The following is a 142,221-nucleotide window of genomic DNA, read 5'->3' on the forward strand; positions in this document are numbered from 1 at the left end:
ACTGAGCTTCAGCGTCGCCGCCGCCATGACAGCAGAGGGACGGGTATAGCTCCTCCCCCCCTCCTCTCAGGGAGCATGTGACCCGGGGGGGGGGGGGGGGGGGGGGGCGTATCCCCAGTGCCGCCTGCAGCGCCACTGGAAGAGCCACGGGAACTGTCGGAACTGCAGCTCAATGTGACCCACCCATTGGCATGGTCAGCATTGAGTTGGTCATGGGTCATTAGAAGGGAATTTCCCAAAAGTACCTGTGGAGTGGGAGAGAGGAGAGACTGAACTCTTGGGTGGGACTCTCCAGCCCTGACACCAGCGGGCATCATCGCTGGGAGGATGGGAAACTCTGGAGAGCCGCGAGAAGTCAACATCTCTCCAAATTTTCAGATCCGGCCCGTGGCAGTGCCAGCCAGTGTCAGGGCCAGAAAATCCACCCATAAAATCATACAGGACTGACAGGAAACAGAAAGTAATGGTTAATATAAAAACAAAAAGCTAAAAGCTACTGCGGATGCTGGAAATCCAAAACAAAAACAGAATTACCTGGAAAAACTCAGCAGGTCTGGCAGCATCGGCGGAGAAGAAATCAGTTAACGTTTCGAGCCTTCATGGCCCTTCGGCAGAACTGAAGCATAGTTAGAAGAAGGGAGAAATATAAATTGGTTTAAGGTGGGTGGGGCTGGGGGGAGAGAGAGACATTGAGGGTGTGGTGATTGTGGAGGTGAGCAGATAATCAAAAGATGTCACAGACAAAAGGGTCAAAGAGGTGTTGAAGGTGGTGATATTTGTCTAAGAAAAGTGCTAATTAAGAATGGAAGACTGTCTTCCATTCTTAATTAGCACTTTTCTTAGACAAATATCACCACCTTCAACACCTCTTTGACCCTTTTGTCTGTGACATCTTTTGATTATCTGCTCATCTCCACAATCACCACACCCTCAATGTCTCTCTCCCCCCCCCCCCCCCACCCCACCCACCTTAAACCAGTTTATATTTCTCCCTTCTTCTAACTATGCTTCAGTTCTGCCGAAGGGCCATGAAGGCTCGAAAAGTTAACTGATTTCTTCTCCGCCGATGCTGCCAGACCTGCTGAGTTTTTCCAGGTAATTCTGTTTAAGTAATGGTTAATGGTGTTTTTCGGGCCAGAGGAACGTTTGTGGTTGAAATCCCTGGGGGCCGGTAATGGGACCCTTGCTTTTCCTGATATATATTAATGACCTGGACCTTGGTGTGCAGGGCACAATTTCAAAGTTTGTGGATAACACAAAACTTGGAAGTATTGTGAACTGTGAGGATGGTAGTGTATAACTTCAAAGGGACGTGGACAAGTTAGTGGAATGGGCGGACAGTGGCAAATGAAGTTCAATGTGGGGAAATTTTAGTCGGAAGAACATGGAGAGGCAGTATAAAATAAAGGCTACTGCTCTAAATGGGGTGCAGAAGCAGAGGGACCTGGGTGTTTATGTGCATAAATCACTGAAGGTGGTAAGACAGGTTGAGAGAGCGGTTAATAAAACATACAGTATCCTAGGATTTATTAAGGAGGCATAGATTATAAGAGCAAATGGGCTATGCTGAACTTGTATAAGACATGAGTTTGGCTTCAGCTGGAGTATTGCTTCCAGTTCGGGGCACCACACTTTAGGAAGGATGTGAATTCATTGGAGAAAGTGCAGAAATGATTCACAAGAATAGTCCCTAGGATGAGGACCTTCAGTTGTGAAGATAAATTGGAGAAGTTAGGACTGCTGTGCTTAGAGAAAAGAAGGCCTAGAGGAGATCTGATAGAGGTATTCAAAGTCATGAGGGGTCTGGATAGAGTGATAGGGAGAAACTGCTCCACGAAAGGATTGAATATAATTAGTAAAAGAAGCAAAAGTGACATGAGTTAAAAACTTTCTCACCCAGCAAGCGGTTAAGGTCTGGAATGCACTGCCTGAGGGTGTGTTGGGCGGCAGGTTCAATCGAAACATTCAGAATAGAATTAGACTGCTATCTGAAAAGGAAGAATGTGCAGGGTTACGGGTAGAAGATGGGGGGGAGTGGCTGGTGAATTGCTCATTCGGTGAGCCCGTGCAGACATGATGGGCCGAATGTCCTCCTTCTGCACTGTAACTATTCTGATTACAGAAGGAATATCATTCAGCCCATCATTCCATGCCAGGTCTCCGCAGGAGCTATTTTGTCAGTTCTGCCTGTTCTTGTCCTGTAGTCCTGCAGTTTTTATAAACAGCCTAGACTCATGAGCAGAAACAGTGTGACCAGCTGTCCCATATTTTAAGAGATTGTCCCTTATTTTGACCGTTTGCCCCGCGTCCCTTCAGGAACACCTTTTGTCCTGTATTTAAGGACAGCCTGCGGGAGTCTCCTCTTGCCTTTGTGTGGTAACTAAATGTATTGTTCCTTCCCCTTGTCAATCATCGGTCATGTGAGGTTCTGCAGGGGCTTCGACCAGTGAGCTCTTAGCGCGGGCAATCCGGGAGTGGGGGGGGGTGCGGAGCTTGCCGACGAGAGATTGGGGCTAGGTGCAACACTCCTGAATGTCCCCGTAATAGAGTTTTACAATTTCTTTACGAAACCTGTCTGCTCCATCGAGTCATCACATTTGGCGACGAGGATGGGATCAACTTCAACTCTGCACCTTGCCCTGTTCCTGTGGGTCAATCGAATTTTTAAAAAGCTGCTCACCAGTCATGCCGCTGTTAGGAAGAATCGATCCACATGATGCTAATATTGAAGATTGGAGCCAGTGTGTTGAGCCCATCAGATTTTACTTTGTAGCAAATGAAATAACCACCAAAGGAAAGCGGAAAGCAATCCTCTTAAGCATATGCAGCAGTAAAACATACAACCTGATTCACAACCTGACTGCCCCGAGCGCGCCCAATTCCAAGTTGTACAGTGAGTTAGCGGACTGAGTGAAAGCACACTTCCAGCCAAAGCCGTCCGTGATAATGCAGCACTTTAAATTTAATTCAAGAGTACGTGCCCCGGGAGAGTCCATCGCAACCTATGTGGCAAAGCCCAACCAGTTAATGGAATACTGCGACTTTGGGGACGCATTAAATGTTAGGCTGCAGGACCGACTGCTGTGTGGAGTCAAGGACAGTGCCAGACAGCGCTGCTTGCTTGCCGAAATCGATATCAATTTGAAGCGCACCTTAGAAATCTCCCTCGCCATGGAAAGTGCTGTGAGAGACTCGCAGGCTTTGCGCCACATGGATAATGGTGCCGTACTTCATGTTGGGTGGGAACCTGCCGCCGAGCATGGCGTGAAAACCAGGCCTGCAGAATTAAAGCACAATTCAATGTCCACCGTGAGAAACATTAAGAAGCCTAACAGAAAAGCTTCATCAATGACTTCAAGACCAAAATTGCTATAGATGTGGAGGGGACCACAGAACGGATACCTGTAAATTCAGAGAGGCAGAATGTCATTACTGTCATAAGAAGGGACACGTAGTTAGGCAATGCCGGACAAAGATGAGGCAGTCTGCAAAACAGCAAATAAACATGATAGAATTAATATGTTCAACAACGGCTGAAGCTGCTAATACTGATGTGTACTCCCTGTATAATGGAACTGTTGTGAAGACTGAGCCTATTGCAGTGACAGTACAAGTAAATGAGAAGCCAGTGTGTGTGGAAGTGGATACTGGTGCCTCAACTACAGTGATTGGAGAGCACACTTTCAGGTACATTAACGAAGGAAGACAACCAAAAAACATGGAGCAGACATCCGCTAAGTTAGGAACTTACACGGGAGAATCTATTCAAGTCAAGGGCATGGGCACCATCCCAGCCTGCGATAAGCAACAGATGGCCCAGCTGCCTGTGATAATCATAAAAGGGGAGGGACCCAGTCTTTTAGGTCGAGATTGGCTACAGAAGATAAAACTCAGCTGGTCTGAGATATTTCACCTAAAATCAGGTGGAATTCCAGAACTTCTGAAGAAATACAACATGGTTTCCTGGGATGAATTCGGAAAGTTGAAAGGCATGCATGCCAAGATACACGTTGATCCCCAAGCAACACCACGTTTCTTCAAGGGCAGACCCATGCCTTATACACTGAAAGAAAAGGTGGATGCAGAGCTGTGCAGGTTAGAAAGCCTGGGAATAATTCAGCCTGTCCAATTCTCTGGTGGGCCTCATCCATAGTTCCAGTGGTCAAGCCCGACCAGACCATACGTGAATGCGGAGACTACAAATTGACAGTAAACAAAGCAACGAAACTAGACAAGTACTTCAATCCAAGGATAGATGACTTATACGGCAAGCTGGCAGGAGACAAGTCATACACAAAATTAGATATGAGCCATGCCGATCAACAATTAGAATTGGATAGCACATCGAGAGAATCCATGACTATTAACACACAAGGGTCTCTATCTGTACACTCGTCTACCCTTTGGAGTCTCGTCAGCATGTGTTATTTTCCAGCGAACAATGGAGACTCTCTTGCAAGGACTCCCATGAGTGGTAATATTTTTAGGTGATGTTCTCATCACTGCGTCAACTGAGACCGAGCACTTGGCCAACCTGGAGAAGGTGCTAAGAAGGCTCATGGAAGCCAGCATACGGTTAAAGAGGGAAAAGTGCACATTTCAAGCATCAGACGTGACACTTGTGGGTCGCAGGGCAGGCGCCAGGGGTTTGCATCCTGTGGAAGATAAAGTTCAGGAAATAAAAGATGCACCATCACCATCCAATGTAACAGCACTCCAGTCCTTCCTGGGTATGGTCAGTTACTATAGCCGCTTCTTACCCAACCTGTCAACTGTTTCAGCTCCATTACACTCGCTGCTTAAAAAAAGAACCACCATTGGTCATGGGGGTCACAACAGGAGGAAGCCTTTGTGACAGCAAAGAAATTGCTGCATTTGTCGTGTTTATTGGTGCACTACGACCCATTGAAAGAGCTGGTATTAACATGTGATACTTCTCCTTACGGTGTAGGAGCTGTGTTAAAATGGAAAGTGGATCAGAAAGGCCCATTGGCTGTGTCTCGAGAACCCTTTCCCGAGCCAAAAAGGGCTATTCTCAGTTAGAAAAAGGATTATCAGTCGTATTCGGTGTAAAAAAGCTTCACCAAGACCTACATGGACGACATTTTGCCATTGTGTCCGACCATAAATCATTAACGGGATTATTCAGTGAGGACAAGGCCATTCTGCCAATAGGATCAGCAAGAATAAACACTGGGCTCTGACATTATCTGCGGACGAGTATACTTTTATGTACTGCCCTGGTCTACACATTGCAAATGCAGATACACTCATTCCGTCACATCCTGTTACCAGATAGTATTGTAAATACTCTCGTTCCACAAGATTTAGTGCTATTATTGAATTTCTTAGATTCTTTGCCTGTGTGTGTGAAATAAATTAGAAATTGGACAAACAGAGATCCAATATTCTTGAAAGTCAGAGACTTTGTTTTGCAAGGACAGCCAAACTCGCCCGTATCTGAAGAATTGAGACCTTTCCACGTCAGGAACACGGAATTAAGAGGGAATCGTGTTGTGGAGTTCAAGAGTTGTGGTCCCATCACTAGGTGGAGAGCCACTCTTGACAGAGCTTCACAGAGCACATCCAGGCATATCAAAGATGAAAATGCTTGCATGAAGCTATGTCTGGGGGCCAGGCATTGACAGTGACATTGAAAGCATGGTCAAGCACTGTCTCCAGTGTCAGCAACAACTGAAGTTGCCTGTTTCAGCTCCCCTGCATCTGTGGGAGTGGCCTGGTCAATCCTGGGTTTGACTACATATCGATTATGTAGGACCATTCTTAGGTACCGTGTTCTAGTTAATTGTCGATGCACATTTAAAATGGATGCATGTGTACAAAGTCAAATTGCCAACATCGAACACAACTATCAAGAAGCTACGTCACTGTTTCAGCATACGTGGCCTACCTGAAATTGTCATTTCTGGTAATGGTACAGCCTTTACCAGCACCGGGTTTCAGAAATTTATGGGTCTGAATGGAATCCGCCATGCAAAGGCAGCCCCTTGGTATCCCCCATCGAATGGTGCAGCCGAGAGGGCTATACAAACTTTTAAGTCTGGTACGAAAAGGTCATCAGAAGGCACTCTGGAATCTCGGCTTTCCCGGTTTCTCTTAACATACAACACCACATTCGACTACAGGTTCAACACCGTTGAAACGCCATCTGTGTATACATTTACACCCTGTGTTTCCAAATTGAGAGGGGAACGTAGCACAGAAGGAGAGTAATCAGAATTTTAACCATGACATACACAGTAAAGCTCGTACATTCAGTATAGATGGCATGGCATACATGCAAAATTTTGGCAGTGGACCCTGCTGGGCTCTGGGAGCCATTGTTTCAAAGACTGGCCCATTATCTTTCCAAGTACAAGTGGGAGATAGAATCATCCGTGAGCACGTAGATCACATTCATGCCAGAGAGAGACATTCCAACAATTAACTGATCAACCTGTGATTAACATTGAACTGTCGACTTCTGAGGTACGTGATTGACCTAGAACAGACATTCCAGATGTTTGAGAAGAGTTGCCAAATCCCGAACTGCCCAGTTCTGATGATGTGTCTCATAATGCAGTGCCAGATCCTGTCGATCCTGTTCAGAAACCTCCAGTGGTAGAGCTACGCCACTCTAGCCGGATACGAAGAGCACCTCAGAGGCTTGATTTATATTTACTGGAAATTGTATATATATGTTTGTTGGATGTTCAAATGTGTTTTGCAAAGAGCAATTGTAAAAAAAAAACTAAAGGGGGAGGAATTGTGGTAACTGCATGTACTGTTCCTTCCTCCTGTCAATCACTGGTCATGTGATGCACTGCGGGGGCTTCGACCAGTGAGCTCTTAGCGTGGGTAGTCTGGGGGGGGGTGCAGTTCTCCGATGAGAGATTGGGGCTAGCATGCGAGCCATAATATGTCTCCATCTCTATGTCTCCGCAAGAAAGTTTTACAGTTTCTTTATGAAACCTGTCTGCTCCATCGAGTCATCATCACACTTTGTCTGTGTTTCTTTTTGTGAGCATGCAACCACACACCACCCTCTCCCCCCCTCCCCCCTCCCCCCACCCCCCCCACCCACAGTCTTAGGGACACCAGCACCAGCCCCTGCTCTAATGGTCACCAGTACACCTCCCCACCCGTTTTATGATCACCTGCTGTCATGAAGAGATATTAATGTCTATAATGTTATTAGAAATTATTTTTAAAATAGAGTTTAATGTGTGTGTGCCTTAATTGGATTAAAGCCAGCTAGTCTGGGTGCTTTAATGTATAGAAAGAAATAGGTTTGAAATGGTAATTAGATAAACAGAGAGAGGTTTAGGCATATAGGTGTCAAGGGGGCAATTTGCATTTTTAAATAAACCATTCAAAAGAATGGGTGAAATCTTACACCTAGCTAGGAGACGCCAAGCTTATATTTGTTTATATGTTATATGTTTATATTACTAATAAAATTAGTGGGATGAAAATGTTATTGTTAGAAGATGTGACGTTAAAAGCCGAGGATACCATTGGAAAATTTACATTCAAAGGAAAAGCTAGGTATAAACAGAAAGGAGTTTTGTGTGTGCAGGTCAGAGGCATTTAAGATCTAACCAGCCTGTAAACCTAGGACTGTGTTGGCAAAGGAAACAAATTGCAAGGAACATCATTTTGAATTTGTACAGTCAAATGTGCTTTGCCTGGTGTCTGTTTAAAGTCTACGGGTTACTGTTGCCTTGGTGAAGATTTACCTGAGAATGATTAAATTGAGGATTTGTTTAAAAGTTATTATGGTAGCAATTTGTAGGCATGTGTATGTGTTTAATTTGTTGTTAAATTAATAAACGTTTAATTTAGTTTTACATAAAAAAAACCTTTCAAGGCTCAATGGTCTTATTCCTGAGTTCGGAGCTGCATCTCAGACATACCAATTGAAAATATAGGTTATGACAGTTGTTCGAGTTTCCCTCTGGGATTAAACAGCTCAGCCTTTACCAACTGCTGTGTCATGAGACCTGCACCCGCCACCCTCCCCCAACCCCCAACTTTCCCCTGCTCAAAGTGGCTCTTATTTTATTTCATACGAGTTAGTCACCCTGAAGAGAAAGCAGCATCATAGTGTTTGCAGATGATACAAAACCTGGTTAGTAGTGATGAGGAAAGTTGCTGATTTCAGGATGACAGCAGCCAGGACAGTGAAATGGGCTGAAACTCAAGTTGGATGACGTTTAAAATGAAGTTAAAAATTCTGTCCAGGCCAATCAGCTGAAGCCTGTGCCTCACTGGTTGCTTTATTGCTTCCCTGTGTGTTTGCAGTTCATCACGTGGTGTCCACTAAACCCTTATTGTATCCGCTGGAGTTTAGAAGAGTAAGAGGTGACTTGATCGAAACATTTAAGATCCTGAGGAGTCTCGACAGGGCGGATGTGGAGAGGAAGTTTCCTCTTGTGGGAGAATCTAGAACTAGGGGATCACTGTTTAAAAATTAGGGGTCGCTCATTTAATACAGAGATGAGGAGAAATTTTTTCTCTCAGAGGGTCGTGAGTCTTTGGAACTCTCTTCCTCAAAAGGCGGTGGAAGCAGAGTCTTTGAATATTTTTAAGCAGAGCTAGATAGATTCTTGATTAACAAGAGGGTGCAAGGTTATCGGGGGTAGGCAGGAATGTGTGGTTGAGGTTACAATCAGATCGGCCATGATCTTACTGAATAGAAGAGCAGGTTCGATGGGCCGAGCGGCCTACGGCCTACTCCAGCTCCTAATTCGTATGTTCATAGCAAGCCTATAATGTGGTTAAAAAAGGATTTGGGTTTATCTTGGATTTATGAATAGGATAAGAGCATATAAAAGCAGAGGGAACATTCTAGTTCACTGGTTAGGCCTCAGCTGGAGGACTGTGGACAATTCTGGGCGACACTCTTCAGGAAAGATGTAAAGGCCTTGGAAAGGGGACGGGGAAGTTCATCAGGATGTTACCAGGGATCAGGGACCTCAACTATGGGCTGAGGTTGGTTCAGACTGTTCTCAATGGAACTGAGAAAATTAAGAGGTGACCTAGTAGAGGGCTGAAAGATGGTGAGTGGTTTCAATAGAGAACAACTCGTCCCTCTGGTGAGTACCTGAAGTGATAGATTTGAAATCTACAGGGAAGACCAGAGAATATTTTTCAGACGGAGAATTGTTGGGGTCTGGAATTCTTATTCGGTCATGGGGTTTGAGCATCGCTGGATAGACCAGCATTTATTGCCCCTCCCTAATTGCCCCTTCAGAAGGTGGTGGTGAGCTGGCTTCTTGAACTGCTGCAGTCCATATGGTGTAGGTACCCCCACAGTGCTGTTAAGAAGGGAGTGCCAGGATTTTGACCCAGTGACAGTGAAGGAACGGCGATATATTTCCAAGTCAGGATGGTGAGTGACTTGGAGGGGAACTTCCAGGTGGTGGAGTTCCCATCTATCTGCTGCCCTTGTCCTTCTAGATGGTAGTGGTTGTGGATTTGGAAGGTGCTGTCTTAGGAGCCTTGGCGAATTCCTGCAGTGCATCTTGTAGATGGTACACACAGCTGCTACTGTGTGTCAGTGGTGGAGGGAGTGAATGTTTGTGGATGTTGTGCCAATCAAGTGGGCTGCTTTGTCCTGGGTGGTGTCAAGCTCCTTGAGTGTTGTGGGAGCTGCACTCACCCAGGCAAGTGGGGAGTATTCCATCACATTCCTGACTTGTGCCTTGTAGATGATGGACAGGCTTTGGGGAGTCAGGAGGTGAGTTACTCGTCGCACGATTCCTAGCCTCTGACCTGCTCTTGTAGCCACAGTGTTTATATGGCTAGTCCAGTTCAGTTTCTGGTCCCCCAGGGATGTCGAGGTTGCTCTGAAAAGGTATTGGAAGCTGATTTCAGAAATAATTTTTAAAGGGACTTGGCCAGGTACTTGAGTATGAGGAACTTAGAAGGTTACGGAGAAAAGTCAGGGGGCCGTGGGACTAAACATGGCTAGGATAGGCACACCATCCATGCTGCAAATTTTCACAATCCCACGAGCTATGGACTGCTGGCTGGTTCGGAGGGGAGGTGGCAGCTCACCCCTGGACCCTAGCCTTACAGCGGCAGACCCCTCACCAGCTGTCTTACTTGGCCCCCTCACCCAGCTGCACGCATCCACTCAGGGTCGCAATGCTGGGATCCAAGTGGCAGCTTCCCTTGCTCCAAATGCAGACAGCAGCAAGAGTCAGCCGGGCTCAGGCCCTCGGTCTATCGGAGCTCCTTTCCTCCACCACACGGTTGGTAGACAGTGCAGGGAGTAGCGGGGGGATGGGTGAAGACGAGGGTGACGAGGGAGGCAGTAGGTAGCAGAGCTGGTCTGGGGAAGGGTGGAGGTGTGTGAATGAGGTGCCCTGAGAGAGAGATGGAGAACTTACTTCCTCTCACTCCCACCCTCCTCCCCATCACCCTTTGGGTCAGCTAGCAAAGGCCCATTTGCATTTTCACTTCTTAATTTTTTTTTGCCCTTTTCCCGCCCCTTTTTGTCTTTGAACACCTGTTGAAGTTTCACTTCAGCGCTTTTTAAAGTTGAATCCCTTTTCAACATTGTTCCACTTCTCCGCCTCCAACTCTGAATAAATCTTCCCATTCTTGTTTGTAAAACTTTTATTACTGTAGCTTGCAACGGTAGCATGTGGGAATAAGCGACAAACGGAGCGATACAAACAAACTGTAAAATCTCCACTCTGCTCAAGATTCACAGTTAACAACCGAAGATTGTAAATGCATTTTCTTTGATTTTTTTTTTTATTTGGGAATGATTTTTGTTCTGGGTTTTTCCAGCTGGAGGGAGGGCATGCTTGGATTGGAGCTGACTCCGTGCGGAGATTCGGCCTAGGAAGGCTTCAGTGGACAGCCTGGCACTGTCACACGGCTGCCCCCCCTGCACACCCGCAACAGGCCTCAGCTCCGGCCTCCTGCTTTATCTTGGAGCACAACAGCTCAGGGCACACAGCACATGAGGATAATCCTGGCTGCTTTCTCTCTCTCACACACAAACACACACACACACTGGGGAAGACGCAGTGGACCCTCAGATCTGTCCAGCCACCTGAAGCAGCTCCTGCAGCACATCGACAGCTTTTACTCCAAACCCCCCCCCCACCCCCCGCCCAACCCTGCCCCTGGAGCTGTGGGCCTCTTTGTGAATCCTGCCTCCAGCCCAGGTGCGCGGTGCCCCAAAGTTATAAAACCCTCAATCACCGTTTCCAAATGCCTCCATGACCTCGCCCCCCCACCCACCCCCTCCCCACCCTACCTCATGGCCTCCCTGTGTAACCCTCCGAGATATCTGCGTCCTCCAAATCTGGCCTCTCACGCGTCGCCCTATTCCAATCGTACCCCCCAGCCCCTGCTTGGTGGCCGTGCCTTCAGCTGCTGAGGCCCTAATTCTGGAATTCCCTCCCTAAACCTCTCCGCCTCTCTTTAAAAGACACTCCTGTAAAATCCTACCTCTGTGACTATGTCTTTTGGGCCTTTATGTCAGATTTTGTTCGGTGAAGCATGGTAAAGGTGCCATATCATTTTTTTTAAAAATTCTTTCATGGGATGTGGGTGTCACTGGCAAGGCCAGCATTTGTTGCCCATTCCTAATTGCCCTTGAGCTGAGCAACTTGCTAGGCCAGAGGGCCGTTAAGAGTCAAGCACATTGCTGTGGGTCTGGAGTCACCCGTAGGTCAGACCAGTTAAGGACGGCAGATTTCCTTCCCTAAAGGGACATTAGTGAACCAGGTGGGTTTTTACAAAGGTAGGGAGGTCATGTTGGAGTTGTGTAGAACCTTGGTGAGGCCACAGCTGGAGTACTGTGTGCAATTCTGGTTGCCATATTATAGGAAGGATGTGATTGCACTGGAGGGGGTGCAGAGGAGATTCACCAGGATGTTAAAAACAAAAAGCTAAAAGCTACTGCGGATGCTGGAAATCCAAAACAAAAACAGAATTACCTGGAAAAACTCAGCAGGTCTGGCAGCATCGGTGGAGAAGAAAAGAGTTGACGTTTCGAGTCCAACATGACCCTTCAACAGAACTGAGTATAGTTAGGAGAGAGGTGAATACTTCAGTTCTGTTGAAGGGTCATGTTGGACTCGAAACGTCAACTCTTTTCTTCTCCACCGATGCTGCCAGACCTGCTGAGTTTTTACAGGTAATTCTGTTTTTGTTTCACCAGGATGTTGCCTGGGATGAAACATTTAAGTTATGAAGAGAGGTTGGATAGACTTGGATTGATTTCGTTGGAGCAGAGAAGACTGAGGGGCAACCTGATCGAGGTGTACAATATTATGAGGGACATGGACAGGGCGGATAGGGAGCAGCTGTTCCCCTTAGTTGAAGGGTCAGTCACAAGGGGACATAAGTTCAAGGTGAGGGGCAGGAGGTTTAGGGGGGATGTGAGGAAAAACTTTTTTACCCAGAGGGTGGTGACGGTCTGGAATGCGCTGCCTGGGAGGGTGGTGGAGGCGGGTTTCCTCACATCCTTTAAAAAGTACCTGGATGAGCACTTAGCACGTCATAACATTCAAGGCTATGGGCCAAGTGCTGGTAAATGGCATTAGGTAGGTAGGTCAGGTGTTTCTCACGTGTCGGTGCAGACTCGATGGGCCAAAGGGCCTCTTCTGCACTGAGATTCTTTGAATCGATGTTAGTTTCATGGTCACCGTGACTGAGACCAGCTTTATAATTCCAAATTTATTAATTGAATTTAAATTCCTCCAGCTGCTGTGGTGGGATTTGAACACATGTCCCCAGGGCATTAACCTGGGCCCCTGAATTACTAGTCCAGTGATATTACACTATACTATGTAGTGGTAATGTCACTGGGTTAGTAATCTTGTGTGCAGTTTTGGTCTGCTTATTTAAGGAAGGATGTAAATGTATTGGAGGCAGTTCAGAGGAGGTTTACTAGATTGATACCTGGAATGAGTGGGTTGTCTTATGAGGAAAGTTTGGATAGACTGAGCTTGTTTCCACTGGAGTTTAGAAGAGTGAGGGGTGATTTGATTGAGTGAATAAGATCCTCAAGAGTCTTGATAAGGTGAACATGGAAAGGATGTTTCCTCTTGTGGGTGAGTCCAGAACTAGGGGGCACTGTTTTAAAATTAGGGGTCGCCCTTTTAGGATGGAGATGAGGAGAATTTTTTTATCTCAGAGGGTTGTGCAACTTTGGAACTCTCTGCGTCAGAAGGCAGTGGAAGGGAGGGGTCGCTGAATACTTTTAAGGCGGAGGTTATTAGGCAACGGAATCAAAGGTTACCGGGGGTAGGTGGGAATATAGAACTCGAAACCATGATCTTATTGAATGGCTCAGCATGCTCGAGGGGCCAAATGGCCTACTTCTGCTCCAATTTCACATGTTCGTGCATTCACAAGCCCAGGCTAATGCTCTGGGGACCTGGGTACAAATCCCTCCATGGCAGCTTTTGGAATTTAAATTCAGTTAATAAACCTGGAATATAAAGCTGGTCTCAGTCATGGTGACCGTGGAGCTATCATCAACTGTTGTAAAAACCCATCTGGTTCACCAATGTCCTTTAGGGAAGGAAATCTACTTGTGACTCCAGACCTACAGCAATGTGGTTGACTCTTAACTGCCCCTGTGAAACGGTATGGTAAGTCACTCAGTTCAAGAGGCATTTAGGGATGGGCAACAAATGCTGGCCTTGCCAGCGACGCCCACGTAGAGGGAAACAAAAAGAATGCGGGACATTGTTGTTGAAATGATGTCATCAGCCTTTTCTGATTGTGTGAACTTGGCCGGAGCTCCTTGTAATAAAAGCATCATGAGCTGATGCAGCCTGTGCGGGATCGCACTATTTGGACATTAGGGCTGGTGGAATCCCTTCCCGTTTGTGTTGCTCCGTCAGTCTTCCCGGCTGACCTTCCGAACCACGTCGGGTGGCAGCATTCCCTCCAAGCCCCTTGGGGAAGCCAGCCACACGCTAAAAACCCAGCGACTTCCCACCCCTGCTTCACAATCGTAAGAAAGTCATCCGCTCTTCACAACAGGGCGTCTTGTCACCTGGAGGACTCTGTTGGCCTTCCCTGTCCCTTGACTGATTGGTCGCAGGTTCACCCTCCCCAACCCCCTTCTCCCCCCACCCCCAGCCCCATTCAGGCCTGGAAATCTAAAGCTGTTGTGAGCTTCACCTCCACAGAGACGGCCAGGTCCTTCCGCAGTAAACCCCGGAGCTGCAGGTTCGGTGGAGGAATGACAGGCAGTGCCTCATGACCCAAAGCTGGACCTGAGTGGAGTAGCGGTGAGCAGGATGAACACTCTACTTGTGTAATCTCTCCTGCAGTGCTCTGAGTCTGGGGGCTTCTCATCTCCTGGGTGCCGCTCTCTCTCGCTCTCTCTCTCTCTCTCTCTCCCCCCTCCTGTTTTCCTTCCCCTCTTCCACTCCTCGGTGTCCAGCAAGGACTCAATGGGCTGAAAGGCCTCCTTCTGTGCCATGACGACTCTATAACTCCTCAATGTAGGGGAGGGAACAGCGAGACAGTGCGCCATTTTAAATTTGATTATGATGGTCAAAAAGAGGGGACACCTAGATAGTTAAAATAGATTCCTCTTGACGGTGCAGTAGAAGGAATAGCGAGACAGGGTGCCGCTTTAAATTCAATTATGGTGGAAAGGTCGAGGCTGGATCTCCTGGCATTGTGGTAAGATTAGAATGCAGATAATCTCTTTAACTGTTTCTCTGACGCATGGGGCTCAATTAAACTAACGCGTTAGCTGAAAGCTGGTAAGCTGCTGAAGCGATCGCTGCTCACCCCCCCAGGACGTTGGGAATCAAATGGCCACGGGCGCTTGCACAGTTTGGGCACCCCTCCTCTGACGGGCACAGCGAACAGAAGCTTGCCACCCTCGTTGCTTTAATCCCGGGGCGGGGCCGAGCGTCATGGATCCTTAAAGCTGCGCCGGAGGTCGGCGAGGCTCGGGTGAAAGGCAGCTCCGAGCGCCACTCGCTCACGCCCGGATTTCTGCCATCTTTCTGCGCGGGCTCGGTCAGCTCTGGGAAGAAGCGCGGAAACTCTCGGCCCGTAAGCTTATCAATCGGTGTCAAATTCAACGGCAGGGTGGACGTACAAGAAACAACCCAGCCTAGTGAGGGTAATAGGACCAGCACGACCACGATAAGCCAGCGACGCCCAGTGTGACGGCGGACAGCTCAGCGTCACCCACCAAGGCACACCACACGCCACTGTAGCCCAGCAAGCCAGCCATGATCCAACAGCTCCCCAGGCGACCCAGCACGGACAGGCAGAGCCCCAAGAGGCCCAGCGCAATCCAGCAGAAGCCAGCGAGCTGGTGAAGGCTCACCAGCAGAATGCACAATCCGACGTAGCCCTTTACGCCCACGCACCACCAGCAGACCTTGGCCACGTTGTGGTGCCCCAACAAATACAGGCAGAGGCCTGTGTGTGCCAGCAAGCCGCAGCAGACCCACCACACCCACACCTCGTAATCCGACAGCCACACCAGCCCGACGAGGGCTGCCAGGCTGGGCGTGACCCAGAAGGGCCAGGCGTAACCTTTGGAGGCAAGAAGCAGACCGACCAAGCTCAGCACCAGCAAGCAAGCCCCTAGATGTCTAGCGTACGCCAGCAGCAGGCAGCACAGTCCGGCGTAGCCCAGGAGGCCGCCGGACACCCAGGTGACCTCCGCAAGGCTCCCCTTGTCCAGCAGGGCCCAGCACAAGCCGGCGAACCCCAGCATGCTGCAGCACACCAGGTACGTCTCAGCAAAATCGGCCCGGCCCGGCGAGGACACCCCCAGGGCGACCAGGAATCCGAAGCAGAGCCAGGCCCGCTTCCAAGCGCTCCAGTCCCAGTGGGAGCTCCTGGCGTTCCCGGGGGGACTGGAGATGGTCGCACCCTCCCTCCCGCAATCCGAGCACGGACTGATTCCCTCCTCCTCCTCCTCCGCCTCCTTGTTGGAGCTCGAGGCGGCAGAGGGAGGCAGCTGAAGAGGCTCTGCATTCCCGCCCCTGTGGTTCAGTCCGGGGCTGAAGAAAGGGTAGAGTTTCTCGGTGAAGCTGCCTCTGAAAGTGTGAAGGTGGGTCATGCCATCGACGTTGTAAAAGGACACTTGCCCTCCCTCATAGTCCAGGTAGACGCCGATCGCCCTGGGCTTCACATCCAAGTGGAGGTCCCTCAATGTTAAGGTAAAGGCCTTGTACCTATTCCCATTCCTCAGTCCCAGGACCCAGTATCCATTGGGAGGCGACAGGAGGATGTCCCCTTTCCTGCTGACTGACTCCCCGGCCACGCCCACGGTCCAGCTGCTCTTGTTGCCCACCTTCACCTCCCAGTAGTGCCTTCCTGACGCGAATCCGACCGAGCCGAGGACGCAGGGGCAGGGGTCAAACCTCCGGGGGTCGTCGGACAGCTGCTGTTTCTGAGCGCCATGTGTCGCGCTGGTCAGGTCTTCGGACAGAATGAGCCAGGGGCTTGCCGTGGCAGGATTCAGAGTCAGCGAGGCTGGCCCTATAACAGAAAACAGATCGAGGAGATATTAAAGGCAAGTCTGTCAAGGATCGGCCGACACCTTGGGACCGATGGCCACAGAACACCAGAAATAGGAGCAGGAGTAGACCATATGGCCTATCGAGTCTGCTCCAGGCATTCAATACAATCACGGCTGACCATGGGCTTCAACTCCATTTTCCTGCCCGCTCCCCATATCCCTTCACTCCCTGAGAGACCAAAGATCTGTCTATCCCAGCCTCAGATGTGTTCAACAATGGAGCATCTACAAACACCTGGGGTAGAGAATTCCAAGGATTCACACCAGAATCACAGAATCACACAGTGCAGAAGAGGCCCTTTGGCCCATCGGGTCTGCACCGACACGTGAGAAACACCTGACCTACCTACCTAATCCCATTTACCAGCACTTGGCCCATAGCCTTGTATGTTATGACATGCCAAGTGCTCATCCAGGTACTTTTTAAAGGATATGAGGCAACCCGCCTCCACCACCCTCCCAGGCAGCGCATTCCAGACCGTCACCACCCTCTGGGTAAAAACGTTTTTCCTCACATCCCCTCTAACCTCCTGCCCCTCACCTTGAACTTATGCCCCCTTGTGACTGACCCTTCAACTAAGGGGAACAGCTGCTCCCTATCCACCCTGTCCATGTCCCTCATAATCTTGTACACCTCAATCAGGTCGCCCCTCAATCTTCTCTGCTCCAATGAAAACAACCCAAGTCTATCCAACCTCTCTTCCTAACTTAAGTGTATCATCCCAGGCAACATCCTGGTGAATCTCCTCTGCACCCCCTCCAGTGCAATCACATCCTTCCTATAATGTGGCAACCAGAACTGCACACAGTACTCCAGCTGTGGCCCAAGACGCTCAACCTCACTGTTAACCACCCGGCCAATCTTTGTGTCATCCGTAACCTTTTGGAACTTAGGACTTGAGAGCAGGAGTAGGCCACGCGGCCCTTTGAGCCCGCTCTGCCATTCGATAATGTCTTAGCTGACCCGAGTGCGATCTCAGCTCCCCTTTCCTGCCCGCCCCCCCATAACCCTCGACTCCCTTGTCTATCAAAAAGCTGTCTAACTCTGCCTTGTGTATATTCAATGGCACAGCCTTCACTGCTTTCTGGGGAAGAGAATTCCACGGTCTGGCGGGCCGGGATTTTCCGGCCCAGTCGTGGGTGGGACCCGCCGCGGGTGAGGCGGCGCCCCAGCCAGAAGCCCATTGGGCGGTAGATTCCGGAGGCGGGTGGGTGCGAAAAATCCCACCCATGACTCCTGAGAGAAAAACGTTCTCCTCAGCCCAGTCTTAAAACTGAGACCTCTTATTCTTAAACTGTGTCCCCTGGTTCTGATTCCCCCACACAAGAGGGAACATTCTCCCGGTATCCACCCTATCAAGTCCCCACAGGATCTTACATGTTTCACTAAGATCACCTCTCGTTCTTCTAAACTCCAGTGGGTGTGGGCCCCAACCTGCTCAACCTTCCTTCATAGGGTAAGCCCTTTGAGTAAAGAAGTGTCTCCTCGCCTCAGCCCTAAATGACCGGCCCCTTATCCTGTGTCCCCGTGTTTTAGACTCCCCGACCAGCCGAGACAATCTCAGCGTTCGCCCTGTCAAACCCCTCCAGACTCTCGGATGTTTCAATGAGATCGCCTCTTGGCCTCCTAAACTCCATCGAGTTCAGGCCCTTTTCACTCAGCCTCTCATCCCTCACGCTCCAGCTCGCAAAGCTCTTCCACCTCCTAACTCTCAGATTTCAGAGGCAGATGAATAATCTAATGGGAGTGTTGGGGGAGGGTGGGGGGTGGTCGGCAGCCGGGGTTGGCGGTGGTGGGGGGGAGCGGGAAGGCTTCACCATCTTTCGGCTTCGGAGCCCTCCCCAAACCCCGTGTTAAAAAAGTCTGCAAGCTCCCTGGTAACACAATGCAAGTGTGTTATTTGAGCTTTGTTACTTCAATTGAATAACAATTAGTCATACAATTAAACATTTCTACCCATTATTTCTGATTTAGTCAGTTAAGTCGACTCCAAGATTGATTTTGTGATGCCCAGTGTAACACTGAAGGGGTGGCTGCATCGAGGGAGGTTGGGAACTAGAATTAGGAAGTGGGTGACAAGCTTTGGTTTCTTAATAACAACATGAAGCAGGTCTTAAGCGCGCATTCCCCAATGTGCACCTTTGAGCTCGCCAGTGTTAGAGAATTATGAGATGTTCCTGTTACAGATAATAGTCGTTTGATAGTACAGAACTTGAGTATTGCTGAAAAAAAGAGACATACTGTTGAAGCTTTTCATCTTGCACTCATCAGGACAGGGTCGCAAGAGCACCAATAGTAAAGGGAACAACAATTTATACTGCGTGAGAAGAGAGTGCTGTTCAGTTGGCAAGTGGACTCTGACTGGTAGAGGCGTTGCCGTGGAGAATGCAGCAGGGAATAGTTAACTGCCAAGCTTTTATTCAAGTTCAAACCAGGCAGGGCGACTCTGATTGGTCAAGGCCTTGTCATTGGGGAATGAACCAGGGGATGGCTGACCCCCAAGCTTTTGTTTAGCTGAAAAAGGCATAATATGGGGACATGCCCATTCTGTGTGTGAACATGTGTGGCTGCTAGCATGCATAAGTGAACTACGCAGGAACACAGTTTGGTGGATTTCAATGCATTGCGGCTTAGGGGCTGATTAATGTAAGGGAGCAGGAATTCATGGGGAAAATTATCTTGGAATAATGCACCAGCGTCGGGGCATTCAACAAAGTAGTTCACGAATGTGTAAAGAATCCTACCATTTTGAGTTACATTTCTCAATGAGCCTTCAATCTGTGTACAGCCATGAAGTCTATTCAACAGAGATGATTTAAAACCCAATCATATATTAAGCCCACTCCCATTAATCGATAACTGGAAATTAGATGCAATTTTATTTTTCCAGTACCATCAAGTCAGACATACGCTAACACAGGATATGGCCTGAGCTAGGCCCTAAACACCAGCATTACTGACATCTACCAGAGTAAGTGGGTGTAGAGCGGAAGCTCTCTCTCAGTGACTCTATTCTTAGCACTGCTTATGCATTATTCACCAGCCACTGCTCTTTAGCGAATGAATTAGGGAAAGCTGCTATCTTTTTTGATGCTACTGCAAGGTGATAACCTCAGTGAACTTCCTGCTGACCCACTTGTGCTGTCTCTCTCTCTTCCTGTACTGGATCGCTCTGCCCCACCATCACTGAAGCACACAACAATGTCCCCCCCACCAACACATCCCGTGCTCCCCCCCCGCCCCCGACTACATCCCCAACCCCTGACCCGACCCGACCCGACCTGCAATCACTGCATTGATTGGCTTCCCATTGCCCTTTCAAGTGCCAAATAAACCAAGTAACCAGATTGGCCAGGTGTAACCCGGAAGTGCAAGTTAGGCCGAGGTTAATGGGCAGAAGGGAAGCGGATTCAAACGACAGGTGAAACAGAGTTTCCACTGGTCATTTTGGTCAGACCCCCCTGAAACCACCCTGTGGAGCCACACAGCGTCACAGGGTCCCACTTGAGAAGCCCTGACATGGAATATTGGTGGGAGTACCACAAAGAGATGAGGAGTTTCTTTTTTGAAAAGGGCCAGTATGTGATGCCCACCCCTAGTTGCCCTTGAGAAGGTGGTGGTGAGCCGCCTTCTTAAACCACTGCAGGCCATGTGGTGTGGGTACACCCACAGTGCTGTTAGGGAGGGAGTTCCAGGATTTTGACCCAGCGACAGTGAAGGAACAGCGATATATTTCCAAGTCAGGGTGGTGAGTGACTTGGAGGGGGACTTCCAGGTGGTGATGTTCCCATCTATCTGCTGCCCTTGTCCTTCTAGATGGTAGTGGTCGTGGGTTTGGAAGGTGCTGTCTAAGGAGCCTTGGTGAATTCCTGCAGTGCATCTTAGATGGTACACACTGCTGCCACTGTGCGTCGGTGGTGGAGGAAGTGAATGTCAAAGGTGGTGGATGGGGTGCCAATCAAGTGGGCTGCTTTGTCCTGGGTGGTGTCAAGCTTCTTGAGTTTCACTGGGAATGTTAGTTTCTTTAAGCAGAAGGCTAGAACAGAAAGCGAAGCTTTGCTTTAGTTATATAAAGCGCTGGTTAGACCACATCTTGAACATTGTGTGGAGTTCTGGGCACTGCACCTTAGATAGTGTATATTGGCCTTAGAGGGCGTGCAGTGCAGATTCACCCAGAATGTTACCAAGGGTTAGAATGCTGCAGTACAGAGGGATCTGGGTGTCCTTGTACATGAGTCACAAAAAGTCAGCATGCAGGTACAGCAAGTAACTAGGAAGGCAAATGGAACATTGGCCTTTATTGCAAGGGGATGCAATATAAAAGTAGGGAGGTCTTGGTTCAACTGTACAGGGCATTGGTGAGACCAAACCTGGAGTACTGTGTACAGTTTTGGTCTCCTTCAGGAGGGATATACTTGCATTGGAAGCAGTTCAGAGAAGGTTCACTAGGCTGATTCCTGGGATGAAGGGTTTGTCTCATGAGGAAAGGTTGAGCAGGTTGGGCCTATACTTACTGGAGTTTAGAAGAATGAGAGATGATCTTATTGAAATGCATAAGATTCCGAGGGGGCTCGACAGGGTGGACGCTGAGAGGATATTTCCTCTTGAGCAGGAATCTAGAACTACAGGTCACAGATCAAAAATAAGAGGTCTCCATTTAAGATGGAGATGAGTAGAAATTTCTTCTCTCAGAGGGTGGTTAGTATTTGGAATTTTTTACCCAAGAGAGCAGCGGAGGCTGGGGTCATTGAATATATTCAAGGCTGATTTTTGATTGACAAGAGAGGATTACAGGGGAGTTGGGGTGGGGTGGGGTGGGGTGGGGGGAGGGGGTTTGTCCGACTGGAAAGAGAAGTTGAGACCATGATCAAATCAGCCATGATCTTATTGAAACAGGCTCGAGGGGCCGAATGGCCTCCTGCTGCTCCTATTTCTTACGTTCTCCAGAGACTTAAGCGCAAAGTCCAGATTGATATTCCAGAGCCGTGCCGTGGGAATGCTGCACTGTCAGAGGTGCAGCGGATGAGCTGTTAAAGCCAGTCAGCCCCCTCGTGTGGGAGGTAGAAATGATCACGTGGCACTATTTCGCAGAAGAGCAGGGGAGTTCTGCCTGGTGGGTCCTGGCCAATATTCATCCCTCAGCCAACATTGCTGAAGTAGATTACCCGGTTATTATCATCCTGGGACTTTTCTGTGAGCTTATTGAGTGTCACGCTCCCTACGGAACAACGGTGGCCATGCTTCTAAAGCACTTTGGGATGTCCTGAGGTCATTAGGGGTGCAATATAAGTGTCAGTATTTCGAAGAGTTCACCTGGTCTGATGACATCCCTCAATTCCTTCCACACACTGTACTGGAAAGGGCCTTTCAACACTTCCAACGAGAGATCCTCAGAGATATCTTCCAGCGTCTTAAAGTCTTCCAGAGGCCTGTACACATGAAAACATGTCAACATCCCTGCAGTGAAAAATCTATCCCAATAATTAATCTCTTTGGGCGTTTTTTTCCATGACTAAAGCACATACCTCTGCTTGAGAAGACTCAATCCCTTCAAAACAAAAAAGAAGAAAATTATTTTAACCCCACCTTAAGCTACTTTTTTTTTGTCCTGTCTAGACACATCAGACAGTTCCTCTGCTAGATTGCTAAATAGGATGTAGGTGGATGAAATTATATGTTGGCAAGCAATTAGTCTGAGTTTTAACCAAATACTTGACACACACACGCACATCCAGTCTGCAAAGTTGACACATGCACACACACGCACACACCATTGGGTGGAATCTTGCCAGCAGTGTAAAGCTTGGCGGCCGGGTGGGTGTTGGGGGGGGGCTTAATTTGGCTTGAGGCCAAAGATGAGTTTCCCAATGGCGAGACGTACTTTAGAAATTATGTTCTCGGGCATTGAAAGCAGGTTTAAAGCCAGTCGAGCTTCCTGACGGACAATGTTGGGAAGCCCTTTTTCATGCATTAGCATGCTGTGCATGCTCGTTTAAAAGGCCACCTTACTGGAATTAAACTCCCCTCCAAATTAAGCTCCCCCGCCAGCGAGAAATCAGTGCGTTCACATTTACGGCTGCGCAGAAGCGACACGTGCCTGGCAAGGCGGACTTCTTCCACGGTTACCGGTGAGTTGCTGCTGCATTGTCCTCGTTGGGGGGTGTCTGCTGACGCTGGCTTATGCTTGAGACCGGGCGGTGGCAGTGCAGGGTGAGCGGAGGATGACCGAGGAAGGGAGGAAGGGTTAGCGGGGAATGGCGGAGCAGTGGCCGGGCAAAGGTGGAAGGGGTCACGCGTCACGCAGGCTGGCCGGGTGCCCTTTAAATATAGCGCCTCGACCTTCGACCCCATGACTTGAAGCCATCCCCTGCCGTGAGAATCAGCAAGCTCCTGGTGGGTGCATATTTAATCAGCTGACCAGAGCAAGGCCGCATGTGGTCAGCCAGCGGGAATCACTCCCGCTTCTGCTCCTGCCACTGCACTTAAGCCAGGATATTACAGATGGAGGGCTCGGCGACTCTGCTCGAGTGAGCATCAATTGGCTGGAGATGGGATTTCCGGCCCCTCACTGGGGAGGAAGTCCCGCCTTAGAAATTGACCGACAGCTCTCTGGTCCCTGCAGCAACAGGAGCTGCAGTGGACAGAAGGGGAAGTGCATGAAGACAACAGGCCCTAAGTCCCAGGACTGGACGGATAGTTTAATTTTTGAGGTCCTGGGGCGGGGAGGGTAAGAGAGGGCTAGGGGGGGAGTGGGGTGCGGAGTGAGCAATTGGTGTGTCAGGGGAGCGGCCAGAGGGAGGGGGTGTTCCACTGGCCACTCGGGAGAGATACCCGAAGTTAGAAGGGGGCTTCTGATGGAGCCACCCTCCCATCACCCACCGCCCCCACTCCTCTTCCCATCTGAGGCCTAAACCTGTCCTTTTCTGGGCTTCTCCTACACCCGGGAAATCCTCCCGCCAACCTAAAAATTGAGGCTGGGCGAGAAGCGGCCCTTAGGTGGTCAATAATTGGTCACTCGAAGGCCTCCACTAGGATAAGGGCGGGCTGCCCATCCAAGGCCTCGTCCAGCCCAGTGTGAAATCGTTGAGAAATCGGGGTGGGCGGGAACCCAGCAGGAAGCCCGTTTGTCCTCCCTCACACTCCTCCCACCTGGAAACCTGACGGCAGGGGGAGTGTGATGTTCAGGCCTTAGGCTCCAGCCACTGAGTTCCATTCTCACCACCTCTACCGCTACAGGAATATAACGTTGTGTCTGGAGAAAGTCTACAGCCTGAATCCCATTCCCTCCGCCCTTTACCTTCAGGAATCTTAAGTCATCTTGGTCCTCTATCTGTTCTTTTCTCTTCATGATTTCCACCCCAGCAGATGTCAGGCCCTCCTGGATTTCCCCCAGCCTTGCTTCCATCCTTTTCAAAATGGTCTCCACCCTTTCCTCCAGTTTTTCCACCAAACTTTGCTCTTTTTTCTGGATGAACTGGCCCATTTCAGTGAAGCACTGCTTGACGTGGTTCAACTCAGTCACAAAAGCCTCCTGCAAAGGGGAGAGAAGGCCCAGTGTTTACAACAGACGGCACAGGGACAAGTCACCTGGTGACAAGTGAGAGAAAATGTCTGCTGGACTTACTCCCACCGCTGAGATGTTGCGTTTTTGTTTCAGTCGGAGCTCGGTGAGCATTTTCTCCTCCTCCTTCAGCTTGTCCAAGGATTCCTTCAGTGCGCCCTGCAATCAAACAGGACACGATCAGATAAAAACCACGTGGTGGGTTCGGACGGAGAAGGGGAGCAACCTCACTGACCACCCCCAGAACACCAACATCACTTATGGCCAACTCTATACCCTAGGGCTGTACAACGTCCCCTCCCCGCCTCACGCCCCCCAGTTCTCCATTCTGCTGACTCCAACTTCTGGTGCAATCTCTTCCTTCTATTGGCCTTTGTTGCAAGGGGGATTGGAGTACAAGAATAAAGAAGCCTTGCTCAGATTGTACAGGGTTTTGCTGAGTCCACATCTGGAAAACTGCATGCAGTTTTGGTCTCCATATTCAAGGAAGGATACACTTGCAATGGAGGCGGTACAGCGCAGGTTCACTAGGTTGGTCCCTGGAGTGAGGGTTTGTCCTATGATGAGAGGCTGGGTGAATTGGGCCTCTATACTCTGGAGTTTAGAAGAATGGTGAGCTGCCTTCTTGAGCCGCTGCAGTCCATGTGGTGTAGGTACACCCACAGTGCTGTTAGGAAGGGAGTTCCAGGATTTTGACCCAGCGACAGTGAAGGAACGGTGATATATTTCCAAGTCAGGATGGTGAGTGGCTTGGAGGGGAACTTCCAAGTGATATTGTTCCCATGTATCTGCAGGGAACAAGGGATATGGAGAGCAGGCGGGCAAGTGGAGTTGAGGCAGGTATTAAATGGTGGAGCAGGCTCAAATGGCTGTATTGTCTACCCTTGCTCTTATATCTTATGTTCTTAAATCAGATACCGATCCACTCAGCACTACCCCCTCCCCCCAACTCCCCAGCCTCCTAACAGATATTGTACCACAGTAAACAGACACCGTATTATTTCCCCCAATCAAAAAACAGAATGCTGCAGATGTTGGAAATCTGAAATATAGACAGAAAATGATGGAAATACTCAGCAGGTTTTTTTTAATGGGATGTGGACATCGCTGGCTAGGCCAGCATTTATTGCCCATCCTTGAGAAGGTGGTGAGCTGCCTTCTTGAACCGCTGCAGTCTATGTGGTGTAGGTACACCCGCAATGCTGTTAGGGAGGGAGTTCCAGAATTTTGACCCAGCGACAGTGAAGGAATGGTGATATATCCAAGTCAGGATGGTGAGCGGCTTGGAGGGGAGCTTCCTAGTGATGTTGTTCCCATGTATCTGCTGCTCTTGTCCTTCTATGTAGTAGTGGTCGTGGGTTTGGAAGGTGCTGTATAAGGAGCCTTGGTGAGTTCCTGCACTGCATCTTGTAGGTAGTACACACTGCTGCTACTGTACGTCGGTGGTGCGTTAGGCAACATCTGTGGAGGCAGAGTTCTGAAGGCTCATACCTGACTCAAATGTCAACTCTGTTTCTCCACAGATGCTGCTTGATCTATTTCCGGTTTTTATTTCTGTATTCCCTTTATAAATACAAAACATAAATAGTGTACAGTATCACATATTCCCATTTATACATAGAGCAGATATTGCATACACCCTCTGAATATATACAGAACAGATACTGTATCACAGTCTCATATATACACAAAACAGATACTCTATTGGCCCTTTGAATATACACAGAACAAATACTGTATCACACAGCCCCATATACACACAAAAAATATACTGTATTCCACCTCTGAATATACACAGAAGAGATATTGTATCGCACAGTCCCATATATACATAGAACAGGTACTGTATCGCATGTCCCATATATGCATAGAACAGATTATCCCCCTCTGAATATACACAGAACAAATACTGTATTGCACAGCACAATATATACACAGAACAGAAACTGTATCCCCCCTCTGAATAGACACAGAACAGATACTGTATTGCATAGTCCCATATATACACAGAACAGATACTGTTTTCCCCCTCTAAATAGACACAGAACAGCTACTGTATCACACAGTCCCATATATACCCAGAACAGTTATTGTATTCTCCCTCTGAATATCACACAGTCCTGTATATATATGCAAAACACATACTGTATTACCCGAATATACACAGAATACATGCTGTATGACACACACATATGTACAGAATAAACAGATACTGAATCACTCACACAGATATGTATAGAACACATAAGACATAAGAAATAGAAGCTGGAATGAGCCATTCAGCCCTTCGAGCCCGTTCCCTCCACCATTCAATGAGATCATGGCTGACCTTGTACTTCAACCCCATTTTCCTGCACGATCCCTGTATCCCTTGATGTTTTTAATATGTAAAAATCCATCGATCTCAGTCCAGAACATACTCAATGACTGAGCCTCCACATCCCTCTGGGGCAGAGAATTCCAAATATTCACTGCCTTCTGAGTGAAGAAATTCCTCATCTCAGTCCTAAATGGCCTGCCGCTTATTCTGAGACTTTGTCCCCTGGTTCTAGACCACCCAATAAAGGTAACCTTCCTTCCGGCATCTACCCTGTCAAGCCCTGTAAGAATTTTATATGTTTGAATGAGTTCACCTCTCATTTTTCCAAACTCCCTATGGTCCAGTCTATTCAATCGTTCCTCAAAGGATAATCCCTCCATCCCAGGAATTAGTTTGGTGAACCTTCATTGCACCCTCTCTATGGCAAGTATATATTTCCTTAGGTAAGGAGATCAAAACTGCACACGGCACTCCAGGTATGGTCTCACCAAGGCTCTATCTAATTGCAGTAAGACATCTTTACTCCTATACTCAAATCCTCCTGTAATAATGGCCAACATGCCATTTGTCACTTTAATTGCTTGCTGTGCCTGCATGTTAGCTTTCAGTGACTCCTGAACAAGGACACCCAAGTCCTTTTGAAGTTCAACACTTCCCAGCCTCTCAACATTTAAGAAATACTCTGTATATCTGTTTTTTCTACCAAAGTGGATAACCTCACGTTTCTCCACATTGTATTCCGTCTGCCAAATTTTTGCGCACTTGCTTAGCCTCTCCAAATGCCCTGGAAGTGTCTTTGCATCCTCCTCACAACTCACACTTCCACCTAGTTTTATGTCATCTGCAAACTTGAAAATATTATATTTAATCCCCACATCCAAATCATTACACAGTACACAATACACAGAGACACTGTACCAAATACAGAGATATGTACAGAATATACACAGATACTGAATGACACACAGATTTGTGCAGAGACAGATACTGAATCACATACACAGATATGTACAGAATACACAGATACAATACCAAACACAGAGATATGTACAAAATATACACAGACACTGAATGACACACAGATATGTGCAGACAGATACTGAATCACACACAGATATGTACAGAATACACAGATACTGTACACTGTACCAAACACAGATATATGCACAGAATATACACAGATACCGAATGACACACAGATATGTGCAAAATACACAGATACTAAATCACACACATAGATATATACAGAATACACAGATACTGTACACTGTATCATACACACAGATATGTACTTAATATACATAGATACTGAATCACACGCACAGATGTGTACAGCATATAGATACTGTACACTGTATCATACACAGAGATATGTACAGAATATACACAGATACTGAATGGCACTCACATACACAGATATATACAGAATACACAGATACTGTACACTCTATCATACACACAGATATGTACATAATATTCACGATACTGAATCACACACATGTGTACAGAATACACAGATACTGTATGCTGTATCATACACTGAAAGGTACAGAATATACACATGCTGAGTCACACACACAGATGTGTACAGAATACACAGATACTGTACATTGTATCATACACACTGATATGTACAGAGTATACACACTCTATCACACACAGAGATATGTACAGAATACACAAATACTGTCCACTTTATCAACACACAGTTATGTACAGAACATACACAGGTACTGTATCACACACAGATATATACAGAATACAGTACATTATCATACACAGAAGTATGCACAGAATATACACATACTGTATCACACACACAACGTGCATAATAAATAAATACAATATTACATACACGGATAGGTACAGAACAAATACAGGTACCGTGTCACACGCACAGAACACACATCTAGTGAATGTAAGCACCTTCACATAACTAACTGCAACACAGACTCCATCAGTACACACTATAAACGCAGTTCACCAAGTGTTTCCTACATTGCAACAGTGACTATGTTACAATAGCGACTACACTTCAAAGGTACTTCATTGATTGTACAAGCACTTATGGACCATTTAGACATCATGAAAGTTGCCAGACAAGAAAAAAGAAAATCACCTCCCCCCCCCGTGTTGTAATGTAACCCTCACCTTGTGAAGAGCAACAGAGTCGGCGATGGGCTTGGGTACGTGTTGTTGGTGAGCGGCCCCCTCCTGGCACTGGGCACAGAGCAGTTTCTGCTCAGTCTCGCACATGTGGCTGAAGGGGCCGCCGTGCTGGGGGCACCGCTCCGGCTCCCCCCTCGGAGCCTGGACCTGCCGCACTTGGTCCGCCGCGTTCCTCAGAGCGTGGACCACCTTCGTCCTCCTGTCCGGGAACTCGGCCCGGCACTCGGGGCACGAGACGTGAGGCTGCCGGCGGTCCCAGAACTGGGTGATGCAGGGCTGGCAGTAGCTGTGCCCGCAGTCCAGGGTGGTAGCATCGGCGAGGAGCTCGATGCAGATGGGGCACAGTAAGTTCTCGCGGAAACTCACAGCCGGCTCGCTGCCTGCCATCTCTCTGCTGCAATATTCACTTTCACTTTCACACTCAGAGAGGCATTTATCTCCCCCACCACCCCACCCCCTCTCCATATAAATAATATATCTGTACTTAACCCGGGGAGGTTACAAACACACTTCGACAAACGGAAGACAACAAATCAGAAGTTTATGGGAACCACCAGGCGTGCAACCCCAGGCACATTCAATCTTAACACACTCGCCTCTCCACAACCCTTTTGCCCCGCCTCAATATATAATATATTATGTCTATGACATGTTTGTCAGTCTCTTCTTGGCCTCCACCTATCACTGGCCCTCTATCCAGCTCTACCTGTCCCACCCCACCCCTCTACCAGCCTATATTTAATCTCATTTCTATATTTCCTTAGTTCTGATGAAGAGTCATACAGACTCAAAACGTCAACTGTATCCCTCTCCGCAGATGCTGTCAGACCTGCTGAGTTTTTCCAGGTATTTTTGTTTTTGTTCCAGATTTCCAGCATCCGCAGTATTTTGCTTTTACTAATATATAAGGGTTTGGGCGGACGGTTTAGTCACAACGCCACCCCATTGTCACATAAATCTCCTTCCTGCCTGGCAACTGGATAATGATCGGCTCAGAGGTGGTTTATTTAAACAAAAAAACATATTTATCCGTTCTGTGGGGTGTGGGCGTCACTGGCAAGGCCAGCGTTTGTTTCCCATCCCCTGTTGCCCAATTTAAGAAGGTGGTGGTGGTGGTGGTAAGCCGCCTTCTTGAACTGCTGCGGTCCATGTGTTGTTCTATTCTGCAGAGATTTGATACGACTGAGTGGCTTACCAGGCCATTTGGGAGGGCGCTTAAGGGTCAACCACGTTGCTGTGGGGCCTGGAGCCACACATAGGCCAGACCGGGTAAGGACAGCAGATTCCCTTCCCCGGATGGGCCAGTAGGGTTGCCAACTGTGATTATAGGAACATGGGAGCAGGAATAGGTTTTTCAGCCTTTCGAACCTGCTCCACCATTCAATAAGATCATGGCTGATTGATTGTGGTCTCAGCTCCACTTTCCTGTCTGCCCCCCATAACCCTTGACCCCCTCACCCGACAAAAATCAGTCTAACTCAGCCTTGAATATATTCAATGACCCAGCCTCTACTGCTTCCTGGGGAAGAGAATCCCACACACCAACGGCCCTTTGAGAGAAAAAGTTTCTCCTCACCTGTGTCTTAAAAGGGAGACCCCTTCTTAAACTATGTCCCCTAGTTTTAGTCTCCCCCACAAGAGGGAACATTATACCAGTATTCACCCTCTCAAGACCCTCAGGATCTTCTACGTTTCGATGAGATCACCGCTAATTCTTCTAAACTCCAATGGGTGCAGGCCGAGCCTGTCCAACCTTTCCTCATAAGAAAACCCTTCACCCCAGCAATGAGCCCAGTGAACCTTCTCTGAACTGCTTCTAAAACGATTATATCCTTTCCTAACTATATTCCTGGAGGTTTCATCGCATGACTTGCCCCCAAGCTCCAGTCTTTATTCGGCCAACACATCCATGCTTGTGACTGCCTCCCTACGCCAGTTGGAAAGCAAAAAGATGCATAACCCAATTTGTTGGTGCTTGATTGTCAGCCAAACAGACTTTTTCCAATTTTCAATATTTTTTATCTCTGGTAAAGAGAAATGTTCAAAAAAAATGTAAAAAAAACCAACTCTTTTTAATGTCCCACTGATCTTTTTCCAAGGTTGCACACGGCAGTGTCCTGGAGATTGACCTTCAATTCCTGGAGACTCCAGGGCCAATCTTGAACAGTTAGCCACCCTAAGGGGCTGAAGAACCAGAGGGGGGTTTTTTAGCAAAATTTTAATGGCAATTTCAAATTCATTATTGATGAGGCTAGCATTTTATTCCAAATGTATTAATCGAATTCAAATTCCCCCCGATAGGATTTGAGCTTACATATACAAAGCATCAGTTCAGGTCTAGGGATTACTAGTCTAATAATGTTACCCCTATTCTACCACCCCAAACTAATATTGCAAGTGCGACTATGCCTTAAATGCTGGTGTCAAAGTTCAGATGGTAATAAGTCTGGACAGGAAAGTTGTAACTGTTTACAATGACAGAAGGATGGCTAACCCAAGGACGCAGATTTAAGGCGATTGGTAAAGGGACTAGAGGCAACATTGAGGGAACTTTGTTTTTAACATGTGACTTGTTGTGATCTGGAATGCGCTGCCAGAAAGGGCCACGGAGTGAGATTCAACAGTAACTCACAAAAGAGATTCGCATCGATACTTGAAGAAGGGAAATCACAGGACTACAGGGAAAGAGAGAAGTAGATAACTCTTCCAAATTGCTGACACAAGCATGATGGATGGAATGGCCTCCCTCTGAGCTCCATGACTCAATGCTGAGTATAGCAGTCCGAGCGCAGCCAACATCAGACGTTAATATTTGCAAGGATCCATCAGAGTTACATCACATCTAGACATTATTCCAACCAGAGCGACATTCAGAGTAACAGGCACCTCACAGCTCAGGTGACATAATGTTTACAGTACAGAAACAGGCCATTTCGCCCAAAAGTTCCTGATGGTGTTCCTGCTCCACATAAGCTTCCTCCCACCCCTAATTCATCTCAGCATGTCCTATTGCTTTCACCCTCATGTACTTACCCAACTCCCTGTTAAAGGCATCTATGCTATTTGCCTCTACTAGTACTGAGTCCCTCAAACTGTAACTGAATGACACTCATCCATGCCTTTGTTACCTCTGGTCTTGACAATACTGATGAAATAAAATGTCCCAAGGTGCTTCATAGGAATATTATAAAACAAAATTTGACACTGAGCCACATAAGGAGATATTTGGTTAGATGACCAAAAGCTTAGTGGCAGGTTTTGGTTGAGGAGGGGGCATCTTAAAGGAAGAAAGTGGGGTAGAAGAGATGGAGAGGTTTTAGGGAGGGAATTCCAAAGCTTAGGCCCCAGGCAGCTGAAGGCAATGGTGAAACAATTAAAATCAGGGATGCTCAAGAAGTCAGAATTAGAGGAGTGCAGGGATCTTGGAGGGTTGTGGGGCTGGAAGAGATAACCGATAGCTAGAGGTGAGGCCATGGAGGGATTTGAAAACAAGGATGAGAATTTTAAAATCAGGACGTTGCTGGTCCAGGAGCCAATGTAGGTCAGCGAGCACAGGGGAGTGGGACATGGTGCGCGTTAAGCTACAGGTAGCAGAGTTTTGGATAACCTCAAGTTAACAGAAAGTAGAATGTGATAGACCAGCCAGGAGTGCATTGGAATAGTTGAGACTCAAGGCAATGAAGGCATGAATGAGGGTTTCATACAAATAAACTGAGAGAGGGGCAAAATTGGGTGATGTTTCGGGGTGGAAATGGGAGGCCTTGGTGACAAGAATGTGAATATGAAGTCGGAAACTCATTTCGGGGCCAAATGTGACATCAAGGTTGCGAACAGACTGGTTTAATCTCAGACTGTTGCCAGGGATTGGGACGGAGTCGGTATCTATGGAATGGAGTTTGGAGTGGGGACCGAAAATTATGGCTTCAATCTTCCCAATATTTAAGGAGGAAATTGTTTCTGAATTACCGGGAGCTTGAGGATCTGGTAGTTCCCCATTGTTTCCTGAATGGCCAATGAGAGTCAACTTGCCAAACAATCCCAGCATCTTTTTCTCCTGTAGTCTAAATTGTTGTGATTGCTTGAAATTTGGTATTCTTGCATTTGTCCTGATGAGTACAAGATGAAAATCTTCGACAATGTGTCTCTCCTTTCAACAAAATCCTAGTCCTATACTACCAAATGACAGTTTGAGGAGATTTTCTGCTCATCCAGTCCTGGATGTCAGACAAGCAGTCTGATAATTTAGCAATACTGGAGGAGTTGAGAGAGGTAGTGCTGAGGTAGAGCTGATTTGCAGAAGTTTTAAAATTGGAAGGAGAGGGCTAGACCATACTCAAAATGCTCATTTTTGGTTAAAACCCATTTTCTGTTGCATTTATAAAACTGCACAAGTTACTTAAATATATCAAGGAGCACTTTTTAATTTAAAAAAAAACATTCAATATACAGGTACCGGAAGCTTGGGACCAGATGTGTGCCAGATTTGGGGATTTTTTTTACGGATTTTGGGTCCGAGGCCTAGCCTGTTCTTATAATACAGAAAATAAAGTATGAAAGGTAAAGAATAAAAGGGCTTTATTCAAGTTGCTCCCCAGGGCGTCAGCTTTGAATGTAGTTGGTTTTCGGTTCCTACCTGATTTTGGGACGCCGAATAAGAGGCCCAGTGCCTGCCTCTATTGCATTTTGTTAGGCTGCCCCCAATGCACTGGCTCATGGCTGATCTTACTTGATGTCAGAATGAACTGTAACCTAACCAGCACAATTTCAAGAGCGTTGTGGGCCCAATTTCTCCCAATGGCGCCCAAAGTAAGTCTTCGCGCGCCACCAACTCATGTCTTACTATATGGTCAGTTCAAGTAAACAGGAGGACAGCCCAGTGTGGAATGCCACATCTCTAGCTTCCCAAAAGGAGGAGGGAAAAAAAACGTTCAGAAATTGTCAAATCCCAATTTTTTAAAAAAAAAATCAGTAATACTGGAGTTCCATTCTGAAGTGTACAAGTTCAGACATGTGTTACTGCTGCACTTCACTGACAAGTTCCAGTGTTTCCCCCTCCCCCAGTTCTGATGAAAAAAGGCCGAACGTTAACTTTCTTTCTCTCTCCATACAGATGTTTTTTTTTTCTCTCTCCAGAATTCCCTGTTTGGATATGAATGCTGGATGCACTTGTGATCCTGAAGGAAAGACAGAGAGATTTGAAAAGCCATTTGGAGTGGCTGAAAGATCCAGAGCAACACATGCACAGATAAAGTCGTCTATGAATCTTACTCCCTGGTAACTGGTTACGCGTTGGGGTGTTTTATTGTGATTGGTCGGAGGGAGTAGGGGGGTGGGGTTTGTACAGATCAGGACGTTTGTGAAGTTTGAAAAGTTCTTAGTTCCCGGAATTGTTGTTCACTATGAGCGCTGTGGGATTCGCCACTCCACCCTCGGGTAAGTGCACCGGGGGTGGGGGGTGTAAAAACAGAAACTGCTGAAAAAACGCAGCAGGTCTGAGAGTGTCTGTGGAAAGAGAAACAGAGCTAAGGTTTCGAGTCTGTATGACTCTCCTGCAGAGTGCACCCGGGGTTTGCCTTCAATCCCAACGTGGTTTTTTTTGTTTTTTTGGAAGTGGGGTGGTGGTTTGGAACGCATTTCCTGCTGTTATAATAAAACATTTAACAGCCCACATGGAGCAACAGTGAGAGGCAGAGATTGAAAAACAGAAACCAGCCAAGGCACGGTACAACCGGGGATGAGCGCAAATAACTAGCAATAGCCCGGGATGAGTGCAAATAACTAGCAATAGCCCGGGATGAGTGCAAATAACTAGCGCGGTACAACCGGGGATGAGCGCAAGTAAATAGCAATAACCCGGGATGAGTGCAAATAACTAGCAATAGCCCGGGATGAGTGCAAATAACTAGCAATAGCCCGGGATGAGTGCAAATAACTAGCAATAGCCCGGGGTGAGTGCAAATAACTAGCAATAGCCCGGGATGAGTGCAAATAACTAGCAATAGCCTGGGATGAGTGCAAATAACTAGCGCGGTACAAGCCGGGATGAGTGCAAATAACTAGCAATAACCTGGGATGAGTGCAAATAACTAGCAATAACCTGGGATGAGTGCAAATAACTAGCAATAGCCCGGGATGAGTGCAAATAATTAGCAATAACCTGGGATGAGTGCAAATAACTAGCAATAGCCTGGGGTGAGTGTAAATAACTAGCAATAGCCCGGGATGAGTGCAAATAACTAGTGCGGTACAACCCGGGATGAGGCAGATAACTATCATGGTACAACCCGGGATAAATGTAACTAACTGCAAGGTGCAACTGGGGACGAGTAAATAACTGCATACTGTTTCAGCCAATATTTACTGCGTTGAGAGTATGGACACTTCTTTTATACTTGCGGGGATAACAGGATTTTCTTAAAGTTTTTTTTTTAAATAAAGTATTTTCAGATGCAGTTTAGTTTTTGTAAAGAGGTCTGACCTGTTAAGAATGCACGAATTAGGAGGGGTAGACCATTTAGCCCGTACAGCCTGTTCCGCCATTCAATAAATTCATGGCTGATCTGTTTGTGGCCTCAACTCCACTTTCCTGCCTGCCCCCACCCTCTCCCGATGACCCCCGACTCCCTTGTCAATCAAAAATCTGCCCAACTTGGCCTTGAATATGTTCGATGACCCAGTTTCCACTGCTCTCTGCGGAAGAGAATTCCAAAGACAAACAACCCTGAGAGAAGAAATTCCTCTTCATCTCAGTCTTAAATGGGAAGCCCCTTATTTTTAAGCTCTGCCCCCTAGTTCTAGATTCCCCCACAAAGGGAAACATCCTCTCAGCCTCCTCTCTGTCAAGCCCCTTCGGAATCTCACATGTTTCAATAAGATCACCTCTCGTTCTTCTAAACTCCAATGAGTATAGGCTCAACCTGTTCAATCTTTCCTCATAAGACAAGCCCTTCATCCCAGGAATCAGCCTAGTGAACCTTCTATGAACTGCTTTCAAAAGTATAACCTTCCTTAAATAAGAAGACCAAAATTGTATACAGTATTCCAGGTGTAGTCTCACCAATGCCTTGTACAGTTGTAGCAAGACTTCCCTTTTATACTCCATCCCCCTTGCAATAAAGGCTAACAATCTATTCACCTTTCTAATCACTTGCTGTACTGCATGCTTTTTGTAACTCCTATACGAGGACACCCAGATCCCTCTGCACCACAGCATTCTGCAGTCTCCATTTAAATAATATTCTGCCTTTTACTTTTCCTGCCAAAGTGGACAGCCTCACTGTTACGAACCCCAGAGAGAACGATAGCTTTTAAAAAGAGATAAGAATTCCTCAGTGACCAACTTAAACAATCGCATGACAAGATTTTACGGTTTAAGACTTTTACTGTAACATACACGTAAAATCAACATGGACTAAACGGTAACAAAAACGGAAAATGCTGGAAAAACTCAGCAGATCTAGCAGCATCTGTGGAGAGAGAAATAGAGTTAACGTTTCGAGTCCGTATGAAGAGTAGGTGTAGATTTGAACTCAAAACCATCTGGTGTAGTGGCTCAAAGGGCCCTTGGCAATCTGAGACCACAGAAGGTTAAACATAAATATATATTTTCCTTGTTCTTTCATGGGTTGTGGGTGTCACTGGCAAGACCAGCATTTGTTGCCCATCCCTAATTGCCCTTGAACTGAGTGGCTTGCTTGGTCATTTCCGAGGGTAGTTACGAGTCAACCACATTGCTGTGGGTCTGGAGTCACGTGTAGGCTAGACCAGGTAAGGACGACAGATTTCCTTCCCTAGTGGGGGATTAGTGAACCAGGTTGGCTTTTACAGCAATTGATGATGGTTTTCATGGTCACTGTCACTGAGACTAGCTAGCTTTCTATTCCAGATTTTATTAATTGAGTTTAAATTCCACCCGTGACCCCAGAGAATTAGCCTGGAGCTTTGAATTACTAGTCCAGTAATCTCAGTATTTTGTGTATGTGAGCTGTGATTCTGTGTCACGTAGCAGCTATTATCAGTTGGATGGTGTCAGCCCCCTGTCGATCTCAATGTTTTACAGGGCGATTATATCCCTCCGGAATCTCGGGTTGGTCCAGCCACGTGTGGGAAGCCTTGGCCGTGGGAATAATAGCTGTCAGCGTGACCTCTTGGATAGCCTATCGGAAAGGTAAGTACAGAAGCCAGGACAGGCGGCATTAAAGGGGGAAGTGTAGAGAATTGCATCGAGAGTTAAAATTGACCTGGATTCCCACTCCCGTAGCTGGGTGGGTGCAGCTGGAAAAAGAAGAAAGACTCACATTTATACAGCACTTTCCTCAACACCTCCCGAAGCACGCCATAGTCAATGAGGCATATTTGAGGCACTGTTGTAACATAGGAGACACAGCAACCCATTTGCCGCACAGCAAGCTCCCACGAGCAGCCAGTCATTGCCTGATTCTGTCTCCTTCTCACCACAGAGTTTGGGGGGGGGGGGGTGTGTGTGTGTGGGTGGGGGGAGGGAAATGAGGCCAAGTGTCAGGGTCTGGTGGGTAGCAGCCTTGCCTCTGTCTCAGCCACTTATGGGTTCAAGTCCCACTCCCAGAGGCTTGAGCACCTCGTCTAAGCTGACATTGCCAGTGCAGTACTGAGGGAATGCTGCACTGTTTGTTGGTGCTGGCACACAGATGGCATGTTAAACCCTCTTAAAGTAAAAGTTCCTGCAGCCACTATTTGAGGAAGAGCAGGGGAGTTCTCGCTGATATCCTGGCCAACGTTCATCCCTCAGCCAACAGCTAAAACGGATGTGGTGACTTGTCTCATTACTGTTTATGGGAGCTTGCTGTGCACAAATTGGCAACCGTGTTTCCTACATTCGAATGGTGATCACACTTCAAAAGTACTTCCGTGAAGGGCTGGAGGATGTTCTGAAGGGTGTTTTGGAAATGCAAGCCCATCTTTAACTGTAGGACTCACACTCTCTCTTTCTCCACAAGCTCTCCCGCCTCAAGATTTCCTTGAGGGAAGGTCACCTGGTCTGGCCTACGTGTGACTCCAAGCCCCACAACAACATGGTTGACTATTAACTGCCCTCTGAAATGGCCGAGCAAGCCACTCAATTCAAGGGATGGGAACAAATGCTGGTCTCGCCAGCGACGCCCACACTCAACGTGAGGACAAATTGAGCTGTTGAGGCTGGGGGTGGGGAGGGAATCAACTGAGAATTTGAAAACTTGAGATTGATAGATTATTTTAAAGCAATTGGTATTAAGGGTTACAGAACCAAGGCGGGTAGGTGGAGTTAAAATACAGGTCGGCCATGCAGATCTCATTTAGCGGTGGGATAGGTTCAAGGGGCTGAATGGCCTCCTCCTGTTCCTGTGTTCCATTCCAAAAGTGATCACCAACTCAGCAATGACAGGCAATCAAACTTCATTTAAAAAAAAATAAAATCTAAGACGTGGGTGACGCCAGTAAAGCAGTGTCTACCGTCCACCTCCTCAGTGCCAGCTCTCGGACTGGTCTCATGTGTAGGTCAGGCTAGACAGAGATGGCAGGTTCACTTTCATGAATCAGACAGATTCTTGGCAATGCTCCAGCAGACCTCAATCTGCTCCTGGTGTCAGATTTTTCACAGATCTTTCATGAATGCCGTTTCCCAACCTGTCATGGAAGGGATTTGAATTCCCAACCCCTGGGGTGATAGCCCAGTGCAATTGTCACTAAGCTACTGTGGCCCAATACTGGGTGCAGCAGCACACCAAACAGTGCATTCAGTCAGTGCCTTCAGCATAGGGAGTGTCTCCAATGTCTAAGTCTTTGTTTGCCTTCGATGAGCTGCACTGACTCACTGTTTCCTGCTCTTTTGCTGAACAAGCATCACCACATCTGGAGTGCTGTGTGCAGTTTTGGCCTCCTTACTGAAGGAAAGATATACTTGCCCTAGAGGGAGTGCAACCTAGATTCACCAAACCAATTCCTGGGATGGAGGAACTGTCGTATGAGGAACGATTGAATAGACTGGGCCTATATTCTCTGGGGTTTAGGAGAATGAGAGGTGATCTCATTCAAACATATAAAATTCTTACAGGGCTGGTCAGGGTAGATGCAGGAAGGATATTTCCCCCTGGCTGGGGGAGGGTGTCGAGAACCAGGGGACACAGTCTCAGAATAAAGAGCAGGTCATTTAGGACTGAGATGAGGAGGAATTTCTTCACTCGGAGGGTGGTGAATCTTCGGAATTCTCTGCCCCAGAGGGCTGCTGAGGCTCAGTCGTTCAGTATGTTTGAGGCTGAGATCGATGGATTCCTACATAGTTAAAAACATCAAGGGATATGGGGATAGTGCGGGAAAATGGTTTTGAAGTAGAAAGTTAGCCATGATCTCATTGAATGGTGGAGAGAATGGGCTTGAAGGGCTGAATGGCCTATGCCTCCTATTCCTTATGTTCATCCAGTGGATTTACCCCCCCAAAAAAAAGAAGTTTTACAAAAGTAAAATATTGTGGGTGCTGGGATAGTGGTATTGTCACTGGTCTAATATTCCAGAGACCCAGGGTTCGAATCCCATCATGGTGACATTTGAATTCAATAAAAATCTAGAATTAAAAGTGCAATGATGACCATGAAGCCATTGCCGATTGTTGTAAAAACCCATCTGGTTCACTAACGTCCTTTAGGGAAGGAAATCTGCCGTCCTTACCCAGTCTGGCCTACACGTGACTCCAGACCCACAGCAATGTGGTTGACTCTTAAAATGCCTTCTGAACGAGGGCAATTAAGGGATGAGCAATAAATACTGGTCTGGCCAGCAAGGCCCATGTTCCATGAACGAATATATAAAAGAAAACTCATGTACCAGGTAGATGACCTTTCCTCAAAACTGGGAAAATTTGAGACGTAATTGGTTTTAAGGAGGTCAGATGGGGGGAGGGTGGAAAAAGGACAAAAGGGAAGAGAGGGCGGAAGATGGGAGACATTAAATGACAAAAGAGCTGGCGGGGCAGAGCCAAAGGGGACAAGTAAAGGAACAAAAGATGAGTGAATGGCAGGATAAAGGACAGCTGCCACCCCGAAGCAATAAAAAAAACAAGCGGAAATTGTGAGTGGAACCAAAACCCCGGCAAAGAGAAGAAGAGAAGAGTGACAAAATGAGGGGGGGGGGCAGAGTTTATGGCCTGAAGTTGCTGAACTCGGTGCTGAGTCTGGCAAGGCTGTAATTGAACAATGAGGTGCAGTTCCTCAAGCTGACCTTGAGCTTCGTTGGAACACTGCAGGAGGCCGAGGATAGAGGGCAGAGAGCGAGGGCGAGTTAGAGAATCTGAACGACAACAGGCCATCGGAAATGCCGGGCCCCGTTTGCAGACTGAACCGAGGCGGGACCGAATCTGGAGTTTGGGGTTTAAGTGATGAGGCAGGTTGCTCAGGCATGGATCGCATTCTCTTAAATTTAGAAGGGCGTGGGGTGATCTGATCGAGAAGCTTAAAAATGCCAAGGCGCGTAGAGAGGAACTATTTCCCCAAGTGGGGGGAATCCAGAACGAGTGGGGTGGGGGGGGGGGTGCGCCACGATCTTAAGATGAGGGGCAGGGTCCTTTAGAAGTCAAGTCAGGAAGCATTTTTTCACGCCAAGGGTGGCTTGGAAACCTAAAACAATCTCCCCAAAATGATGCCGGCGTCAATTGAAACTTTCCGACTGGGGATTGATAAGGTTGTTGTTGGGTTGGGATGTTGAGGGATTTGGTGCAAATGGAGCTCAGATACAGACCAGCCACGATCTAATTGATCGGCAGAACAGGCTCGAGGGGCTGAATGGCCCACCCCTGTTCCTGTGTGTACAGATCCCCAGTGATTAAACAGTAAGGGCAGGGTTTTCCGGCCCCAACACTGGCGGGCGTCGCCCCAGGAAAATTTGGAGAGCCCTTAAAAATCGACGGCCCTCCAGATTTTTTGGTCCCACCCTCGCCGATGCCTGCCGGTGTCGGGGCCGAGAAATCCCGCCCTCGGTGTCCAGAATCGAGCTCGCCTCTGGTTTGCTCATCGCTTGACGGCTGATGGATTCGGCCTGTCCTCTGAAGCAGGGACCCCCACGGTGGAGAAGTGGACAGCTCGTGCCCTCTCTACTATGAAGCAGAGGGCGAGGAGGGCAGCAGATCCAAGAGAAGCTCTGCCACCACCTGTTCAGGGGCAACTAGAATCGGGCAACAAATGCCTCCTCTCCAGTGGTGTCCATTTAACGAGAACAACTTTTTAAAAAAAATAAAGATAAACAATTTGCAGTAAATGTCAAACTGGGGCAGGAAAAGGAGAGCATGGAGGTCAATTTCATTAAGCAGATGGGCTGAATGGCCTCCTGTCCACCCTAATGACTCTCTGACTCGATGACAGGCCGCTGAGGATGATTATTATGGACGTTCAGAGTGAGATTGATCCTTTACTGGGCAGGAGGAGGCCATTGTCGTTGCCCAGTGAGGCGGCCATGTTAAGGAGGGTTCCGGGGAGAGATTGACTCCAGGGTGGGGTTGTCACTAGGGAAGGTTCAACCACAAGACAGTTAGAGTCAGCACACGAGAGGAGGTGGAGAGGCAAAAAATCGAGCCCTGAAGGGGTAACACAGTATCGCTGCTATTTTGCATCTTTTGCAGGGAGGTTTGATGGCCCCAGGTCAGATCGCAGAGGCAGCCTGCCGGTGGAATTGTTGCTACAGGTGGTCATTCTTGCAGGAGCCGTGTTTGCCTCGTATTTGAATGGCTCCCAACGAGGTGAGACTGATGCAAGTCATTTGCCGTGAGGCAGGAATCCACAGGCTGAGACCTCCCTGATCGAGAGTAGAGAATGAACCCAGTGTGCGTTTAAAGTTCTCATCCCAGCTAACCAAGCACTCCCATTGACACAGGCCCTTGGGGAAAACCGCCCCCCTCCACCCAATCTAAAATCCCTTAACCCCACCCACCCCAATGAAACAGACTCCACACCCTACCACACCCTGCCAGCTGACGACAGCCCCAACTCTCGATGGCACACCTCCTGGTTGACTGCAAACGTCACCAGCCGCAACCTGGTGAACTGACCCGAGTGGATCCGTTTGCAAAGCCCCAGGGTTTCAACCTTCCGTGGAAAATCTGGACAACTCCGAACCCGCTCGAGGACGGGCAGGGGGGGGTATGGCCACTCGCTCCACAGGTCGGACCTGAGGAACAGCTCAAATCGTGACCGGGGCCATCCAAGTCGGACCATCACCCACACACTGAACTCCTGCCCCGAGAGATCCATTCCTGGTGGCATCACAGCCATTCACACTGCACCAGCTGAAGGCATTGAACGGATTGTTGACCTCGACATTGGCCGATAACTGCTTCTCAGGCCATATGAATAAAGAAAAATCTGTTTTCAGATAACTCCACACCCTCGCCCTTCCCTTACCCTGTGCTCTGCTCCAGCCCGACAACCCTCCGAGACCTTTGTGCTCTTTCACTTCTGGCCTCCAGCCTGTTTTCCAATTTTAATCGTCCCAACATTGGAGATTGCCATCCTGTCAGCTTCCTGGGCCTGAATCTCTTGACTTCCCTCATCAAACTTCTCTGTCTCTCTCTACCCCTCTTGCTTCTTTTAAGTCGTTTCGTTTTTTACATTCACTCTTGGGATGTGGGCATTGCTGGCTAGGCTAGCACTCATTGCCCATCATATATTACCCTTGAGAAGGTGGTGGTGAGCTGCCTTCTTGAACCGCTGCAGTCTATGTGGTGTAGGTACACCCACAGTGCTGTTAGGGAGGGAGTTCCAGGATTTTGACCCAGCGACAGTGAAAGAACGGTGATATATTTCCAAGTCAGGATGGTGAGTGACTTGGAGGGGAACTTCCAGATGGTGGTGTTCCCATCTATCTGCTGCCCTTGTCCTTCTAGATAGTAGAGGTCGTGGGTTTGGAAGGTGTTGTCTAAGAAGCCTCGATGAGTTCCAGCAGTGCATCTTGTAGATGGTACACACTGCTGCTACTGTGTGTTGATGATGGAGGGAGTGGGTGTTTAAGTTGGTGAATGAGGTGCCAATCAAGTGGGCTGCTTTGTCCTGGAAGGTGTTGAGCTTCTTGAGTGTTGTGGGAGCTGCACCCATCCAGGCAAGTGGGGAGTATTCCACCACACTCCTGACTTGAGCTTGTCGATGGTGGACAAGCTTTGGGGAGTCAGGAGGTGAGTTACTCGCCACGGGATTTCCAGCCTCTGACCTGCTCTTGTAGCTGCAGTATTTATCTGTCTTATCCAGTTCAGTTTTTGGTCAGTGGTAACTCCCAGGATGTTGATAGTGGGGGATTTAGCAACGGTAATGCCATTGAACATCAAGGGGTGATGGTTGGATTTTCTCTTGTTGGATATGGTCACTGCCCGACACTTGTGTGGCGTGAATGTTACTTGTCACTTATCAGCCCAAGGTTTTGCTGCATATGGACACAGATCTGAGGAGTTGTGAATGGTGCTGAACATTGTGCAATCATCAGCGAACATCCCCACTTCTGACCATATGATGGAAGGAAGGTCATTGATGAAGCAGCTGAAGATGGTTGGGTGATGTCCCAGGACTGAGATGATTGATCTCCAACAACCACAAGCATCTTCCCCTGTGTCAGGTATGACTCCAATCAGTCAAGGGTTTCGTCCTGATTCCCATTGACTCCAGTTTTGCTAGGGCTCCTCGGTCAAATGCAGCCTTGATGTCAAGGGCAGTCACTCTCACCTCACTTCAGTTCTTTTGTCCATGTTTGAGCTGAGGCTGTAATGAGGTCAGGAGCTGAGTGATCCTGGCGGAACTGAGCGTCAGTGAGCAGGTTATTGCTGTGTTAGTGTTGCTTGATAGGACTGTCGACAACAGCTTCCATCACTTTGCTGATGATTGAGAGTACATTAATGGGGTGGAATTGTCCTGCATTTTGGTATACAGGACATACCTGGGCGATTTTCCACATTGCCGGGTAGATGCCAGTGTAGTAGCTGTACTGGAACAGCTTGGCTAGGGGCACAGCTTGTTCTGGAACACAAGTCTTCAGTACTACAGCCTTGGTGTCATATTCGAGTCATAGAGTTATACAACACAAAAACAGGCCCTTCGGCCCATTGTGTCTGTGCTGGCTATCAAGCACCTATCTATTCTAATCCCATTTTCCAGCACTTGGCCCATAGCCCTGTATGCCATGGTGTTTCAATGCTCATCTAAATACTTCATAAATGTTGTGAGGGTTCCTGCCTCTACCACCCCCTCAGGTAGTGTGTTCCAACCAACCTCTGGGTGAAAAACTTGTTCTTCAAATCCCCTCTAAATCTCCTGCCCCTTACCTTAAATCTATGCCCCCTGGTTATTGACACCTCCACTAAGGGGAAAAGTTTCTTCCTATCTACCCTACCTATGCCCCTTATAATTTTGTATACCTCTATCAGGTTACCACTCAGCCTTCTCTGCTCGAAGGAAAACAACCCTAGCCTATCCAGTCTCTTTTCATAGCTGAAATGCTCCAGCCCAGGCAACATTCTGGTGAATCTCCTCTGCACCCTCTCCAGTATAATCACATCCCTCCTATAGTGTGGCGACCAGAACTGCAGCTGTGGCCTTACTAGCGTTTTATACAGCTCCGACATAACCTCCCTGCTCTTATATTCTATGCCTTGGCTAATAAAGGCAAGTATTCCATGTGCCGCCTTAATCATCTTATCTACCTGTGCTGCTGCCTTCAGGGACCTAAGGACATGTACACCAAGGTCCCCCTGATCCTCTTTATTCCTAGGATCCTACCATTCATTGTGTATTCCCTTGCCATGTTAGTCCTCCCAAAATGCATCACCTCACACTTCTCAGGATTAAATTCCATTTGCCACTGCGCTGCCCATCTTACCAGCCCATCTATATCGTCCTGTAATCTTAGGCTTTCCTCCTCACTATTTACGACACCACCAATTTTCGTGTCATCTGCAAACTTACTGAACATACCTCCTATATTCACGTCTAAATGTTTAATGTACACTACAAACAACAAAGGTCCCAGCACTGATCCCTGTGGTACACCACTCGTCACAGGCTTCCAATCGCAAAATCAGCCTTCGATCATCACCCTCTGCCTCCTGCCACTAAGCCAATTTTGGATCCAATTTGCCAAATTGCCCATGATCCCATGGGCTCTCACCTTCTTGGCGATTCTCCCATGGGGGAACCTTGTCAAAAGCCTGACTGAAGCCCATGTGAACTACATCAACTGCACTACCCTCATCTACACAACTAGTCACCTCCTCAAAAAATTCTATCAAATTTGTTAGACAAGATCTCTCCCTGACAAATCCATACTGACTATCCCTGATTAACCCCTGCCTCTCCAAGTGGAGATTAATCCTGTCCCTCAGAATTTTTCCCAATAGTTACCACTGATGTTAGACTCATTGGCCTGTAATTACCTGGATTATCCCTACTACCCTTCTTGAATAATGGTACCACATTAACTGTCCTCCAGTCCTCTGACACCTCTCCTGTGGCCAGAGAGGATTTGAAAATTAGTGTCAGAGCCCCTGCAATGTCCTCTATTGCCTCACATAGCAGCCTGGGATACATCTCATCTGGGCCTGAGGATTTATCCACTTTTAAGCCTGCTAAAACCGCTAACACCTCCTCCGTTTCAATTCCTGACCCCGAGATGATGATCTGACGGCATACCCGTGCCATCACTAAGCCTCTGTGACATTGCCTGGCTACATCCCTGCCTTAACTCATCTGCTGTTCAAACCCTCATCCATGTGTTCAGCACTTCTAGACTCGACTATCCCAATGCTCGCCTGTCTAGTCTCCCACATTCTACCCTCTGTAAACTGGAGGCCATCCAAAACTCTGCTGCCTATGTCCTTTCTCACACCAAGTCTTGTTTCCCTATCCCTGTGCTCGCTGACCTACGTTGGCTTCCACTTAAGCAACATCTTGAGTTTAAAATTCTCGGCCTTTCTAATCCCTCCATTGCCTCACCCCCCCTCCCTATCTCTGTGATCTTCTTTAGCCCCACGACCCTCTGAGATACCTGCGCTCCTCCAGTTCAGGCCCCTTTGCCAGCCCTGATTTTGATCCACCTTCAGCTGCTAAGGCCCTAAACCCTGAAAATCCCTCCCTGAACCTCTTTGCCTCTCTTCCTCTCATTTCTTCTGTACCATGCTTCTTAAACCTGCCTCTTTGACCAAACCTTTGGTCCTCCTGCCCTATTATCTCTTTACGTGGCTCAGTGTCAAATTGTGATTGATGACTTCCCTGTGCAGTGTCTTGGGACATCTTACTGTGTTAAAGTGCTGCATAAATACAAGGTGTTCTGAAAAAGAACCAGGATATTGTCAGTGCCCATAGCTTTCCAATGTCCCGTGCACTTGGCCGTTTCCTGATACCACATGGAGTGAACGGAGATGACTGGAAATTGGCTTTTGTGATGTTGGGGACCTCTGGAGGAAGCCGACCTGGATCATCCACTCAGCACTTGTGGCTGAAGATGATTGCCAGTGCTTCAGCCTTGTCTTTTGCACTGATGTGCTGGGCTCTCCCATTGCTGAGGATAAGGATATTTGAGAAGCCTCCTCCTCCTCCGGATAGCTGTTTAATGGTTCACTAATTGTGACTGGACGTGGTAGGACTGCCAAGTTTAGATCTGGTCCATAGGTGGTAGGGTCGCATAGGTCTGTCTATCGCTTGCTGCTTTCACTGTTTGGCACCACAAGTAGTCCTGTATTGTAGCTTCACAGGTGGGCACCTCGTTTTCATGCCCTCCTGCACTCTTCATTAAATCAGGGTTGATCCCCCGGTTTGGTGGTAATGGTAGAGTGGGGTATTTGCCTGGCCATGAGGTTACAGATTATGGTTGTATACAATTCTCCTGCTGCTCATGGCCCAAATCGCCATCAATATTATGTGGTTCTGTGTCATATTTGTTTGGTGACACTCAAGTGAAACACCTTGCAATGTTTTACTGTGTTAAAGGTGCTATATAAATGAAAGTGGTAGTTACTGAGTCATAAGGGATCAGCAGGGGCCCAAGGGCAAGGGCTTAGGTAAATCCTACATAAGAACATAATTGGATTTAACAAGTTTCGATCTCTGCGAGGCTCCTGGTTTCATGATTATAATACCTTTACAATGAGGTGTGAGATTGCACAAGGATGAAGGGGGATCTCTTATGTTCCTGTTGGAAACTTCCATGACAGATGACCAATCCTGTGAGTCATGTGACCTGTAGCAGCCATCTTTTGGTTCAGCAAAAGTTCATTTCAAAAATAGCAAAGAAAGAATAAAGCTTGATGTACACTGTTTTGATTTCTTTCATGTCTTATTGACACGTCAGATATATATCGCCGTCCGGGTGGCAGGTTTCTGGAACTTTCCACCTAGCAGCACTGTGAGAGCACCTTCACCATGCAGATTGCAGCAACCCCTAGAGGCAACTCAGTGCCACCTTCACAAGGGCAAACAGGGATGGGGCAATACATTGCCAGCAGCTTGGCTGTCGCATTTCCTGCATCACAGCAGTGACTCTGCTTCAAAAAGGAAAGTGTTTCTTTGAGTGTAAAGTGCACTGGGACCCCTGAGGTGGTAAAAGACACGGTATAAATGTAAATATTTTATTTTCTTGCCATTCCAGACCTGTTTACTGTGAAAGGGCCAGATTACCCCACTGTGGCTCATGTAGGTGACGACGTGGTACTCAACTGTTTGGTGGTACCCTTCAGACAGGACGAGAAGCTGCAAATCGAATGGAGGAATCTGGACTCTGGAGCTACGGTCCTGAAATGTCTGGATGATCAGAAAGGGCCATGTCCATCCCACAGGGATGGATCCCACCTCTTCGAAGACCAGCTGGCGGCTGGAAACGTGTCAATCAAACTGCTGGAGGTGAAGGGGTCTGACGCTGGGAGGTATCGGTGCACTGTCAGCTCCAACAGCCATTCCAGCCATGTGGAAATGGGGCTCAGCATTGTCGGTAAGAAGGGCCCATGCGCGACTTAACTGCGGTGTGAACCCCCTCCCCCCCACACACACAGCTGGTAATCCAGAAGCCCAGGTTGATGCTCTGGGGGACAGGGGTTCAAATCCCACCCATGCAGCTGGTGGAACTTAAATTCAACTAATTAATAAAACTCAATCAATTAATAATTCTGCAATGGAATCATGACCATGAAAGTATCATTAATTGTCATAAAAACCCATCTGCTTCACTAAAGCCCCTTTAGGGAAGGAAATCTGCCCTCCCTACCTGGTCTGGCCTACATGTGACTCCAGCCCCACAGCAATGTGCTTGACTCTTAACTGCCCCTCTGAAATGTCCTAGCAAGCCACACAGTTCAAGGGCAATTAGGGATGGGCAACGAATACCAGCCTTGCCAGCGACGCCCACATCCCGTGAAAGAATTTTTAAAAACTTGAGCGCACACACCAGGCTAACACTCCCAGTGCCGTAGTGAGGGAGTGCTGCGCTGTTGGAGGTGCTGTGTCACGGGTGGGTGGTTAAACTGAGGGCCCATCTCGGACGGATGTGGAAGGTCTCACGGCCGCTCCTCTGAGGAATAGCAAAGGGATTCTCTCCAGGGGTGTCTTGGCCAATATTTATCCCTCGACCACCATCAACCTCAACCACAAAAAATGTTTTTAAATTTATTCCTTCATGGGATGTGGGCGTCACTGGCAAGGCCAGCGTTTGCTGCCCATCCCCAATTGCCCTTGAACTGAGTGGCCATTGCTGAGGGACAAATTTGAACCTAGCAATTGTCTGCAGGCACAGACGGGGATTGAACCCAAGATTTTTGGCTTATGAGACCAATGCCTTCCTGCTTGGCTGCCGAGCCTCATCATCTGCTTAGGTTTTCTGCTCAGTTATCACAGGATTGTGGGAGCTTGCTGTGCGCAAATTGGCTGCTGCATTATAATGACTTCACTGGCCACAAAGCACTTTGGAATGCCCTGAAATCGTGAAGGAATGCAGGGGAACCTCAGACTTGGCCCAGCGACAGTTGCATGTGTGTTTTGTACAAAAGCAAAACACTGAGGAGATCTGAAAGAGAGACAGAAAATGCTGGAAACGCTCAGCGGGTTTGGCCCCAGCCGCAGAGAGTGAAAAACAAGAGTTAACGTTTCAGGTTGACACCTTTCACGGGGAAAAGGATAGAGAGAAGGAAGAGGTTTTAAGGAAGTGAAAGAGGGGAGGATGGAACAAGAACCAAACAAAAGGGAAGGTCGGTGATACCATGGAAGACAGGGGAGACGAGATGATGAAAAGGCTGGTGGTGGAAGGCCAGGGGGAGTGGGAATGGGACAAGTAAAGAAACAAAAGATGTGTTTAGAGCAGGTGTGAATAGCAGACTGATGAACAACTGCTGCCTGAAGCAAAAAACATGTAAAGGAAACAAAATGGAAGCATTGGCTGTGACCTGAAATTGTTGAATTCAATCCGTGAGAGTCCAGAAGGCTGGAGGGTGCCGAGTTGAAAGCTGAGGCGCTGTTCCTCGAGATTGTTTTGAGCTTCACTGCAACACTGCAGCAGGCCGAGGATAGAGAGGTCAGACTGAGAGCTGAGGTGGAGAATTAAAATGATGGGCAGCCGGAAGGTCGGGGTCAGATTTGCGGACTGGACGGAGGTGTTTCGCAAAGCGGTCACTCAGTCCCCTGTCTGTGTTTCGTCTCCAGGTATAGGGTAGCCTGTGCCACGGGCAGCGAATGCGGCACACTAGATCGAAAGGAAACGGGGGGAAATGCACGTCTTTTCTCTTGACTGAGCAAGTCGTTCTGTTCTTTTCCAGCCTTTGGGATGAAGCCGAGTTTATCGATAATGCAGTTCAACGAGAGCAGCGTCCTTTACGTTTGCCAGTCCAAGGGCTGGTACCCCGAACCCGACGTCACCTGGAAAGACAACTCAGGGAACAGCCTGGTGCCACGGTCAACAGTAACTAAAACAAGAGATGAGCAGGGACTGTATAACGTGGATATCCAATATCAGGCAGCAGATGGCGTTTCACCCTCTGTGACCTGCATCATCAGCAACAGACTGAAAAATGTAAAGAAGGTGTCGACTGCACGAGTAGTAGGTCAGTCATTGCAACTTTAAAACTTAACAGTCTTTTTTGTTTAATGATTCTTGCACGTAAATTGCCTGCTCATTAAGTGAGGAGATGTTGCTGCTCTCAATGGTGTCTTTTTCCATTTCAAGTACCCAGGGTCAGCAATGAGCATAAACAGATCGAATACAGTTAGATGCACTGTCCCCATCAAACACTCCCAGGACAGGTACAGCACGGGGTTAGATACAGAGTAAAGCTCCCTCTACACTGTCCCCATCAAAACTCCCAGGACAGGTACAGCACGGGGTTAGATACAGAGTAAAGCTCCCTCTACACTGTCCCCATCAAACACTCCCAGGAGAGGTACAGCACGGGGTTAGATACAGAGTAAAGCTCCCTCTACACTGTCCCCATCAAACACTCCCAGGACAGGTACAGCACAGGGTTAGATACACAGTAAAGTTCCCTCTACACTGTGCCCATCAAACACTCCCAGGACAGGTACAGCACAGGGTTAGATACACAGTAAAGGTCCCTCTACTCTGTCTCCATCAAACACTCCCAGGGCAGGTACAACATGGGGTTAGATACAGAGTAAAGCTCCCTCTACACTGTCCCCATCAAACACTCCCAGGGCAGCAGTGGTCGCTCTTGCTGTTCATTGCGCTTTTAGCTGCCCACAGACCTTTCTGGGGCTTTTGTGCAGAACCTCACATTTCTGAGGGATTCTTTGCACACTGGTATCCCCTGTAAGGGATCTAGAGGCTGTTGTGTGAGAAGTGCAAGCAACAGTGTCCCTTCAGTCACACAGAAAGCCAAATGCTCACTGGGACATGCATAGGGTCTAAACCAGGAGGTTTAAATTATAATACCTAATTAATTAGCAAATCATGTATAGGGAGTTAAATAGAGGCAAAGAAAGATAGGATTGAAAGAGAGAAATAAGAGGCAGAAAGAAAAAGGAAAAAGAAATTACAAGATTATTTAAACTTTCCACCAATAGTGAGCCTGAAGGAATGAGCCTCCACACCTGACAAATTAAATTTTCAGGAGCAGATTGGTTACTTAGCAGTAGTTTTCATGGAAAACACTGTCAGAAGCACACTTAGTCGTGAATGTACCGAATCTACCTGCTTCTGCTGTGTTTATGGCTGCCTGGTGGGTAAGTACTTTGACAGCAAGTCCTTCGATAGATTTCATTGCTGAGTCTATTTCTTTTATTCTTTCATGGGATGTGGGCGTCGCTGGTTGGGCCAAAATTTATTGCCCACCCTAAATTGCCCTTGAGAAGGTGGTGGTGAGCTGCCTTCTTGAACCGCTGCAGTCCATGTGGTGTAGGTACACCCACAGTGCTGTTTGGGAGGGAGTTCCAGGATTTTGACCCAGCGACAGTGAAGGGGCGGCAACATAGTTCCAAGTCAGGATGGTGTGTGGCCTGGAGAGGAATTTGCAGACGGTGGTGTTCCCATGCATGCTCTTGTCCTTCTTGGTTTAGAGGTCGTGGGTTTGGAAGGTGTTGTCGAAGGAGCCTCGGTGAGTTGCTGCAGTGCATCTTGTAGATGGTACACACTGCTGCCACTGTGAGGAGGGAAGGCAGTGGCATGGTGATAATGTCACTGGGCTAGTAATGCAGAGGCTCAGGCTAATGCTCTGGGGACATGGGTTCAAATCCCACCAAACGGCTGTGGGAATTTAAATTCAATTAATAAATCTGGAACTAAATCTGGTCTCAGGAAACTGATGTCAATTGTGGTTAAAAACCCATCTGGCTCACCAATGCCCCTTTAGGGAAGGAAATCTGCCGTCCTTACCCAGTCTGGCCTACATGTAACTCCAGACCCACAGCAATGTGGTTGATTCTTAACTGCCTTCTGAAATGTCCTAGCAAGACACTCAGTTGAATCAAGCTCTACGAAGCCCATTAGCCATGTACCAATGTATCAAAGCTTGTGGAGGAACAGGCAAATTGGACAGCAAATTCCAGATTTCCACATTCACCTGTCCATTTGCCATCGACGGGCGTTCGCTATCTGATTTACTCCACATCAACAGTGCACACTGGTCTTCCCACCTTCCTTCATAATGCAAAAGTCCACACCATTCAATTCAATGGTTGGCTAGTAGGTGCTGCAGCACCACTGGTGGTGACTGTAAGAATAGCAGTCGCTTCGGTCGCCAGGGGCTTCAATGTGCGAACGTCATCGGGAGCTTTCTAAATGAGCTCATTAATTCTCTTTCTCTTTAAACGTTTGCAGATTTTCTTCCGCACTCTCAGTTCCATGTGAGTGAAGCCGGTAAGATTTTTCACCCTATGATAAAAGTCACTGTTCAACTCTCGATTCATTTTGACCAGCGTCAATTGACCCAGGACTACCTCAAATATTTTGTTTTGCAGAGTGGAGCAGGATTCACAGTTACTCAGGTGAGTGAAACATGCTGGAAAGGAGCGAGGCGCAGGGAAGGGTCCTGGTCTGGGTTCACACACCGCCCGTCTCAGATGTTACTGAAATGAGTAATCAAAACTGCTCAGACCTCAAAAGAGAGACAGCGTTCTACACCCGCTTCTCCTTCCCCACTAACACCCCCGCCACCTCCCACTCCGGCCCAGCCATCCCACAAGGCTCAAGGGATTGGTAGTACAATGGTAACGTTACTGGATTAGTATTCCAGAGGCCTGGACTAATAATCTGGAGAGACAAGTTCTAATCCCACCACAGTGGCTGGGAACTGGGGAGGTTGGGGGGGGTGTAATTTAAATTCAATTAATAAATCAGGAATTATAAAGCTAGTCTCAGTAATAGTGACCATGACAACCATCATCGATTGTTGTAAAAAGCCATCTGGTTCACTTTAGGGAAGGAAATCTGCTGTCCTTACCTGGTCTGGCCTATATGTGACTCCAGACCCACAGCAATGTGGTTGACCCCTAACTACCCTCTGATCTAGCCTGATAAGACATTCGGCTCAAGTTCAGCTCTGGGCACTGCACCTTAGAAAGGATATATTGATACAGATTCACCAGAATGACACCGGGGCTAAAAGGGTTGAATTATGAGGACAGGCTGCAGGAACTTGGCTTGTATTCCCTTGAGTGTAGAAGGTCAAGGTATGACCTGAACGAGGGGTTGAAAATGTTAAAAGGACTTGAGATAGTTTGAAATGATTTCCTCTGGTGTGCGAGTCAAGAACAAGAGGGTCTTAATTTTAAAAATTGATTTAGGGTGTTCAGGAGGGAAATCAGGGAGTGCACCAGCACGCAAAAGGAGAGTAGAAATCTAGAACTCTTTCCCCAAAAAGGCTGTGGGCGCTGGGGGTGGGGTAGGGGGAACAGTTGAAGCTTTAAAGACTTGAGATCGATAAGTTAGTTAAGGGGTATCAAGGTATATGGAGCAAAGGTGGGTAAAAGGATTTGAGGTGCGAATCAGCCATGATCTCATTGAAGGGTGGAGCAGGCTCAATGGGCTGAATGGCCTCCTCCTGTTCCTAATAAAAGGGCAGTTCTGAAGGGCAATTACGGATGGGCAATAAATGCTGGCCTAGCCCGCGACACCCACATCCCATAAATGAATGGAAAAAAAAATCTGGGAATCTGTCGACATGGACCAGGTTGGTTTGCTGGTGAAAGGGTCCCTCCCACTCCTGCTTACCTGCCCTACAGATCCACTCATTGTGCTCGCCTCTTTAATTCCTTCAGGGCACCTGGGGTTAGGCCGCAAATACTGCCTTGCGACCCACATTCCAATAAAATAATATCGTTCTTTTTAAAATAAATATATTTTTGTTAGGTTGGCTTTAGCTATAGTGCAGAAGGGCAGCCAGGTTACCTGCCCTGATTGCTGCTCTGTAAACCCTTTTCGTTTGCAGACCTCCACAAGACTTCGACGCAGGTAAATGTGCGGCGGTGCACTTTGGTAGGATGAATAAGGAGACCCCCGTCCTCCTTTGAAAGTACGGTCGAGGAATAGAGGAATCTAGGGATACAGTTGCACCAAGTAGCAGTGCAGGTCAATAAGGCCACACGGAAAACAAACCAAATGCTGGGATTCATTTCTGGAGGGATAGAATTTAAAGCAAAAAAATTAGGTTAAACCTGTATCAAACCATACTTGGAGGGCAGTTCAGATCTTCAGCTCATAAAAAGGATCTGGAAACACTTGGGAGAATGAAGAATTAAGAGAATGATACGGATCTAATATCCTTTATCCGAAACCCTCAGATGTCAGATCATTTGGGTTTTCGGATACCGTGTATAAACTCGCATTGCAATAGCTTCAGCCTAGGCTAGCTATAGTCTAAAGTAAATAATTTTTAAAAATTAATTGGATGTGGGCATCGCTGGCCAGGCCAGCATGTATTGCCCATCCCTAATTGCCCTTGAGAAGGTGGTGGTGAGCTTCCTTCTTGAACCGCTGCAGCCTGTATGGCGTAGATTCTGGACATTTAAGAGTCAACCACATTGCTGTGGGTCTGGATTCACATGTAGGCCCAGACCAGGTAAGGACGACAGATTTCCTTCTCTAAAAGGACATTAGTGAACCAGATGGGTTTTTACAACAATCGACAATGGCTCCACAGTCAGCATTGGACTTACAATTCCAGATTTTTATTGAATTCAAATTCCACCATCTGCTGTGGCGGGATTCGAACCCGGGTCCCCAGAGCATTACCCTGGGTCTCTGGATTGCTAGTCCAGTGACAATACCACTAGGCCACAGCCTAGGAAAGTAAGATACATCACTGAATAATAATAAATACACGGGTATTTTTTTTTGACATTTTCACCACAGAGATCGCAAGGTAAACAGTGCAGACAAACAACTACATTTACCGTGCTAAAGGTTGATGAGGTTCAGAAAAAGTGCGGCTTTGGATATTTTCGATTTTCAGATTTACAGATAAAGGATACTTGACGTGTACCAGAATGAAGAGGGTGCACTTGTCAGGAAAGACCGGACAGGCTGAAGCTCTTTTATCGAGGAAAGATAAGACTGAGGGGTGACTATCCTGATAGTGTGGGGGAGGTATTTGGGAGTGTGGTAGGGGTTGGGAAAGAGGTTCGGGCCTGCCAACCCGTACTATCGACGCAAAAAGAGAAACAATTAATGGATTGTTCCCCTTAGAACCGGGAAGGTTAAGGCCGGGTTTACTCGAGGTACTCAAAATCATGAGCACCTTTTGACAGAGTAGAAACAGTTTGCAGTGGCAGAGGGGGTCGCTAATCAGAGGGCACAGACTGAGGACCATCGGCAAAGGAAGCAGAGGCAGATGCGGAAATGTTGTTTTAAGCAGCCAGGTTGTTATGACCTGGTGTGCGCTGCCTGATAGGACAGCGGAAGCAGGTTCAACAATGAGTTTCAAAAAGGGAACTGGATAAATACTCAAAAAGGAACAATTTGCAGGGAAAGAGCAGGCGGATGGAACTAATCAGAGCTCTTTCAAAGAGCCAGCATAGGCAAAATGGGCTGAATGGCCTTCTGTGCTGAAGGATTCTGTGATAAATCTCCCATACACACATCATAGGAAATGGCAAAACTTCTAAATTCGACAGACCGGACGTCAGTACTGGGATCTTCCTTGTTCTGTGTAGCTCAGTCTCTACAGTGGACCCTGTGCTCAGCACACTGAGCAGTTCAATGTGCCCAATTCACAGAATCACACAGTGCAGAAGAGGCCCTTTGAGTCTGCACGGACACGTGAGAAACACCTGACCAACCTACCTAATCCCATTTACCAGCACTTGGCCCATAGCCTTGTATGTTATGACGTGCCAAGTGCTCATCCAGGTACTTTTTAAAGGATGTGAGGCAACCCGCCTCCACCACCCTCCCAGGCAGCACATTCCAGACCGTCACCACCCTCTGGGTAAAAAGGTTTTTCCTCACATCCCCCCTAAACCTCCTGCCCCTCACCTTGAACTTGTGTCCCCTCGTGACTGACCCTTCAACTAAGGGGAACAGCTGCTCCCTATCCACCCTGTCCATGCCCCTCATAATCTTGTACACCTCGATCAGGTCGCCCCTCAGTCTCCTCTGCTCCAACAAAAACAACCCAAGTCTATCCAATTGATGGATTTTCTGGGTTTTGAGGTGACTTTGGTATGTAAAAATAATTGTTTGTTTTTCCCCTGTCTCTTTCTCTTTCTCTTTCTCCACCTCAGTTTCTTTGACACTGGATCCAGACACAGCGAATCCCTGGCTCGTCCTGTCAGAGGGGGCGGCTAGCGTGTCGGACAGTAACACCCGGCAGCAGCTCCCCGAAAACCCCAAGAGGTTCCTGGTCAGCCACTGCGTCCTGGCCACACAGGGCTTCACCTCGGGCAAGCGCTACTGGGAGGTGGAGGTGGGCCAGAAGAACACCTGGGACCTGGGCCTGGCCAGCGAGACGGTCAACAGGAAGGGCAAAGTCAAAGGGGTGCCCGGGGTCGGGCACTGGAGCCTGAGCCACTTCGGCGGGACGGAATACCAGGTGGTGGAATCGCCGCCCAGAGCCCTGGCACTGCGCCGGAACCCGACGGCGGTGGGGGTGTACCTCAACTACGAGCAGGGGCAGGTGTCCTTCTTCGACGCGGGGAGCCGGCTGCACTTGTACACCTTCACTGTCAGCTTCAGCGGGAGGCTGCACCCCTTCTTCTGCCCGGGGTTACACGACTGGCAGAAGAACTCCGAACCCCTCCGCCTCCGCAATCCCAAGGCATCGAGCTCGGAGCCAGGGTGGAGAGACTGGGATCGAGACACGCGAGGTTGAGGGTTGTGGGGTGGAGGGGGTTGCGAGGATGGACACATTTCTCAGCTCTTGCGAAAGGTGAATGCGGCACTGAGCTAGGCAAAGTGAAGAGGCTAGAGGCCCACAATCCCAACCCCAATCTTTATTCCTTCATGAGATGTGAGCGTCACTGGCAAGGCCAGCATTTGTTCCTCATCCCTAATGGCCCTTGAACGGAGTATCTTGCTCAGCCATTTCTGAGGGCAGTTAAGAGTCAACCACATTGCTGTGGGGTCTGTGGAGTCACACGTAGGCCAGACCAGGTAAGGACGGCAGATTTCCTTCCCCTAAAGGACATTAGCAAACCCTTTTTGTGGGTTTTAACAACAACTGATGATAGTCGTCATGGGCAACGTCACTAACTAGCTTCAATTCTGGGTTTTACTCACTGAATTTAAATTCCACCAGCTGCCATGCTGGGATTTGAACTCGTGTCCCCCACAGCGTTAGCCTGGGCCCCTGGAGGGTCTCCCTCCATTCATCTGAGCAGGACAGGGAGGTCCTAGGTCCCAGTCCCTTCCCCAACTTCATACGCAGTAAGTTACTACAACAACCTGCATTTACATAGCATCTTTAGTGCAATGAAACATCCCAAGATGCTTCACTGGAGAATGATCCAATAGCATCTGATCCTGAGCTACCTCTGGATGTATGAGGACAGGTGGCCCAAAGCTTGGTCAGGGATAAGTTCTAAGCAGCATCTCAGCCAAGCTGCACACAAGTATCTCATCTTTGTTTGCAAATTCTCACCCCCCACCCCCCACCATGGCCTCGCCTCCTTAGCTCTGTCACCCTCCGAGATCTCCACACTCCTCCAATGCCCCGACTTCAATCGCGCCATCATTGGCGGCCGTGCTTTCAGCTTCCTGGACCCTAAGCTCTGGAATTCTCTCCCTAAACTTCCCCGCCTCTCTTTCCCTCCTTTAAGCTCTGCCCGAAACCTACCCCTCCGACCAGTCTTTTGAAATCACCTGCCCTGATGTCTCCTCACATCACCCTGTGTCAGCTAGCTGCCCGGTTTATACTGTCATGTAGTGCTTCGAGGTATTCTAACTGTGGTAAAGGTATGGCCGAAATTCAAGTTGTTCACTAATGCTGCAGATATTGTGAAATGTGTATTTTGTTTGCCTAAAGCTTGTGACGAGAGGTCTTGTGGCGCAGTGGGCAGCCTCCCTACCTCTGAGCCAGAAGCTCCAGGTTCGAGTCCCGCTTGATGGCCGAACAGGTTAATTATCAGCCTGTGAATCCTTCCAATACGCCTGATGGCCAGCGGTAAGGGCGGGAGAGTTTCCTGGTTGGCCATACTACAGAAAGTAACGGCAAAACCACTGCAGTACTTTGCCAAGCATCACCATGGACCAATCCAATGGAAAGCCAATGGTCGCCAATGCCCTCGGATGGTACCTGGAGGAGGATAGTTTGTGACAGGCTCTTGGCCGATACTTTCACCCCAGCAATGCTGATGCATGATGGGAATCCACATCGGATGTTTCCCCCACATTGCCTGCCTGCTACATTTAATGCTGGAAGACAGTGGGTCAGGAGGAGAGTTCCTGGCCTGCTCCTGGAGTGTCGGGACAAATCCCTGGCCTGGGTTTGGGAAGTAGAGCACAGCTGGACCTGTGTCGTTCTGTAACAGGCTGAGGGAGAGAGAGCCAGTGATTCGAAGCCAGTCATGAGGTTTCACACAATGGACACACGTTCATTCTTGGTGCCCCTCCTAATCCAGCTAAGGTGGAAGGCTTCAGAGGCCTACCGAAAACAAGCCCCCACCACCAACACCCACCCCACCCCACCCCACCCCTCCCCTCCAACCCCCACTAACAAAAGGAGGATAAAACTGAAGGCATGACCACAGTTTCCTCGATCAAAGATTTCACTCCACACATTTAACCTGAGAGTACGTTCTCCGTAAATATTAGCCAATTCAGAACAGGGGCCATTCAGCCCATTATGTTTGTGCTTGCTCCTCCCATTCAAGCTCTCTCTCCCTCTCTGATCCCACCCAATAACCACCAACGCCTCCTTTTCAAGTACTGCTACAGTCCGCAACTAGTGATGGAGTTGATGGTAATGGTCACTTGTGTTAGCAGAATTAATAGCTTAATGACCCTTTCCATGCAAGATTCTCTTCAGGACTCCCCCTAGCCGCCACCACCCCCAACCCCCTCCCCCTCCCCCCCACCCACATCCTCCGAGTTTCAAATATGGAGGGTTTCTGCCCCATTTAAAGGCAGTGCGAAATAATCCTACCTGATTTACCCTCTTCAGTCCTTCCGCAATCTGGAAAACCTCAATTAGACCCCAGAATACCCATTACACATCTCCTTCGGTCGACCAGAGTTTATTTAATTGTTTGAAAATGTTCTCAGAAATCAGCTCCTTAACCAGTTCTCCAAAATTACCAGGTTTCCCTCTTTGTTAAAGGGCTCAAACTTCCCTCGTTGGGTTGCGCTGGCTAAAGGAGAGTTTATTTGTACAGTTTCAGCCTTGTTTTCTGACAGGTGCTGTTTCACATTGGCTTGAGCTCAGTGACGTCTTGTAAATAAACAGCCGCTGTGCATAGTTGGCGAGTGAATTTGTTTTTTCTCCTCTTAATGTTCTTCCCTCTTCTCAGGATACTCACTCTGGCCAGTAACCAACACCCCTACCCCACCGCAAATGGCCACAGTTCACGATTCTTTGAGAGGCAGGTTATTCGACTGCAGCAGGAAGCACAGCAGATATCATGGACCAGAGAAAGACACACAAACAGGCATCTCAATTAGTGTCTTAGTGACCAGAACAGGACAGTGTTCAATGACAGGTACCACTACATGATGAACAATGGAAAGACAAACCACCTCCTCCCAGACCCAAGGAAGCACCAAGCATGGAGTCCCCAACCCCACTCTCATTAAAATCTTTACCGTTGACCAAAACCTCAACTGCACCAATTACCTCAACACTATGGCTACAAGAGCCGGTTGGAAGCTGGGAATTCTGACCAGTGGCTCCCCCACACCACACAACCATCTGCAAGGTACAAGCCAGGGTGTGAGATGTTTTGAATACTCTCCACTAGGCTGGATAGGTTGCAGTTACAACACTTGGAGCTCAGCGCCAGATGACAGTGCAGACTGTGTGACTATCAGTCTCCACCCCCCACCCAGTACGTGTTACCTACCAGAACTGCAGCAACTCACCAAGGTGACTTCAACCACCGTCTCCCTCCTGAGACCCAGCCGTCACTGTCACAAAGGTAGCAACAGAACAACTCTCATCCCCTAAGTGTGGTTAAGTGGAATACCATGTACCTTTAAGAGAATGCAAGTGGACTAACCATGTGACAGTACTGACCGCTGTACAGCGCAGGCTACTGGCTAACTGTTAAGTCTGGAGGTGGTTGTGGGAGCACACAAGGATTTAGTGTTCTGCCCTCTGTTGCAATAAATAATCAGTTTGTTCTTATGTCAGTCTCTCCATTATTGATAGTGAGCATCAACTAACAAGTGTACATGAAGGTGTGCAATTCGAGTTTACTCGACAAGTGAACTCAGACTCAAGACAAAACTGGCGACGAGGATGAATATAGCAAAGTTGTAACACCCCTAAGTGGGAATCTACAAGATGGGTGAGCAAAACATTAGGAGGAGAATCTGTATTTAAGTTATAAAATAGGAATCAGAGCAGGAAGTAGTGCTGCAGTTTTAAATTTGAAAATAAAGAAAAAACCCTGCAGAATTACAATCATGGGCATCCTGTCAACACTTGAAAAGAGCACGAAACACACAAAAGCCAACAGCTACAGAGCCAGAGTTTAAAAAAAAGGTGACTGCTCTTAAGGCAGCAATATATTTAAAGAGGTACATGCAAAAAAAAATGGCGATGGACAAAAATTTATAAGAGACCCCAGAGAGGGCAACTCCGCAAAATGCAAAGCACGAATCGATTGACGGCAGTCAAGAAAGCTGTGGTAAGCAAAATGCCTGAACGTGTTGTTAACAGGGAAGCCATTGGAAGCGCAGTCCCCTTGCAATCGTCCACAATGCTGCAGTTTGGGCGTGTCGATCCATTCAACCCCATTTCAGATGGCTGGTGTCAGTATGTCAAACGCCTGGCGTTCCTTTTTTTTAACCGCTAATGACATCGCGGGGGAGGAAAAGAAGAGGGTGATTCTCTTACGACAAAAAAAACCAAAATGCTGGAAAAACTCAGGTCCGAAAGCATCTATGGATGGAGAAACAGTTGACGTTTGGAGTCCGTATGATTCTTCTTCAGAGCTGATCCTCTTGCCCACATGCAGGAGCAAAACGTACAGACCAATCCACAGCCTCACATCACCTAACACCCCCCAGACTCGAAGAATTATGGCAAGTTAATAAAAATTGTACAAAACCACCTGAGAGCAAAGCCCTCAGTTACTATACAGCACTTCAAGTTCAATTCAAGTAACAGACTCCCAAGGGAGACAATAGCCAGCTATGTTGCTGTTTTAAAGGCATTAACTGCACATTGCAAATTCGAAATATCCATTAGTGACATGTTGAGACCCCGACTGATATGCGGGATTGGAGATGATACCATTCAAAGGTGTTTGCTAGCCGAAACTAACCTAGATTTCAGTAAAGCATTAGACTTAGCCATGGAGAGTGCTGTTAGAAATTCAGAAGTTATAAGAGATACACAACATGGCGCTGTCCATCAGATAGGGCGGAAAAACATCAGTCCACACAAAGGCGGGAACACACCCCCCCCCCCCCCCCCCCCCTCCCACCTGCCATGTACAGATCAGTAAAAACAGTGCCACAGTGAAAACCCACAAAATGAGAGAGAGAAATGCATCCAGGCATCTAGTGAGCGATCGTCAATTCAAACAAGACAAATGATTTCTCTGCCACCGCTATGGTCACATAACGCGGCACTGCAGAGATCGGCTGAGACAGCATTTTAAAGACAAAGGGAGAAATCATGAAATATGTCTCATGGAAGAATAAGAAGAAATAGAATCAGACATCCATCCATTATATAATCTGAAAGTGGGTAGAACCAAACCGATCCAAGTAGTCATTGTAGTCAATGAACAACTCGTTAAGATGGAAGTTGATAGTGGAGCGTCGATGTCCATCTTGAAGAACATACATTCAGAAACTAGAATAAAGGCACCCATCCCTTAAGATTGGAAGTTTCGGACGCTAAACTAAGAACATATATGGGTGAAGAAATAAGACTGAAAGGGTTGTGTCAAGTCTTGGTGATGTATGGAGATCAATCTGAAAGGTTGCCCCTGTTAGTGGTCGCTGGAGATGGCCCAGCTTACTGGACCACAACTAGCTCAAAAAGATAAAATTTTCAGCCCATTTCAATTATCAAATTACAACAAAGAACTTACAGGGATTGTTGCTAAAGTGTGCTTCCATTTTCAACAACGAGTTAGGAAGGATTCGAGGGCTACAGGCCAGAATCCATGTAGACCCAAATGCAACCCCCAGATTTATAACAGCCAGGCCTGTTCCTTATGCTCTACAGGACAAGGTTGACACCGAACTTGGCAGCCTGGAAAAATTGGGCATCCTCCAACCAGTGCAATTTTGAGTGGACGGCACCCATCGTACCTGTACTGAAGCCGGACCAAAGTGTGCGTCTATGCGGTGACTATGAGCCAACTGTCAAAAAGGTGGCCAAACTTGATAGACACCCAATACCCAAGATTGAGGAATTGTATTCGAAGTTGGCAGGGGGCACCACATACTCAAAATTAGACATGAGATATGCCTACCAGCAGGTGGAGTTGGAAAAGGACTCTAGGAATTTGTCACCATTAATACACTGAGGATTGTATCAATACACACATCTACCCTTTGGGGTCTCCTCGGTGTGTGCTATTTTCCAAAGAACGATGGAAAACCTGCTCCAAGGATTGCCCCATGTTATCGTTTACTTGGCGTATTGGTCACAGGACTGACTGACAATGAGCACTTCGCAAATCTAGAAGAGGTGCTCAAACGCTTTGCACAAGCAGGGACATGTTTAAAACGAGAGAGGTGTCTGTTCCAAGCTCAGGAGGTAATTTACTTGGGCCACAAGGTTGATGTGCAGGGCCTGCATCCTGTGAAAGAAAAAGTCTAGGCCATTCGTGAGGCACCTGCCCCGAGAAATACCACAGAGCTTAAGGCCTTATTAGGCCTGGTAAGTTACTACAGCCGATTCCTCCCAAACCGCTCGACTGCACTGGCCCCATTGTACAGCCTGCTTAAGAACCAGAAATGGAGTTGGCAAGCCCTGCACCAGGATGCCTTCCTGAAAGTGAAACGATTGTTAAAATCATTGCCCTTGTTGGTCCACTTTGACCCCAAAGAGGAATTAATATGAACATGTGACATCCCCTTATGGAATAGGGGCTGTCCTTCGGTGGATGGCTCCAAATTATATGTACATCTCAGTGTCGCAGAGCAACGATATTCCCAAATTGAAAAGGGGGGCTATCGTGTTCGGTGTCCGGAAGTTTAATCAATATCTCCATGGTCGTCATTTCCATATTATAACCAGCCACAAGCCCCTACTGGGATCATTTGGAGAAGATAAAGCGATACCCCCTATCGCACCCAGAGCTGGGCACTAACATTAGCCACCTACGAATACACTTGCTCACCGTTCGGGTAGCCAAATCGCACATGTCAACAGCTAAGCTGCCTTCCCCTGCCAGCTAATAATGGGGAGGCTCCAGTTTCCCAGGAACTGGGCTTAGTGCTAAATTTTCTAGATTCCTTCCCTGTTCAGACCAGACAAATCAGGGTTTGAACAAGCCAGGACCCACTATTGTCTAACGTCCGGGAGCAGGTCTTGAATGGTTGGTCAGGTAGATCTAAATCCGAGGAGATAAAGCCCTATTCTGATCGCAAATATGAGCTCTCCTGCCAGGATGGTGTATTACTCTTGAAGGGGAGGGGGGGGTGAAGGCCGTTATTAGCCAAACTGCATAACACTCACTCAGGCATTAGAATGAAGATGCTCGCACACAGCTATCTGTGATGTTCAGGCATGGAATTGTATATCAAAACCCTGGTCAAAAGCTGTCCTCAATGCCAATGGGTGCATAAGCTCGCCTCCCCCACTCTGCTGCCCTTAGCTCCATTGCACCCATGGGAATGGCTGGGGCAGCCATGGGCACACCTCCTCAGATTACATGGTACATAGGACCCTTCTTGGGCATGATGTTCCTTTTACTGATCGACCTCCCACTCCAAATGGACGGACGTCTCTGAAGTCCGGTCGCCCACGTTGGCTGCCACCATAGACTGTTTGCGGCAGAGTTTTGCAGGGCATGGGTTGCCGCAGATCGTGTCTGATAACAGGACCGTTTTTACCAGAGTGGAGTTCCACAGGTTCATGACCCTTAACGGCATTACCCATATCAAAACCTCACCCTACCACCCAGCATCAGATGGCATGGCTGAACGGGCAGTCCAAACCTTTAAACCTGGGATGAAAAAGATGGAAGGGGATTCCATTGGCACAAGATTGTCCCAGTTCTTGTTTGTATACCGGATCACGCCACACAATGACCGGCAATGCCCCTGGAGAGCTACTAAAGGAGAGACCACACCCGCCTGACCCTTATCTGGCCAAATTTAGATGGGAGGGTGGAGAAAAGCCAAGAGGCGCAGGAGATGAGGCACGATGGTCATGGTCGCAAAAGAACTTTCACAGTGGGGAATGCGGTTCTTGCGAAGAACCTTGGAGATGGGCCTGATTGGCTATTAGGCAAGGTGAGTGCAGTAACTGGACCCCTCTCCTGTAATGTATCAGTCAATGGCCAAATAATTAGATAACGTGGATCATCTCATCAAAAGAACACCAGCCCCACGAGAAGAAACGTAGTCTTCATCTACACAATCTGTGCCGCATGTAGAGGACAGGTCACATGATTTGGAAGTGTCAGTGGGGCCTGTGGGACCTGAGGGAGTTGGGGAGACAAACCTGCCAATTTCCACTGAGGGATCTAGTGGACAACTGACCCCTGAAGAGCTGGTCTCGGAAACACCAGCCGAGGTGGTTGAACTGCAACGCTCAATGCATCTGAGAAAGCCTCCTGACAGACTTGATTTGTAAATGGTGTAAGTAGTTCACATGTCAAGTTTGTCAACTGCATTTTGTTTTTTGTTTAAGGGGGAGGGATGTGGTAAAGTGGAGCACCGTGCACCTTTAAGAGAATGCAAGTGGACTAACCATGTGACAGCACTGACCAATGACTGTACAGAGCGGGCTACTGGTTAGCTAAATCCTTGCATGCTCCCACAACTACCTCCAGCTCTAGACTTAGTGCTCTGCCTTCTGTTGCAATAAAAAAAATCAGTTTGCTCTTATGTCTGTCTCCGCTACCGATAGCGAGCATCAACTAAGTGTGTATGAAGGCGTGCAATCGAAGTTTACTTGACTAGTGAACTCAGACTCAAGACAACATGGCTAAGTCCAGAACCAGGCCCACTAGCACACATCATTTCTCTCATCAACACTGGGTCAAGAGCCCGGAGGGCTGAATTTGCAGGGGGTCATGAGGGGCCTGTGGAGATGATCAAGGCCCAAGGAGGGGTGTTGTGGGGGTGGGGGGGCTGCAAGCAGAGGGCTAGGCCAGAGTAGGGGCAAGAAGGGTGCAAAGCCTGAGGGGAGGGGATGGGGGGGTGTGGGGAGGCGAGGCCAGTGGGGAGGGGAATGGGGAGGGAGGCGAGGCCGGAGGGAGGGGGATGGGGAGGGAGGCGAGGCCAGAGGGGAGGGGGATGGGGAGGGAGGCGAGCCCAGTGGGGAGGGGGATGGGGAGGAGGCGAGGCCAGTGGGGAGGGGAATGGGGAGGAGGCGGGGCCAGTGGGGAGGGGAATGGGGAGGAGGCGGGGCCAGTGGGGAGGGGAATGGGGAGGAGGCCAGTGGGGAGGGGAATGGGGAGGAGGCCAGTGGGGAGGGGAATGGGGAGGAGGCGGGGATGGGGGGGAGGGGGATGGGGAGGAGGCGGGGATGGGGGGGAGGCGGGGATGGGGGGGAGGCGGGGATGGGGGGGAGGCGGGGATGGGGGGGAGGCGGGGATGGGGGGGAGGCGGGGATGGGGGGGAGGCGGGGATGGGGGGGAGGCGGGGATGGGGGGGAGGCGGGGATGGGGGGGAGGCGGGGATGGGGGGGAGGCGGGGATGGGGGGGAGGCGGGGATGGGGGGGGAGGCGGGGATGGGGGGGGAGGCGGGGATGGGGGGGAGGCGGGGATGGGGGGGGAGGCGGGGATGGGGGGGGAGGCGGGGATGGGGGGGGAGGCGGGGATGGGGGGGAGGCGGGGATGGGGGGGAGGCGGGGATGGGGGGGAGGGGGATGGGGAGGGAGGCGAGGCCGGAGGAGGATGGGGAGGGAGGCGAGTCCGGAGGGGAGGGGGATGGGGAGGGAGGCGAGGCCAGAGGGGAGGGGAGTGGGGGAAGAGTGAGACCCAAGGAGGGGGTGTCAGAGGGGGGTTGTGGGGAGGGGGGGCAAGGCCCAAGGAGGGCAGTAGGGACAGAGCAGGTTGCAAGCCCTGTGGATGTGCAAGAGGGGGTTGTGGTGGAGCAGGGGTGCGGGGAGGGCTGTGTTTCATTGAATAGGTGCGAGTTAACATCAATAGCAGTATCGCAGTCACAGTGCTACGCTCAGCCTCGAATAACCCTGAACAATAAGCTCTGATCACAACGTGTATAGAAGCCATGATATATTTAATAATGACACAATGTGGTCCATTACAATGGAGACTGTCAACAAGGCCCCGGGAGGGGAGGAGCAGTGAGAGTGAAGGAGGCTAAACAAGCTCACGGGGGAGGGGGTAGTGCCCAGCACAGGAGGGCCTGGAGGGGACATGTTTGGAGGGTGGTTACAGCTTCAGGCTGCACAGCGTTAGGCCCTCAGCATTGCCGGGGCAGCTGGTTAGGTATGGACTGAAATACGGGAAGACTCGCTCGGTGAACGTGTCCTTGAAGGTGTAGAGATGGGACATATCGTCAGCATTATAGAAGGACACTTGACCTCCCTCGAAATCCAGGTAGACTCCCACCTTCCTGGGCTTGGTGCTGAGGGTGAGGGGGACGGCAGGCCAGTCGAGAGCCTTGTACTTGTCACCGTTCCGCAACCAAATCGTCCAGTAGCCATCCACAGGCGAGAGGGTGATTCGGCCCTTCCTCTGGACAGACTCCCTGGCCAGCCCCAAGTCCCAGGCCGTCTTGCTCCCCACCTCGACCTCCCAGTAGTGTCTGCCAGACGTGAAGCCCTGAGCTGCCAGGATGTTGACACAGGGGTTGAACCTCTCGGCTGTGTGAAGCTTATGCTGATTGGTGTCGGTCAGCCTCACGTGGGTCAGGTCCTCCGACAGCAGGAGCCTCTGGTGTGCTGAACTCGGGTCGAGCGTCAGACGGGCAGGGACTAGGAGAGATAAATTAAGGTTAGACACCAGAACACAGCAATCGGCAACCCTCTTCAGGCAAGGAGGTGACCCTTTTGACACCAGCTCATTCAATGTGACAGTAGAGGTGCCCATTCAGCCCATCATGCCTGTGGCAGCTCTGAAAGAGTTATCCAGTTAATCCCCATCTCCCTGCTCTTCTCCGGCAGCGATGGGATGGGGGGAGGGGGGGGAGGGGCAGCAACGGGATGGGGGGAGGGGTGTTTTCCTGCCATCCCAGAGCCAGAATACATCCCACAACCTGACATCTGTAAAAGCAGATGATCTGATCATGATCATATTTGTGGGATCTTGCTGTGTTTAAATTGGCTGCTGGGCTTCCTGGATCACAACAGTGAGTGCACTTCAACAGTTTACTTTTAGTTGTAGAGGGCTTTGGGAAATCGAGGTTGTGACAGGTGCTATATAAATGCAAGTTCTTTCCTTTTGGGCTGGCCATGACCATAAAAAGCTATTGGACTGTCGTAGAAGCCCAAATGACTCAAACAGCTCACACCTTTGAGAGAGCGGGATCTGCCCAGACAGTAAGCCTCCTGTGCCTATTTGAATGTAGCTTTGATCCAATCCAAGTTGAATAGACCAATGAAATGTCTGAATTATAACTAAGAAATTTGATTGGACATTTGGTTATCCAATATCAACATCATCCTGCGAGTTGTCATTGACCAGAAACTGAACTGGACTAGCCATATAAATACAAGAGCGGGTCAGAGGCTGGGAATCCTGCAGTGAGTAACTCACCCCCTGACTCCCCAAAACCTGTCCACCATCTACAAGGCACAAGTCAGGAGTGTGATGGAATACTCTCCAATTGCCTGGATCAGTGCAGCTCCCACAAAAGAAGCTCGACCCCACCCAGGACATAGCAGCCGGCTTGATTGACACACCATCCACAAACATTCACTCCCTCCAGCACGAACTCACTGTAGCAGTGTCTTCTATCCACAAAATACACTGCAACTCACCAAGGCTCCTTTGACAACTCCTTCCAAACCCACGACTGCTACCATCTAGAAGGACAAGGGCAGCAGACACATGGGAACACCACCACCTGGAAGTTCCCCTCCAAGCCACTCACCATCCTGACTTGGAAATATATCGCCGTTCCTTCGCTGTCGCTGGGTTAAAATCCTGGAACTCCCTCCCTAACAGCACTGTGGGTGTACCTACACCACATGGACTGCAGCAGTTCAAGAAGGTAGCTAGGGATGGGCAATAGGCACTGGTCAAGCCAATGACGCCCACATCCCATGAACAGAAAAAGAATAGAGAATTCAGGGAAGCCTTCTTTACCCAGAGAGTGGTTAAGAGTCCAGCACTTTCTCCCACAGAGTAGTCCATTTATTTAAAGGGAATTTTGATAAACACTCCAGAGAGGAAAAGAACAGAAGAATGTTGTTGTTGTTAGGAGAGATGAAGGGTGTGGGGGGGGAGAATTTCATATTAGAGGTCTGTTTCTGATGTAAATCCTTTATAATTTCATGTAAAGTGTTTGAAGATATTAAGCAGATAAATTATATTATAAATGTGTGACAGTCACAAAGACGATTACAGATAACCTGTCCAATAAAACATTAAACAATATCTTGCTGCATACAAACATATGAATTAGGAGCAGGGGTAGACCACTCAGCCCCTTGAGTCTGCTCTGCCATTCAGTGAGATCATGGAGCAGGAAACTGACCTTTCACCTCTGGAATCAAATATGTTCCAGGCACAAAGGGTTGGATCTTCTGGTCCCACTGAAGTCAATGGGCTTCTGATTGGCTTGTTGTCTCCCCCACAGCTTGGGGGGGGGGGGGGGGGGGGAGGAGACAACAAGCCAGTTGTCCCAGCCCAACTCTTCACTCCCAGACATCTTGCAGTATGGAGTCTCTAAATGGGCATTCTCATTAAGAACAGAAAGCCTGGGTGGATCTCAAGTGAGATTAACTTTACCTGAATTTTGTTTTTAAGTTTCTTTCACTGGTGTAGGCACTGGCAAGGCCAGCATTTGTTTCCCATCCCTAATTGCCCTTGAACTGAGTGGGCTTGCTCAGCCATTTCAAAGGGCAGTTAACCACATTGCTGTGGGTCTGAAATCACCCGTAGGCCAGACTGGGTGAGAACAGCAGATTTCCTTCCTTAGTGAACCAGATGGGTTTTTACAACAATCGATGATAGTTGTGTCATGGGCAACATCACTGAGACTAGCTTTATAATTCCAGATTTATTAATTGAATTTAAATTCCACCAGCTGCCGTGATGGGACTTGAACCCATGTCCCCAGATCATCAGACTGGGCCTGTGGATTACTAGTCCAGTGACATTACCACTACACCATCTTGTATTGATACCCAAACTCCCAGGGTTAAAATTCGATGAGGGATTACACAAACTAATATTGTATTGGCTTGGCATTGAGAAAGATAGGCAGAAATGTGATCAAATTTTGAGATAGGGCATAGACAGAATGCCAGTATTAGTTGGGAACTCTGACTATGGTGCAAAATCTGAAAATTGGAGCCAGGCCATTCAGCAGGGAAATTAGAAAATAATGCTACACAACATATAGTAACAGTTTGAAACCATCTTCCACAAACTGCGATGGACGCTGGCTTACCTGTTAAATTTAATTTGGAGATTGATGGTGTTCAATATCCAGAGGTAAGAAAGGATAGGGGGCAAAAATGGAGTGAGGCAACAGATCAGCCATGATCTCACTGAATGGTGGAACAGACTCAAGGGGCTGAATGGCCTCCTTCTAGATTGAGGGGTGGATCAGGCTTTCAAGAAAGACTGCTGTCCTGAGGCACAGGCTCAGAGATATCATTGGCACAATGGAGTTGCAGTTTTACTCCAACTATCTAACCCCATATTGTACCAGCCCTGGGAGTGTTTGATGGGACAGTGTAGAGGGAGATTTACTCTGTATCTAACCCCGTGCTGTACCTGTCCTGGCAGTGTTTGATGGGACAGTGTAGAGGGAGCTTTACTCTGTACCTAACCCTATGCTGTACCTGCCCTGGGAGTGTTTGATGGAATCACATACAAGTAATTTTACTTCTACTGAACACAGTCACTGGTGCCTGAAATGAAGAATTCTTCCACTTGCAGCAATACAAACTTGGGCTGTCAAGAGAGACAACATAACATGAAGGGTCACTGTAAGGCTTAATAATGGGAAGCTTGTTAACTAGAGGGCAATAAGGGGGGCCAACCTTTGCCTGTGGAAGCAAGATTGAGATAGTAAGTTCTATTGTTTAAACTCTAAAGAGAGAACAAGGCAAAGATTGCACAGCTCATCCTAATGTAGGAAGCTTCACCCAAGTTGCAGGCTCTCCGGGTGTTTTGGCCTTGTTCTAAATTACAACTCACACCAAGACCCCTGTACCTGGGCTGATGAAGTCCTTCATCTCTTTCCACACCTTGTACTGCAGAGGTCCCTTGAATAAGCCCAGAGGCAGGTCAGCGGATACTTCACTGGGCAGTTGGATGTCATCAGGCCTGTGGATATGGTCATTGTTGGTCAGGTTTGAGGGCAACCAGAACAAGAACCTGCGTCCTAGATCACAGAGATGGCCAACAAGATTGGAAACCTACCTTTGCTTCCTTACTTCCTGAAAGTACAAGACAGAGAGAGAGATACACGTCACTTTGGCTGTTAATGTTGCATCCAAGCCACCCAATTTGCACCTAGTCAACTCTTTCGCCTATACACAGACAAAACAAGTCAACTTACTGAGTGGACAAAATTATGCAATGGCACCTTAAGTCCAACCCATCACTTTTTATGGGCTAATATGGAGAAATTGTATCCAGTGAGAGGAGAGTCAGTAACTACAGGCTAATGGCTAACGAACCAAAGTTTGGGAAGAATTTTGATGCAGCCAAGTTATGAACTGGAATGTGCCACCTGTAAGGGCAGCGGAAGCAGAGTGAACAGTGAAGTTCAGAAGGGAATTGGAGACCAACTTGAAGGAAAATCATTTCACAGGGCCATGGGAAGGAGCAGGACTGGTCAGATCACACTTTCAAAGAATTGGCACAAGCATGCTGAGCTGAATGGCCTCCTTCTGTGCTGTATCATTCTACTATGGAGTCAGAGAGCTGCTCAGCACAAAAGACCAATTGGCCCATCACATCCACGTCAGCCAAGAAAAGCTATCCAGACTAATCCCATTTTCCAGCTCTTGGGTCTGTAGCCTCAGGGGTTATGGCACCTGAAGGGCACATCTATATACTTAATTGCAAGAAAGGTTTCTGCCTCTACCAGCTTTTCAGGCAGTGAGTTCCAGACCCCCACCACCCTCTGGGTGAAAACATTTTTCAACACCCCTCTAATCCTTTTACCAATTTCTTTAAATCTGTGCCCCTGGTTGTTTCCCCCTCTGCCAAGGCAAATAGATTCTCCTTACCCATTCGATCAAGGCCACTCAATTTTAGAGACCTCCATTAAATCTCCCCTCTCCTGCCTGTTCCCAATCCAATCTTTCCTGATTGTGAAAATCCTCCAGTCCCAGCAGCAATCTCCTCTGTACCCTATCTAGTGCGACCAGGCCCTGTCTGTACTGTGGTGGCCAGATCGGTGTGCAGTATTACACAAGAAATAGGAATGGCCATTCAGCCCCTCGAGCCTGCTCTGCCATTCAACATGATCACGGATGATCTTGGGCTTCAACTCCATTTTCCTGCCCAGTCCCCATATCCCTTAATTTCCTGAGTGAGTGACCAAATATCTCTCTCCCAGCCTTAAATGTATTAAACGATGGAGCATCCACAACCCTCTGGGGTAGAGAATCCCAAAGATTCACAACCCTTTGAGTGAAGTAATTTCTCCTCCTCGGTCCTAAATGATCGGCCCCTTATCCCAAGACTGTGCCCCCGTGTCTTAGGTTCCCCAACCAATATAAGCCCAATTTACTCAGCCTCTCATCATAGGACAACGCCCTCATTAGCTGACCAATTAATTTTTTTCTAGCATTACCTCCCTGATCTTAATTCTGTACTGCGGCTAAAAAATAGACACATCCTGTGGGCCATCGTAGCCACTTCAGTATAGTCAGTGTAACAGAAGAAATCATACCAGAGAAATGATCATGACTAAGCAGAGACAAATCCCCATGGACACAACCTGCATCCTAGGGGTTTTAAAGGAAGTGGCTGCAGAGCTAGCTGATGCATCACTTTTGATATTCCAGAAATTCCTTAGATTCTAGAACAGTTCCCAAAGCTTGGAAAGCAGCAAACAAAACCCTGCCATTGAAGAATGGAGAAAGGGTTTGGGGATCTGTAGGCCAGTTAGCCTAACACCAGTAGTGGGCTATGATCTATCATGGCCAACATGGAAGCATGGCACTTAAACCATAATACGATTAAGCAGATTTAACAGATTCGTGAAAGGAAAACTGTTTGACAAATCTATTAGAGACTTTTCTTTTCATTCTTTGATGAGACGTGGGCTTCGCTGGCAAGGCCAGCATTTGTTGCCCATCCCTTATTGCTCTTGAACTGAGTGACTTGCCCAGTGATTTCGGAGGGCAGTTAAGAGTCAACCGCATTGCTGTCAGATGTAGGCCAGACCGGGTAAGGACGGCAGATTTCCTTCCCTAAAAGGGCCAGATGGGTTTTTACAACAATCGGTGATAGTTTCATGGTCACCATGACTGAGACTAGCTTTATAATTACAGATTTATGAATTAAATTTAAATTCCGCTGGTTACCATGGTGGGATTTGAACCCATGTCCCCAGAGCATTAGTCTGGGTCTCTGGATTACTAATCCAATATACCACTGACTCCACTAATTTTGATGGATAAGGGGGGAGCAAATGGATAGTCAATATGCATTTTCAAAAGGCATTTGGGCCTATGGAATTGTGGATAATACATTAGCATGGATTGAGGATTGGTTAATGGACAAAGAGAGACTAGGACTAATCAGGACATTTTGGAGAAGGTGAGATTTGATCAAGGTGTTAAAAAAAAAAGAGTAAAGCTCCCTCCACAGTCTCCCATCAAACACTCCCAGGGCAGATACAGCACAGGGTTAGATAGAGTAAAGCTTCCTCTACACTGTCCCATCAAACACTCCCAGGGCAGGTACAGCACGGGGTTAGATACAGAGTAAAGCTCCCTCTACACTGTCCCCATCAAACACTCCCAGGGCAGATACAGCACAGGGTTAGATACAGAGTAAAGCTCCCTCTATGCTGTCCCATCAAACACTCCCAGGGCAGATACAGCACAGGGTTAGATACAGAGTAAAGCTCCCTCTACGCTGTCCCATCAAACACTCCCAGGGCAGGTACAGCACGGGGTTAGATACAGAGTAAAGCTCCCTCTACACTGTCCCCATCAAACACTCCCAGGACAGGTACAGCACGGGGTTAGATACAGAGTAAAGCTCCCTCTACACTGTCCCATCAAACACTCCCAGGGCAGGTACAGTATATGTTAGATTCAGAGGGATTGCTGGAGAACCACTGACTGGCGTCTACTAGGTCAAATTATAGCCAATGTTGGGCTGTAGGTTTGTACCCAGTTAATAAGTAGGAACTTACAGTCAGAGAGAGCTCATGCAGCTGGATCTCAGTTTCCAACCTTCTACAGCAAGGGCTAAAAGCTTTAAATTATAAGGATATGTTGCATAGACTAGGAGTATATCCCCTGGCACATTGAAGATTAAGGGGGTTCTAGTTGGGGTGTTTAACATGTATGGAGAGTCAATAGAATGGGGCTTATGGGTTCAGTCCAGAATAATGAGGGAGAACCATAACATTGGAGCTTTGCCATTCAAGGGGATGTCCAGCAGCTTTTGACAACACAATGCCTCAGAAATCTGGAACTCAATCCCTAAAATGCATTTGAAGCAGGGGGTTCAGAAAGTTTCAGAATGGAGTTAAGGAAGGTGTATGAAACCAAGGCAGGGAAATGGAGCTGAGACACAGATCAGCCAAGATATAACAAATGGTGGGTCAGGTTTGAGGGGCTGAATGGTCTTCGCTGTTGCCAATGGTTCTTTTACTGTTCCTATCACAAGGCTTTAACTCCAACCCAAATTTGGGACAAGAGGTCTTGAACAAATTCATGGCCATTTAAAGGCTGTGGAAGTGTAGTAAATGGGCACGTTTCCACTTTGACCCATATGAAAGTGGGTAAAACCCAACTTTTTTTAAAAATGTGGGCACGTGGGGTTCATTTGTTGCACACCCACAATTGTCCTTAATTGCAGTTAAGAATCAACCACATTGCTGTGGGTCCAAAGTTTAACATAGGCGAGACCTGTCAAGTACAGTGGATTATCTTCCCTAAAGGGGCATTACCAGATGTGTTTTTATCACAATCGATGTTAGCTGTAGCTTTATAATTCAATTAATAAACCTGAAATTAAAATTCCACCAGCTGCCCTGATAGGATTTGAACCTCTGTCCAGAATGTAGCAGTTCTTGGCTTTGCTAGTCCAGTGACAGCCACTATACCAACACTACATCCCCAATTTTAATCAATCATTCAGAATCAAGCCGAATAGTATTTAAATGGAGAGCTACTGCATTACAGAGGGATCTGGGTGTCCTTGTACATGAATCGCAAGAAGTCAGCATGCAGGTACAGCAAGTAATTAGGAAGGCAAATGGAACGTTAGCCTTTATTGCAAAGGGGGTGGAATATAAAAGTAGGGAGGTCTTGCTACAACTGTACAGGGCATTAGTGAGACCATACTTAGAGGACTACACAAAGCTTTGGTCCCCTCATTCAAGGAAGGACAGACTCGTCTTTGAGGCTGGACGGAGAAGGTTCACTAGGCTGATTCCTGAGATGAAGGGGCTGTCTTATGAGGAAAGGTTGAGCAGGTTGGGCCTATACTCATTGGAGTTAAGAACGAGAGATCTTATTGAAATATATATGGGGGGGTTTCACAGGGCAACCTGTGAAGAGGATGTTTCCTCCCATGGGGGAATCTAGAATGAGGGAACAAGGTTTGAAGATAAGGGGTTGCCCATTTAAGACAGAGAAAAGGAGGAATTTCTTCTCTCAGAGGGTCATTAGGGTTTGGAATTCTCTTCCCCAGAGAGCAGTGGAGGCTGGGTCATTGTGTAGATTTGAGGCTGAGTTAGGCAGATTTTTGATCTACAAGAGAGTTAGAGATTGAGAGGGGGCAGGTAAGGACAGACAGGAAAGTGGAATTAAGGCCACAATCCGATCAGCCTTGATCTTGTTGAATGGGGGAAGCAGGCATGAGGGGCCAAATGGTCTACTCTGGCTCCCATTTCTCATGCTTTTGTGTCTCATCCCATTATTGATAGATGTGCCTTCAACCGCTAAGGCCCCAAGTTCTGGAATTCACTCTGAACTTTCCACCTCTACTCCCTCATTCCTCCATTAAGACACTCCTTGAAACCAACCTCTGTTGACCAAGCCTTTGATCGCTTGCCCCAATATCTCCTATGCAGCTCGGTGTCTAATTTTGTTGATAATTCGCCTGTAAAAGCAGCCAATGGGACATTTTGTGACAGTATGAAGGTGCGTTTATCAATACACGGTGCTGTCCCATCCAGTGCGCGTTCACTCCATTCTCAGGAGCGCCTCACTCTTTCATAATCCTCCCCGTACTCTACCTTCAGAAACTCAATGTCATCACCCTGAGTCTGTTGCGCGCTCAGCTCGGTCAGCCGAGCCTCCAGGGAAAGCCGCCCGTCCTCAGCTTTCTGCAGGTTCTCTCGGATCAGTCCCAGGACGGAGTCCTCGTCCTTAGCCAACTCCCGAGTCAAAGCGTCCTCTCTTTCACACAGAAAGCTCTGCATTTCAGCAAACTGCTCCTTCACGTGCGACAGCAGCGCCTCAGAACTTTTCTACCAAAGGAAATGAAACGCATAGGTTTACCAGATAGAATCGTCACAGCATCGGTTCAGTGCAGGGGAGGCCATTTGGCCCATTGTGTCTGCACTGACTCTCTGAACGAGCAATTGACCAAGTGCCATCCCCCAGCCTTCTCGCCATAACCCAGCACATTCTTCCTTCTCAGGTGAAGAGTGTAATTCTCGTTTGAACGCCTCGATTGAATCGGCCTCCACCACACTTAGGGCTGAGCATTCCATAAGACCATAGGAGAAATTAGGCCATTTGGTCCATCGAGTCTACCCCGCCATTCAGTCATGGCTGATAAGTTTCTCAACCCTGTTCTCCCGCCTTCTCCCCGTAACCTTTGATCCCCTTACCAATCAAGAACCTATCTATCTCGGTCTTAAATACACTCAATGACCTGGCCTCCACAGCCTTCTGTGGCAATGAATTCCATAGATTCACAACTCTCTGGCTAAAGAAGTTTCTCCTCATCTCTGTTCTAAAAGGTCTTCCCTTTACTCTGAGGCTGTGCCCTCGGGTCCTAGTCTCTCCTACTAATGGAAACATCTTCCCCACGTCCACTCTATCCAGGCCTTTCAGTATTCTGTAAGTTTCAATCAGATCCCCCCTCATCCTTCTAAACTCCATCGAGTATAGACCTAGAGTCCTCAAACGTTCCTCTATGTTAAGCCTTTCATTCCTGGGATCATTCTCGTGAACCTCTTCTGGATCCTCTCCAGGGCCAGAACACCCTTCCTGAGATATGGGGCCCAAAATTGCTCACAATATTCTAAATGTGGTCTGACCAGAGCCTTATAAAGCCTCAGCAGCACATCCCTGCTTTTATATTCTAGTCCTCTTGAAATAAATGCCAACATTGCATTTGCCTTCCTAACTACCGACTCAACCTGCAAGTTAACTTTAAGAGAATCCTGGACTAGGACTCCCAAGTCCCTTTGCACTCCAGATTTCTGAATTCTCTCCCTATTTAGAAAATAGTCTATGCCTCTATTCTTCCTACCAAAGTGCATGACCTCACACTTCCCCACGTTGTATTCCAACTGCCACTTCTTTGCCCATTCTCCTAACCTGTCCAAATCCTTCTGCAGCCTCTCTGCCTCCTCAATACTATCTGTCCCTCCACCTATCTTTGTATCATCTGCAAACTTAGCCAGAATGCCCTCAATTCCTTCATCTAGATCATTAATGTATAAAAAAGTTGTGGTCCCAACACTGACCCTTGCGGAACTCCACTAGTCTCTGGCCACCATCCTGAGAAGGACCCCCTTATCCCCACTCTCTGCCTCCTGCCAGACAGCCAATCTTGTATCCATGCTAGTACCTTGCCTCTAACACCATGGGCTCTTATCTTACTGAGCAGCCTCCTGTGCGGCACCTTGTCAAAGGCCTTCTGGAAGTCCAAGTAGATAACATCCATTGGCTCTCCTTTGTCTAACCTACTCGTTACCTCCTCAAAGAATTCTAACAGATTTGTCAGGCATGACCTCCCCTTGATGAAACCATGCTGACTTTGCCCTATTTTACCATGCACTTCCAAGTATTCTGAAATCTCACCCTTAATAATGGACTCTAAAATCTTACCAACGACCGAGGTCAGGCTAATCGGCCTGTAATTTCCCATCTTTTGCCTCACTCCCTTCTTAAACAGGGAGAGGTTACATTAGCGATTGTCCAGTCCTCTGGGACCCTCCCTGACTCGAGTGATTCCTGAAAGATCACCACTAACGCCTCCACTATCTCTTCAGCTACCTCCTTCAGAACTCTGGCGTGTAATCCATCTGGTCCAGGTGATTCCAAACCCTGACCACTCACTGAAAAATGTTCCTCCTCCTATCACTTTTGCTTCTTTTACTAATTACTTTAAATCAGTGGCCTCTCGTTCTCTATCCTTTCACGAGTGGGAACAGTTTCTCCCCATCTCTCTATCCAGACACCACGATTTTGAATACATCTATCAAATCTCTCTTCAGCCTTCTATTCTCTAAGGAAAGCTGGCCTAATTACCCACAAACATAGGAGTAGGCCACTCAGCCCCTCAAGCCTGCTCCTCCATGCAAAGAAATCATGGCTGATCTGATGTAACCTCAACCCCACATTCCTAGCCTGCCCCTGATAATCTTTCACTCCTTTGTTAATCAAGAATCTATCTAGCTCCACCTTAAAAATATTCAAAGGCTCTGCTTCCACTTCTCCAATCTATCTTTATAAATGAAGTGCTTCATTCCTGGAACCATTCTCGTGAATCTTTTCTGCACTTTAATGCCTTCACATCTTTCCTAAAGTGCAGCACCCAGAGTGGGACAATACTCCAGCTGAGCTCTAACTAGTCTCTTATACAAGTTCAACATGACTTCCTTGTTCTTACTCTATGCCCCTTTTAATAAAACCCAAGACAGACAGACGCACGCACAGAGACGCAATCCCAGGAGGAAAAAACAATAAAAACAGGGGAATGAGTGTACTGGCCTGAACTGGTCTTGTATACCTTAAAATGGAACACCAGTAAACACTGGGAAATAAGTACTGGTCCAAACTGTTTCTTCCTTCTGGGTTGTGTGATATATAAAAATGGCACTTCTGACAGTGCAGCACTAGAGTGTCAGCATCATTTTTCTGCTCAAACCCTTGTGGGACTTAAACCCAGAACCTTGCAATTCAGAGGTGAGTGTGGGACCCACTGAACTACAGCTGATGCCAATAATAACATTTATCTTATTAATGTGGTTGCTTATGCTGCTGAAAGTGATTAAAAGTGGCCACATTCATTAAAGCTGCACTTTTCTAAATTGCGGTTCATTTCTCCCAAATTAAAATCTCCAGAACTTCCCCCTCCACCCACCACCCCCGCAACCGATGATCGGCTGTGGAGAAGAAAAAAAAGATTTTTTCGTCTGAAATGTTCCCAATTTCACCTTGAGTGCTGAAACTTTGTCCTGTTCAGCGCTGAGGAAGCCAGTGAAAGCTGTCAATTGATCGCAGACTGAAGCTATCTCCACCTGCACCTGTTCCTGGAGGTTGACAGGAGAATTGGGAGACTTGGTGAGAGATGGTGCCTCACACACACACACACACACACACACAGACACAGCTGGAGATCAGCCTTCTTCAGCAAAAGACAGAATGCACCACCCTGTGGAAGGGAGGAAAGTAGGGAATGTGGGGGAGAAGAGGAAGAGACTGGAAGGCAGCGAGGAAGACAGGGAGAAAGGGAAAAGTGGGCTGCAGAGTGAAGGAGTGAGCCAAGAGTTTGTGGGGGGGGGGCGCGTGGAAAAGAGGGTAGGCTGGGGTGGAATGGGATGGTCCCCTCTGGCCAGGGCAGCACCCCCTGGGTACTGTGTACTGGGCCCCTCCCCCCCCCGGCCAGGGCAGCACCCCCTGGGTACTGGCCCCACCCCCCGGCCAGGGCAGCACCCCCTGGGTACAGCACTGGAGGCATAAGCCTGAATTATGGCCTCAAAATTCCCTCAAGTGGGACTCTAACCACAGCCTTCACCACAGGTGAAAGTGCTGAACCATGGGTGACACAAAGAGCTGCCCCATCTAGCCGCAACAAATGGCGGTGCGGGGATCGGGAGGACGGGGTCTTCAACAGGCCCAGTGGTTGTCTCCCCCCACCCCCAAACGCACAGTGAGCCGGGCGGCCCAGCTCCGGGAGGGGAAGGCCTGGTACCTTGTAGAATTGGGTAGCTTCCCGTACAGGGCTGGCCAGGTGCTGGCTGTGGGCCGGGCTGTCCCGGCAGCTCACGCAGATCAGCTGGAGGTCTGTGTCGCAGAAGAGCTTGAAGCGGAGGCCATGCAGCTGGCAGTACAGGCTGGCCAGCGAGCGGGCCTCCTCGCTCATGGCCTGCACCACCCGGTTGGAGCGGAGGGGCCCCGGGGTGGCCACCTCCCGGCACTCCGGGCAGCAGAGGCCTGGGGCCTGCCGCTGCCAGTACTCCTGCACGCACCGGCGGCAGAAGTTGTGGCCGCAGCCGAGGATCACCGGATCAGCAAACACCTCCAGGCAGATGGAGCAGAGCAGCTCCTCGGTGAAGCTGACGTGGGCCCAGGCTAGAGCCATCGTGCCCTTTGCCCCTCCTCTCACCCAACCCCCTCCAGGAGCAATGAGGCTAAACAGAAGCAGCACAAAATGGGAGCCTTTAAAAGCCATGGGGGGTCAGGTGGTGACTATGTTGATTGGCTCCTAATTTAACCTCTCAGCCAATCCCTGTGTCCGTTCATTAATGACCACCTCCAGGCCCATGTGAGAATTTACTGGCAGCCTGAAGACAGGGGTGCGTCTGTCAATTTGGATTGGTCCAGTCGAGGTGACACAGCGTTGCCACGGTGATGCTCGTTTACTCCTTTCTCATTCTCAGATCCCTTTCTCCTCCCTTCCCACAACCCCCCCCACCCAAACAAGTATTAAACCCCCCAGCCCAGAACCAAAAGGCAAGGTCAAATGGCCCTGGTGATTGTGGCATAGAATCCAGGCTGGTACTCCAGTGGCCGCCCTGTCAGAGGTGCTGTCTTCCTGATGAGACGTCATGACCCAAGGCCCTAAGCTGCCCTCTCAGGTGCCATGTAAAAGATGCCAACAGCGCCCCACCCACCGCCCCCGGAATAAGAGCTGCGGGGTTTTCCCTCCAGAGTCCTGGACCGTACTGATCTCTCGACCAATATCGCGAGAGAAAACAAAGCCGATTATCCGGTCGTTGTCGCGTGGCTGTTTGCGGGATCTTGCTGTGTGTAAATGGGCTGCTGCAGTTCTGACGTGACGACGGCGTTGGCGCTTACAGCAGCTGCAAAGTGCTTTGGGATGCCCGAGGTAGTGAAAGTCGGCAAAGCAATGCAAGTCTTCTTTAGACAGAATTTACAGCCTGGAAAACAGGCCCCCTCAGCCCAACTGATTCATGTGTTTTTTTTATGCATTCGCAGCAGGTGGGCCTCGCTGGCTGGGCCAGCATTTATTCCCCAGCCCTAATTGCCCTTGAGAAGGTGGCGGTGAGCTGCCTTCTTGAACCGCTGCAGTCCATGTGGTGTAGGTACACCCACAGTGCTCTTAGGGAGGGAGTTCCAGGATTTTGACCCAGCGACAATGAAGGAACGGCGATATATTTCCAAGTCAGGGTGGTGTGTGACTTGGAGGGGAGCTTCCAGGTGGTGGTGTTCACATGTGTCTGCTGCCCTTGTCCTTCTAGGTGGTAAAAGTCGTGTATTTGGAGGGTGCCTTGGTGGGTTTCTGCAGTGCACCTTGTAGATGGTACACACTGCTGCTACTGTGCGTCAGTGGTGGAGGGAGTGAATGCTTGTGGATGGGGTGCCAATCAAATGGCCTGCTTTGTCCTGGATGGCGTTGAGCTTCTTGAGTGCTGTGGGAGCTGCGCTTATCTGTACCCCCTCCCCTCACCCCCTCTCTGTGTCTCTTTCTCTATGTCCAAAGCCCATTTTGCTATCATCTCAGAAGCTCTTGACACATTCTGAGACATAAATCAACAGGAGATGGATTTTGGATGTCTGATGGGATGTAGCTGGCTGGGGGTGGGGGGTGGGGGGTGGGGGGTAAGGGGTGAGGGGTAAGGGGTGAGGGGTGAGGGGTGAGGGGTGAGGGGTGAGGGGTGAGGGGTGAGAGATGAGGGGTGGGGGGTGAGGGGTGAGGGGTGGGGGGACAGTTTCCATTGTCTTCACAGAAACAGTGATTTAAAGACCCAGCCTCTTGTATTTTCCGTGCCTTCCTTTCAAATGTCTCTGTTTGAAGTGGACCTTGACACCTTCATGTGCGAAATTCCATCCTCTCTCCGGACAGGTCTGTCAGTATAATCCACGTAGAAATTTTTCAGAAGGGGTCCCTTTACAGTATCAGCCACCTTTTGATCAGTGTCTTTTCTTGTACTTCTTTAAAAAAACAGTTTCCTTTAAACAGTTCAACACACTCGTCGTTAGTTGTAGATTGTAGGCGGCCCTCACTCCGACATTGTGTCGGCTGCCGTGACAGTGTGGAACTAAAGTGGGCGGAAGGAGTTGAGAGAGAGATCAGCCATTTAATGGTGGGACAAGCTCGAGGGGCTGAATGGCCTCCTGCTGTTCCCACGTCCCATCGGTGCCGGTGAATTTTGTCTTTGTGTAGAGGGGGTGTTGCGTGTATGTGTGATTGAACTTGTATGTGTAGGGGAATGTGCGTAAAATATTATGGGGGTGAAGACTTGGGGGCAAGTCGTAGAGTAAAAGGTTAACTTTAATAATAGCTACTGAGCATGTGCAAAAGGAGTTATGTCACAGTGCTGTCAGGGGAGGCAGTGGCCTAGTGGTGATGTCACTGGACTGGTAATCCAGAGGCCCAGGCTAATGCTCTGGGGATGTGGGTTCAAATCCCACCACAGCAGCTGGTGGAATTTAAATTCAATTAATACAACCTGGAATATAAAGCTAGTCTCAGTAATGGTGACCATGAAACTGTCATCAATTGTTGTATAAAGCTCACCTGGTTCACTCATGCCCCTTTAGGGAAGGAAATGTGCCATCCTTACCTGGTTGGGCCTACATATGCCTCCAGGTGCACAGCAATGTGGCTGACTCTTAACTGCCCTCTGCAATGGCCTAGCAAGACATTTGGTTCAAGGGGCAATTAGGATGGACAACAAATGCAGGCCTTCCCAGTAACACCCACATCCTGTGGCTGAGAGGTGATATCTGAGTAGCATCTCAAACCACAATAACAGAGTAACTGCAATGTGACTGCCTGTTCCAGCCAGGAATATATACACCATATGTTCATGGCCTACATGAATGTGTGAAAAATTAAACAGCGCTGACTAATTCTTCCTTATTACCTCTAGACTTGATTAGCCGATGCTTTTCTGGTCAGCCTCCCATCTTCCAGCCTACATAACCCTATGCTGATCTAAAACTCTGCTGCCTGCATCCTAACTCACACCGAGTGCAATTCGCCAACCCCCCAATGCTCGCTGATTGACTCCCCGTTAAGCAACACCTTGATCTTACGATACTCATTCTTGTTTTCAGGTCCCCCGCCCCTGTGGCACCACCCCCCTCCCCATCTCTGTAATCTCCTCAAGCCCCAGAGTCCCTCCAAGATCTCCACATTTCTAATTTCGCTTAAGCATCCCCGATTTTAATTGTTCCACTATTGGTGGCCGTGCCTTCATCTTCCTGGGCCCCAAGGCCTCCCTAAACCTCTTTGCCTCTCACTTTGCTCCTTTAAGACTCTCCCTAAAACCTAACTTTAGGTCGCCCGCTGGTATATCTCCTTACGTGGCTCAGTGTCAAAAATGCTCCTGTGAGCTTGTAAGGATTCGCAACGTTAATAGCGCCATATAAATACGACTTCTTATTCCTTCATATCCTGCTCCCGGATTCTCGGCCCCTCATCTCCCACAGATCCCCAACTCACTGCCGACGCATGTTTGACGCGATTCAGTGACTGTCAGTGGGGTATTCAACTGTGGAAAGCCTCACACCCCATGTCCCTAGCCCAACACCCAAGGTGCTTTCCAGTGGCGAAGGTCATTGCATAGTGATCGGGAGTGAGGGAAGCTGGCCCATTTGTAGCTTCCCATCTGCCCCTCCGATGCCTCCAACTATCCCTTCCCCCTCCTGCCAACCCGCCCCCCTCCAGCCCAGTCCAACTGGCCAAACACAGCCTTGTCTCTATGCAAAGCCAGACTGCGACCAACTGGCTCGGCACAGGCCAAGCAGCAGAACCCGGGGCTTGTCCTGACCCCTTAAGGCTTGTGTGACAAGAGGGGCCGCATTTCCCACTGAACCATGAGCAGGAGGTTGAGGGTGGGGGATGGGGGGGATGGAATGCAGAGCGGGAGGGATTGGGAGGGCGAAGGTACTCTAGATGATATCTCTGTTCATCATCGCCCCGGGGATGTTAATTTTGTCCACAGTGCAAAGGTGGGGTTTAAGGATTCTCCAACTGTGTTGCAATCCGGCCATTTTGGAGTAAAAACAGATTGCATGTAGAGTACAAAAGCATGCTAAACAAGGATGAAGCACTGGTTAGGCCTCAGCTGGAGTCTTGTGTCCAGTTCTGGGCACCACACATTAGGAAGGTTGGCAGGGCCTTGGAGAGGGTGCAGAGATTTACCAGGATTTTAAAAAATGTATTCTTTCATGGGATGTGGGCGTCACTGGCTACACCAGCATTTATTGCCCATCCCTAATTGCCCTTGAGAAGGTGGTGGTGAGTTGCCTTCTTGAACCACTGCAGTCCATGCGGTGTAGATACACCCAGAGTGCTGTTAGAGAGGGAGTTCCAGGATTTTGACCCAGCGACAGTGAAGGAACAGCGATATATTTTCAAGTCAGAATGGTAAGTGACTTGGAGGGGACCTTCCAGGTGGTGGTGTTCCCATGTATCTGCTGCTCTTGTCCTTCTCAGTGGTAGAGGTTGAGGGTTTGGAAGGTGCTGTCTAAGGAGCCTTTGTGAGTTCCTGCAGTGCATCTTGTAGATGGTACACACTGCTGCTACTGTGCGCCAGTGGTGGACAGAGTGATTATTTATGGATGGGGTGCCATCCAAGTGGGCTGCTTTGTCCTAGATGGTGTCAAGTTTCTTGAGCGTTGTGGGAGCTGCACTCATCCAGGCATGTGGGGAGTATTCCATCACACTTGACTTGACTTGTGCCTTGTCGATGGTGGACAGCCTTTGGGGAATCAGGAGGTGAGTTATTCACAGCAGGATTCCCAGCCTCCGACCTGCTCTTGTAGCCACACTGTTTATACGGCTAGCCCAGTTCTGTTTCTGGTCAATGGTAACCCCCCAGGATGTTGATAGTGGGGGATTCAGTGGTGGTAACGCCATTGAACGTCAAGGGGTGACAGATTCTCTCTTTGGAGAATGGTTACATGGAAAAGGAACTTCGGTTACCGTGGAGAGACTGCAGGCGCCGGGATTGTTCTTCTTAACGAGGAGGAGGTTAGGAGGAGATTTAACAGAGGCGTTCAAAATGATGAACAATTTTGATAAAGTAAATATGGAGAAGCTGTTTCCAGTGGCAGGAGGGTCGGTAACCACAGGACACATATTGAAGATAATTGGAAACAGAGACAGGGGAAGATGGGGAGAGTTTTTTTTACACAGCAAGTTGTTGTGATCTGGAATGTGCTGCCTGAAAGGGTGATGGAAGCAGATTCACTTTCAAAAGGAAACTGGATAAATACTCGAAGTGGAAAAACATGGAGGACTGTGGGGAAAGAGCAGTGGAGTGGGATTAATTGGCTAGCTCGACAGAGGAGCAAACAGGCATAATGGGCTGAGTGGCCTCCTCTTTTGCAGGCTCGGGGACCCAAAGCCTACTCCCGCTCCTAATTCGTATGTTGGTAAGTGCTATATCATCTAGGATACCATGAGTACGACCATTTACCTCAGTGATGTAAGTGGGAGCTTGTTGTGCACAAAATAGCTGCCACGATTCCGACATTACGACAGGGATAACACTTCAGCGAATTCTCCATTGGCTGCGAGGGGCCATGGGGCATCCGGAGGTCGTGAAAGGTGCTATGTAAATGCAAGTTCTTCCTATCCTTAACTTCATCCAAGGTCAAAGACAGACACCACAACTCAACAACGTTCTCATTTAATTATCAAATCACCATAGATCACAAAGCAGCAGTGAAACGCAGAGTACAACATTTCCCAGATAGATTTTACCGAACAGATCCGAGCGACAATTACCTGGTAAACATTGTCTAAACTACAACAATATACAACATGACCATTGACAATCCTTTTAGGGACTGTGCGTGAATATCTAAGCTAGATGTGTGACATTTCCTTGTTTACGGCTTAATATAATGGGTAAGCCAGCAATGATCATATTGAACAGCAGATCAGACGAGAGGGGCTGAATGGCCTATTCCTACTCCGACATTAATCGATTGAGGTTAAATGGATTAAAGCTTAATAAAAGTGGGTTGAGGATTGTCCCAGGAACGTGTTAAGTGTTGGTCTACAGAAAGTACCAATGCCTTTAATGGGAGGTTGAGAGAAAGGAATAGAGGAATAAGAAGAGGGGAGGGGGGTGAGATGTAGGTGCAAAAAGAGGTTATTAATGATCACGTGGGATATATATATATACACCAGAAAAGACCAATTGGGCCAGTAGACCAGTTGCTGTATCTAACCCATATTGTACCAACCCTGGGAGTGTTTGTTGGGGACAGTGTAGAGGGAGCTTTACTCTGTATCTAACCCTGTGCTGTACCTGTTCTGGGAGTGTTTGATGGGGACAGTGTAGAGGGAGCTTTACTCTGTAACTAACCCTGTGCTGTACCTGCCCTGGGAGTGTTTGATGGGGACAGTGTAGGGGGAGATTTACTCTGTATCTAACCACGTGCTGTACCTGCCCTGGGAGTGTTTGATGGGGACAGTGTAGGGGGAGATTTACTCTGTATCTAACCCCGTGCTGTACCTGCCTTGGGAGCGTGTAACATCCTACCCAATCTTTCCTTGCAAATAAAATTCTCCAGTCACGGCAACGTACTCTGTGAATCTCCCCTGTACCCACTATATAATGCAATCACATCTTTCCTGTAATACGGGTGACCAGGACTGCAGGGAGTACTCTAGTTGTGGCTTAACTAATGTTTTTTACAGTTCGCGCTGCTCTCAAGTTCTATGTCTTAGATATTCAAGGAAAGTCACCCACATTCCTTCTTAACCAGTAAAATTAAAGAAAGTACTGCAGATGCTGGCAATCTGGAATAAAAACAGAATAGCTGGAAAAACTCAGCAGGTCTGGCAGCATCTGTGGAAAGAGAAAAACCGAGTTAGCGTTTCGAGTCCGTATGACTCTTCATCAGAGAGCCATATTGGATTTGAAACTTTAACTCTGCTTCTCTCTCCACAGATGCCAGGCCTTTTTCTGTTCTTATTCCTTCTTAAGCATCTTATCTGGCTGTCTAGACCCCTTCAGGGATCTATGGACATGCACTCCATGGTCCCACTGTTCCTCTGCACTTCTCCGTATCCTACCAGCTGTGGTGACTTGTTTGTTTTGGGTAGTGAGGATCCAGGTCAACTGGGCCTACATGTCTCCCCGCTGAATCCCCCTGCCCCTCCCTATCCCCAGGCCAATCAATAGATCTAGGTCGGAAACACGAGGATCCACTATAACTGCAAATGTGGGAGTCATGTCATGTGTCAGCTGTGGCTCAGTGAGCAGCACTCTCACCTCTGAGGCAGAAGGTTGTGGGTTCAAGTTGGGTTCCAGGCACGAAAGTCAATGCTGACACTCTCAGTGAGGTACTGAGGAAGTGCTACACTATCATAGATGCTGTTATCTCAGGTGAGGTGTTGAAATGAGGCCCCATTTCTCAGGTGGGCGCAAAAATCACCATGAGCTATTTTGAAGAAGAACAGGGGAGTCCTCTCTGGTGCTCTGGTCAATAGTGTCCCCCAATCAGCATCACAAAAAAAAAGCAGATATCTGGTCATTACTGTGCTGCTGCTCATGGGCTCTTGCTGTGCGCAAATTGAAAGTTGGGTTGACGACGTTGCAACAGTGACTACACTTTAAGGGAGGACTTCATTGGCTGTGAAAACACTTTGGACTATCGCAAAAGGCTCTGTATCAATGTCATTCTTTAATCAACATCACTAAAGCTGAAACAGATGCTCACCATGCTGTTTGTGTGATCTTCCTGTGCTCAAATTGGCTGCCCTATTTCCTACTTTGCAAAGGTGACAACATTTTAAAAAATTCATTCACAGGATGTGGACTTCACTGGCTGGGCCAGCATTTATTGCTCATCCTTAGCTGCCCTTGAGACGGTGGTGGTGAGCTGCCTTCCTGAACAGCTGCAGCCCATGTGGTGTAGGTACACCCACAGTGCTGTTAGGGAGGGGATTCCAGGATTTTGACCCAGCGACAGTGAAGGAACGACGATATATTTCCAAGTCAGGATGGCGAATTAGTTGGAGGGGAACTTCCAGGTGGTGGTGTTCCCATCTATCTGCTGCCCTTGTCCTTCTAGGTTGTAGTGGTCATGGGTTTGGAAGGTGATGTCTAAGGAGCCTTGGTGAATTCCTGCAGTGCATCTTGTAGATGGTACACACTGCTGCTACTGTGCGTCGGTGGTGGAGGGAGTGAATGTTCGTGGATGGAGTGCCAATCAAGCGGGCTGCTTTGTCCTGGATGGTGTCAAGCTTCTTGAGTGTTGTGGGAGCTGCACTCATCCAGGCAAGCGGAGAGTATTCCATCACACTCCTGACTTGTGCCTTGTAGTTGGTGGACAGGCTTTGGTGAGTCAGGAGGTGAGTTATTTGCTGCACGATTCCTAGCCTCCAACCTGCTCTGGTAGCCACAGTATTTATATGGCTGGTCCAGTTCAGTTTCTGGCCAATGGTAACCTCCAGGATGTTGATGGTGGGGGATTCAGCGATGTTAATGCTTTTGAATGTCAAGAGGCGATGGTTGGATTCTCTCTTGTTGGAGATGGTCATTGCCTGGCACTTGTGTGGCACAAATGTTACTTGTCACTTGTCAGCCCAAGCCTGGATATTGTCTTGATCTTGCTGCATTTGGACATAGATTGCTTCAGTATCTGAGGAGTCGCAAATGGTGCTGAACATTGTGCAATCATCAGAAAAGATCCCTACTTCTGACCTTATGATGGAAGGAAGGTCATTGATGAAGCAGCTGAAGATGGTTGGGTCGAGGACACTACCTTGAGGAACTCCTGCAGTGATGCCCTGGAGCTGAGATGATTGACCTTCAACAACCACAACCATCTTCCTTTGTGCAATGGAGAGTTTTTCCCCTCATTTCCATTGACTCCAGTTTTGCTAGGGCTCCTTGGTGCCACACTCAGTCAAATGTGGCCATGATGTCAAGGGCAGTCACGCTCGCCTCACATTACATTGGCACTTTGGGATGTCTGGAGGTGTTAGAAGATGTGTAAACACAAATCCCTTTCCTTCCCATGGTTGTCACCTCAGCAACCCTTCATGACCAAACACGTACCCAGGCCAGCCCTGGCCTATAGCTTGAGCTGATAGACTGTGACTGGGGCCGAATTCCTCCGTCCATCCCTCAGTCCTGGGCTGAAGAACGGGTAAAGTTTCTCGGTGAACATGGCAGAGAACGTGTAGAGGTGGGACATCCGGTCGGCGTCGTAGAAAGACACCTGGCCTCCCTCGTAGTCCAGGTAAACTCCGACCTTGTCGGGGTCGGAGGTCGGGGCCAGCCGGGTGGGGGGCGAGGTCAGGGCCCGGTAGTTGCTGCCGTGCCTCAGCCACACAGCCCAGTAGCCGTCCTGCGGGGACAGGGTGATGTCCCCCTTCCGCTCGGCCGACTCCCTCGCCACCCCCACCACCCACTCCGTCTTACCCCGCACCTCCACCTCCCAGTAGTGCTTCCCCGCCTTGAATCCTCCAGAGGCCAGGACGCAGGGTGAGGAGTCGAACCTCCGCGGATCATCGGTGACCTCCTGCCACGTCTCGTTGACCCCGGCGCTGGTCATGTCCTGCAGCAGGACGAGCCAGGGGTTGGCGGTGTCTGGGTCAAGGGTCAGCGGTGCTGGGACTGTGACAAAGAAGAGGAAGCCTGTTAGTCAATTGGAAATCATGGTCTTCTGGAGTCAGAGCCTCTCGGAGAACAGGAGTAGGACAGGCCATTCAGCCCTTTGAACCTGCTCTGTTATTCTGTACTTTAGTTCCATATACCTGCCTTGACTTTGTAATCCTCATGCCCTAAGGTAACAGAATTATCAATTGCCACTAGACTGGTAACCCAGGGACCCAGGGTTTGAATCCCACCACGGCAGATGGTGAAATTTGAATTCAATAAAAATCTGGAATTAAAAGTCTAATGATGACCATGAAACCATTGCCGACTGTTATAAAAGCCCATCTGGTTCCCCAAAGCCCTTTAGGGAAGGAAATCTGCTGTCCTTACCTGGCCCACATGTGACTCCAGACCCACAGCAATGCAGGTGACTCTTAAAATGCCCTCTGAACAAGAACAATTAGGGAGGGGCAATAAATGCTGGCCTAGCCGGTGACACCCAAAAAACTGACTTTCGAGTTTTTCTATTCACTCCCCAGCTTTTTGAGTGCAACAGTTCCAGACAGATTTATTCTGTCGTATGTTTGTAGACTTAAGTGCATCCTGCCGTGACCCCTGAACGACACAGCTCTAATTTCTGCCTATGAATAGTAACCAGTCAGAAAAATTTAACTCCCAGAAATTGCCTGGCTGGGAGGGCGGGCAGAAGAGTTTCAGACGCGACGAGTCTGAAGTTAAAGGCATAGTGTGGGCAGAATGAATCAGTCCGGTCGGACTTTTATCTCAGGTTGTCAGCGGCTGTGGCATTTTTTTGTTTCTCTCTTTCTCTCTCTCTCTCTTTCTCTCTGCCAGTTGAATTGTTTACCTGGGCTGATGCTGTTCCTCATCTCCTTCCACACTCGGTACTGGAGGGGCCCTTTAAATAGCCCCAGGCTCAGCTTTGCGGAGACCACGGAGGGGTGTTGAATCTCCTCGTGGGGCCTGTGCAGAGTAAGGGTACAGAAGGTGAGTCGGTAACTTGGTGGGGGAGGTGGATTAGAATCAGCAGCGACAGAGCATGGGGCTGTGAGACCTTTCTCATTCACCTTAAGGCGCGCGGTGATCTATTAGCGACGGGGGAGGAGGGGGGGAGCGGAATCTGTTAAACTAGGGCAGGTGATGGTTCGCCCTTTGAGCGAGTCGGCAGAGGCTCGATGGGCTGATGGGCCTCCTCCTGCGCAGCAAAGAACAGATCGCATACAGGTTGCATACCTCTCTCTCAGCCAATTGATTTCCTGAAAAAAAAAGAGAACAAGAAGTTAGATGTTTATGGAATTTAAATCATCACTACTCGAGCTGTGGGTCATGACCCGACATTTTGGGGTCGTGACCTCTGAGACAGCAATGGCTGCCATGGAGCTTGGAATGAATGCTTAACAGCGCGAGGTCCTTTTAAACCCTCTTTTCTCTAGAGGTGGGCGTGGCCTGAAGGACAGATCTTTGAGGGCCAATTGCTGCTGCCAAAAAAAAAGCCCATGAAGAGGTAGGCTTTTGCTTTTTTTCCCCCAAAAAGAACCCCCTGCAGTTTAAACAATTCCTACCACGGTAAACCCGGCACCCCCATTGCGCCCCTCCCTCCTCCACACAGGAGCTAAAACACAAAAACCCCAGCCCCGAGCCACATAAGGTCCGAGGCATTAAAATGGGGGTCACGCTGGGGGAAGGTTTGGGAGACTCTGCATCATTAGCTATTGGGCGACGAAAACAGGCAGAACACCATCGCCATGAGGCTCTTTGATTGCAAATCAACTCCTCAAAGTCTCTCAGGCCAAAAAATAAATATGGCAAAGTAAAGCAGAGCTTCATCTGTGATAAGGCCTGTGAGGTTTAGCCCTGTCACATTACTATATCCTTTCCTGCTCCTCCTCTTCTTTCTCTCAATGGCATTCACAGTATCGCTTTTTATTGCCCATCCCTAATTGCCCCTTGGGAAGGTGGTGGTGAGCTGCCTCCTTGAACACGTATACATGGGCAGAAAGCTTGAAGACAGCACCAGCAGAGCTGTCTATGCTGTGCTCTGCGCAAAAGCAAAAGTGAAACCAAAACTGGATCGCATGGCGCGTTCCCCTCTTCGTGATGTCATGCTCCTATCCCTTAAAGGCATATTGCAACAGCGGGGATTATAGAGATAGGGGGCGGGGGGTCGAGGCCATGGAGGGATTTGAACACAAGAATGGGAAGTTTTAAACTTCAGTTATTATTTAACCAGGAGCCAATGCGCATCAGTAAACACACGGAGTGATGGGTGAGCGGAACTTAGCACAAGTTTAAGACATGGGCGGCAGACTTTTGGATGGCCTCAAGTTTACGGAGGGTAGAACGGGGTGGGGTATATTGGAACAGTCGAGTCTAGAGGTAGCAAATGCAGTGATAAAGGTTTCAGCAGTAGATGAGTTGAGGCTTCCGTTCTGCCTCCAGCCAGGATCCCCTCTGTGACACTGCCCACGTCACTACCACTGGGATCTTTGGAGGCCTTGATAGGGGTCTTTTCTGGTGCCTGCTCTTAAGGGAGACTAAGTAAGGCTGGTGGACTGGGGTCTGTCATACCGGTGCTCGCCTGGGTCGGTGAGGTGGGCCGAGGCATGGAGGCGAAACCCTGGATTAACAAAGCAAAACCTGGGTCAAAGTACGGCTGGCGCAAACACGACGGGCTGAATGGCCTCTTTCTGCACCGTAACTTTTCCATAGTTCTATGGTCAATGGTAGACGACTCGGGCTGCTGCCGAGGCAACGGAAACCAGGTGACAGGGAGGCCAACTTGGGACCATCATACCGGGACGCCAACCAAGCAGAGGATGATGGGAACTCGAGCGAAAGGCCTTGGGCCCAAGTTTGGGGAGTGGCAGATCTTGTTGTGACTGCAAAGTGCCTCGAGAAAGACGGTGCGCTTTCATGGAGAACACGGACTGCCAATAATAAGAGATTGAAAACAGGGCTAAAGATGAGGCAGCTTCTCCAGTGGGGATTTAGGAGAAACCACCAGCTGTTCTAAGCAGAAGGGAATGTGGCAAATGAGACATAAGTAGACAGGCGTAGCATGGTACTGAGTAGAGAGTGTGTGTGAGAGAGAGAGAGAGAGAGGCAGACTAGGACCCACTATTCCTGATACAAAGCTAACAGAATCAGGTTGGTTACCCATTTTATACAAGGCCCCTTTGACTATCGATCTCAATCTGTGTCCTATTGAAATTTTATGGGTTGTGTAGCAAACGGGTAAACAATCTGACTGAGTCAAATTCTCACCGGGCAAGTCAGGTTAACAGCACTCCCAGACACAGATAAACGGTAGGGCGGCCGGGGTAAGTGGGCGAGGGGCTTTGGGGAGAACAGAGAGAGGGATAGCAAGGAGGGAGGAAGAGACAGAGGAAAATGGGAAAAGAGGGAGCGAGAGAAGCCTCATCGATATTTTTTATTCATGCATGGGATGTGGGCGTCGCTGGCTAGGCCAGCATTTATTGCCCATCCCTAATTGCCCTTGAGAAGGAGGTGGTGAGCTGCCTTCTTGAACTGCTGCAGTCCCTGTGGTTAGGTGCACCAACAGCTCTGGTACTCCCTCCCTAAACCTGTCCGCCTCTCCACCTCGCCCCAAGATGTTCCTTACAGCCTGCAGCTACCTCTTTGACCAAGCTTTTGGTGACCTGCCCTAATATCAGTTGCATGGCTCGGTGTTGAATTTTGATTCCTGGGAGGTTCCTTGGGACATTTTACTATATGCTAAAGGCGCTAAATTAATGCTGGCTAGTTGTTGTTGTAACGAAAAGAGGCTCCCAGCTCCTACAGGGCCCCTTTCCCTGTCTCTCCCCTGTTATAGAGATAGCCTAGGATTTTAAAAAAATTTATAATTTATTTACGGGATGTGGGCGTTGCTGGCTAGGCCAACATTTATTGCCCATTCCTAATTGCCCTTTAGAAGGTGGTGGTGAGCCGCCTTCTTGAGCTGCTGCAGTCTATGTGGTGTAGGTACACCCACCGTGCTGTTAGGGAGGGAGTTCCAGGATTTTGACCCAGCAACAGTGAAGGAATAGCATTATATTTCCAAGTCAGGATGGTGAGTGACTTGGAGGGGAACTTCCAGGTGGTGGTGTTCTCATCTGCCCTTGTCCTTCTAAATGGTAGTGGTCATGGGTTTGGAAAGTGCTGTCGAAGGAGCCTTGGTGAGTTTCTGCAGTGTATCTTGTACATGGTACGCACTGCGGCTACTGTACGTCGGTGGTGGAGGGAGTGAATGTTTGTGGATGGGGTGTCAATCAAATGGGCTGTTTTCCCAGGACGGTGTCCAGCTTCTTGAGTGTTGTGGGAGCTGCACTCATCCAGGCAAGTGCTATACATTAATTTCCATGGATTAATGAGTTCATCTACAGGGGCAAGTTTTCCCCGTGGGGTTCATGACCTCGACCTCAGGCTGAAATGGGGGCTGCGCTTGGGGAATGATCACTCACGTGGCCAGAGGACGGGCTCACTGTCCAGCCCAGGGTGATGGGCGGGCTCGCAAAGCTGGAGGGCCGTTAGGAGGTCACCTGCCACTGAAGAAGCAGATGTCAGCCTCTCAAGTTAGGGGAAAGAGTGGGCATCCCAAAATGGAGGTGAGCTCTCTCCCTCTGTCTCTGTCTCTCTCGCTCTCTCCACCCAACTAATTTTAAAACTTAAGAAAACCCTTAGCACCATTTTGGAAGGGTATCTGCCAGAAAGGCTGTGATCTCAGGTGCCTCTGGGGACCTCGAAGCCAACTGGAACTTTTCATTCAGCCTCTGTCAGTAGGGCCTCAAAATGAGGCAGGAGCCTAAAAATTCAGCCCCTGGACACTTCTGCAAGCAGCCCAAGTGAGAAAATAATCAGAAGAGTATCAAAAAAAATCGTGTGTATATCGCTCATTTTTGCTTATTGTTCGAAAAATATTGAGGAACAATCTTCCCCTCACAACCCCAACCCAAGAAAAGCCTGAGTGGGGCTGCGGTAGTTGTTGGTGGTGGGAGCTCCTGTAATGAAAGCTCAAGGAAGATGCCTGGCCAGTGTTAGCGCCACCCACCCAACACCCCCCCGCCCCGCCCCGCTACCTGTAGGAACTGCAGGCTGTCGCGTTGATTAGCAGTGGCCTGGCAGTATATGATGTCCTTCTGGATGGAGATCAGCGCCCGCTGGATACCTCGCAGGTTTTCTTCCAAGGGCTGCAGCAAGCCGCTCGTGTACTCGGCCAGCTCCTCCTTCAGGCCTTTCTCCCTCTCGTCCAGGAACCGGCGCATTCTCGCAAACTCCTCCGAGACATGGCGCGTCAGACCCTCGACCGTCCCCTTCGGAAGCAAAAGCATGAACTCAGCAACGGAGAGGGTGTGGGAAGCTGGGAGGGGTGGAATGGCGAGGGATGGCCGCACGTTAAGATGGGCGCTAACCTTTCACACCTGGGATTGGGTGGTGTCAAAGGTCAGACACTGATCTTTCACCTCGGGACTGGGTGGCGTCATTGCTCAGGCACTGACCTTTCACCTCTGGGATCGGGAGGTGTCAAAGGCCAGACACTGACCTTTCACCTCTGGGACCAAGTGGTGTCATAGGCCAGACACTAACCTTTCACCTCTGGCACCGGGTGGCGTCATTGCTCAGGCACTGACCGTTCACCTGTGGGACTGGGTGGTGTCATGGGCCAGACACTGATCTTTCACCTCTGGGACCGGGTGATGTCTGGGTCAGACACTGACCTTTCACATTCTGGTCATAGGTTCAATTGCAAAGCAGACTGGGACAGATGTCTTTTCATGCCTATCCTATTTGAAATAAGCCAGGCAGTCAACCCAGTTCCTAATGAGCTCAGCATACAAAATTCCTCCACTTTGGGGTTAAGTTGTCAGGCTTGGTCAGAAGGATGAAAAGAGTAGCAGGTGAATTAGTCATGCTAGCGGAAGAGGATGCTCCCTTCTGAGATAGGGGATGGGGCAGAGTAGAAAATTGTCGGCCTATGTGAGGGTCAAGCCTGCAGGTTGGAGACAATCTGCCCAAAAACTCCTTCCCTCCTCAGCACCACACCTACGCTCAAAGTGTTTGATCGCAAGTGTAGAGGGAGCTTTACTCTGTATCTAACCCCGTGCTGTACCTGTCCTGGGAGTGTTTGATGGGACAGTGTAGAGGGAGCTTTACTCTGTATCTAACCCGTGCTGTACCTGTCCTGGGAGTGTTTGATGGGACAGTGTAGAGGGAGCTTTACTCTGTATCTAACCCGTGCTGTACCTGTCCTGGGAGTGTTTGATGGGACAGTGTAGAGGGAGCTTTACTCTGTATCTAACCCATGCTGTACCCGTCCTGGGAGCGTTTGATAGTTACCTTCCGTGCCCAGCACTAACATCCTTTATTTTGATGAACTCAAAACCCATGTCAACATAATTGGGGGAAACGGTATTAGAAACTCACCTTGAGAGCTGAGATCCTGTGTTCTTGTTTGTACATAATCCCAGTGAACATTGCCTTTCTCTCCTTCAGCGCGTTTAGGGAGGATCTCAGTTCATTCTGGAAACACAGATAAATCTTGTTTTTAATCATGAATGAGGTGTGAGTGATGCTGGCTGGGCTGGCATTTATTGTCCATCCCTAAATGCCCTTGAGAAGGTGGTGGTGAGCTGCCTTCTTGAACTGCTGCAGTCCATGTGGTGTAGGTTCACCCACTGTGCTGTTAGGGAGGGAGCTCCAGGATTTTGACCCAGCGACAGTGAAGGAACGGTGATATATTTCCAAGTCAGGAAGGTGAAATAAAAGTTTCCTCCAGCTCCCTTGTGTCCCTGACTCTCCCTCAGGTACAGTTCGAACACACGAACAAACCAATTAGGAGCAGGATTAGGCCACTTGGCCCCTCGAGCCTGCTCTGCCATTCAATAAGATTATGGCTGACCTGATTGTAACCCCAACCCCACATTCACACTTACCCCCAATAACCTTTCACTCCCTTATATATGAAGAATCTATCCAGCTCTGCCTTAAAGATATTCAAAGACTGCCTCAACTACCTCTTGAGGAAGAGAGTTCCAAAGTCTCACAACCCTCTGAGAGAAAATCTTTCCTCATCCCTGTCTTAAATGGGCGACCCCCTATTTTTTAATAGTGACCCCTTGGTTCTAGATTCTCCCACAAGAGGAAACATCCTCTCCACCCTGTCCAGACGCCTCAGGGTCTTTAGATATTTCAATCAATGGTGTCACTCACCCTCTGGTATCTTGGTCATGCGCCCTCCATGAACCTTGAGAGTGAACTGTTGCCAAGCTGTTTGACCATGGTTGGCATCACAGATCACAGAGATGCCCGACCGTACCCTGACCTGGGAACTGCCCTGATCATGGGTGCGCTAAAGAGTAAGGGTTACTGGGCAGGGCTGGAGCAAGATTCCTGACCATTGCATACTTGGCCATTAACCCACAGATAGGGAAATTCAGCCAATTCAAATTGTGTCTCGAGGGATGGTCAATGGGATTGTGGATCGAGGGATGGTCAATGGGATTGTGGATCGAGGGACGGTCAATGGGATTGTGTATCGAGGGACGGTCAATGGGATTGTGGATCGAGGGACGGTCAATGGGATTGTGGATCGAGGGATGGTCAGTGGGATTGTGGATCGAGGGACGGTCAACGGGATTGTGTATCGAGGGACGGTCAATGGGATTGTGTATCGAGGGACGGTCAATGGGATTGTGAATCGAGGGACGGTCAATGGGATTGTGAATTGAGGGACGGTCAATGGGATTGTGAATCGAGGGACGGTCAATGGGATTGTGGATCGAGGGACGGTCAATGGGATTGTGGATCGAGGGACGGTCAATGGGACCATTTATTGTGGGAATTCAAGCCTTCTGACTTTTTTTACAAAACAAAACTTTCCTGTTCTGTAAAACTGTCAGAGCAAAATAATTTGTGCAGTTCTGGTCACCGCACTCGTAGAAAGATTTGATCGCACCAGAGAGGGTACAAGAGGAGGGTTACCCAGGATGTTATGAGCCAAGATTGGATAGGCTGGGTTGTTTTCTTTTGGGATAAAGGAGGCTGAGAGGAGAATTAATTGAAGTTTATAAAATTATGAGAGGTCTAGGTAGTGTGGATGGGAAGGACCTGTTCCCTTTGTTTGAGTGGTCATTGACCAGGTGACATAGAGTTAACGTGCAAGAGAGGAGGTTCAGAGGGGTGATTAATTCACCGATGGGGCGATGGGGATCTGGAACTCCTTGCCTGAATGGGGGGGAGAGGCAGAAATCCTCATAATATGTAAAACACCCATGGATATGGACTTGAACTACTAAATCCTAGAGCTGGGAAGCGGGATTAGGCTAGGTGGCTACTTGTCAGTTAGCAAGGACACAATGGGCTGAATGGCCTCCTTCTGTGCTGTAAATTCCCCCCAGTTGATTCTGTAAAGGCAAGACCAGCGCCTACCTTGTAGATTCGAACGGCCTCGCTGATGGGATTGAAGTTGTGATCCCTGTGGGTCTCCGTGTCGATGCAAAGCAGGCACATGGGCGTCTGGTCCACCGTGCAGTACATCTTGAGCGTCTCGCCATGCTCCTCGCAGTAAACCTTCCTCTTCCCTTCCTCCCCCTGCGGGTGCACAGCCTCCACGTCCTTGTCCGACAGGGCAGGTTCTGGCTGCGGCATTCTGAGCGTGGTGGGGTTGGGGTGAGGGGATTGCGGAGGGTGGGGTGGGGGTGGGGCAGAAGATTCGAAGACCCTTCCCCTATCACCAACACTCCTCCGCTGCTGAGCACTGACCCCGCTTCCCCCACTCCCCACCCACTGGGTGCTCAGTGAGGAAGGGTTTAATGCTGCCCGGAGGCCCCTGGATCCAGACAGACGCAGCAACTAAGTGCTCGGTGCTGCAGAGGTCATGCTGTTTGCAGTGAGCTGAGGTTGGTCACGAGTATTTATAACCCGGTGACCCGATAGCCTTGTGGCAGCTATCGTTGTCTGTTTGTTGTTACAGTAACCCGACACACTGAGCCGCTCGCTTGAGCCCCTCGACAAACACTCAGCACCTTCCTGTTCTCGCTCGGAATGACACCACTGCCTTGGATTTCACCGCCATGGCCAATCTTTTGCAGATTTCCAATTTTTGACACTTCAGCTCTGCTAAGGGACTATCTGCAGGCTCTGGGTTCCTCTTGCTTCCTTGCCTCAGATGCTGAAAAGTGGATTCACAGATGTGTTTTACGAGAGTATTTGACATCCGGGAATACAGTCAACAGCAACATCCGGGAATACAGTCAACAGCACCGCCTGTACCTACGTAGTAAAATGAAAGCAAAATACCACAGTTGCTGGAGATCTGAAACACAGATGAGGCCACAGCTGGAGTACTGTGTGCAGTTCTGGTCGCCACATTATAGGAAGGATGTGATTGCACTGGAGGGGGTGCAGAGGAGATTCACCAGGATGTTGCCTGGGATGATACATTTAAGTTATGAAGAGAGGTTGGATAGGCTTGGGTTGTTTTCGTTGGAGCAGAGAAGACTGAGGGGCGACCTAATCGAGGTGTACAAGATTATGAGGGGCATGGACAGGGTGGATAGGGAGCAGCTGCTCCCCTTAGTTGAAGGGTCAGTCACGAGGGGACACAAGTTCAAGGTGAGGGGCAGGAGGTTTAGGGGGGATGTGAGGAAAAACGTTTTTACCCAGAGGGTGGTGACGGTCTGGAATGCGCTGCCTGGGAGGGTGGTGGAGGTGGGTTGCCTCACATCCTTTAAAAAGTACCTGGATGAGCACTTGGCACGTCATAACATACAAGGCTATGGGCCAAGTGCTGGTAAATGGGGTTAGGTAGGTAGGTCAGGCGTTTCTCACATGTCGGTGCAGACTCGATGGGCCGAAGGTCCTCTTCTGCACTGTGTGATTCTGTGAAAAACAGAAAGTACTGGGAAAACTCAGCAGGTCCGGCAGCCTCCATGGAGAGAGGGAAGCAGGAGTTAAAGTTTTGAGCCCGTGAGACTCTTCAGAGTAGAGAAGAAGTCCTGAAGAAGAGTCATACGGACTCGAAACGTTAACTGTTTCTCTCTCTCTTTCTCTCTAAACATGCTGCCAGGCCTACTGAGTTTTCCCGGAATTTTCTGTTTTTTATATTGTATTTACGTAGCTTGGTCAAAGAGGCAGGTTTTAAGGAGTGTCTCAAAGGAGGGAAAAAGAGGCGGAGAGGTGCAGGGTGGGAATTCCAGAGGTTAGTTCCCAGGCAACTGAAGGCACGGCCACCAATGATTAAAATCGGGAATGCTCGAGGGACCAGGATTGGAGGAGCGTAGGGTTCTTGGAGGTTTGTGGGGCTGGAGGAGATTACAGAGATAGGGAGGAGCGAGGTCACTGAGGGATTTGAAAATGAGGATGGGAATTTTCAAATGAAGGCATTGCTTGACCCGGGGGTGATGGGGGTGTTGAGGGTGGGTTGGTGAGGGTGGAGTGGCAGGTGGGTCAACGTAGGTCAGTGAACGCAGGGGTGATGGGTGAATGGGACTCGAGTTAAGACACAGGCAGCAGAGTCTTGGATGAGGTCATGTTGGAGTTGTATAGAACCTTGGTGAGGCCACAGCTGGAGTACTGTGTGCAGTTCTGGTCGCCACATTATAGGAAGGATGTGATTGCACTAGAGGGGGTGCAGAGGAGATTGGATATTGCCTGGGATGAAACATTTAAGTTATGAAGCAAGGTTGGATAGGCTTGGGTTGTTTTCGTTGGAGCAGAGAAGACTAAGGGCGACCTGATCGAGGTGTACAAGATTGAGGGGCATGGACAGGGTAGATAAGGAGCAGCTGTTCCCCTTAGTTGAAGGGTCAATCATGAGGGGACATAAGTTCAAGGTGAGGGGCAGGAGGTTTAGTGGGGATGTGAGGAAAAACTTTTTTACCCAGAGGGTGGTGACGGTCTGGAATGCGCTGCCTGGGAGGGTGGTGGAGGCGGGTTGCCTCACATCCTTTAGAAAGTACCTGGATGAGCACTTGGCACATCATAACATTCAAGGTTATGGGTCAAGTGCTGGTAAATCGGATTAGGTAGGTCATGTGTTTCTCACATGTCAGTGCAGACTCGATGGGCCGAAGGGCCTCTTCTGCACTGTGTGATTCTGTGATTCTGTGATGAGCTCAGTTTTGCAGAGGGTAGAAATGGAAACTGGCTAGGAGTAGCTTTGGAATAGCTGAGTCTCAAGGTAACAAAGGCACGGATGAGGGTTTCTGCAACAGATGAGCTGAGACAGGAGTGGAGTCGGAGGATGTTACAGAAGTGGGAATAGGCGATGGCGGGGATTTGTGGTTGGAAGTACATCTTGGTGTCAAATATGACACCAATGTTGTGATCAGCCTGGTTCAGCGTCAGACAGTTGTCAAGGAGAGGGATGGAGTCGGTAGCTAGGGAACAGAGTTTGGAACAGGAACCAAAACCAATGATTTCAGTCTTCCCACGTACTTAATTGGAGGAAACCTCTGCTCATCCAGTACTGGACGTTGGATAAGCAGCCTGACAGTTACAGGCAATGGAGGGCTCGAGAGAGCTGGGCGTCATCAGCGTACGTGTGAAAACTAACGTGGCTGTGGCTTTGGATGATGTCTCCGAGGGGCAGCGTGTGGATGAGAAACAGGAAGGGGCCAAGGATCGATCCTGGAGTGGGGGGGAACACCAGAGGTCGCGGTGCGGGGGCAGGGAGAGAAACCATTGCCAATGATTCTCTGGCTCCGATCAGACAGACAAGAATGGAGCCAGGCGAGATCAGCCCCACCCAGCTGGGCCACAGTGGAGGGGTGTGGGAGGAGGATGGGGTGGTCGGCCATGTCAAAGGCCATAGGCAGCTTGAGAAGGACGAGGACGGGAAGCTTATCTTTGTCACAGTCACGGGGGGTGTGACTCTGAGAAGAGCCGTTTTGGTATTGTGACAGGGCTGGGAACCTGATTGGAGGGATTCAGGCATGGAGTTCCGGGGAATAATGGACAAGAATTTGGGAGGCAGCATCACATTTAAGGGCTTTGTGGAGTAAAGGGAAGTGGGAGGTGAGACTGCAATTTGCAAGGATGGAGGGGTCAAGGGTTTTTTAGGGTAGGTGTGATGACGGTAGATTCAAAGGAGAGGAGGTCAGAGCCCAAAGAGAGAGAATAGTTTACAATATCAACAAGCATGGGGAATTTGGGTGGACAGCAGTTTAGCGGGAGTAGAATCGAGAGAGCAGGAGGTGGGTCCCATGGGCAAAATGAGCCCGGAGAGGGATTGAGTGGGTATAGGAGAGAAACTAGGGGAAGAGGTGAGCTTAGGGCTAGGGCAGTGGTGAGCCTAAGAGGAAGTTTGGCCATGTGAGCTCGGGGAAGGGAAGGAAGTAGCAAAGGCAGCTGGTCGAATGGTCTCAATGGAATCCCCCCCTATCAACATCCTGGAGGTTACCATTGACCAGAAACTGAACTGGACTAGCCATATAAATACCATGGTTACAAGAGCAGGTCAGAGGTTAGGAATCCTGCAATGAGTAACTCACCTCCTGGCTCCCCAAAGCCTGTCAACCATCTACAAGGTACAAGTCAAGAGTGTGATGGAATACTCCCCACTTGCCTGGATGAGTGCAGCTCCCACAACACTCAAGAAGTTTGACACTGTCCAGGACAAAGCATCCCACTTGATTGGCACCCCACCCACAAACATTCACTCCCTCCACCACTGACGCACAGTAGCAGCAGTGTGTACCATCTACAAGATGCTCTGCAGGATCTCACCAAGGCTGCTTTGACAGCACCTTCCAAACCCACGACCTCTACGATCTAGAAGGACAAGGGCAGCAGATACATGGGAACACCACCGCCTGGAAGTTCCCCTCCAAGTCACTCACCATCCTGACTTGGAGGTATATCACCGTTCCTTCACTGTCCCTTGGTCAAAATCCTGGAACTTCCTTCCTAACAGCACTGTGGATGTACCCACACCACGTGGACTGCAGCGGCTCAAGAAGGTAGCTCACCATCACCTTCTCAAGGGCAATTAGGGGTGGGCAATAAATGCTGGCCTAGCTAGCGATGCCCACATCCCATGAATGCATTAAAAACAAATAAAAACTCTGTAACCAAAGGAGGCGAAGGGCCGAATGGCCTTAAGATGTGCTGTATTTTTTTTCCAAGTTTGTGATAACTGAATACTCATGTTTTTAACATGTCTGTCCCATGGGGCTAGCAGGTGCACAGGTAGATGTACGTTCACACATTTATGTCTAATGAAGTTGTGACCTCTGTAGATGTACGTTCACATGTACTCTGCCCCGCATGTGTTGGATGCAAGCAGTACAGTAGCAGCTATACATAGTGGATGCCGGACTCCCGAGCGCCTAACTTTTTTAAGAAGTGAGAATGTCAGCTCCTTAATCCAGTTAAGTGGTGGGGACTGTGTTACATGATATTAAATTATTTTGACAGATGATCTGTATTTCGGGGAACAGCTGGTCCTAGAGGCCCGAAATGACCTTCAGCTCTTCCCACTGGTTAACAACTGAGCGAGTCGGAGACTTCCAGTTCCTGAGGTGTTTGCAGTCAGGTAAAAGGCATTCAGTAGAGGCAGTCAGTTCCTCAGGCAGACAGCACTTTACTGAGGTGTGAAAAGCTTAATGAACTGCCCAAAATAGCCACCTCACTGCCCACACCCAATCTCCCCCCCCCGCCAATGTGTATTGTGTAGCCCTTTTGTAACTGAACATCAGTCACGTCAAATGGTTCGTATCATAAACATATACGTGCAGCTGTCTAGGATCAGCATGGTCAGTCAAAGCAATGGATACTGCTCTTCAAAATCTACTTCATAGGCATAAAATGCCCTCTGACCAAGCGAACCACCCAAAATCCTTTCCTTTTCTTAAGTCCTCTAGGGTGCCCAGAAGCAGTGCCCGAGTGGGGTGGGGGGTCACGCTGCCATTGTGTTTTGAGAGCTGCAGGTATTCAAGGTGTATTTGTGGTCTCTGGCTCACCCAGAGGTAACGGTGATAACCAGATGGGAATAGCATTCCCGTGGGCACTGACTCTCCCCATTACCCAGTGTGGGAACTTCCCCTCCGCATTATCCAGTGTGGGCACTGCCCCTCATTACCCAGTTGTGGCACTGGAACTCCTCATTACCCAGTGTGGGTATTGCCCCACCTCATTGCCAGTGTGGATACTGCCCCACCTCATTACCCACTATGGGCACTGCCCCTCCTCATTACCCAGTGTCGACACTGCCTCTCCTCATTACCCAGCATGGGAACTGCCCCTCCTCATTGCCCAGTGTTGACACTGCCTCTCCTCATTACCCAGTGTCGACACGGCCTCTCCTCATTACCCAGTGTGGGCACTGCCCCTCCTCATTACTGAATGTGGGCACTGCCTCTCCTCATTACCCAGTGTGGGAACTGCCTCTCCTCGTTACCCAGTGTGGGAACTGCCCCTCCTCATTACCCAGTGTGGGCACTGCCCCTCCTCATTACCCAGCGTGGGCACTGCCCCTCCTCATTACCCAGTGTCAACACTGCCCCTCCTCATCACCCAATGTGGGAACTGCCCCTCCTCATCACCCAGTGTGGGCACTACCCCTCCTCATTACCCAATGTGGGCACTGCCCCTCCTTATTACCCAATGTGGGCACTGCCTCTCCTTATTACCCAATGTGGGCACTGCCCCTCCTCATTACCCAGCGTGGGCACTGCCTCTCCTCATTACCCAGCATGGGCACTGCCCCTCCTCATTACCCAGTGTGGGCACTGCCCCTCCTCATTACCCAGTGTGGGCACTGCCCCTCCTCATTACCCAGCATGGGAACTGCATCTCCTCATTACCCAGCATGGGAACTGCATCTCCTCATTACCCAGTGTGGGCACTGCATCTCCTCATTACCCAGTGTCAACACTGCCTCTCCTCATTACCCAGTGTGGGAACTGCCTCTCCTCATTACCCAGTGTGGGCACTGCCCCTCCTCATTACCCAATGTGGGAACTGCCCCTCCTCATTACCTAGTGTCAACACTGCCCCTCCTCATTACCCAGTGTTGACACTGCCCCTCCTCATTACCCAGTGTGGGAACTGCCCCTCCTCATTACCCAGTGTGGGCACTGCCCCTCCTCATTACCCAGTGTGGGAACTGCCCCTCCTCATTACAGAGTGTGGGAACTGCCCCTCCTCATTACCCAGTGTCGACACTGCCTCTCCTCATTACCCAGTGTGGGAACTGCCTCTCCTCATTACCCAGTGTCGACACTGCCTCTCCTCATTACCCAGTGTGGGAACTGCCCCTCCTCATTACCCAGTGTGGGAACTGCCTCTCCTCATTACCCAGTGTCGACACTGCTCCTCCTCATTACCCAGTGTCAACACTGCCCCTCCTCATTACCCAGTGTGGGCACTGCCCCTCCTCATTACCCAGTGTGGGCATTGCCTCTCCTCATTACCCAGTGTCGACACTGCCCCTCCTCATTACCCAGCGTGGGCACTGCCCCTCCTCATTACCCAGTGTGGGCACTGCCCCTCCTCATTACCCAGCGTGGGAACTGCCCCTCCTCATTACCCAGTGTGGGCACTGCATCTCCTCATTACCCAGTGTGGGAACTGCCCCTCCTCATTGCCCAATGTGGGCACTGCCTCTCCTCATTACCCAGTGTGGGAACTGCCCCTCCTCATTACCCAGTGTGGGAACTGCCCCTTCTCATTACCCAGTGTGGGAACTGCCCCTCCTCATTACCCAGTGTGGGAACTGCTTCTCCTCATTACCCAGTGTCGACACTGCTCCTCCTCATTACCCAGTGTCAACACTGCCCCTCCTCATTACCCAGTGTGGGAACTGCCCCTCCTCATTACCCAGTGTGGGCGCTGCCTCTCCTCATTACCCAGTGTGGGAACTGCCCCTCCTCATTACCCAGTGTGGGCACTGCCTCTCCTCATTACCCAGTGTTGACACTGCCTCTCCTCATTACCCAGTGTCAACACTGCCCTTCCTCATTACCCAGTGTTGACACTGCCTCTCCTCATTACCCAGAGTGGGCATTGCCCCTTCGGATCACTTCGGCAGAAAGGGCACGTATGTTGAGAATTCTAGCTGAACATATTCCGGCAGGTTTTACCACATCGCCTCCATATGGCCCATCTCCACTCTCCCTCCTCCCATTCATCAGCTGACTCTTCCCCCAGCCTAATAATGAACCAACAAAACTATTCAGCAAAACCTGATGCCCCTATGATTTTGAACCCCGGGTTGTCCGAAAACGGAGATTAATCCTTAATCCCAAGGGACTCCAGGACAATTCTTGGAGAATCTGTCTTTGGTGCATGAGCCACATAGTTAAGGTTGGCACCACTGGCAGGTGGTTGTAAATGCAATGGCAGCTTCCGTTGTGAATGTGGACATAGCAACCTTTCAACATTCCTTTAGTCCAAGAAACTGGGAAAAATATAACAAAGGTATTGGAATTTAAACCATGTAATAGACAAGGGGATAGGACCACAGAGCTGGAGTACAGCTACTATCAATTCTATATTGATAAAAGGGAGGTGGAACAAATCCATCGATCGATAGTTCAGTTTGTGCAAGGTTGAAGGTTCACTAAATTGGTCCCAGGGCTGAGGAGGGATGAGAGGCTGAACAAACTGGGTTCATTTTCTCTGGAGTTGAGAAGAATGAGAGGCAATCTCATTGAAATGTGTAAGATTCTGAAGGGCTTTGACAGGGTGGCTGCTGAGTGATTGTTTTCACTGGTTGGGGAATCAAAAACATGGGGACACAGCCTCAGGAGAAGACGCCGATCATTTAGGACTGAGATGAGGAGGGATTACTTCACGCAAAGTGTTGTGAATCTCTACCCCAGAGGGTTGTGGATGCTCCATCGCTGAATATATTTACGGCTGGGGTAGACAGTCTTTGGTCTCCCAGGGAAATAAGGGATATGGGAAGAGGGCGGGAAAATGGAGTTGAAGCCTAAGATCAGCCATGATCATATCGAATGGTGCGGCAGACTCGACAGGCCAGATAGTCTACTCCTGCCCCTATTTCATGTGTTCATGATAGATAAGATATTGGAACCTTTACTTAACCAGGCTCAGGATTTATGACTAAGAGGAGTCAGCACAGAATTCAAAAACGAAGGTCAAACTTGATCAACTTTATTGAATTCTTTGAAGATTACCAGAAAGATTAGTTAGCGTGCACTAGGAAGGAAGCTCTGGAGTGGTATGTTTTTTTAATTTGTTCACGAGGTTCAGGAGTCACTGACTGGCCCAGCATTTATTGCCCATCCCTAATTGCCCTTGGGAAGGTGGTGGTGAGCTGCCTTCTTGAACCACATTCCATGTGGTGTAGGTACACCCACAGCGCTGTTAGGGAAGGAGCTCCAGGATTTGACCCAGCGACAGTGAAGGAATGGCGATATATTTCCAAGTCAGGATGGTGAGTGTCTTGGAGAGGAACTTCCAGGTGGTGGTGTTCCCATGTGTCTGCTGTCCTTGTCCTTCCGGATGGTAGTGGTGGTGGGTTTGGAAGGTATTGTCGAAGGAGCCTTTTTCTTGTAGATGGTACACACTGGTGTTATTGCGTGTGGGTGGTGGAGGGAGTGAACGTTGAAGTTGATGGATGTGGTGCCAGTCAAGCGAGCTGCTTTGTCCTGGATGGTGTTGACCTTCTTGAGTGTTGTTGGAGCTGCACTCATCCAGGCAAGTGGGGAGTATCCCATCACACTCCTGACTTGTTGATAGTGGGGGATTCAGTGATGGTAATGCCATTGAATGTCCAGGGACGATGGTTAGATTCTCTCTTGTTGGAGATGATCATTGCTTGGCACTTATGTGGCATGAATGTTACTTGCCACTTGTCAGCCCAAGCCTGGATATTGTCCAGGTCTTGCTGCATTTGGACATGGACTGCTTCAGCATCTGAGGAGCTGCAAATGGTGCTGAACATTGTGCAATCATCAGCGAACATCCTCACTTCTGACCTTATGTTGGAAGGAAGGTTATTGATGAAGCAACTGAAGACGGTTGGGCCGAGGACACGACCCTGGGGAACTCCTGCAGTGATGTCCTGGAGCTGAGATGACTCAACTCCAATAACCACAACCATCTTCCTTTGTGCTAGATATGACTCCAACCAGCGGAGAGATTTCCCCCCTCAATCCCATTGACTTCGATTTTGCTAGGGCTCCTTGATGCCACACTAGGTCAAATGCTGCCTTCATGTCTAGGGCAGTCGCTCTCACCTTAGGGATGGGAAATAAATGCTGGCCTTGCCAGTGATGCCTGCATCACATGAATGAATTAAAAAAAAGATCTCAGCACAGGAATTCAACTCATTTGTCCATGTTTGGACCAAGCCTGTAATGAGGTCAGGAGCTGAGTGACTCTGGCGGAACCCAGTCTGAGCATCAGTGAGTTAAGTGCTGCTTGATAGCACTGTTGACGACCCCTTCCATCACTTTACTGATGATCGAGAGTAGCCTGATGGGGCGGTAATTGGCCGAATTGGAATTCCCCTGCTTTTTGTGTACAGGACATACCTGGGCAATTTTCCACAGCGCTGGGTAGATGCCAGTGTTGTAGCTGTGCTGGAACAGCCTGGCTAGGGGCGTGTTGATAGGTTAAGCGAAGAGGAATGAGAGGCAGCTCGAACCGATCATAACCGCCAGCATTGACCTGTTGGGCTGAGCGGCCTGTTTGTGTTTCTGCACTGTAAATGCGACATGAGGAGGGGCCAAACACAATCTCCCCGCCTCTGACACAGCGCTTGCTTTTACATGTCACTCAGAAGAGGACGACTCGAGGAATGGGGCAGTGGGGGTGGGAGGGAGCGTGGAGATGAGCCCACTCACAGATGCCACCGACACCCGACACCCATAACATTTGTAAAGGGTGTTGGCAGCTCCTGGCCTTGTTAGTCATCGCGGGCCTGGGAACAACTGCTGGGGGCTGAGGGCTGGGAGCTGGGGGCCAGGCTCTGACCCCTCGCTGTTTATGCTTTATTTGGTTTCTGTTCCCTAGGAACAGCTGCTCCAGTCTGAGCACCTGTTTGTGGAGTTGCTAATTCTTGGGCAGCGGGCTTGGGATGGCTGCTGATGATGTTCGCACTCGGACCATTTTTCTTTCCTTTACTCTCCTCCACTGGATGTGGACATCACTGGCCGGGCCGGGCCGGGCTGGCGTTTGCGCCCCATCCCTAATTGCCCTTGAAAAGGTAAAGCAGCTTTGCCCGGCCATCTCGGAGCTGACCGCATCGCTGTGGGATCTGCAGCCACACGCGGGCCACACCAGGTAAGGACGGCAAATTTCCTTCCAAAAGGGGCATTAGTGAACCAGATGGGGCTTTTTACAATAATCAATGATTGTTGCCATGGTCACTGTTATTGAGACCATCTTTCAATTCCAGATTTTATTAGTTGACCTGGTGTGGTGGGCTTGAACCCATATCACCAGGGTATTAGCCTGGGTCCCTGGGTTACTAGTCTAGTGACAGTACTGTTATGCTATCATCTCCCCATTGTTGCACATTGTCTTTATGACCCTTGTCTCAGTGCAGGCGTTATCCCCTGTTCCCTAGGTGGGGTTAGCGTCATTGAGGGACTGGGACCAAAGGGGCTCCTCAGCCCTTTATCCACTGCCACCCCCTTTGCTGATGTCTAGCCATCGATGGGGACACACCTCAGCGCCCTCCTCAATGGAGCTGCCAGCAGCCCCATTACTGACAAAGGGGCCATGTATGGGAGGGAAGGAATCATAGAATGGTTATGGCACAGGCAGAGGCCATTCGGCCCATCATCTCGGCTCTCTGCACGCGCAACTCACCTGGCCTCCCACCCGCCCAACCCCCCACCTTCTCCCCGAAGCCCGGCAATTTTTTTTTCACTTTGGATAATGATCCAATTGCCTTTTGAAAGCCTCGGTTGATCTTGCCTCCTCCACACCCTCAGGCAGCCCATTCCAGATCCGAAACCCGCCTGCTGCTTTAAAAAAAAAATGCTTTTCCTCACGTCGCCCTGTGCCCCCTCTGATTCTAGATCCTCCCGCCAACGGGAACAGTTTCTCCCCGCCCACTCTTTGGGATGCGAAGGTCCTTGAGAGAGTGCAGAGATTTGCCAGAATGGCTCCAGGGATGAGAGGGTTTAGTCGGAAGGTTAGGTTGGAGAGGCTGGGGCTGTTCTCTTTGGAGCGAAGGAGGGTGAGGGGAGATTGGATGGAGGTCTACAAGATTATGAGAGGTTTAGTTCAGGGTGACAAAGAAAAACTGTTCCCCTCAACTGTTGGACTAAGGGGGGAGGGGTGCACAGATTTAAGGTTTGGGGCGAGAGATGCAGAGGAGGGATGTGAGGAAGGATGTTTTTATACAGCGAGTGGTAATGACCTGGAACTCTCTGCCCACGAAGGTAGTGGAAGCAGAGATGAGAAATAATCTCATGGGGAAACTGGATGGGCACTGGAAGGAAATAAAAGTTGAAGAGCTATGGAGATAGAGCGGGCGAGTGGGACTGACTGGTTTGCTCTACAAAGAGCTAGCATGGACTGGGTGGGCAGAATGGCCTCCCTCTGCACCATAATGACTTCGGAGTCAGTGGGCTGCCCTGGTCCAGAGAGTCGGGCACAAATTCTAGGCTGACCCTCCCGGTGCCCAATACCAGCTCTTAGCTTTTGTACAGGGCCCATGTGCCCTCTCTGGTGGATGGTAAAGACCCCGCGGCATAATGTGAAGAAAAGCAGCGAGAGATGCCTCACCCCCCACTTCCCACCGCCTTTCCCCCAGTGTTCGTGGCCAATATTTACCCCTCCTCCCCCCCGCCCGACAAACATCACGTAATCTGACCATTGTCACATAGTCTTTAGCCCTGAAGAGGGGTCATACGGACTCGAAACATTAACTCTGTTTCTCTCTCCAACAATGCCAGGCCTGCTGAGATTTTCAGTTTTTTACTATCACATAAGTTGTTTGCTGTGTGCAAAATGGCTGCTGCACTTAGATGGAAGGCAATGCCCTTTGAGCTGATTGGAGAACATGAAGACACCAGGGCAATGCCAACCTTTCACTGACCCGCTCTCTTTCTCGCCGCCTGGGAATGGTTGGGTTTCCTGTGCCAGCTGCCGGCGTTCGGTTTCACCTAGGCTGCATTCTGAAAGGTCTCCGTGTTGGCTCTAACTGGGGCTAATTCAGTTGTTCCTGAGGGTGTTGGTAGAGGCAGCCACAGCTGTCTCTCGATCCAAACAGGCTGGCCTCAGTTCTGTAAATAAACAAAACCACAAGTGTTTCTGTTTGTGCCGTTCCCATGCCGACCTTCAATCAGGCCCAGAAAGAAAAGCAACCCATTTTCCAACAGCAGCATGGACGAAGACGTGGCGCATTTTCATAATTCTTGTTCTTCTTTACAGACCCCTCCGTGCCCTCCCTACCTCTGTAACCCCCTACAGTCCCACAACTCTCCCAGTTAACCATATTCCTCCAATTCTGGCCTTTTGCCGAGGATCCCCCGATTTTGATCGCTCCACCATTGACGGCCTTGTCTTCAACTGCCTGGGTCCGAAACTCTGGAATTCCCTCCCTAAACCTCTCTATCTCTCTACCTCTCTCACTCCTCCCTTAAAATGCTCATTAAAGCCTGCCTAGTTTTATCGGCAATATTACCTGATGCATCTTGCTGCCATTTTTTGTCCGATAATGCTCCTGTAGAGCACCTTGGGATAATTTATCACACTAAAGGTGCTAAATAGAAGTAAGTTGTTGTTGAGCAGAGATAGAGGTACAACTGATCTTCCTCCTGGGTTAGGGAGTGGGAGAATCATCCAGTTTGTGATGCCTATTGAAAGGTGTCTGTATGTCTGTGTCTGTGTGTCTGTGTATCTATGCCTGTATGTCTGTGTGTCTATGCCTATGTCTGTGTGTCTGTGCCTGTGTGTCTGTGTGCACACATATACAGCTGAGGTTGTGAAGTCCAGTTCTGAAGAAGAGTCACATTGGACTCAATTTGTTGACTCAGTTTCTCTCTCCACGGATGCTGCCAGACCTGCTGAGTTTTTCCAGCACCTTCAGTTTTTATTTCAGCTGCAGTTGTGTGAGAGGGTGTGCGTGTTGTCCGTGTGCATTTATGTGTGTACGTATCTGTGTGTGCATGCGTGTGTGTGCATGTACAGGTGCAGTTGTGAGTGTGAGGGTGTGTGCTGTTTGTGTTCGTGTGTGTGTCTATGTGTGTGCATGCATGTACAGGTGCGTGTATGTGTGTGTAGTGTGTGTATATGCATGTGTGTGCAGTGTCTGTGTGTGTGTTTAGTGTGTGTGTTTAGTGTCCATGTATGTGCGTGTGTAGCATGTGTTGCATGTGTGTGTGTGAGTGTGTGTATTACAGGATTACAGTGTGTGTGCTGAGATGTTAGTCATGCTCAGGAAAGGGAGTAATTGATTGGGCAGACCTGATACATGCTAATGTAAAACTGCGATTGATTTGCCTTCATATTGTGGTGCTGTTAGCTTTCAGCCTGTTTATTAGGCAGTACAGTCTGATTCTTAAAACTATATGAGCATAAATTAGATCCAAGTGTGCCACAGCTCTGAGTGGGAATGGAAATCCACAGCAGCTCTAGGTTCGAATACGCAACAACCACCTGCTGAATGAGAGAAGTTAATTGAAAATGTGCCATTGGCTCCTATGTTTGTAATCACTGATTTACAAGGGGAAGGTTTGCCAAAGGAACATATTTGTTAAACCGTTATCTTTCTAAGTAAGATTTGAGCTGGTGCTGTATAGTCCAGAATCGAAGACAGTCATGACTAGAAGGTTCAGTTGGTGGAAGAACAATTATATGTAGCCAGAGAGAGTTTTTTTTTGGATAAGATAATGGAACAAGGAGTTAGGCTGATATCATTAGCCCAATGGAAAAGAACGAGTTCATCAGCAAAGATACAAGAGCAAATCACCGCAGACGCTGGAAACCTGAAGTATAGGCCTGAATTTCACACTCGGCCTTCACGTGAAGTCGGCGACCTGGAAGTGGATGTAGAATCCGCTCCCCGGTCGAGGTCACGTTCTCAACGCTGGGTGGCCAATTAAGGCCCGCCCAACGTGAAACGCATCTTCCGGCTGGCCTGACAGTGCGGGCGGGAGTGGGAACAAGCCAGGCGCCAGGGTCTGAAGGTATCCCCTCGGACTTTGGTAACTTCAGTTAAACTGGTGGAAAAACAGATGTGTCCCGCAGCACGGAAACGAATTTGATGTCAACACTGCGGCTTTTCGGCCGTGAGCTGATCCTGAGTAAAGCCTTCGCTGACTCAGTGTATTTGTGTATAGCAGATCCGAAACATGCCTCTAAAATCTACGGGTCCCTCTCGGCATCCGCTGCTGATCCAACTCAACGTTGTGGGCAGCAGTGAGGAAGCTGTGGGTATGGGGAGAGCGGGGGGAAGGAGTTGGGGAAGGCGTTCTCTTCACTTGCTTACATCAGTGAAGAAAGTAAAAATAATGAGTAGGCATTTCGCCAACACCCTTCACGGCTTCAGGATGTCCCCGAGCACCCGCCGCTTTTTAAAGTGTGTCCACTGCTCTCATGTGGAGAGTGTCCATCCCGCCAATTTGTGCACAGCAAGCTCCCACTGACAGCCACGTCGGATCTTTCACATCCAACTCCGGCCCCAGATTAACATCCCACCTGGTCGCTGGCACTGCAGACAGTGCAGCACTCTCCCAGGGCTGTACTGGGCCTGTAAGACCATCTGCTCAACCCTCCAGAGTGGGGCTTTGAACCCATAACCAACTGAAATCCCCCATATAATGACAGTGACAAAATGAGAGTGCTTGTGCTCCCGGGGCCTTTTATCCTGCCCTTGTATGACAAATCGATAGAAATGTAAAGCCCCCCACCCCCACCCCTAACCTGCCCGTTTTGCCCACGCCACGAACACAAAACCGCACGGGCGGCGTTAAATCGCCGTCTATCGGGTTTGTAATTGGCTTTTTAATTGTCGGCGGGCGGGACTCCGACTCTCGCCCGCGCCCGCGGGCCCTTCCATCGAACGCATGCGCGATTACGCCAGGACGCGCATGCCCGGCGTCTTCTCGCGCTGTTTTATGCAGATTCGGGTCAGGCGCACACCCGCTTTCAACACGTCAAATGCAGGCTGTAGACAGAAAACGCTGGAAGAACTCAACAGGTCGGGCAGCATCTGCAGAGGGAGATCAACGTCCTTTACGTCAGAGCTGGGGAATGTAATAGGCTTTGAACGTGACCTTGCCCCGGAGTGGATTCTACACCACTTCCCATCGACTTCCCGCGCAGGCCAAGCCTGAAATTTAGGCCAACATTTCAGATTTCCAGCATCTGCAGTATTTTGCTCTTGTACCTTTTTTAATGAACTCTTTCTTTTCCAATGGGTTAATGAAAAGTGGGGTGGGTGGAAAAAGAACAGAAGGAGGTGGGGTGTATAAATAGTCATTTGGCAGTGCACAACCTGAGCCTTGCTGAAGAAAGACATTTTGTCGAAGCTTTTTGTCTTGCACTCATCAGGACCATCGCAAGAATACCAATGCCAGGGGAAGCAACAGCTTCATACTATATGAGAAGAGAATGCTGATTGGTTGGCAAGTGGATTCTGATTGGCAGAGATGTTGCCATGGAGAATGCACCAGTTAATGGCGACTGACAGTTAACTGCCGAGCATTTTTTTTTTGTTGTTGAAATTTTAAACCGGGCAGCTTGACTCTGAAACCGAAAGAAGCAAAGGAGATAAATAAAATTGGAGCAGAGACCACAATCTGAAATCTTTCAATTCAGCCTTGACTCCAGGAGGCTGTAAAGTGTCTAATCGCAAGATGAGAGGCTGTTCCTCGAATGTTGATGATTTACGAACTGAAGTTACTGATGTGCTTTACATCCAATTGCATTTTGGTTGCATTGACTTGTGCTCAAATTTTGATCTTACCGCCTTGTGTAGAAAAGTGCAAATCGCCATGTAGCAGAGATTAAGAGGAAAGTTCTAGGGATGGCAAATTAAATGAATAAGCGATTCCAAGTGCTCATTCCACTTAAATACTGAACTCGGTATTTGAGTACCCTACCTCACGGCGTGATTGTTTTATATTTTAAATTCGTTCTAAAGTACTATAATGCTGAATTTAAAAAAAACTTCACGTTTGACCTCAGTGTTTCAAGAATCTCATTGTTTCTTTGGAAACAGGTGGGATGCATTCTTGTAGATAAGAGGCTTGCCGGCACTTAGCATCATAGCTCACTCTCATGGACACTCGCCCACAACCCGGGAGGGTGAACAGTGACCTTGGGACTATGTCCCAAGTCTGGATTCGGTGTTTACAGGAGAGAGAAATTGTTACGTGGCACACATGGCGCACCAATGGGCCACTCAGCCCAGCCTGCCCATGCCCACATTTGTGCCCCAGTCGGGCACCTTCTACTCAGCTGACTCTATCAACGTAACCCTCTCTTTCTTCCTCCCTGAACGCATGTATGGCCTCCACGCGAGTCCATCTATCCCGTTTGCTTCAGACACTGCCTGTGGCAGCGGCCGGGATCTTCCGGTCCCAATCGGCTTTTGGCCCTCTTTCCAAACTGCCCCCCCCCCACCGCCCCCCAATCCCGCACACCCCCATCCCGCCTAGATGCCCGCCTCCAGCTGGGCCGGAAGATCCCGCCGAGCGAGCCGGTTTCGCATTCTCACCACTCTCTCTGGGTGAGGAAGTTTGGTCGGAAACCCCCTGTTGGATTCCTTGGCGGCCGCCTTACATCGGTGGCCTCTGGTTTAGAGGCTCCCCACAAGCGGAGACATTCTCCCTGTGTCCCGAACCCAGAAAAATGTTTCATTGTTTTGAAGGCCTGTGTTAGATCACCCCACAGCAACCTCTTCCCAAGGGAAAACCGACCCAGCCTCTTCATCCTCTCCTGGTTACATACACCGTTCCAATCCTGGGATCATCCTGGCGACTCCACGTTTCACCCTCTCCAGTGTCTCTATATCCTTTTAACAATATGGCGACCAAAACTGTGCACAGTAATCCGAGGCTCAATACAAGTTTGGTTTTACTTTTCAATCCTATCCCCTCTCGGAATAAACCCCAGTGCTCGGTTTGCTTTTTTGGTTCACCCTCCTTGTTCACTTGCCTTGGCCACCTTTTAGTGATTTGTATTTCCAGATTCCTTCCCGTGTAGTGAGAAGGAAATGAGATGTTGGCGGGCAGAGGGCGATGAGATACTGGGCTGCGCTTTACGTGCTCCCCGCTGAGCGGGTTTCTGGCGGCGGGAGTGGACACGTCAAATAGGGTGGGTGTTGCCCACCCCAGAACTTCCCACCCATCCCCGAGCTCACCACCCACCCCCACCCCCCCCGTAATACAGGGAGGGGGGAGGGGAAGTAGAGGGGGGTGAGCGGGTGCCGAAATTGGCAGCCGACCCGCCATATTTAAATGAATCATCGATGGTCAGTTAGGCTTGTTGCCAAACCAATTGGCCCTGATAACACGCTGCCCGCACCTTAAAACGTTTGGCATGGACAGTCAGGCCAGAGAGGGCAGCCCGATTGTTGAAATAAATTCTTCAAAGGGTTGGGGGGTGGGAGGTGGCGTTCTGTCTTCAGGGGCTTTTGGTGATTGGGGTGAGGGGGGTAGGGGAACAGCCTCCCTAAGATGGAGCCCCCTTACCTACCCACCCGCAGCCTTAACCTCACCACGTCGCACCCATTCCCCCAACCCCCATCCCCCCCCAATAATATTTAACCCATTTTCTAGGGTGGGTTTCTATCACAGCTGGGGAAGGGTGAGATCCCTCCTGGTTGATAGTTTGTGGCACTGTGCCCCAGCGGGAAGGTGGGACTGGCAGCCAGGGATACGAGGAAGGGAATCAAATGCTGGAGGTTTGGGCTGAATATCTATCTCTTTGGTAAGATTGACAATTATATCGATGGGGGGGGGCGGTACCGAGATGAGTGTCAGTCGCTCTGCAGTCAATTGCCATTCAGCCGCCATCAGTAATGAGGCCTCTTCAACACCCCGATCCAACTGCCAGCCTGGGGTGAAAGGGGGTCGGGGGCAGTGCCAGCACCAGCCTCCTCTGATACACCACCGCAGGAAATGGCTGCAGCTGTGTTCCCGCCCTTCCCCCCACACCCCCCCCTTCCCCCCACACCCCCCCTTCCCCCCACCCCCCACCCTCCCCCCCACCACCCCCCACCCTCCCCCCCCACCCACCCCCCATCCCCCCCACGGCTTTCATCCCCGTTACACTCTGCCAGGAATCCCGTACTCCAAACCCCAGCATAACCCAAAAAACATGGGCGCAGGAGGGTCACCCAACCAGACCGCGGGTGGGGGGGGGTTATCCGGTCCCTCGCCCACCGCCAGCATTCGGGCCACTGGCTGGGCCACCGGATCTCCTGCCACGAGCCAGAAAACCCCGGCCTACCTGGGATAACCGGCACTGAGGCAGGTCACTCAGCCCAAAGCGGCAACGTCAGTGTTTACCCTTCACTCGACCCTCCTTCCCCGCTTTCATCGCTAAATATACCATTGTAACCCCCCCACCTTGTTCCCTTCTCCCCCCTAGTATGCTCACCCTAGCCCTTCCCTCTGGGCAGCCAGTTCCACATTCTCACACCTCTCCGGGCAAAAGGGGGTTCAGGGGAATCTTCCCACCAGGTTGCTCGGTGACTGTCTTAACTCTTTTGGAGTCAAACAATTAAACTAACTTAACAAAACGAGGGACAAAGCAAACACAGCCCCTAAATTAGGGTAGCTGTAAAACCAAAGACAAAGTTTAAAGAAAACTTACAAAACATCAAACCAGAATGTGATTAAGAGGGTCCATAAAGCACCCCAGTCCCCACCAGTTGACAGTTACGCCCCACCCCACAAGCGGAGACACTCTCTCCGTGTCCACCCTGTCAAAACCTCCGGCAGTTTTAAAGACCACTATTCGCATGCCCCCCTCCTCAGCTCCCTTTTTTTTTCAAGAGGTAAGAGATTGCAGGGCTGTCAACCCTTTCCTGATATGTCACCCACACATTCCTGGTATCAATCCTTATGAATCCGCTCTGCACTCTCTCCGGTGCCCCTACATCCTTTTTACAGTGTGGCAACCAGAAAGGGACTGAGTGTGGTCCAACCGAGATGCCATCCTGGTGTTGGACAACTTCCCTAACTTTTCAATTCTATCCCTCTGGGAATAAAACCTGCTGCTTGGTTTTACCTTTTTTATCCTGAATGGTCTCGTATATAACATGTGGCGCAATAATAAAGAATGAAGAAAATCCGGAGACAATCTTTTACTTTAAAACTGAGGCATTTATTGGAGTTACTGCCGGCGTTAAGCGATATATTTTTCTACAACATGTGGACTGAAAACATCTAACCACAAATTTAAACAACAACAACAGCAAAAGCCACATCACTTTGCACCGGAGCGAATTTATTTCCAGAGATATCGCTGGGGCTGAATCTGTACGTGGGGTTAATGGGACTCTCAACGATAACAGCAACAACAACAAATAAATCCCTGTTCCGTTTCTGTGCTGGTCCCGGGCTTTTGGTTATCCTCCCTCGAAAGTTATCCCTTGGATCCATCGCGCAGTACAGAGCAAAATGCAACAATGAACAAGGGATAAACAAACGTAAACATGTTGGAGATCTGTTGTTGTGGGGAGAAATAACGTAGGTCACCATTTCAGGCAGAGATCCCCTGGTCAGAGTCCAAAGGGTCACTTTTGAGAAAGGGTCCCTGCTCTGCCCCTCCTCATTTCGGGGGACCTGTTGCCGGCACTTTCGGCTTTGACTGTAAGGGGGGATTTCTTTATTTAATGTTGTCCCTGCGGTGCAATCTCGCCTCCACTCCATGGCGCCATTGTGCTTCCCTGCAGCAAGTCAAGAGCGCAAGACCGCTGCCTTATCGCTCGCCGATCCGCTCCACGGTGGGCTGCTTCAAGACAACGCTTGCTAAAGACCTGCAGTTCCCAGATGGCAAGTGTGTGATGGGGGAACAGGGTAGAGGGAGCTTTATTCTGTATCTAATCCAGGGAAGTGGAATATCCTTGGCTGATGGTCAGCGTGTTAGATAAAACCCTTGGGGTCTCCACCCACACACCACCTTCACTGAGGGTTGATGCATTGGGGAACAGCAGGAAAGGTAAATGAAAGACTTGCATTTAAAAAATCACAAAGTTCCGGATTAGTTCATTTTTAACTTTTTTTTTCAAATAGTTTGGTTTGGGATAGTGTAATACAAGGTTGCTATTTCAATAGGAGTTCATGCTGGAGCTTAGGAACTCTATTAATTTTGGGAGGCCACTGTCCCATTTCCCAGTGTGCACGGGGTTAGATACAGAGTAAAGCTCCCTCTACACTGTCCCCATCAAACACACCCAGGACAGGTATAGCATGGGCTAGACACAGAGTAAAGCTCCTTCTACACTGTCCCCATCAAACACTCCCAGGGCAGATACAGCACGGGGTTAGATACAGAGTAAAGCTCCCTCTACACTGTCCCCATCAAACACTCCCAGGACAGGTACAGCATGGGCTAGACACAGAGTAAAGCTCCCTCTACACTGTCCCCATCAAACACTACCAGGACAGGTACAGCACGGGTTAGATACAGAGTAAAGCTCCCTCTACACTGTCCCATCAAACACTCCCAGGACAGGTAGAGCACGGGTTAGATACAGAGTAAAGCTTCCTCTACACTGTTCCCATCAAACATTCCCAGGACAGGTACAGCAAGGGTTAGACACAGAGTAAAGCTTCCTCTACACTGTCCCCATCAAACACACCCAGGACAGGTACAGCACGGGGTTAGATACAGAGTAAAGCTCCCTCTACACTGTCCCCATCAAACACTCCCAGGACAGGTACAGCACGGGGTTAGACACAGAGTAAAGCTCCCTCTACACTGTCCCATCAAACACTCCCAGGGCAGGTACAGCACGGGATTAGACACAGAGTAAAGCTCCCTCTACACTGTCCCCATCAAACACTCCCAGGACAGGTACAGCACAGGGTCAGATACAGAGTAAAGTCCCTCTACACTGTCCCCATCAAACGCACCCAGGACAGGTACAGCACGGGGTTAGATACAGAGTAAAGCTCCCTCTACACTGTCCCCATCAAACACACCCAGGACAGGTACAGCACGGGGTTAGATACAGAGTAAAGCTCCCTCTACACTGTCCCCATCAAACACACCCAGGACAGGTACAGCACGGGGTTAGACACAGAGTAAAGCTCCCTCTACACTGTCCCCATCAAACACACCCAGGACAGGTACAGCACGGGGTTAGATACAGAGTAAAGCTCCCTCTACACTGTCCCCATCAAACACTCCAACCCCAACATTGTCATCAAACCCGCTGACAAGGGTGGTGCTGTTGTTGTCTGGCGCACTGACCTCTACCTCGCGGAGGCTGAGCGTCAACTCGCAGACATTTCCTCCTACCTCTCCCTGGACCATGACCCCACCACAGAACATCAAGCCATTGTGTCCAGGACTGTCACTGACCTCATCTCCTCTGGAGATCTTCCTCCCACAGCTTCCAACCTGATAGTTGCCCAACCTCGGACGGCCCGCTTCTACCTCCTAGCCAAAATCCACAAACAGAACTGTGCTGGCAGACCGATCGTGTCAGCCTGTTCCTGCCCCACGGAACTCATTTCTCGTTATCTTGAATCCCTTCTCTCTCCCTTGTCCAGTCCCTTCCCACCTACATCCGTGATTCCTCTGACACCTTACGTCACATCAACAATTTCCAGTTCCCTGGCCCCAACCGCTTCCTCTTCACCATGGATGTCCAATCCCTCTACATCTCCATCCCCCACCATGATGATCTGAGGGCCCTTAGCTTCTTCCTTGAACAGAGGCCCGAACAATCCCCATCCACCACTACTCTCCTCCGTCTGGCTGAACTTGTTCTCACACTGAACAATTTCTCCTTTAACTCCTCTCACTTCCTCCAAATAAAAGGTGTGGCTATGGGTACCCGCATGGGCCCCAGCTATGCCTGTCTCTTTATGGGCTATGTGGAACATTCCTTTTTCCAGTCCTACTCCGGCCCCCTCCCACAACTCTTTCTCCGGTACATCGATGATTACTTCGGTGCTGCTTCATGCTCTCGTCGGGACCTGGAAAAATTTATTAATTTTACTTCCAATCTCCACCCCTCCATCATTTTCACATGGTCCATCTCTGACACTTCTCTTCCCTTCCTTGACCTCTCTGTCTCAATTTCTGATGATAGACTGTCCACCAAAATCCATTACAAGCCTACCGACTCCCACAGCTACATCGACTACAGCTCCTCACACCCCGCTTCCTGTAAGGACTCCATCCCATTCTCTCAGTTCCTTCGCCTCCGTCGCATCTGTTCTGATGACGCTACCTTCAAAAACAGCTCCTCTGACATGTCCTCCTTCTTCCTTAACCGAGGTTTTCCACCCACGGTCGTTGACAGGGCCCTCAACCGTGTCCGGCCCATATCCCGCGCATCCGCCCTCACGCCTTCTCCTCCCTCCCAGAAACATGATAGGGTCCCCCTTGTCCTCACTTATCACCCCACCAGCCTCCGCATTCAAAGGATCATCCTCCGCCATTTCCGCCAACTCCAGCATGATGCCACCACCAAATACATCTTCCCTTCACCCCCCCGGCGGCATTCCATAGGGATCGTTCCCTCTGGGACACCCTGGTCCACTCCTCCATCACCCCCTACTCCTCAACCCCCACCAATGGCACCTCCCCATGCCCACGCAGAAGATGCAACACCTGCCCCTTCACTTCCTCTCTCCTCACTGTCCAAGGGCCCAAACACTCCTTTCAAGTGAAGCAGCATTTCACTTGCATTTCCCCTAACTTAGTCTACTGCATTCGTTGCTCCAAATGCAGTCTCCTCTACACTGGAGAGACCAAACGCAAACTGGGCGACCACTTTGCAGAACACCTGCGGTCTGTCCGCAAGAAAGACCCAAACCTCCCTGTCGCTTGCCATTTTAACACTCCACCCTGTTCTCTTGCCCACATGTCTGTCCTTGGCTTGCTGCATTGTTCCAGTGAAGCCCAACACAAACTGGAGGAACAGCACCTCATCTTCCGACTAGGCACTTTACAGCCTTCCAGGCTGAATATTGAATTCAACAACTTTAGATCTTAAACTCCCCCTCCCCCCATCCCCACCCCGTTTCCTCCCCCTCCCCCCTTTTTTCAATAATTTATATAGATTCTTCTTTTCCCACCTATTTCCATTATTTTTAAATCTACAATGAATACTTTGTTAGTCTTTCCACCTCAACCCCACTAGAGCTGTACCTTGAGTATCCTGCCATCCATTCTTAATTAGCACTTTTCTTATATATCAACACCTTCAACATCTCTTTGATCCTTTTGTCTGTGACATCTTTTGGTTATCTGCTCCTATCACTGCTTGCTTATCCCTACAACCACCCCACCCTCAACTTCTCTCTCCGCCCGCCCCCCACCTTAGACCAGCTTATATTTCACCTCTCTCCTAACTATACTTCAGTTCTGCCGAAGGGTCATGAGGACTCGAAACGTCAACTGTTTTCTTCTCCACCGATGCTGCCAGACCTGCTGCGTTTTTCCAGGTAATTCTGTTTTTGTTTTGGATTTCCAGCATCCGCAGTAGCTTTTAGCTTTTTGTTTTTAACTCCCAGGACAGGTACAGCACGGGGTTAGATACAGAGTAAAGCTCCTTCTACACTGTCCCCACCAAACACTCCCAGGACAGGTACAGCACGGGGTTAGATACAGAGTAAAGCTCCCTCTACACTGTCCCCACCAAACACTCCCAGGACAGGTACAGCATGGGGTTAGATACAGAGTAAAGCTCCCTCTACACTTTCCCTATCAAACACTCCCAGGGCAGCTACAGCACGGGGTTAGATACAGAGTAAAGCTCCCTCTGCACTGTCCCCATCAAACACTCCCAGGACAGGTACAGCACAGGTTAGGTACAGAGTAAAGCTCCCTCTACACTGTCCCCATCAAACACTCCCAGGACAGGTACAGCACAGGTTAGATACAGAGTAAAGCTCCCTCTACACAGTCCCCATCAAACACACCCAGGACAGGTACAGCACAGGTTAGATACAGAGTAAAGCTCCCTCTACACTGTCCCCATCAAACATTCCCAGGACAGGTACAGCACGGGGTTAGATACAGAGTAAAGCTCCCTCTACACTGTCCCCATCAAACACTCCCAGGACAGGTACAGCACGGGGTTAGATACAGAGTAAAGCTCCCTCTACACTGTCCCCATCAAACACTCCCAGGACAGGTACAGCACGGGGTTAGATACAGAGTAAAGCTCCCTCTACACTGTCCCCATCAAACACTCCCAGGACAGGTACAGCACGGGGTTAGATACAGAGTAAAGCTCCCTCTTCACTGTCCCCATCAAACACTCCCAGGACAGGTACAGCACGGGTTAGATACAGAGTAAAGCTCCCTCTTCACTGTCCCATCAAACACTCCCAGGACAGATACAGTACGGGGTTAGACACAGAGTAAACCTCCCTCTACACTGTCCCCATCAAACACTCCCAGGACAGGTACAGCACGGGGTTAGATGCAGAGTAAAGCTCCCTCTACACTGTCCCCATCAAACACTCCTAGGACAGGTACAGCACGGGGTTAGATACAAAGTAAAGCTCCCTCTACACTGTCCCCATCAAACACTGCCAGGACAGGGACAACACGTGTTAGATACAGAGTAAAGCTCCCTCTACACTGTCCCCATCAAACACTCCCAGGACAGGGACAACACGTGTTAGATACAGCGTAAATCTCCCTCTATTCTCTCTCGTCAAGCATTATTTCAAGTCAGTATCTGTAATTCCCCCGAACCTCAGCCGGGTTACAAGTCCTCACGTTCTGTTGCCAATTTAGCAGCAAATTAGGGATAGAAATCCATCAAGAACCAGATTCCTGTGATATCCTGATCACTAGCAGAGTGCGGGGGAAGGAGAGATGGAGAAAGAGCAATGAGACTTTCACCTCATCAGTCACAGCTGAATTAGAAATTACTGTTCCCGTGCTGAACACAGACACAGGAGGCCATTTAGCCCCTCAAACTGCTCTGTCATTCAATTTGACCATGGTTGATACATATCATCTCCCTGCCTTGGCTCTGTAGCCCTTAATAATAACCTTATCAAATTAAAATCTACCAATCAGGTTGGGAATTTTCATTGAATTCTCAATTTCAACAGTGTTTGGGGGGGAGAGAGTTCAAGGTTTCTCACTTCTTGACATCAATGGCTTCCTGTCATTTCAAGCTAACTCCCCCTTGTTCTGGGCTCCTGCCACCATAGGAGGTAGTCTCTCTCCCCCTCTAATTTATCCCATCTTTAACCATCTTCTGCACCTCAATTAGATCATTCCTTAATCTCCCACATTCCAGGGAATACAAACCTAATCTATGCAACTTGTCCTGGAATCATAGAATGGTTACAGGGCAGACTGGAGGTCATTCAGGCCATCATGTCTGAGCAACTCATCGCGTCCTAATCTCCCGCCCTTAACCTGTAGACCTGTAAGTTTATTTCTCTCCACAATTAAATCTCCATCCACCACACTATTAGGAAGTGCATTCCAGATCCTAACCACTCACTGTGTTACAAAAAAAGATTTATCTTTATTGGTTGGTTCCTCTTTGTCAATCATCTTAAATCCACTGTCCAGTCCCCTCATGATATTGAATTCATTTATCAAATCGCTTGTCAACCCTCTTTTCCCTTGGGTTAAAAAGCCCAGTTTCTCCAGTCTATCCACTACCCACAATTCTTTTTTATTCATTCATGGGATGTGGGCGTCTCTGGCTGGGCATTTATTGCCCATCCCTAATTGCTCTTGAGAAGGTGGTGGGTGAGCCACCTTCTTGAACCGCTGCAGTCCATGTGGTGTAGGTACACCCACAGTGCTGTTAGAGCGGGAGTTCCAGGATTTTGACCCAGCGACAGTGAAGGAACGGCGATATATTTCCAAGTCAGGATGGTGAGTTGCTTGGAGGGGAACTTGCAGGTGTTGGTGTTCCCTGCATCTGCTGTCCTTGTCTTTCTAGATGACAGAGGTCGCAGGTTTGGAAGGTGCTGTTGAAGGAGTCTTGGTGAGTTCCTGCAGTGCATCTTGTAGATGGTACACACAACTGCCACTGTGCACTGGTGGTGCAGAGAGTGGATGTTGAAGGCAATATATGGGGTGCCAATCAAGCGGGCTGCTTTGTCCTGGACGGTGTCGAGCTTCTTGAGTGTTGTGGGAGCTGCACTCATCCAGGCAAGTGGAGAGTATTCCATCCAATTCCTGACTTGTGCCTTGTAGATGGTGGACAGGCTTTGGGGAGTCAGGAGGTGAGTTACTCGCCCCAGGATTCCTAGCCTCTGACCTGCTCTTGTAACCACAGTATTTATATGGCTCGTCCAGTTCAGTTTCTGGTCAATGGTAACCCCCAGGATGTTGATGGTGGGGGATTCAGCGATGGTAATGTCATTGAACGTCAAGGGGAGATGGTTAGATTCTCTCCTGTTGGAGAAGGTCAATTTAAACCATATGTTCCCAGTATCCTCATAGTGAATTGGAACAGCATTGTGTTCAAGGTCAATACGCCCTTACCCTGTGGTGTCCAGAATTGAACATAACACTAAACAGGGTCTAACCAGAGCTCGGAACAGCGGCAGCTTCACTCCCACCCCTTTGTATCCCAGCCTCTGGGGATAAAGGTCATCTTCGATGAGCTCTTTTTGAATCTGCACACTTGAGTCGAGTGATTTCTGTACGTGGGTCCCCAGGTCTCACTGCTCCTCCAGGGTTCCCACCTATCGCCACTTCGAAAGCACGCTGACCTATCGCTCTCAGGCCCACTCACTCTTCCCCCAGATCGAGCTTTCAACTTACTCCTCCCAGCAAAACTTACTGTGCCGTCTAACTTATTGTGCTGCCAACAGACGTAGACATGTGGCCCTCCATTCCTTCAGCCATGTCGTTTCGAATTAACCTGAAAAGCTGAGGTGGATCCCCGGAGGACATCACTGGGTCACATCCTGTCAATTTGAGTACACATCCGTTACCCCTCCTCTCTGTCCCCTGCCTCTCGACTAGTGTCCCGTCAATTCCCTGCGCTTGCATTTTTGTTGACAGTGCTGAGATCAGCCACGATCTCATTGAATGACAGAGGGGGCTCGAAGGGCTGAATGGCCTACTCCTGCTCCTATTATGTTCTTTTATGGAACCTTGTCAAATGCCTTATGGAAGTGCCTAAAGATGATATCCATCGAAGCTCCCTCACCTACTCCTCAAACAAAAAAGAAACTAGGTTGTCTAGATTTGATTTACCCTTTATAAATCCAAACTGGCTCTCTCTGATCAACTCATATGTGTCTGTGTCGAATCACTCATTCCTTATTCAACAGACTGTAGTAGCTTTCGCGCAACAGATGTCAGAATAATAGGGATAAGAATTTCACGGTCCATCTCTCTTCCCCTTCGTAAACAGAGAGACACTGGCAGTTTTCCAACGGGAAGGTCAGGTTTCCAAAATAGGAGAATTTTGGACGAGAGAGAGCGGCAACAATTTCCTCATTCGAATTCCCTGGACTAGAGACCTTCAGCTCCTGGAGTTTCACTGGTCTTCAGTCCCATTATTTTCTCTAGTATGTTCTCGGCCCACATGCCCCAACATATATTAAATCTACTAAGCGCCTCCCATGGATTTACTTTTTCTCTTATTGCCGGCAACTTAGGATCTTACTTTTCTGTGAAGACTGATGCAAATGAATTAATTAGCAATTCTGCCACTTTCCAGTGTAAACATCACCAGATTCTGTCAGGGAGGTGCCCACATTATTCGTAGCCCAAACTCTTGCCCTGAATATCCTTGTACAAGCTTTGGGAATGTTAGTGTGAAAGGTGTAGTGCACAGCTTGGTCCAGGTCCTCTTGTGTGCTTTTTAATTTTAAAAGATGGCTGGACATTTACAGATGGCGCTGCCCCTCGTTTTTTTATTGTAAGTATTTGAATTCCCGGGGAGAGCGGCACTTGTTAAGCTGGGAATGTGCAGAAACCGGGGAGACGGTGTCGTGGTGTTAATGTCACTGGACTGGTAATCCAGAGGCCCAGGCTAACGCTCTGGGGACACGGGTTCAAATCCCACCTCAGCGGCTGGCGGAATTTAAATTCGATTAATTAACCTGGAATCAAAAGCTCATCTCTGCAATGGTGAAAAACTGTGAACCACGAAAACCACCATCGACTGTCGTTAAAAACGCACCTGGTTTCAGTAATGTCCCCTTTAGGGAAGGAAATCTGCCGTCCTTACCCGGTCTGGCCTACATGTGACTCCAGACCCACAGCTGAGCAGAGCAATCTGAAGTGGCGTGGGAAGCCCCTCAGTTCACAGGGGCAATTAGGGGTGGGCAACAAACTCTTGCCAGCGACAGCTCATGAAAGAATCTTAAAAAGAAAAACACAATATTGGATGTGTGTGGGGTTAGGGGAAGCGACAGTGCAGTTTGCTGGTGGGCGGCGAAGTCCTTCAGAGTCCCAGGGTAAGGAGCTTCAGCGAGTCTCCTTTGTGAGCGATGTAGAAGTAAGGGAAAATTGCCTCGGTGAATTTGTCCTTGAAAGTGTGGAGATGAGTCATTTCATCAGAGTTGTAAAAAGAGACCTGTCCGGCACCATAGTCCAGGTATACCCCCAGCTTCCTCAGCTTTACCTTCAGCAGCAGCTCAACCGGGGGCGAGGTGAGGGCAGTGTAGTCTCCGTCCTGCAGGGCCAAGGCCCAGACTCCGGCCTGGGGTTCTGGCGTGAAGAACTTCCGGCTCTCTTGCCAGTGGAAGGGGGCGAAGCCCCTCTTCCTGGGGACGGAGCCCTTGGCCACCCCCACCTGCCAGACAGTGCTGTCCCCCACCTCCACCTCCCAGGTGTGCTTGCCCGACGTGAAGCCCTGAGACCCCAGGACGCTGAGCCAGCGGCTGAATCTCTCCGGGTTGTCCGGGATGTCCTCCTGCTTGTCGCCCACTCGAACCTCGGTGCCGTCCCGGGACAGGATGAGGTGGGCATTTGCCGTCAGCGGGTCGAGGGTCACGACGGTTGGAACTGAAACACACAGAGATAAAGAGAGAGAGGGAGAGGTAAAAAGAGAGATGTTAAACCGTCAGTAATGACCAATCCTCAGGTCAGGCAGCATCTGCGGAGACAGAGAGGGAGCATTAACATTTCATTAAGTCACAGAACCACACAGCACAAAGAGGAGACCATTCGGCCCATTGTACCTGTGTTGGTTCTTTGAATTAGCCATCCAAATTAGTCCCACATCTCTGTTCTTTCCCCGCAGCCCTGCAAAAATCTTTTTAATCATTTTCCCAATTCCCCTTTGAAATTTCCTATTGAGCTTAAAGCTAACCTTGCAGGCGGTGCATTCCCAATCTTAACAGCTCGGTACATTATGAAATGAACGATTCAACTCCTCTCCCACACTTGTTTCAAACTACCGGCACCAGTCCTACTAAACAGTTAGGGGCGGGCACCACTCAGGGAGCAAGTTTGAAGCTGAAAATGTTGGAAAAACTCAGCAGGTCTGGCAGCAACTGTGGAGAGAGGAACAGGGTTAATGTTTCGAGTCCACGTGACTCTTCTTCAGAGCTGAAGAGAGGTAGAAACATGATGGGTTTTATACTGTTGAAGAGCGGGTAGGGCAGATGAGCACAATCTGAAAATTTTGTTTTGCTTTCAGAAAGCGCTGACCCTTGTTCTGCTATTAGCACCTGACCTTTCTATCTGACCTGTATGCCACTATTAACACCTGCTTTAGTCTTTAACATTACCATTGCCTTTGTCTCGTTTCCATGCATCTTTGTCAAATCTCTTCTGAGCTCTCACCTATCCTTGATCTTGCATTTTGCTCCACCCCCTCTCTTAAATAGTATAAAACCCATCACATTTCTACCTCTCTTCAGCTCTGAAGAAGTCTTGTGTGCGGGCTTGAACCGTTAACCCGGTTTCTCTCTCCACAGATGCTGCCAGACCTGCTGAGTTTTTCTAGCAATTCCTGTTTTTATTTCAGATTTCCGGCATCCGCGGTATTTTGCTTTTACAAATTTAAAGCTGCTTTTGTAAAATTCCAACATTTGTGTGTTTTAAGTTGGATGTGACACACCGGAATCTTACGCTTGACTGCCACTTGGTGACTGAATTGGGTGGGGGTGGCGGGGAGGGGGGTTAGAGATACTGCAGGGCCATTTATACCCGGCAAAGGGAAACTCAATACCCTTCCTTTTTTGATTCCACAATGCCGTCCTGACCAATCTTCCCAGGTTGAATCGGATAATTCGCCAACTCTGAGTTCAACTTGCCCCTGACCCGCGCTTCCAATCCCACATCCTACGCGTCACCAAGACCACCTATATCCAGCTCCGTACTCTGGGGGGAGATGGTGGTACAGTGGTAACATCACCGGACTAGCAATCCAGCGGGCCCCAGTGAATGCTCTGCGGGGGCATTAAATCCCTGGTGAACTTAGATATTCAATGAATGAATCCAAAAGTGGTTTCAGTAGTGGTAATCATGACAACTGCCACTGATTGTTGTAAAAACCCATCTGGTTCACTAATGCCCCTTTAGGGAAGGTGATCTGTATTTTTTGCCTGGTCCGGCCTACACATGACTCCAGATCCACAGCAATGTGGTCGACTTCTTAGCTGCCCCCCTGAAACGGCCTAGAAAGCGACTCACTTCAAGGGGCAATTAGGGATGGGCATCAAATGCTGACCTTGCCAGCGACGCCCACATCCCGTGAAAGAATAAAGGAAAAATAAAATAGCGCACCTCAGCTCCTATGCTGCTGAAGCCCCTGGCAACTGCCAGACTCAACCATTTTGAAGTTCTCCTGCTTGGCCTTGCACTGTCCGCCCTGCATAAACTGGAAGCTTATTCAAAACTCCGTTGTCCCCACCTTAACTCGCATCAAGTCCCATTCACTCATCAACCGCTGTGCTCGCTGACCACCCTCATGTTCAAATTCCTCCAGGAGCTCCCTCAGGTTTCAGCCATGCCTCGGTACCGTCCCTCTTGCTTATAAAAGATGGGAGGTTGTGGGTTCAACTCCCACTCCAGAAGCTGGAGCACTTAATCCAGGCTGACGCTCCCAGTGCAGTACTGAGGGAGTGCTGCACTGCTAGAGGTGCCTTCTTTTCGATTACATGTTAAATGGTGCCCCTATCTGCCTTCTCAGGTGCACGTCAAAGAACCCGCAGCCGCTAGTCGAAAATATTTATCCCTCCACCCACGTCACTTAAAAAACATATTATAGTGTCACTGTTTATGGGAGCTTGCTGTGCACAAATTGGTTGTTCTGTTTCCTACACATTACAACGGTGACCACTTTTCAACAAGTACCGTCCTTGGGTGTAAATTGCTCAGGACCTGCCCAGGTCCTGAAAGGCGCTACAGAGATACAAACCCCTTCTTCCCACACCTTCGCCCCTCCTCTTCTCTGTGACCTCCTCCAGCCCTACAATGCTCCAAGATCTCCGCGCCCTTCCAGCTTTGGGCTCTTGTGCATCCCCAATTTCCATTTCTCCACCGTAACCGGCCGTGCCTTCAGCTGCTTAGGCCACGTTATCTTGGACAAATCCCTTCCTTCACCTCTCCTCCTCTCTACCTTCTATAAGACACTCCTTAAATCCTACCTTTCCACTCTCGCAGGAAGCTTTTGGACCTCTGCCCTTCAACCCCCTTGTTTGACTCGGTCGATTTTGGGCGATACCTCTCTTGTGAAGCACTTTGAGGTATGTTTCACCGCAGCTAAGGGTGCTATAAAAATGCAAGTTGTTGTTCTTTTTTGAGAGCGTCTTTTGTTAGCACCCACAATTCATCAGCAGCTTACGGCTGTGTTCTGCGACCCTCAGGGACAGTTCGGGACAGGTTAATGAGTTGTGTGTATGGTGGGGAGTGGGGTGGGCGGAGGGTGGAATGTGGTGCTTTAGAAATGGTCATATTTTAAAAGGACGTGGATAGTTAGCGGAAAGGGCAGACAAGTGGCAGATAGAGTTTAGTACAGAGAAGATTTTAAAAATTCATTCCCGGGATGCGGGTGTCGCTGGCTGGGCCAGCATTTATTACTCATCCCTAATTGCCCTTGAGAAGGTGGTGGTAAGCTGCCTTCTTGAACCGCTGCAGCCCATGTGGTGTAGGTACACCCACAGTGCTGTTAGGGAGGGAGTTCCAGGATTTTGACCTAGCGACAGTGAAGGAACGGTGATATATTTCCAAGTCCGTATGGCGAGTGACTTGGAGGGGAATTTGCGGGTGGTGGGTGGGGAAAAGGTGCAGTGGCCCAGGGCCAGGAGGATGGAGCAGCGTCCCGGAGCGAGGGGGGAGTTGGGGGAATGGAGCAGTGGTCCGGAGCTAGGAGGGGGAGGGGGATGGAGCAGGGGTCCAGAGAGAGGAAGGGGAGGGGGATGGAGCAGGGGTTCGGAGCGAGGGGGGTTGTTAGAGTAGGGGTCCAGGGCCAGGAGCGGAGGGGGATGGAGCAGGGGTTCGGAGCGGGGAGGGGGTGGGAGCAGGGGTCCGGATCGAAGGGGGGGGGGTGGGTTGCGGGATCGAGCAGGGTTCCGGAGAGAGGAGGGGGACGTGCATCTTTCCTGGTGCCCTGATGGTCGGAATACTATCCCTCTCTTAACTCCCCTAGATCCACTTATTCCAGGAGGCTGGATCCCACTCCAGTACCCGAACACTCCCTAGAAAGCCAACGAGGCGAGTCTTACTTGTATCGAGATATTTTAACATCCGCTTCCACACTGCGTACTGCAAAGGGAGATTGAATCCACCCTGACTCAGATCAATAGGCATTTCCTTGGGTTTCCTCACCAGGCTTCCAGTCCTGTAGGGAGCAGCGAGATTAAATGTCAAGCCAAGCGGAGCAGCGAAGCACATCAATTCACACAGTTAGAGTTCCCTTCTTCAAATCCACAGCATCGGACGCTGAGGCATTCTGGTGATAGGATTGAATATTTGTAATGGGCTGGAAGAGGTTTGGGAGTGAATGCTGGCTTTGGGTTAGCAGCGTGAAACAGCCAATATCCAGTCCCGACACTGAAACTAGGAGCAGTGAGAATGAGGAGAGCTTCAAACTGGTGTCTGACTCACTCTCACCAGTTTTACACCAGCTCGAATGGTGACAGCGTGGACATGATTCCTATCATTGCAATCCTAGGCCCGTAACTTCTGAGCTCTGGGGTGTTGTAACTGCGGGGGAGGGGGTGGGGGAGGGGGGTTACCCCAAAAGGTGCCCTCGGGGGAGTCTCCAGATAAGGACTGCCCCGCAATTGCCCAGGACGTTCATACTTCCATCGGACAATTACCCTGCGCTGGGAACCATCTGAAACTCCGATTTAAATCGCAAACTTCCACGGTTCCAACTGTTTTTCAGGAAAAGTTACCAGGAAAAGTTAGGAGGATTAAAACCACTTCTAACTCCTGGGTAACTATAGTATTGACTGCACCACCCCCCCACAACCCCCTGTCACAGGACTCCCCCTACCCACCCCACCCCCTCAATGGGACCCCTTCTGACCACCTGACCCCACCCATTGACCAACACCCCTGCTGACACCCCACCCCCCCACCTGACTAACCACCTAGTAGCACAGCCCCTCCACGTTCCATCCCACCGACTGCATCCCCATCCACTGACCACCCAACTCCACCCCGACCCTGGCCAATCGACCAAGACCCCACCCCCCCAACCAATCGACCAACCACCCCCTGACTGACCACCCCCGACCAAAACCCCCCACTGACCACCCGGCACCAACCCCACCCCCCCATCAACCGAACCACCTCCAGACCAACTGACCCTCCCCCCAACCGACATCCCCACTGACTGACCAGCTGACCCCCCGCACTTCCGCTGACCACCCGACTAACCTACCCTCCCCTACCTGGCCCACGCCCAACCCGTGCGCACCCCCCCCCCACCCCCCCATAAATCCACCCAATTACCTAATTACCTTACAAACCTATCTCCTCCCTGGCTTCTGAGAGTGGCTGGACCTTTAAACTTACCTCCTCAAATTCTGGCTTCTGATCTTTGCTCGCCCAATTCCCTGGGGAGTCCTGATGGCAGTGGAGAGGGCGCGGTGTGGTGGTCGAGAAGGGAGGAGGGCCCCCTCGCTAGCCTGTTCTGGGCCTGGCCAAGGTGGCCATTAGCAGGTCCAGGCAGCGGGCAGCCAAGGGGGGGTGGGAGGGTCGTCCTGTAAGCCCCTCATCCATGGCTATGTTCGTGCCCACGTGTTCCTGGAGAGGGAGCACGCGGTGTCTGCCGGCACCGTCGAGGCCTTCCGTGCCCGGTGGGCACCGCGGGGGCTGGGGTGTTTTATCGACCCTCTTTACCACATTTTGGTTTGATGTTGTAAGTTTCCTTGAAATTTTGTTGTTTGGTTTTGCAGTGACCCTAACTTAGGGGCTGCGTTTTATTTTATTCCTCGTTTTGTTAATTTAGTTTATTTGGCTGGCTTTAAAAAATAAAAGAGGGACTGACCTCCTTGTGAGTGTGGGGAGGCGAGCTAACTGAGCGTCACCAGTTCGCAGTCCGGGTGAGGGAGGTGGCGCCCCTCTCAAGGAAGTGACACAGCGCAACAGAAAATGGGCAGAAAAGGGTGAGAAAGCACCCTGATCGGAGACCTGTATTTTTCCTGCTTATTTTAGCTACAGTACAGCTGTTGCCAAAGTGTGGAGCAAAACAGAGGTCGTTGACGAGCAGAGACATGGCCGAGACCACACGAGAGAAGAGGGCAGGGCTCCCATGCCCACCACTCCAGTGACGTCATACAATTTATAAAAAAGCACCTGGATCTGCACCTAAAGTGCTGTAAGCTGCAGGGCTATGGGCCGGCTGCAGGAAGGTGGGATTAGAAAGGGCACCTGGGTGTCCTCGGGCTGGCATGGACAAGATGGGCCAAATGGCCTCCTTCTGTATTGTAACTTTTCTATGATTCTAACCCAGACCAGCTCCCACGTGTGTGCAGGGCACGGGTCATCTTAAGCGCCAGCATCAATAATGTAACGTTGCAAGCAAGATTTCTGTTACTTTTGATTAACTCAGTTGTCAGATATGTAGATAGTTTCTAAGACGAAGATTATTCCCATAATTTTATAACCTATTAGGGGCAGAATGGATCAAATGTACGTGTTCTCTTGAAGTATTAATACCTATAATCTGAAACTGCCTATGCTTTAGTTTCCGGCATGAATGAATGCTTTACTTCTCATATTTAAATTTAAAAACGCAATACAAATAAATTTATTACATTTAGTAGGGAAAAAACAACAATGCTTTTATAGTTTCCTTTAAGTCTGATGAGCTCTTCTTGCAGGGGCAAGTGAAAACGAGAGTGAGGTGGCAACCGGTAGTCAGTCGACAGGGTCTGTCATGCCCTGCCTAGGCGTTCCACAGACGAAATCGTTTGAGAACCGCTGCTTTAGCGTTCTTAATAGATTGTCACGAGGACAGTCCGGCAGATACCGAATCCGCTCCGTTAGCAGTGGCTCTGCTTTGAAACAACACAGTGCCGTGAGCGACACTGAGTGTGACCATTGCTGGGGCAGAATGGATCAAATCTAACTGGATATATGGAAGAAAAGGTCACCCACCTGTCAAATATTGTGCTGATGTTCTATAACACAAAGAATTGAGGAACGTTAGCGAGGTGCAAACAAACTCAAAGCAGAAAAGCATTGAAAGGCTAACATTTATCTGAGGAGGGGGAGGGGGGTTGAGGCAGTCGAATTCTTCATCCCAGTGCAACGTAGCTGGACCAGAACGATCCTGGGGCTCCAAGGGTTAAATCACCAGGAGAGATTATACAAACCAGGACGGTTTCCTCTGGAAGATTTCAAGGTGCCGTGGGGAACGGGATAGGTGAGATAGAGAGAAACTATTTCCTCTGGTTGGGGAGTCTCAGTCTCGGGGAATTAGACTGAAAATTAAAGCCAGACCTTTCAGCAGTTCATTTGGGAAACACTTCTACACACAAAGGGTGGCAGAACTTTGGAATTCTCTTCCGCAAATGGCAACTGGTGCCAGATCAATTGTTAATTCGAAATTGGAGGTGAATAAGAGTTTTCTATATATAACGTATTAAGGGGGAAAAGGAGGATATGTGGAGTCAGGAGCCGTAGATCGACCTGGATCTCACTGATGGTCTCCCCCCACCCCGTCTCTGTGTCCCTGTGTTCTCACTGTGCTGTTTGAGGTTGGAGACGGAGGTAGGACAATCAGGGACTGACCCCCATTAGTACCCTCAGTCCAGGGCGGGGGTCGGCTAGGGGTTCGGGAGCCGGGGGCATTCTGCACCGTCCCATCGGGCGCCTTGATTCCAACCTCGGGAGACCGTCCGCCATGGCAGCAGAGCGACCATTTTGTATTCCCCACTTTCTGTGCCCCCCTGCTTGCTGCCTCGCAGTTGGAGACTTGCCAACCCGGTGCCAACTCGGAGTCAATTCTATGAGATGGTTCCCCCTGTTACAATGTCCTGATGTGCCCGACTGAAATGGTTGACCAAAGCCTTGGCAACGGAGGCGGAGCGGTGAGGGAAGGCAAAGGGGGTCAAGAGGGGAACGGCGGAGTTTTGGGGGGGTGGAGTTGACCCAAAAAAGACAACCAGACTTGTCTTCGTCTGCTAGGAACTGCTCCTCAGCCTCAAGGCCAACCTTAAAAACGACCTATTTGCAGTCGGGCTCTTCCAAACTCATAAGCGTCATCCCTGTTCCTCTTCTCTTTCCTTCCCGTCTCTCCACTCCCGTAGCTCCTCAGCTCAGCAGTTCCATGACTGTGGCTGCTCACTGCTACTTCACCCACTAGGCCGCTCCTGGCACATCGCTTACACCACCCGCAGTATGTTTTGGTTGCAACCTATTCTCGGCCGGCACTCGTTGCCCATCCTCACTTGCCCGGGGCTCGAGCGGTTGGCCAAGTCAATTCAATCTGAGGGTGTGGGTTAAATTGGCAGGGGGGGGGTTGGCTCATTTTCAGATCAGCTCGGGTCAGGTCCGCAGGCTTTCTTCCCTAAAGGGCTTCAGCGGACCGATCCGGTACCTTCCTGGGGATTTTTGTGAACTGGTGCCAGCTTTTGTTTTCCTTTTCAAATGATTTCTAAAACCAAATGCAAATTGGCAAGCGGCCACGGCGGGATTTGAACCCATGTTCAGTAGATCCAGGCCTCTGGTCCAGTTGCGTAACCATTACACATGCCTGAACTCTTGATCCTTTCATGAACTTCACCCCACATTAGTAACCTCCTGAGGGGCCAACTCTTCCCTCGCACTGTGCACCCATGGCAAAAACTCTTTCCCATCCACTTTGCCTCCTAAGACGAGGGTCTGCATTAAATATTACCCCAGAATTTGCAGGGCAATGATGGGTTGGGCTAATTGGGTCGTTCTTTCAAAGAGCCAGCGCAAGCGCGATGAGCCGAATGGCCTTCTTCTGTGCTGTACCATTCCGCGTAGGATAAAAGGCACAGAAACAGGCCATTTGGCCCAACTGGTCCATGCTGGTGTCTATGCTCCACTCGAAACTCCTCACATCTTTCCTCATTTAAATCTATCATCGTAACCATCTATTCCCTTCACCCATACATGCTTGTCTGGCTTCCCCTTAGGGTCATCTATACTACTCTATATGGGGGAGATGGTGGTGCAGTGGTAATATCACTGGATTAGTAATCCAGAGGCCTAGGGTAATGCTGGGAGGACATGGGTTCAAATTCCACCATGGCAACTGGTGAAATTTAAATTCAATTAATAAATCTGGAATTGTAAAGCTAGTCTCAGTAATGGTGCCCATGACAACTATCATCAATTGTTATTAAAAACCCATCTGGTTCACTAATGCCCTTTAGGGAAGGAAATCTGCCGTCCTTACCTGGTCTGCAGACCCACAGCAATGTGGTCGACTCTTAACTGCCTTCTGAAATGGCCTAGCGAGACACCCAGTTCAAGGGCAATTAGAGATGAGCAACAAATACTGGCTTTGCCAGCGACACCCACATCCCATGAAAGAATAAAGAAAAAAAAAAAATCACCTCATCCATGCCCTGGCTTCCATATTCTCACCACTCTCTGGGCAAAGAACTTCTCCCGAATTCCCTGTTGGGTTTCTTGGTGACTGTCTTATACCGATGGCCTCCAGTTATGCTCCTCCCCACAGGAGGAAACCTTCTCTCTATATCCAATCTATCAAAACCTTTCATCACTTCAAAGACCTCTATCAGCACCGCACTCAGCCTTCCTTTTTAAAAAAGAGAAACGAGATCCAGCTCACCAATCCTTTCCTGATGTGTATACCCACAAATTTCTAGTGTCACACATACATAGGAACATACGAATTCGGGGCAGGAGTAGGCCACTCGGCCCCTTGAGCCTGTTCCGTCATTCAATAAGGTCATGGCTGATCTGAATGTAACCTCAACCCCACGTTCCTGCCTACTCCCAATAACCTTTCACCCCCTTGCTAATCAAGAATCTATCTAGCTCTGCCTTAAAAATATTCAAAGTCTCTGTTTCCACCGCCTTTTCAGGAAGAGAGTTCCAAAGACACTCAATGCTCTGAGAGAAAAAGTTTCTCCTCATCCCCATCTTAAATGGGTGACCACTTATTTTTAAACAGTGATCCCTAGCTCCAGATTCTCCCACAATGGGGGGGGGGAAACATCCTCTCCACATCCACCCTGTCCAGACCCCTCAGGATCTTCAAGGTTTCAATCAAGACGCCTCTTACTTTTCTAAACTCCAGTGGATACAAGCCTAACCTGTCCAGCCTTTCCACATCAGACAACCCGCCCATTCCTGGTATCATCCTTGTAAACCGTCTCTGCACCCTCTCCAGAGCCTCTGCATCCTTTTTATAAGATGGCGACCAGAACTGCATGCTGCATAAAAAACCAAAGTTCGACACAGGTTTGACATAACTTCCCTACTTTTCAGTTCTATCCCTCCCGAGATAAAGTCTCCTTCGCTAAAAATATAAGGGTTGTTATTTGAAACAACGCAGCTGATACTCTTACCTTAAGTAAGGGGATATCTTCTTGCGTTAATTGTTTTTTAATATCCTCTATTAAGTGATCGATGGTGACAGGATTCCCCCCTATACCTGCACTGCTTTCTTCGAGTTCTTGTAGAAAACGCTCTTCTTGTGTTTCAACCTGTGCCATGATAGCAATTTCCTCCTTCTCCAGATACTTCCGCAAGGAGATGAAAGCATCCTCGACCTTTTCCCGAACCTTATCGCCTTGATTCTGGGCAAAGAAACACAGTAACAGAAATGATGGGGAGAGCGGCGGCTGTGCCTAGTCCAGAATGGATCCCACCAACCCCTCTCCTCCCCACCGCTCAGGACGGCTCACACCACCACACTTTCCGATGAGACCCTTAAAGCAGGGGCTCCACTGCTGCCCACCCCCATCTGCCCTCTCGGCCAGGCTGCGAAGATCTCCCGGCCACTCATTCGACGAAGAGCGGAGCAGCTCTCCCCCGGTCGTGCAGGACAACAGCTACTTTCCCGACCCAAGTCAAGAAAACGGATTACGTCGTCGCGATCAAACTGCTGTCTGTGGGACCTTGCTGTGCACAAAACGGCTGCCACCTTTCTAATGCTAAGACAGAGGTTATGCTTCAAAATTATTTCACTGGCTGTATAACGCGATTGAACACGCAGAGGATGTGCAATTTTCTTTATAATTAGAAATCTTTTTTCTTTTGACCTTTGAAGCTTGCTTCTCTTCATTGATGTCATTAGGATGTAGGCGCTTATTGGGTTATGGTTCAATAGGAACCTTTAGACTACTGGTACCTTGTCCTCATGCTGGGATATGGGTCTATGGGCACCAACTATGCCATAATACTTTGGCCAAGGTGTTGGGATGTAATCCTAGGCAAATCTTCAGTCCCCTGGTATCATGTCCAAATATTAGCTTATGCTACCATCTGCAACATTGCCCCCTGGTACCATGAATAAGTGTTGGTGAATAACTCCATGGACATCATTGTAGATAAAGGTTTAAAATGCATCTGTTGGCGAAAGACACAGAATTCACCAAAGTATAACTGATGATTGGAACAGAAATGGTGATAAGAGGGAATCTTCAGATCAGCGACACAGACACACGCACATAAACAGAGATCAAAGGGAACTGGTCTCATATACCTTAAAACGGAGCTCCAGTATTACTGATTTTCTGTGAAATCAGTGTTTCTGATTTTCACTGGGACATGAAAATTATGAACTAATGGGGTAGAGTCTGAGCGGTGTGCATTAGTGTAGCACACCAGCAGTGAATTAACAGGAATTGAAAGGGCCTGAAAATTATAACTATGAAGAGAGGTTGGATAGACTAGGGTTATTTTCCTTAGAACAGAGGAGGCTAAGGGGTGACCTAATTGAGGTGTACAAAATTATGATGGGCCTGGATAGGTTAGACAGGAATGGCTGGTTTCCCCTAGCTGAGGAGTCAATTACCAGGGGGTATAGGTATAAGGTGATTGGTAAAAGGATTAGAGGGGACATGAGGAAAACCTTTTTCACCCAGAGGGTGGTGGGCATCGGGAATTCACTGCCTAAGTTGGTGATTGAGGCTGAAACACTCAACTCATTTAAAATGTACCTGGATCTGCACCTGAAGTGCTGTAACCTGCAAGGCTATGGACCAGGTGCTGGAAAGTGGGATTAAAATGAGAAGCTAGTTTCTTTTCTTTTTTTTGGCCAGCAGAGGCACGATGGGCTGAATGGCCTCTTTCTGCAACGCAACTTTTCTCTGGTTCTAACAGCCCATCCTGAATTATATTCCTGTTTACTTCATGGGAAATATAAATCAGGGGAGAATTGCTACTAGCCTTTTTACATTACTGCACCAACAGGAATTCACCCCAACTCATTTCAGCAATGTTGGTTGCTGGGGGTGGGGGGGGAGGAAATCAATATTGGTCACATCACCACCCTGACCTACTTTGAAATAGTGGCTGAGGGAACTTTTACATCCATCTGAGAAGGCAGTGGGGCTTCCAGATGAACATCTCGCCTGAAGGGAGGCATCGTCGACAGTGCAGCACTCCCTCAGCCCTGCTCCGATGTCAGCCTGGATTCTGGGCTCCAGTCTCAGGAGTGGGATTCAAACCCACAACTTTGATCTTCATTGTTGCTGGTGGAATGTGTTTGTGCAGCAATACGTATCAGTGTGTGTGTGTTCTGGAAAGCAAACCGAATTGTAACTTTCTAAAAACTGCTTCATGCATGTAAACAATTCTGGAGCTGTCTTTGCAAGGGAGGGAAAGTGAAAGGGAGAGGGCAAGGGCGAGGGAGAGGGAACACTATGGACAAGATGCTGGGATGAAGCTTTGGGAAATCTACATGCTCCTGTTATCGCATCCAAATGTTGGTTTATGCCACCACCAGCAACATCAGACCCCAGCACCATGACAAAGTGTTGTCAACATTGTACATGAGATGCACCTGTGGGCTACATACACAGAGTTTACCAAAGTGTAGTTCATCGTTGTAAACCAAAGGAACCTTTGTATTAATAACACAGATGAGTGAGAGAGTGAGAGCGAAGGGGGCAGAGAGAGAGGGCGAGAGCGAGGGAGGCGAGAGCGAGAGTGAGGGAGGGCGAGAGCGAGGGAGGGCGAGAGCGAGGGAGGGCGAGAGCGAGGGATGGCGAGAGCGAGGGAAGGCGAGAGTGAGGGAGGGCGAGAGGGAAAGAGAGAGAGAGAGAGTGAGCGAGAGGGTGTGAGAGGACAGGCAAGTGTGAGAGTGGGTGAGAGGGAAAGAGAGGGAGAGAGAGAGATAGATAGAGATAGAGGGGGCGACAGGCGAGTGCAAAAGTGGGTGAGTGGGCGAGAGAGAGAGGAAGAGAGAGGGGATAGGCCAGTGCGATTATGGGTGAGAGGGAAAGAGAAAGACAGAGAGAGCAGGCGAGTGCGAAAGTGGGTGAGTGGGCAAGAGAGGGCGAGGGTGAGAGAAAGAGAGAGAGGGCAAGGGAGAGTGAGGATGAGAGATGGAGAAAGAGGGCAAGAGATAGAGAGGGAGAGGGCATGAGAGAGAGAGGGAGAGCAACTGTGATGGAACGGCAATATAGTTTCAAGTCAGGAAGGGCTGTAATTTGGAGGAGAACCTGCAGGTGGTGGTGTTCCCATGCATCTGCCGTCCATGTCCTTCTAGATAGTAGCTGTGGATTAGGAAGGTGCTGGCGAAGGAGGCTTGGTGAGTTATGTGAGTTACCACAGTGCATCTTGTAGATGGTACAAATTGTTGCCACTGTACGTCAGTGGTGGAGGGAGTTTATTTTTAATGTGGTGGATGGGATGCTGATCGAGTGGGCTGCTTTGTCCTGGATTGTGTCAAGCTTCTAGAGAATTCCATCACACTACGTTACACACACTGCTGACTTGTGCCTTGTAGATGGTGGAAGGCCTTTGGGGAGGAGGAGTTGAGTCACTCGCTGTAGAATTCCCAGCCACATGAGGGAGAGAGCATGAGAGAGAGTGCGCACGAGAGAGAGAGAGAGAGCGCGCACGCGCGAGAGAGAGAGAGAGCGCGCGTGCGCGAGAGAGAGAGCGCGCGAGAGAGAGGGAGCGCGCGCGTGAGAGAGAGAGGGAGCACGCGCGCGAGAGAGAGAGAGAGCGAGTGCGAGAGAGAGAGCGAGAGCGAGAGCGAGCGCGAGAGAGAGAGCGAGCGCGAGAGAGAGAGCGAGCGCGAGAGAGCGAGCGCGAGAGAGAGAGAGCGAGCGCGAGAGAGCGCGCCGGGAGAGAGAGAGCGCGCGGGAGAGAGAGCGCGCGCGGGAGAGAGAGCGCGCGAGAGAGAGAGAGCGCGAGAGTGAGCGCGCGAGAGTGAGAGCGCGCGCGCGCGCGAGAGAGAGAGAGAGCGCGCGCGAGAGAGAGAGCGAGCGCGAGACAGAGAGCGAGCGAGCGCGAGACAGAGAGCGAGCGAGCGCGAGAGAGAGAGCGAGCACGAGAGAGAGCGAGCGCGAGAGAGAGAGCGAGCGCGCGAGAGAGAGTGAGCGCGAGAGAGAGCGAGAGCGAGAGAGAGCGCGAGAGAGAGAGAGAGCGCGAGAGAGAGAGAGCGCGCGAGAGAGCGCGTGAGAGAGAGAGAGGGCGCGTGAGAGAGAGAGCGTGAGAGAGAGCGCAAAAGAGAGTGAGCGCACATGAGAAAGAGAGAGAGAAAGCGCGAGAGAGCGCGCGCGCGCGAGAGAGAGAGAGCGCGAGTGAGCGAACGAGAGAGCACGAGCGCGATAGAGCACGAGCGCGAGAGAGAGCGCAAGCGTGAGAGAGCGAGCACGAGCGCGAGAGAGAGCGAGCGCGAGAGAGAGCGCAAGCGCGAGAGAGCGAGCGCGAGAGAGCGAGCGCGAGCGCAAGAGAAGAGAGAGCGCGCGAGCGTGAGAGAGAGAGAGCGCGCGCGCGAGAGAGAGAGAGAGCGCGCGCACGCGAGAGAGAGAGAGCGCGCGAGAGAGAGAGAGCACGCGCGAGAGAGAGAGCACGCGCGAGAGAGAGAGAGAGCACGCGCGAGAGAGAGAGAGAGCACGCGCGAGAGAGAGAGAGCACGCGCGAGAGAGAGAGAGCACGCGCGAGAGAGAGAGAGAGCACGCGCGTGAGAGAGAGAGCACGCGCGAGAAAGAGAGAGAGAGCACACGCGAGAGAGAGCGCGAGAGAGAGTGCGCGAGAGAGAGAGAGAGCGCGAGAGAGAGCGCGCGAGCGCGAGAGCGATAGAGAGACAGCGCGAGCGCGAGAGAGAGAGCGAGCGCGCGAGAGCGCGAGAGAGAGCGCGTGAGAGAGAGCGCGCGAGAGAGAGAGAGAGCCCGCGAGAGAGAGAGAACGCGCGAGAGAGAGAGCACGCGTGAGAGAGAGAGAGCACGCGTGAGAGAGAGAGAGCACGCGTGAGAGAGAGAGAGCACGCGTGAGAGAGAGCACGCGCGAGAGAGCGCGCGAGAGAGAGAGCACACGCGAGAGAGAGAGCACGCGCGAGAGAGAGAGCACGCGCGAGAAAGAGAGAGAGAGCACG

At 49.3% G+C, this 142,221-nt stretch overlaps 5 protein-coding genes across 7 annotated transcripts in view; 1 reads left to right on the plus strand and 4 right to left on the minus strand.

Moving 5' to 3' along the window:
- Positions 1–14,967: 14,967 nt before the first annotated feature.
- LOC144695794 (E3 ubiquitin-protein ligase TRIM69-like) lies at positions 14,968–29,214 on the minus strand. The gene is made up of 6 exons (XM_078566777.1): positions 28,574–29,214; positions 24,166–24,261; positions 23,839–24,072; positions 22,067–22,089; positions 21,855–21,970; positions 14,968–16,500 (listed from the first exon to the last, which is right to left on the minus strand). The coding sequence occupies exons 1-6, from the start codon at positions 29,054–29,056 to the stop codon at positions 15,116–15,118; spliced, it is 2,337 nt and encodes a 778-aa protein (XP_078422903.1). The 5' UTR covers positions 29,057–29,214; the 3' UTR covers positions 14,968–15,115.
- On the plus strand, positions 28,905–58,949 carry LOC144695795 (butyrophilin subfamily 1 member A1-like). Of its 2 annotated transcripts, none has more exons than XM_078566779.1 (8): positions 28,905–28,935; positions 36,651–36,758; positions 41,214–41,330; positions 47,213–47,551; positions 49,365–49,649; positions 51,878–51,916; positions 52,018–52,039; positions 55,775–58,949. In XM_078566779.1, the coding sequence occupies exons 1-8, from the start codon at positions 28,920–28,922 to the stop codon at positions 56,364–56,366; spliced, it is 1,518 nt and encodes a 505-aa protein (XP_078422905.1). In that variant the 5' UTR covers positions 28,905–28,919; the 3' UTR covers positions 56,367–58,949. The 2 variants fall into 2 exon arrangements, with proteins under 2 accessions (XP_078422905.1, XP_078422904.1); XM_078566778.1 differs by lacking the exon at positions 28,905–28,935 and adding an exon at positions 33,904–34,024.
- Positions 58,950–66,069: 7,120 nt separating this feature from the next.
- LOC144695799 (zinc-binding protein A33-like) lies at positions 66,070–75,710 on the minus strand. Its single transcript, XM_078566784.1, has 3 exons — positions 75,446–75,710; positions 70,200–70,370; positions 66,070–66,786 (listed from the first exon to the last, which is right to left on the minus strand). Exons 1-3 carry the CDS (start codon positions 75,606–75,608, stop codon positions 66,242–66,244), a joined length of 879 nt encoding a protein of 292 aa, XP_078422910.1. The 5' UTR covers positions 75,609–75,710; the 3' UTR covers positions 66,070–66,241.
- Positions 75,711–88,026: 12,316 nt separating this feature from the next.
- Positions 88,027–98,429, minus strand: LOC144695382 (zinc-binding protein A33-like). Of its 2 annotated transcripts, XM_078566276.1 has the most exons (6): positions 97,626–98,429; positions 95,622–95,717; positions 94,277–94,510; positions 90,435–90,457; positions 90,049–90,164; positions 88,027–89,201 (listed from the first exon to the last, which is right to left on the minus strand). In XM_078566276.1, the coding sequence occupies exons 1-6, from the start codon at positions 97,842–97,844 to the stop codon at positions 88,657–88,659; spliced, it is 1,233 nt and encodes a 410-aa protein (XP_078422402.1). In that variant the 5' UTR covers positions 97,845–98,429; the 3' UTR covers positions 88,027–88,656. The 2 variants fall into 2 exon arrangements, with proteins under 2 accessions (XP_078422402.1, XP_078422403.1); XM_078566277.1 differs by lacking the exon at positions 95,622–95,717.
- A 27,670-nt stretch (positions 98,430–126,099) lies between these two features.
- LOC144695798 (nuclear factor 7, ovary-like) overlaps positions 126,100–142,221 on the minus strand; it is a 19,131-nt gene continuing 3,009 nt past the window's right edge. Inside the window, exons 2-5 of the mRNA XM_078566782.1 lie at positions 137,237–137,467; positions 133,824–133,846; positions 130,937–131,052; positions 126,100–127,268 (exon numbers count right to left, since the gene is read on the minus strand). Of these exons, the coding sequence (XP_078422908.1) occupies positions 126,706–127,268; positions 130,937–131,052; positions 133,824–133,846; positions 137,237–137,467 (933 nt within the window). The 3' untranslated portion in view covers positions 126,100–126,705. The remainder of the gene's footprint in view (positions 127,269–130,936; positions 131,053–133,823; positions 133,847–137,236; positions 137,468–142,221) is intronic.

This window comes from Cetorhinus maximus, chromosome 21 (assembly GCF_964194155.1).
Source record: "Cetorhinus maximus chromosome 21, sCetMax3.hap1.1, whole genome shotgun sequence".
NCBI lineage: Eukaryota > Metazoa > Chordata > Chondrichthyes > Lamniformes > Cetorhinidae > Cetorhinus > Cetorhinus maximus.

Bases quoted from the DNA above. Each gene is read 5' to 3' on its own strand.
- LOC144695794 (XM_078566777.1), bottom strand. From the start codon at position 29,056: ATGGAGAGGGGGTGGGGTGGTGGGGGAGATAAATGCCTCTCTGAGTGT. The intron at 24,073-24,165 runs GTAAGTCCAGCA...TCCCCTTTGCAG, and splicing joins GCAACATCTCAGCGGTGGGA to GAGGCTTTTGTGACTGAGTT. The intron at 22,090-23,838 runs GTAAAGGGCGGA...TTTGTTTTGAAG, and splicing joins ATGACTTAAGATTCCTGAAG to GGATTGAGTCTTCTCAAGCA.
- LOC144695795 (XM_078566778.1), top strand. From the start codon at position 33,991: ATGAGCGCTGTGGGATTCGCCACTCCACCCTCGG. The intron at 47,552-49,364 runs GTAAGAAGGGCC...GTTCTTTTCCAG, and splicing joins AATGGGGCTCAGCATTGTCG to CCTTTGGGATGAAGCCGAGT. The intron at 49,650-51,877 runs GTCAGTCATTGC...AAACGTTTGCAG, and splicing joins GTCGACTGCACGAGTAGTAG to ATTTTCTTCCGCACTCTCAG.
- LOC144695799 (XM_078566784.1), bottom strand. From the start codon at position 75,608: ATGCAGAGCTTTCTGTGTGAAAGAGAGGACGCTTTGACTCGGGAGTTG. The intron at 70,371-75,445 runs GTGATGACATTG...TCTGTGATCTAG, and splicing joins GAGCGCGCAACAGACTCAGG to GACGCAGGTTCTTGTTCTGG. The intron at 66,787-70,199 runs GTACAGGGGTCT...TATCTCTCCTAG, and splicing joins GAAGGACTTCATCAGCCCAG to TCCCTGCCCGTCTGACGCTC.
- LOC144695382 (XM_078566276.1), bottom strand. From the start codon at position 97,844: ATGCCGCAGCCAGAACCTGCCCTGTCGGACAAGGACGTGGAGGCTGTG. The intron at 94,511-95,621 runs GTGAGTTTCTAA...TTGCTTCCGAAG, and splicing joins ACAGGATCTCAGCTCTCAAG to GGGACGGTCGAGGGTCTGAC. The intron at 90,165-90,434 runs GTATGCAACCTG...TACTCTGCACAG, and splicing joins ATCAATTGGCTGAGAGAGAG to GCCCCACGAGGAGATTCAAC.